The following is a 144,179-nucleotide window of genomic DNA, read 5'->3' as shown; positions in this document are numbered from 1 at the left end:
AATGAATTTCTTATTAATCCTGATTACCTACAAAAATTGCAGGTTCACAATAGAAGTTGAGGAGAAGTAGCATGAAACTGGAGAGTCTGTGATGCTTATGGGAAAAGTGTATATTGTGAAAGCTGAGAATCACACAGCAAAGCATTATCTTTCCAGAGTTTCCTTGGGTCCTGGGTATTTCCAGGGTCCCAAAAGGATGAACAGACATATACAGAACACCTAAGTTCCTGCTATAAAACAAGCCCTAAAATCACAGGTGTAATGGAAAACCAGAGTAAAGCAGAAGGGCATATCCCCCTTCTGATAAAGGGAGATCTTCATTGTGCAGAACACAACAAAGTGCTCTTTAATTAGAAACCAGCATTAGTGAGTGTAGAGGACAAGAGCTGCCTGGTGAAATAGCAGAGCTCTGAGAGGCAAGCAAGCTTCCTGACATGTGAGTGTTGAGCTCTGAGCATCTATGTACCCCAGCTCTGCAGCCTCCATCAAATGACCAGAAGTCTGTGTCTTCTTCTGAGCCCTGACCTGCACAGTTCCAGCAGCCTTAATAGGAGAACTTGAGCTGTCTGACCTGGTTTGCACACTGCAGATTTACTACCAAGCTTGTACTGACTTTAAGGAGCCCATAGAGAAGAAGTTTACCTTCAAATTTGGCAGCACAGAGAGGTACATAATATTTGAACGAAGTTGCCAAAATGCCCTCAGGGCCTTAGCAAATTGCAGCTTTTGAAGCACTAAGCTGCATTTTTTGCTTGTGATCTAATTTTAAGAATCCTTGTGGAAAAATCCCTTTGTAAGTGCCCTTGAAACCTTAGGTTGTTAATTCAGATCTGATCAGCGCAGTAAGGCAGACTCCCAAATTGTGGTTCATGAACAGCTGTCTGAAGAACGGGATAACAAACAGCCTCCAAAGCAGGCTCTTTATGTGGAAGGCTATTCCTAAACTTGGAGTATATTGTACTCTCAAAGTTTGCTTTCCTACTGCAGTAGTAGCAACCAGGTCTTTCACTCAGATAACCAACTCAAAGCAAGATGATGCAACTGTACTGCTGGTACCTGACCTAGTCTGCATAATTCCTGAGTGACAGACCTAACTCCTGAGTGACAAACCTAACTCCTGAGTGACAAGCCTAACTCCTGAGTGACAAGCCTAATTTCTGAGTGACAAGCCTTCTCACTCCACCAGCCTCTTGTGTGTAACTGCAGGGCTATGCAGGACTGCAGAGTCCCTTTCTCTCTTCCACCACCTTATGCAAGTGTCAGGGTCCTGTTCAGATATGAGCTGAGGATGTCTATGGTCAGTACAATTATTCTACTTTTAAGATAACAAAATGCTATGATTTAATACTTTTAAATTTTGAATACTTTTTCATTTATTCTATTAAAATGGGTCACAATATTGGCATTATGTCTAATGCTAGGTATGCTTAAAAGCATGTGGCTGCATTTAAACATTTCTACAGATGAAATGGAACTTCATTTTTTCAAATAGGGACGTATAAGGAATATAACAAACAATAACATCCCCTTGTAAGAATGGAGCTCTGTAGTATGTTTTTCAGCAGGCTGTGCTCACTGAGAACCAGGACAATTGCTGTTTATGCAGAAAGTTCATTCATGGAAACACACAATGAACAGCAAAGGAGAGGAATGGTGATAAACTCTCTGTGCCTCTTAGGTGCTGCTGAATGAGTTTTTGCATTCTCTGCTGATCTGAAAGCCTGGGATCTCTGGCACCTGCCATTTACAGCACCATCTCGTGTGGTGACCTGGTGACTCCATGCTGGAAAAGAGCACTCATAGGATTTTAAAGGTTTTTCTTGGCTTTCCCTGCCTTTCTTTGATAGCTTTGCCTAGAAAAATGTAGGTATACCTGAGAAGATTAACTACTATGTATCTGCGCATGTTAGTCTTCTTTCACTCTAAAGGGAGAATTGCATGCCAGCAGTTTACTGAATTCTTCTGTCGGGCAGTTGTGACAGTGTTGAAAGTAGGTCATTTGAACGCATTGCTTGATAACAGTAATGGATTCACACATCAGCTGCCTGCTCCATACACATGTAACCCCTGGCCAATGTCACCTCCACAGTGGTTCACTCCCAGGCACTGGAATGTGCCATTTTGCTAATGCACATATGCAGAGTTTGCATTTCAAACTAAGGAAAGCTGAGAGCTTAGAAAACGCCGACAATAACTATTGTCCAAAAGAAAAGTTCTCAGATCTGGGCTCTACATGGCTGGGTTATATGAAGTGGCAGCAGGATGAAAACTTGATTTAAATGTTACAAGTTGCTGGGAGGATGCTTTATTTAAACACAAACAAACAAACAAAAAGCCCCCCCCACAAACAAAATAACCCTCCAGCTCTTTCTGTAGCGCCCCAGAGGATGCACGCTCAGTAGCGTCTGTGGGCTGCCGTCTCTGCAGCACCCTCTGCAGCGCTCTTTCTGCTCCCCCGCTGCTGCAGCGTGCGCTGCTGAGCTGGGCTGCGCCGCTCACACAGACCCAGCCCCGCGCCGTGCCCGGCGGCTGCACGCTCTGGGATCAACAGCTCTGCATGGCTTTGCAAGAAAATTTGCTTCTTCCTACTTTCAGGATAGCTTGAAACTAATTTCTGAAGATTGAAATCTTAAGTACTATATGTACTTCATTCTGCTGTCCCCCAAACGGCTTAAAGCGATGGCAACAACCAAAAGCAGCCCGGAGCCGTGGGTTACATTGGCGTGTCTTGCTGTAGCTGTTGTTAAGCCCCTGGAAGCAGCAGTAAAGCCTCTGCTGTCCCCAGACCAGCTCCTCAACAAGCAGCACTGAGTTAGGGAGCAGCTGCAGTCAGGCTCGCAGATCAGAAAGGCAGTGGCAGAGTCTGGGCTAGAGAATAAGCATCACCGTTTGAACAGAACAAGAGCTGTGAGCAGAGAGGAACGGAGGCATTTCTAGGCACTGTAACCAGCCTCTGGTGAAGCAGTTTTAGTTCCCATGGAGAAGGTAGCTCGATAGTGAAACAAAATCCATAACCTCTACTTGATCTCACCTAAGACAGCCACAAGAATTTCGTACTTGCTATCCAAAATTATATTAACTATGGAGATATTGGGGAAATAGTTTGCTTTTAAACTACAAGATGCAAAACAAAGGAAAAGAAAGTCTAATCTCAGAACCCACTCGTTTCATGTAAAAGACCAGGCCTGGGGTATGTGTACTTTGAAGTGCAATTTAGGAAAATAAAAGAGATGAGCTAAAAACCTACTAAAATAAAATAGAAGCACAAAACACCGAGTTAACTCTTTGCTAACTGACTGTGCCAAGAAAGGAAAAGAGGATTACTCAGACTGTAGAGTATCTCTTTCCGTAGCAGTGCTGGACAGTACAAAATCTTACTTGATAGGTAAAAGCGGCTGGTTTAAGGTCACATACAGCTTTTGCCTTCTTCCCTAGATCTGCTGTGATCAAGAATCATATGTGTCTTTTTGCTACTTAAAAATACTGTATTGTTGGATTTGCTTTTCTTGTCTAAAGATTCAGGACTTGCTGATGAGACCAAAACCTGCAGCTTTAGAGAGAATGTATCTGAAGAGTCAGCAGCGATACACTACCGCAGGCTGTTTCTGTGCATGCCTGTGGTAGGAGGTTAGCTTTTCCAGCGCAGCATAATGCAGCAAGTTGATGGAAAGCTGAGTGTGATGCAGGCTTGGCTAATTGGAGCACTCCTGGGAGGATGTGAATTGCAGTTTCCATAATGAGTAGAGAGAAAAGATAGTTTACATCCCCTAATGTAACAGCATCAGGACAAGATTAATAGCAGAACCAGAGCAGCGGTGTCTATCAAACACTTCATTATTAAAGGAACTGGGTTTCACTAATGGTATTGTGCTGGTGATGGGTGCTGTGAGTCAGTGGGCAAAATCCCTTCCCTGTGTCTCCCCTAACTTTCTTATCACCAAAGCCTAAGATTATAATGGACACGGGAACACAGAGATTTTTCTGTTAGGCAATGCAATTAAATTGTGGTTCACCTTCCAAGCTGCACTGGAAATGGAGTCATCTGAATGCACAATTGTCCGTGGATCTTTTAATTCTGCTGCCGCTTTATAAAAGGTCATATCAGGAATGTTAATGAAGAGTCATTAATTTGAGGTTGAGGAGGTGGACTGGATTTATGTAAACATTCCATTTTTCTTTCATGTTTTGAGCACACTATACGCTGGCAAGGTTCTCAGTGATATTAAACTCTGCCTCAGCCTAGAAACTTGGGCAGCACAAATTTGGAAAACAGTCACCTTTGCTGGCAATTATTGACCTGGAATGGGATGGCAGGGAGTGTTACAAATCAGCATGTACACACCAGACTTGATTGGGAGAGGGAGGCTTTTGCTCTGAGAAGCACTGTAGGGTTAGAAACCAAAAGAGGTCACTTTGCTGTCATTTCAGATATTTATTAGAATACAAGCTATGGTGTTGTTTACAACCAGAGAGGGAAAAGACCTTTAAGTCCCCACTGCTCTAGGTGAAATATATGCCTTTTTGCTGCTGGTTTTGAGGAAAATCACAATCAGCAACTTTTTTATGATCTGTGCTGGCAAAAAGGCTGTGCATTTTTCAGATGCCCTGTTTGGGGGAGGTGCCTTTTTCAGGGAAATACTGTTTGGGCTAACACTAGATAAATGTCTGTAACCCCAGAGCATATTTGCCAAAACAAAACCTAATCCTAGACTGGTGAAGTGAAGGTTTTAGTACAACATCAGATCAGTTTTGTATGTTAATCAGAATGCCCTTCCCTTTAACATATGTTAATCCTTCCCCTGTGCTGGACAGATTTGTCTGTCTGTTGGCACAGGCCCCTCAACTCTCACAAGATATGTTGCTGACTGCCCAGACTCAAAACCTTCAGTGGTGCCAGAAAAAAATCTACCAATTCCAGTCTTTGGTATGGTGATACATCCGATAAACTTGGAGGCCCCAGTTTGCTCTGTCCTGTCCTGGTGTAGAGGCTTGGCATGCTCCAGCCTAGGCTTGGAATGATGCAGAAGGTGAATCTAAAGTGCAGTCATTATTTCTGAACAAATCCCTGTAGTCAATATCCTGTCTTTACCCAGAGAATGCAATGGCAGTTCAATGTTCTGTCTGGTAACTGAGAGCGGAAACTTTTAAAGTCAAAATTACAAAGCCTTGAGTCTGCCATAAACAAATATAATAAGTGCAGTCATCTGAAGAGCTTTCCTCTGCAGTTACCATGATTTCACGCCTGTGGAGCAAAGAAACTGAGAGTCTGGGGGTACTCTGTGCATGCAGACCTCCTTTCTTGTGGCACTGTATGTGTGCATCCAAAGATGGTCACTTAACCACCTGCTTGGCCTGCTCTTCTGAGCTCATTTGCTTCTTACTGTGATTGCCCAGGTCATCTTGAAGGGCTTGTAAACAGAGCATGTTTCCTTCTCTCTCTCTCTCTCTCTCTCTCTCTCTCTCGCTCTTTTTTTTTTTTTTTTTTTTTTTTTTTTAATGGAGTTAACCACAGCTCAATATTTGTATCATTCAAGCTCAATTAAAAGCACACACACAAAGTTCATGAATTGTCTGCTTCTAATGGAGAGGCATACTTTCATAACAGCCGCTTTTCAAAGATACTTTTAACAACGAGACAGAAGGATTTACGATGTAAGTGTTTTAGTCATTAGAAAATTGGAATTGTTTCTTTGGAGAAAACAAACAGGCTCTGGGCTCTTCCTAAGAGCAGTATGAACTCAGCGGCTGGCAGCAAGTTAGCCCCCCTGCAGTATGAATTAATGATAAAACTGCTTTCGTTCAGAAGGGAATTTTATTGGGCAGGATGCTGGGTACCAACACAATGAGGTCTCCAGGCACCCCTCCCTCTAGGGGTCTTCAATTACACTTCATAATGAGCAGTGTTTCATTAGTGAGGAAAGCAAAAGTCTGCACTAATTAAAATTAAATTAGGACACGCTCAAGTTGTGTCACACAGTGTGCTGAGATATTAATAAAAAGGAAGCTGCCTTGAACAAGCATGGACCAAAGGGTCAAGTGATAACAATTAAAATATTGGATATGATGTCAGTGCTGAATTTTAGCACTCTGGTTTTGGCTTTGTGCATGGAAAGATGATGTCTGGATTGGTTTCTGTAAGTTGGAAGAGGTATTGCATCTACATCTGCCAACATAATGGCTGACAGAACATTTTCCTAAAGGTTGCATGCTTGCCAGAGTATTTCACAAGAACACATGCGTGTGCACATGTGCCCGCAATCTGGTGTTCATGCATGCTGTTGAGCTGACGTGTGAAAAGATGTACATTCCACGTGAAAAGCCTGCATAGACTCCTGCTGACATGCAAAAGGTGTCTGCTTGAGCACTCGTGCAGCAAAGCAGAGCATCTGCACTGCTACATATGTATACCATGAGATAAGCATACATTTTCTATGTATCTATCTCACATGAAGGTGGTTTCTTCTAAGTGGAACAACTGAGCTCCAGTCCCAGTCCTTGGCTCCCTTCCTGGGAGCACTGATACTTCATTTACCTTAATGTGCGATGCTCTTGACAGGGATCCTCAGAGATTTGGTAAATGAGCTTCCCTTAGGTTTAGAGCATAGCTGAGCTTCCTTGCTTGTACACTTTTTAAATTCTGCAGGTTTGACTTCTTTTGCTGTGCTCTGCCTTGGTGCCTTGTGCTGCTGCTCCTCGTCCCCAGTTTGTGGTGTGCTGCCAGGAGTGCACAGGCACCCACACGGATCCTGCTCAGAGCCAGCGCAGCTCTGGCACAGCACAGCCACCCCAGCTCCAGCTCCCCAGCTGCATCTGTCTAAGCCTGCAGCTAATTGTTCAGACTAGTTGTTGTAAGCATTTTTGAGGAAAACTTACTGCCCAATTTAACTGTGTTTAATTAAGTTGGTTCCAAAGGCATTTGCCAAAATATTAAAATATATTTGACCTTCAAAATGGATTAAATAGGCATGATGTTCAGCAAGGCAAATTACAGTGAACATCTGTACATTTTGTTTAAATATACACACGTGGAGCTTGCTGAGCTGGTGAATGGATATGGAATATTCAGCACATACAGATTCTAATCTAGAAAAGGATTATTGTTCTTCTTAGTGAATATATTCTTGTACATGAGTAAAATTGCGGCCAAGGCACCTCACACAGTGTGAATCTGTTTGCCTTGTCATAATTATTGATGCTTACAATGCTACAGCAATAGATTGTGCATGAGACTTCTTGGGTGGAAAACTGAAGCAGAAACAGCATCCTGGTGTTACCTAAGGTAATAACTATCCTTGGAGATTCAGGCACCTGATCCCCAGCCCGCCCAAATGTCCACGTCTGCATAACTATATATCAGTGGAGTGGGCCTCATCACTGGCACATCCATCTTTCTGTGCTTTAAGTCTTCCTTCCTAAGTGTTAAGAGAGGTGGTTCCTTTAAACTTGCTGCTTGCTTAAATACTTGCTGTGTTTCCCATTGTGGCATCTACAAAGAAAGCTCTCCATCCTGTGAGACTGTCCCTGTGCATCCAAGGTAAAACTCGCAAACTATTCAAGGCCCAGCTCTGAAAGCTGACTACTTACCTTTCCTTAATACGAATTTACAGGAGAGATCATGAAGCCTGTAAATATGTGTTAGAATAAAAACATCCCTAATGTGTAACGGAATGCTCTGCCATAACCATTCCACGTGGGCTGTTAGTCCCTGTGAGGGCAGCAACCTGTGTTCTAATAATTTAATGTCTGCCTTAATAAGGGCCCTGCCTTCTCTAGGTCATTTATTTACAGTTCTATATATGCTCTACCTTTTTAGTACAGTCAAACCAAAGCACTGCTGTATGTTATTGGGGTTTTGCTTCTTTTCTTGTTGTATTTGATTATAATGACATACATTTATACTTCCTTTACCATCCAGGAGAAAGAGACACAGCTCAGATAAAAATGTATGTGACTTTACCACCAACACAGAAGTGGATCAGAGCATCTGATGAATACTGCACACGTAACATTTCAAAGAGTTTTAAGAGATATTTTAATCCCATGCCCTGCACAGAAAATCTGAGCTAACAATCGAGGGGTGTGGAAATTGAATGTTAAGTCCACTAAGCAGAGATCTGATCATCTAGGGAGAGATGCAAAGACAAAAAGTAATCAAATACCAAAAAGCATCCCTTAGCACTTCAGCTTTCCTAGATGCTTCCACCCTATGAGACATAATTCTGATTAGCTTTGAGTCATGACAGTCAGTGGCTAATGGATTTGCTCAGTGCTTCAAACTATTATATAGCTCTTTTTAAAACCTGTATATGCTCAGACTCAAATACCAGCCCCAGTGCTACCTCTGCTGAGTCCTGGGCTGCAGACAACATCCTGAGGGGGGAGTGCACTCTTCCGGAATACCTTTCCAGTCAGTGCCATTCCTTGTCCTTTCGGTCTGCACTCGGGAAAGGTACAAGCAGGCACGCTGGGGATGAGTGAGCAGGCAGTGCACCTACCTGCACACGCAGCACTGTTACACTGCCATGCTTTGTGCAGGCATTTTCTTGCTAGTTCCTCTTGCTTTTCACTTAACTTGCTGAAGACTGCAAAGGAACACGCTTCTGTGTTTGCTTATATTGAATCACTGGATGATATAGATCTCTGTTACCTAAGCCTGCCTGGTCCCATTCAGGAGCAGAGACGTTTCTTTTTGTTGTACAGAGGTACTTGCTTTTGCCTGCTGCAGCCCTTTCTTAATGGTGAATGGAGAGCGAGTGTGTGTGTGTGTGTGTGTGTGTGTGTGTGTGTGTGTGTGTGTGAGCAAGCTTTACAAATCCCCTCATAGACGCCCCCTTTGGCAACCTCTTTTATGAAATTTTTATTAGTATGTTCAGCAATGTGCATGTCCTCAGGAATAACAAACAGCACAGAGAGAATATATAGCCGCTCAGATGGTCCAGGGGCTTCAGAAGGGAGGTGAACAATGCTACTTTAAATATTGCAGGATGGTTTACAACCCTGAGGGAGGAGGTGTGGGGGAGGAGAGGGGAAGAGCAGATGGGCACAGTGTCCATTTAAGGTGGTCTGGCACAGTTGGTCAGCAACAATGTGATTTGTATTTGGAGGCTCCTTCCAGCTCCTGTTTTTGAGTTTGCATATGTGTCAGTCTCTGAAAACATTACCGTGGATTTCAGGGGGTTCAGTAGCTAAGCTGTGCCACTGTGGGTTTGTTTAAAAGATTGCCAGAGCACTTCAATGACCATTTTCTTCAGAGCAGATGGGTATCTGACATGGCTGATGTGCCCCGTGTTAGTGGGCTGACACGGCAGGTACTGCTGCCTGCCTCGGCTGCAGTAAGCCAGTCTCAAGTCACAAGAAGATGTCATGAGGATCTGCTGAGCTCAAAACCTCTGTCAGGACCTGAAAAACATTCAGAAACATTACTGGCCATTATCCCAGACACCAGACGGGCTCCAGGCTGTGCAACATGGGGAATGAAAAAACTCTGTTATTTTGGGCTTTTGGCTCCAGGAACTTTGAAACCGCACGAGATCCTTGAATGGACTGAAGGTCCTGGTATTAGAGTAATCCTTAACGTACCCATACTCATATGCCTCACACTGCAGGGCTCTTAGTATGTGCAGTTTTCCCTCTGGGCAGTGGGAGATGAGGGTGCTCTTTCATCAGGATTTGATCTGGGAAGGTTATGTGGACTCTGGCAGACCTGGCTATAAAAGAAATCACCAGACTGTGCTGCTTTCATATCCCCAAATAATATTTGTGTGTTTCATGCTCCTTTTAGAGTGCAGGAGCTCTGGGGCTTGTGAGCACTGAGCTGTTTCCTTGGGAGAAAAGGAACCTGGTGTCTAAAGCAGTGTAGATATCTCTCTACAATTGGGGCCTAGGTCATCTGTTAAATTTCTTTGAATAGGATTGTTTTTATGTTTGCCGATTCTCCTCCCCAAGTGACCCACTAAATCACGTTAATCCCTCCACTCCAGTCTGTTCTTCTACTAAGGTCCATGTCTTCCTGTAATTTGCTTCTCATAATCAGCCCATACACCTGCAAGGTGGAAAACATTTAGCCTGGTTGTCAGCAAATGGAGTTTATAGACTAGCAACAGGTAGGTGTTCATGCCTTCATTTTCACTCACTATGTGATCCCCTGAGAGATGTACAGCTTTTTGCCCCAGTTTCCCCATCTGAAAAATTGTTTACTGCATTGCAAGACTTAATGCAGTAAGGCCATCAAGACAGCTGATACAGAAAGGCTAAGGAAGGGCATTTATACTCACATGAACTTCGATAGTGCCAACAAAATTAGCCTCACTCCCTTGGTTTGCTACCAACAGTAGTATCAAACTCCATCATAAACTAAAACTGTCTGTGTAAGGGTTCTGGTTTATCTGTTTGCACTGGGATTATTCTGTTAATCATCGTGCCAGCATGGTGCAATATCATCTAAGAGCATTAGAGGTGGGCTGTTTTCTTCTCTTTGGGGTCTTCAGGCATGTGCTTTGTGTATGGAGAGACAGGCCATGATCTTTCAGTGGCATATGGAAGGAACGGGATTTGTATTTCCTTGAGGGAAAGATGATAATATATTATCGTGTATTCAGCTCATCGTGATGCCACAGGAACAATGTGAAAGAAACAGGGCATCATTCTGAACAAGGATTGAAGTCTTTGGGGCAGGAACTGTCACTCTTTAAATGTAAACATTGTCTCCAGCATGGTAAGTGATGTGTCCCTGAGATTATTAAGCATTCCATCAGGAAAATGTAATTAATTGTCACCAAGGCCTGTGTGATGAGATTTGCAAAGAAAAGTGTGAGGTTTTTTAGGGTTATACTTGCAAAATATTCAACAGTTGGCTGTCTGCTGCTTGGAAACCCATTTTGGTCTTTATGCATTGACTTGTTTCAGTTTTTTCAGGGTCCTGAGGCCCATGATAAGAAGGGCTTCATGAATACCTTACCCTTTTTTCTGATGTGTGGAGCACACAGACACAATTAATGCAATGGAGCTTAAGGATACAGCCAGGCATGTACAGTACCCACTCACTAGAGTAGTCAAAATGGGTGTGACCTAACAGGAGGCTGGAAAACCACCTGACACACTTGGCAAGTGATGTAATTCTCCATTCTCAGGAGGAAATTCTTTATTGAACCCCTCTAGCAATGAACTTTTGGCCTGAAGCTGGAGTTGGGATTGCACAAGCTGAATAAATGTGTAATTCTAAATACCAGAGACACATCAAGCCCCCCACCACCCCCCTACAAGTAGGACCTGTTTTTAGAAGTTGGGAAGGAGCAAGCATCCAGGCAGTAAACCCATTGCAGGAGCCAGCTGCTCTGACAGAGAGCAGCCTCTGCTTAGGGTGTGGGCCCTGCAGGAGATGGCTCCTGCCCAAGAAAGTGTCATCGGTCATCTTGGGCATTGTGGCAGCCAATCAAGCCAGCAAAGCCATCAAACATTCAGCCTCCTCCTCAGGTCTTGCTGCTTTGAATTGGCTGCTTGACAAGTGTGTGGTAATTCTGCATTTACCTGAAGTCATTGCCTAATTTAGAGTTTGTTTGCAGCTTTGCCATTTAGGAGCCAGAGATGGATGGGAAGCCCACGGCTATTGGGCTTCCTCTGATGTGGGAGATGGTATCATGCAGAGGGGGAGAATCTCAGCTTTCATAAAACTTCAGTCTCCCAATCATGTTGGTTTTTTTTTTTTTTCTTCCTCTCTTCTTAATTTAGAATGACTGCAATGTAATGCAGAGATAGAAGATCCACTTTGATGGTAGAAATCTACCTGCAGCAGCTTGAAGCTCAGCACTGGTAGATCCTACCCTGCTCCTCTCACTCCGAGGAAAGGATGCAGAGCTCACGGTCCAATGACACTGCCACCCCTGTAATGCAGTGCTTTGAGTGGCAGTGGAAAGCAATGGCAGGGTCACTCACAAGGTGATTTCAGGGTAAACTGTGCTTATGATATTCCAGGCTAAGTGTGTATGTGCCCGCCAGTTTCAGAGTGAACACCTCGATTCATTCAGATTTTAGTCTTATGACTCAAACCATTGGTGTTTCTCATACATCTGAGCTGAATGGGGTGAGGCTGGGATGGATGAGAATTGTTTACATCTTCATTTCAACTATGACAGTGTGGAGTGGTAGAGGAAGAGTCATTGCTCTTCTTGCAAAGTTGGAGTTGTTGGTTTTGTGAGGTTACCCCAAACCATGTTAACTGTAGCTCTGCCTGCATATAAGGCTTTTTGAAAACCTCTGCTGGTTTGCATGATGGCTTGCTAAGCCTTTTATGTATAGGGTGGATCCAGCACTGAAATAAGCAAATGAAAAAGCTGCTGAAGGAAGGGTTAGGAGTGGAACCTAGAGATGGCATATTCAGTTCTTTCTGAGGGCCAGAGAGACCTGTCCAGCCTGCTCACTGCAGTTACTGGATAACTAGGAGAACTCAGCACCATAAAAGTCTGACTTACATCTAACTCCAAATATTAGAATTGACTGTCTTTGAACAAAATCATGCAGGAGCAAAATATTGTTAATCTTAGACTGGAGAGTGGAAAAAACAATCCTTTTCCTAAAGCATTCAGAGTAGGTACCCCTAAGCTGTGATGTACTGTGCAGCAAGGTTGTATTTGGAAAGCATTATGATAAAAGTGTGAGGGGTGTATGAGTGTGTTTGTGCACACACATGTGGTTTAGGGTTAGCAAATGGAAATGTTTTCATTTCTATGTGAATACAAATTTGTCTTCCTGCTTTAACACGCCTACCACCCATTTAAGAACTACAGAACTCATGAGGGTTATGAAGCACTGCTAGCAATGCCTGTTAACCAGGGAACCTCAGTGATGGTCTAGGTGTGAACAGCTTTGTCATGGTTCTGTGAGTTTTCTCACCATTCCTTAAAGCTCCAAAGGGCATTAGAGGTTGTAGAATAGTCAGAATATTCCTCTGCAGGACACAGCAAATCATAGCATGGCTACAATAGTTTTTGCTCTTACAGCAGGGACAGCAGCGTGCTTCCCCCTAAGAGGTTTAACTAGTTAGAGTGTTCTTCAGGTGTACCTGCATTAAACAAGAGTGACCAAATACCTTGTCACTGTACATGTGCAGTTTGCTGAGTTTGCTAATCTTATACATGAAAGGCAATTCAAATATTCATGTGACCATTTCAACCACATTGTTTTATAACACTTCCAACTTCTTTTTTTCTTTTTCTTTTTCTTTTTCTTTTTCTTTTTCTTTTTCTTTTTCTTTTTCTTTTTCTTTTTCTTTTTCAAGACTGCTGGTTGTATAACCTACTGGTTCCTTTTGTTCTGCCTATGGATTGGTTTGGCACCTTTTGCAACTGTGAAGCCTGAAATTAGGCTAAGATTTTTTTTATGTGCTAAATTAGTTGCATTAGCTCAGCAAAATATTTGTTTTAGCTGTAATCATAGTACAGTATTATAAAGGTAGGTTATCATTTATGATGATGTATTATTGCAGTTAGTAAACAACACTGTCTGGTGTAATTACTATATCAATACAACCGTTTCAAGGATCTACCCATGTTTGTACTAGAAAACTAGATTTCAAGGGTTTATAATTCATCCATTATATATTTCCTGAAGGTGGAATATAGCACAGTATGTGCCAGTGTTGGGGAAACCCCGTTCCCTTTGTACTATCCAATGGATTGAGGCTTACCATGCTTGGAGTAAGATCTAACCTCCTAGAACTACAGCTGTGGAGGCTTATCTTTATGGGTAGGAATCCATGCCAATCCTCACAACTGAAGGTAGATATCTACTCTCTCCAGTTTCTAATGAATGTTTCTTCTTTTTCTTTCTTGATTCACTATTCAATTGACTCATTTTATACTTTCAGAGGGAGTGATGGAGAAAGCAAGCAAGAAGTGTTTAAGAGGGAAATTTGTTTCTTTTTCAGCAAAGTGATGAGAGAAAGAAATTCCTGGAGATGAAGTCTCGGTCCCAAGCTGCTAGCTGCTCCCTGACAGTCAGTGTTTATTTCCCACAGCTAGGGAGCTATGATGGACTAGAATTAGTCATACTTCCATTTCCCTAATCTATGGGGGTGTTCTGGGCAGCCTTCTCTTTCCATAACCCAAGGAATCCCAAGGAATGGGATGTCTGGAGAGGAATTTTGAGATTTCTTTACAAATGTTGTACCCTGGGATCTATGTGGGGGCTCTTTCTCTTCTCCTCTCCTGTTCTCATTTCAGTTAAGGATGACACATTCTCTATATCAACATCAGTCTTCACCTCTTCATAAGGGGCCCCAAACCTGCTGTTCTTTCCTTGATGCCTGTTGGCATGATGGTATCAGATACAGGTTTGGGTATTTGCTTATGGATGCAGACATAAATTTATTTATTCCTGATTAAATGCTTGCAAAGATGTGAATGAAAAGTGAGTCACAGAGGACAGGAGTGAGCAAAGAGGTGCAAGGTGCTGATGTTGGAGCTGTGGATGCCCCGGTCCAAAGGCAGAGAGCTGCCAAAGAAGCTCCTGCTGGAAGGTCCTCTTGGTTCAGGGAGGGGCTGTGGCCAAGGGGCTGCGAAAGGGAGCTACCATCCATTCGTGCAGAGGCACCAAAGCTGAGGGTTGAGATCCACTGGATCCGTGAGTTAACAGTGGTGTGTCCTGAAAACCTGCTAAGATAAGTTGTAGTAGTAATGATGATGATACCTGGCAGAGTTCAAAGTGGGAGAATTTCAGGGAGATGTGCTATGAATATCTTACTCTTGTTATATATTGTGTCTATATTGTGTTGACATGAAGGTGTGGGTAAGTCTAGAGTGCAAATCCAGGCACAAACAATAGATACTTTTTCCCCATTCCAAAGTGGAACATGACAAGGATGAGGTTTTAGAACGGAAGCAAAACGAAGGAGCTTTCTAGCCTGCAAGTGGACCTTGATTGACTTCAGCTCTTTGAGTGCAGCAGTAGTGACAGCCAGTATGAGCAGGGTGAGCTGAAACCAGCTCTTCCCAGATTAATTCACAGGAATCTTCTCAAGACTCTCCTTTGCCCCGTCCTCCCTTCCCGCAGGCTCCCTGTGCTTTGCTATCAGAACACGTCCAGTCAGTGGGAATTGGCAATCCCGGAAATGCTCTGCAATAAAGGGAACGGGTGGCAGGGGGCGCAGGAGAGCCGCTGGTAGCGCACCCATCCTCGGTCGGGAGGTGCTCTGCTGCCGTGCGAGGAACAGCCTTCATTCAATCCATAGAATGTACAACCAAATGCAGTTTAAACAGATATGAATGGGTTTTGAAGCTTCCCGGGTGACTGAGCGTATCTCCTAGAATTCCACCTAATGACTTGCACTTACCTTCAATTATTTGAGTCTACGTTCTTGTGTAGTGCTGCTCTCTGTGTAGGAAGCCACACAGTTTTACGGATTAACTCAGTTATTTACTCTCTAGACTAAATCAACTGCCTCGGGGATGAAATACAAAAGTTAGTTAACCAACAAGACTAGACAGCAGAGTTTGAGAGGGACACGAAGTGCTGAGATTTTATATCAGTTGTTCTATTGAAATCTGAAATAATTCTGTCAGCTGTCAATGGAATTGTTTAATTTATACCCATGTACATAATCTATCCTTTAAAATGTCTCTGGCAGAAACGACATCAAAATACTAGCAATAATTTGGCCAGAGAATGGAAACTAAGGCGATTTCTGCTGGGAATGCCGGTCACAGATGTATTTAAACCAGCTGCATACTGGTTTAAAGGCATCACATATCACATATACATCTCTGTGTTGCACTCACAGGAGAGAGGATAGTATGCTTGTAAGCTATGTCACTACACTGGAAAGCATTATGGAACACAAAACCAGACAGGACAAAGCCTTCCTATCTCATCCCAACATCATGTGAGACTGGCATGTACTCACCCAAGAGGCATTTGCCTTTGCTGGTCTGGCTGGTTTTACCACAAAAGGTTATGATACCAGCAATTTGATTATGGTGTAAGTGGGGGATTATTAAGGGTTTATGTTTCCTGTGGTAAAATTCTGTAATTCCAGTTGCAGAATTATTCTGCTATTAATAGAACCATCTACAGAAAATACATTGAAATATTAAAAAAAAAAAAAAATTGGCAACACTTATTTTTTCCTCTTCTGTAGGAGAAGTTCATCAATTTGTTGCCTAGGGGCTTGCTGAAGAGCAGTGCTCAGTGTCTCCATTTCTCTGGAAGTTCTTCATTCTGTCAAGTGCCTTTTCTCTTTCAAACAACAGTAACATCCACCTCATTCTTCTCTTGCCTTCAGTGTGCTAATATCTACCCCTTGCTTCAATAATTACTACCATGTTGATAGTACTTTGTAGATTTGTCTTCATGTGAATATTTATTCTGTTGCAAAGCACTCTGCATAGCAATAGAGGATTCATTGCTCTCATGAATCTGTAGGGTAGCGCTTCAGCAATGTGCTAAAAGGACAATGTTGATCTGAAAACAAAGCTGCCTCATTCAAACATTGAAGCTGTACAAATGCAGACCAATGTATGGCAAAAGCAAATGTAAAACCCATTAGATAAATCTGCCCTCAATAAAATTTTAGTCTGGTGAAGGCTGAGAGAAATTCTACAAATACACAGAACAGGAGAGAAAGGAGAGGTAAGTCCCAGGGAGGAGAACTACTGCTTAGACTAAAGGCAGTACTGGCACATGAACAGATGGACATCATCAAGCCAGAAGTAACTTTAGCTGGTAATTAGAAGGTTCCTAACTATCAGAAGGGGGAGAGTCTGGAACAGAATTTGGGGCTTTTTTCTCCTACCTGGGGCTTTTTTTCCCCCTACTTCTTGCTGTGAGGCAGAAGTCAGTAAGCTGGCATGAGGGGTTATATTATCTGATGTACTGGCTGTGTTTGCACATGTTCTTCCTCCTGTACCCTTACAGCTCTCTGAGCAGAAGGGGCAAGGGGGAGAACAGCCTGGAAATAAACATCAGTATCTGCATAGTGGGAACTCATCTGGAATGTTTTCATCCTTCCCATTCTTGGACTGTGGGAGAAGAAATAGCCAAGAGCTCTCTATTTTTGTCACTGTGACACAATCAGTCAGTCTCAGAACAGGGTTTCCCATTGTAAAGGCCTGAAAATCTAAGGCGGCAGGAAAACTCAACCTGGAGAATCTGTCCCTCTACAAAGGATCATGGAGAGGTATTCCCTCATGCTGGAGAAGATAGGCATGGGCCAGAATGTCAGATTGAAACAGCTCCAGGTCCTCTGAACCTAAGGTCTGTAGTATGAGCCTATCTCCAGTGACATCTCATTGAATCTGAATCATTTCTCCAGCTGCTAATGTACAACAGGCAGATGTGTATTCTCACACCCACTGCTCACCTGTGATTCTGTTTTTCTCTTTAGTAATTGTGCAAGTCACCTGATAATTCAGCTAAAAACCCTTACGAGACATTACATAATGTCCTCAGAGAAACACTGTCTGCTGTAACATTGGAGAGATTATTATGTAAAACTTTCTCTCTTTTTCTCAGTTGTTTGGTTTTGGGTGGGGAGTCAGGCTGGATTTCCATTTGGCTGAATCTAAAAGATTTCAGGTTTACACTGGGTTGCTCTTCTGTTTTATTAATCACTGGAGACTGCGCTGGAGTTGGCCTTAGCATCACAAGTGAAATGAGTTTGGCAGGGCTCTCTGGATCCAGGAAGCACACCTGGCTGTGATCTGAGGTTCGATTCAGCTCAAGTGGTAACACTTACTCAAGAAAGGCCCCAGCTCTAATGTGATGATTTAATTAGCATCACTGGACCAGATCCATTGGATAAAACCTTCCCCCAGTACTCCCTCTGGACTGCAGAGCTTTCTGTTTGCACCAGTGTTGCTGAATGGATCATGCATTGCTTGCAAATGTGGGCAGGAGAGCTGTGGGCAGGCCTCTGTTGAGGAGGATGAGTACAGAGAGTTAGATCCCAGCTCCCACTGAAATCTCTTCCCTGTGTGGCTGATGAAGGCTTAAGCAGGAGGACTGGCTCATTCACTCTCTCCTTTTTGCTGAAGCCCCTGTGACCCTGCCTGCTCTAATGAAAGGCCTGTGGGTGACATTGAGCTCCCACGAAGGTCTGAAGGAAGGTTAGAAGTCAACACCCAGAGCAGTGTGAGGCACCCAGACATCCCTCAGCACCCTGCTTCCGTCAGCATGTTGGAGAGTCTCCATCCCCAGCTGTAGGGTGGAGGGGAGCAAGCAGACCTCTGCTGACAGTTTTCCCCGGCTGAAGGATAATCAGCCATTCCCAGCACCACCTCACTGCGCCAGCGCTGCACGAGCTGATCTCCAGCCTCCCATCCTGTCTGTGTCCTGCCTGGCATCCAGCACAGCTCATCATCTGCCCAAGCACAGAGCCCAGGAGCTCCTCAGGGCTGTGGTTTAGGCAGCACTTTGTAAAAGGAGCGGGTGGCAGAGCAGGATGAGAACCCTGAGGTGATGTCACAGGCAGAGGACCTGTGCAGGGGCTCTGTTCCCTGAGCACCCCCTGCCCCAGCAGGGCCCCCACAGGGGAAGGGGAAACTGCACCAAAGCTCAGGTCAATTGATCTTATCGAGAGCTGTTTTCCTTCCTGTCCAGAAGTTCTGAATGGAAATACATTTTCTGAAATACTGCTTTTGGCTGCATATTTCAAAGCAGCATGAAAAAATTCTTTTCAGCTAAAAGTGTTTTCTTTGAATTGAGGTTTTGAGAGAATTTTTCTTCTTGAAAACTGAGATTAAAGAAATTCATCAACTGCAGAATTTCAGTTAGGAAATCTATCCAAAAGTGCAAAATATTAGTGGTTTGGGTTTTTTAACTGCCCTATTGAGGGAGAGAAAAAAACCAATGATTTGTAACAGCTATGTTTTTCAAAGGCAATTTTTTTCCGTTCAGAAAAATATCAAATAGCTCCATCAAAATTGTGTTTCCTTCTGTTTGTTCACATCTCCTTTTCTTTTTCCTTTTTTTAATTCTATTTTTTCCCCTTACTTGGGACACCAACAATGAGAATCCAGAAAGCCTTTTTTCCCCAAAGGTTTGCAAACCTTCTTGATGAATAAGCTCCAGGCTTGTGATGAAACCTGAATCCAAGGAAGGTTTCCAGGCTTCAGTCTGATGTTGCACATGGCTCTGGCTCAGAGGATCGCTTTAGTATTGCAGCAGGGATGGGAAATCCACTTGTGCAGAGGAAAAAAAGATGGAAAGTATGGGCTGCAATGTGGAAAATCCAGCTGCAGGGCAGCCTCTGTGTCCCTGCTGCTAAAGCCCGGGCTGGGGCTATGCTGCAGTTCTCACCAGCTTTGGCAGCTGAGCTGGATTGCTGTGGACCACCTTAAATGTTTTCTATGCCAGCTGAGCACAGAAAGCTGCTGAAATGGGTCTCTGCTGTGTAGTGAGCACTCTCTCTTAGCAATGCCCTCATGGTGACTCAGTCCCATTCCCCGCTTCTTTTAACCCACAGCAGGTCAAGAGTTTAACAAAGTGACTGGGGCTGGGAGCCAAGTCCCCAGAGTTGCAATCTGCAGCCAGCATGCCAGCATCTGGAAAGCGTTTGTGACCAATAAAAAATGAATGTGCAGACTCCGCCAAAGCAGCAATCATTTGGCATCTCAAGCCCAGATCTTTACAAGATGATTCTTCTGAGGCTTGGAAAGGCTTGCCTTAGTGTTTTCTAATAAAAACAGTTCTGGGCTGGGCCAAAAGTCGGGTGAATAGTGCTATGCGTCGCCACATGGGAGACAGCCAGCCGGGAATGGGAGGGCATTGCTGCAGTCGAACCTCTGAGGCTGGGGCTGGCTGCCTCATGGCGGTGGTGCTGGCACTCGGGCTGGGGCCAGGGCACTGCCAGTGCTCCAGCAGCTGCACTGAGAGCACGCCCTGACCTTGGGCTGTTTTATCTGCTGTGGGCACACGGAGGAGCGGCGGGTACAGAATACCCTACTGTTAGGGCACAAAGCTCTTGGTCAGTTTGACAAGTTTGCCTTAGACCAACCCCGTGGATAAAGCAGTTTCCAGTATTCAGCAGTCACTTTTCCAGCTGGTGTAGGTTAAACGTGCCAGGCTGTCTCTGCAGGGTACATTTGCCACATTTTTGTCAGTTCCTGACTGCAGAGATCAGCAGCTGTTGATCAGGAGCTGCTCCCAGACCTTCTTAAATATGAGTAACAGCACAGGTCCATGACCAACCATGAAGAGACTGAAGAGGTTTAGTGTATATATGGTGTTGGTACTTTGGAGTGGTACAAGCCTGATAGGGGGCATTCAAAATAGGAAAAAGCAGCATAATGTGAATGCTGCCATCGATAGCCCTTGCCAGCAGCCAGCTCATACTGCTGTTGTTGACTGCATCCAAGAGACCTTCTCAATGCTTCCAAGCTCTGTCCCTCAGGATGTGTTGAACTCCACACGCTGCTCCTCCTTGCAATCCTCAGTGGGATGGGTTTGTCCGTATGCACATTCCCTCAGCTGGATTCCTTCCTTTCTGTTGCCTTCTCCCTCCTCTCTGGAGTGACCGTGACTGGCAGTCCCTCCCATGCAAGCCTCTAGGGCTCTTTGGACTCCAACCACCACATACCCTGAATTCCACTATGAGGAAAAAACTGAAAATGAGTGGAAGTTTAGTAATTATCTTGCAAGTTGCCAGAATACTTTTGCTGGAGCTAGATGGATGTTGTTCCTATGGTGTCATCCTTTCTACCATAAAATGAGTACAGTGCTATGCCTAAAGCAGTGCAGCTGGCATGCAAGAAACCCCACACCTGATCCCCTCTCTTAATTCTGAAGGTAATGAAAACAAACACATTTAATTGTTCCCCTGATTCTGAGCATGATTTGCAGAGGCACTGCCACCACAGAAGAGGAAGCTGGCATCTGAGCTGCAGGATTCAAGCACAAATGCATTCCAGATGCCCCAGCATCTTGAATTTGATCTTGTCCTTGAGGGCACCAAATCTGATGATCCTGAGGTATCTAGGAGGATGAGGAATCCTGTAAGTGAAGGAATTTTCTTTTATTCATTTACAGTTCAAACTGCAGATATTTGAAGTGGGTCCTCTGGGACTACCAGGGCTGTGTATAATACTGCCATTTTTACAAAGTTTGGGGTTGACTCAGCACTGTCTGATCTCACCTCAGTCCTGTTTACAGTAGAAAAATGAGCCAGAGTTAGCCAGTGTCAGCTACTATATGTGCTTTTCCATATATTCACAAAGGACTGGTAAGGGTGGCTGACCCAGGGTAGGTAACAACAGAATAACCTGAAGAGATGTTACTGTTCTGGGTCAACCTGAAGTTTTGCTACAATCCCCCCTTGTTTTGCCAGTCTTGGCAGGATTAACAAAACAAAACCTACCCTCCCCCCACCTTTTGCTTTGAATTTGTGTCGCACATGCAAAATTCCTCCAAAGAATCTATTTTATTTCCCTTGGTTTAGAAACTTTAAATTGGTCAAAGTTGGCTTTAAAAGCTGACTGACTCTTGGCCAAAATCATCCTGATTCAAATTTCAGAACAAAGAGAAATCCAGAGACATATTTAGTTTTGCTTTGGGATATTTCTTGGAATCCTAAAGTTATTGTCACTTACTCCTATAGTCAGTTTAAAATTAGTACTTGTGAGATGGCTGATTCATATTAGTCATGTCCTTTAGAAGTGCCAGTTCTTTTTCCTTTTGTTACTTTTAATGATTTCTTGGGTTGTTGGTGGTTTTAGTTTGTGTGTTTGGGTTTGGTTTTTGTTTGTTTTTGGCTCTGTTTTTGTTTGGTTTTGTTTTTGTATTAGACCTAGTAAGAGATTAGTTAGAGCTTGCAAAATACTGTGTAGCACTTTCTGTGCCTCACTGAATGCTGCTCCTGTTTCCTCTAGATGGAGATGGCCTGGTCTCTTTGCTTCTGTCATCTATGCAGCAGTTTCTTCACAGGATTAAAAATGTTCCACTTCCTACAGATGCTTAGATATGCTGGACTGGGGTTGTGTTAACCCCAGCAGTGCTGCTACACCAATGGGGCCTGTTGAGCCACTCAGTGATAAAAAGCTGCTTTGTTACTGCCCTGGGCACCCCTGGGAGGTAGTGGGGTGCTAGGCAGGCAGATCCATAATAAGAGGGTAAGGAGTTATAGGGCTGTGGCATGCCCTGGGCACTTATTTGGATGTGGGATGGCAGCTGGAAGGCTGGAGCAGATGGCAGTCCAGGCAGCAGTGGGATGCAGGATAGCTGTATGGGAATGCAGAACATGCATCTCAGGAGGTGGGTTCTGGGCATGCTGGTGAGCAATGAGCAGGTTCTGTGTGCACTTCAGGTGAATGAGGTGGCTCTTCTTGTGATGGTCCTGGAGCTAGAAATATTTCACCATTTCGATTTCTGTTGGCTTATGATCATTAACCCTTTTGCACACAGCAGTCCAAGTGATCACAGAGTACTTCCTTAAACATGTTCCAATAAAGGCTGCTGCATTATATCTAAGCATTCTCCATGGTTGTTGCACTGTTTTCCTTTGTCCTGTCTCTCTGACAGTGAAGGGTTAAATCCCCCTTTTTTCCACGTGTCTGCTGATGAACTCTAAATATGCAGCTAGGACCTGTTTTCATGCATATGTCCCTTTCCATAATCCAATCTTCTCCACTGGAGGCTCTTCTGCAGGCAGGTCTGCTGCCATGGGATAAGAAGCAGTAGGTTGATTTACATAATCACATATGCAAATAAGCTAAATCATGGTCCTTTCATTCAACTTTGGTTTTAAGGGGACTCTTTCCATGGGTTGAGAGCAAAGAGGTTTGAAATAGTGGTTTTCTTCTCTGGAGCTCTTGTGAAACAGAGCACCCCCTCAGCCCTGTACAGCCCAATGGGTGTGAGTGATTAATTGTGCAAACCCACCTGATAGTCCATCCCATGCAAATGCACCCCTACCCTCCAGGCTACATCATCTGTTCCCTCTACTGGAAGTGTGGACTGCATCCTTATGCAGGAAATGAAAGAAACTCCATCTCCGAGGAACAAAGAGAATTCATCTTTTCATCTGGTGGAACACTTAAAAGATATTAAGAGCAGCAACAGCCTCACACCTGTGGCATACCAGATGAGACACGTGGGGAGGTCATTTTAATGTGTGCCCTTAGAAGGGCTACACAGAATAAATCAGAGCGCGGCACTGTCTGTCAGCACTTGGAGCGAGGACTCCAAACATTTGTGCTTCTACTTGGTTCAGTTTTCCTTAGTCCTGGCATGCTGGCCAGCCTGGTGTGGGCTTCTGGAAAGCTCCAGGAAAGCTCCAGGAAGTGGAGTGAGCCATCCTTGACAAACTCATTGATCAGTTCAGTGATCTTGTTTCCAGCAGTGTCCCTTGTAGGGGTCCAAAGAGAATGAGGCTAACGAGGTACTGGTAAGGCAGTACCTGTTCTGGACTTGTGAGGCTAGGACAGGTACCAGCAGCATTGAGAAGATTTGAGCCTGGCTGATGGTGTGCTCTAAAGATCTAACAGTTGAAAGATTAAATGTTTAATCAAATTTCTTTAATCCTTTAAAAAACACCTAAAATTAGTAAGCTATTCATCTCTCTTGCAACAGTGGGAGTAGGGGTAAATTGAACGTGTTAATTAAACATTGAATAAAAAATGATGACTTTTGTCAATTTTAAGTGTTTTGCCTTTGGAATTCCACTGACTTTAAAAGAATGTGTATATTGCTGTGCTGTTCTGCCTGAGTGATCAACTCCTACTTGAATATACATGCAACTTTCCAACTGTTATAAAGATTTAGATGAGAGAAAATATGGTCAAATATATGGGAAAGATCAAACCCAAGAGATACAGTAGCTGGGTGCTGTTGACTCTTTTGTAATAGTACAAATTCTGATGGCAGGAAGCTAAACAGTGGTCATTCAGAGGTAGGTAAAGTTGTGTCTTTAGCTTTAGGCAATCTCCTCAGTGAGGGAAAAATACTTTTGATCTAAGTCTGTGAAGCAGCTTCGTCATCCTGGAGTTCAGAGCTGCAGACTTCAGGCTGTTTACAGGTGCAGTGCAGTGAGCCGTGTCATACCCTGCTACTCAGAAGTTGGCAGAGCTCTGTAAATAGCTACTGGCACATCCACTATGCCAAGGGCAGGCAGAGGGAATGAAAAAATGCCAACTGGATTGCTTTGGTGGCATTAGGAGATTCCCTTTGACATCTAGTTTAGTTACCTCTGCAGTCTCTTTACCCCTGGAGCAACACAAAGTTGCCATTGATAGGATCAGTGTTGGCTCATTAGGGGTGTGTAAGCTGTCCCTGCCCAGCTCTGCCTGCCATGCACCCTCTGTTGCACCCAGCAGGTCTCTCAATTCTCCAAAACCAGTGTCTACTGCCAAGTACCAACAGCATCACCTACACTAGCAGGACATCTCAGAATAACAAAGATATTGTGGTTCTTCTAAGAATTAGTTAGCACTGAAGAGAAATACAGCTTCTCTGCATTCCTGAGAACCATTGACACATAGTGTCCATCTCTTGCAATTATAATGCTCATATAGAACAGTTGTGCAGAAGCTGAACACAGTGCTCCTGCTAGGAAACAGTGCTACTGTTAGAACCTGGTCTGAGTTCATGCTCTGATACCCAAGAGGCTGGTCCTTACTGCTGAGATGAGTTGAATTTGTAGAGCATTTTACAGCACCAGTGCACACTGGGTAGAGCTAATTAAGTCAGGCAGTGCTTTGCTTGGATTGGTGCATCACAGACAAGAAACTATTACAGTTTCTTCTTGACTCCGTGTGGATAAACTCAGGTGGTAGCTGGCACCTGAGGCAGGAAGAGTAGGGGATTAAGGGAGGACCCAGTGGCTCTTTTTCTTGAAAGGTGATCTTTTGAAAGTTAAGCTGTTTGCATATCAGACAGAAACTGGGTGTGTCTGATCTCATGGAGAATCCGGGTCTGGAAGGCAGGGACTGCAGCAGCTTTTGAAAGTGCTCATCCATGTAATTTGATCCTCTGTTTTGCTTCTACAGCCAGTAAGGATGTCTTTGCCATCTCTCGATCCTTACACCGACAGTAGGCCTGACCTGGACTGCAGGTGTTACCCAGCATCCAGTTTCTTAGTTCTGACCGAATCTCCATTGGGTGGATGGGAGGAACGCTGACCAGCTCTGCTTTTACATGCACAAGTATTTGCCATAGCAGAGAATCTTGCAAGTGTGTGTGTATTTATAGGGAGGCAGATGTAAACCACATTTGTCCCGTGTTTCTGGCAAAGAGAGAGCGTGAAATATTTGTGACCCGAGTCATTGGCTTTCCTGCCATTTGTATAAAAATTTCCAGATGTGATTGTTGATGCCTCACCTGGGACCAATTAAAGAAAGAAGGGATATCCAGAACCAACTGTGCTCATGTGGATTCTTGACTTGTTTGTGTGCGTGTGCACATCTCTGTTGCAATGTGTGCATTTTAAAGGAAAGCAGAATTTCAGTTCAAAGAACTTGTGTTCTCTCCTAGGACCTTCCTTTTGTCTGTTATCCTTTCCTCTTCACATGTTCCCTGTCCCTCAAACCAGCATCAGTCTGGATTTCTTAGATACTTTCTCTCCTCATCCTCACACCTTTTCTGTTCCACCTCCCACTAACTGCTTGTGGCTCACCTTGGTCACTGTGCTCTTCCATTCAGGCACAGCAAGTTCCCTGGAGGAGGTTCCTGAATACTGTAAACTTCCAGGAAGCCAATGTGAAATCTCCAATTACACAACTGCAACTAACCAAAACAGGGTCCAGAACAGCATTTGGACCACTCATCTCTAAGTGAGCTTTATTCTCTAGTCTGTCTCCTGCCCTCGCCTTTTTCACTTATTACTTCAGTCTGCCAGTCGCTGGGTCCATATTAATACACTATGCCTGGAGATTAAACTCCTGGCTCTCCTCCCTTCTCGGCTGTGTCCACAAAAACTGCCTCCTGATCACCTGTTTGGTCTCCATTTGCTTCACTCTGCTAATGACTGGAAACTTCTATCTCTCTTGTTTATTTTCTATTCAGTTTCTCCATATGTTTTTGTCCCAACTCAGAATCCTGAGTGAGTGTATTTACCAGGCTGCTTCCCTGCCTTAGTCATACTCTGCTGGAAAGCAAATCTGAAACCATCCAATGTTTTTTCCCTTCTTTTATTATTGTTTTTGCAGGGAGAGTTCAAACAAACAAATACACCCTACGTCCCCCCAACATCTGGTACCTTTCAGGAGCCTTAAACTCATGGCCTGAATGAGTATATGGAAAGAAAGGCAGGATGGTATTCCAGCTAACTTGCAAAAACTAGGCATGGACCCAAAGGAGCAGACTTCTTCTAATTTGAAGTGTCCAAGAACAAAGTTTGTACTTCTGTGCTTATCAGTAATCCCCTTTAGCCATGATCAAAAATCCATTTCTGTGCTTCCCTCCATAGCTGCTGGTGTCACCCACTTTGCTGTGTGGGCACAAGGCCTTCCCTCTGCAAGCATTTATTCTAAAAGGGAAAGAATGCAGGGTCCTGTCTGCAGCAGGATTCAATGAACAAAAGGTGTGGAACCAGTTCTGTGTAACTTCAAACACAGTGTGGCAAGTATCAGGTCCAAAGTGAACTTTCCTTTCTTCTGTCTCAATTTTTAGCACTGACCAAGTGGATTTGGATATGTTTATGTTTCTTTTCAACACCGAGGATAATTAAAATACAATTGTCAATGCTAGTGTATGTTTTACACTGTCATTTGTTCATTAACAAATGTTTCCTGGATAGTTGTGTTTCAGCTCTAGACTTTCAGCTAAGATTTTATTCTTCCAGCAACAGATTTTCATAGTTAGACTGAAATTGACAGTCTTAGTAGATGACATGTTAAAACAGGACTACAACTCAAGTGTAGATTTATGTTTTCTGTGTTTGTTGGGGTGAGAGATATGCACTTTCTAACCAGCTGATTATAGTCTTTCTAAAAGGGCTATTTTTGTTTCCATGGAATATAGGAAAGGGAAATTATTTGGTGTATGGCTGTGCCCTGAAAAAGTCTCTAGCAGTTAAAACTGTTCTGCTTCATTTTTAAAAAAATTAGAAAAGGGACAAGCACATTCAGAAAACAAGGACAGACATGACTATCACTTGCACAGTGAAGCTTTTAGATGTGTGTATGTATTTGAAGTGGCACTGTTCTGTTTTGAAGTTCTGGCTGGCATGGGTGTAAACCTCTCAGACTTTGCCCAACGGTGTACATTGGCACCACCAACCCTTGACCCAGACAACTTTCTGCACTGTGGGAAAGGTGCATTTTAATTCCATTGTGATACCGTGTCAGGTGCTGCAGCTGCCTAGTATTGAGCCTCTCACTCTCCTTTTGTGGTGCAAGCAAGTAAGAAAATAAATGCAGTCACAGAATATTCCCCTGACTGCTCTGTCCCCTTGCAGACATTCTGGCTAGCCAGGGCTTGATGCCACATTGCACCATGGACTGAGCTACTCGCAGCTAGTTCAGAGAGGAAGGGTAAAGATAGATTGAAGCAATGAGTTTAGCAAGGCATCGACCTGGTTATCTCAGCTTCCTGCAGGTGCCAAAATTTCCCTGAGTTGGCTCTTTGATACTTGGCCTCTTTGTCTTTAACCCTAGGAAGGCCAGAGTGGTGGTGTTCACCCTTCTATGTGCTAGGAGCCTCTCAAAGGAGAGGGTTGGACAACAGTGCCCAGAGGGCAAGTGTGGAAGGAACAAGGTTGAGTAGCTGAGAGCCAGGGGGGTGGGACACAGATGGCTCTGGGAGAACGCTGTGATGGCCCCAGGGCAGTGAAGGAAGACTGCGGCTAGAGAGAAGCTGTGTAAAACTGATCAAATGGAAGATAGAAGTGCATGAAGAAGATTCATGGCTATATTAGAGCAGGGGAGTGGAGTGCTAATATATTGGTGGCACAATCAGGTATCTGGCAGTGTTTCTTTGCAGTGAGGCCAAGCTGAATATTCTGCTGCATAAATGATTCCTCGCTTTGAAGGGGAATTTCTGCCAAGTCTCTTCCTCTTCTGGCTCCCAGGTCTGGGTGTCTTGCTCAAGTCATGGGGCTTCCAACCAGTTTCCTGGCCACTGCAGACTAAGGTGGTGCCAGTACTTCTAAAAACTGCCTGTGCTCTCTCCTCCTCCTCTTCACTTTGGTGAATTCCTGCCTCCTCCCTTTCAAGCAATGCTTATTCAGCTTTCCTTGCTAGACTCTCGGCCACTCTGGAGCATACTGAGTCCTGACCTGAGGAGAGGAATAGATAATGCAGGGGGACAATTTTAGGAAATATTCAGCCTTCCCTGCTATTATGAGACAGGTCTGGCTGCTTTGAGCTGCTTTCTACCTTCAGCAGTTGCTTGATTGTCCTAGCAATGCTTAGATGGACTATCATAAAGCTTTGTGGGTTTTTTCTCCTGTCCAAAGGAACCCTTGTATTGTTGAGGATCTGGCCCAGTTCCTGTGTACTTTAATCAACACTCATCTGTGCTTTAAACTGTAAGGGCTGTGGGGGGAAAAGCCTCCTCCAAGTACATGGGGGTGGGTATGGAGATTATTAGGGAAGAGGGAACCTCGGCTGTGGCTGCAAGCAAGGAGTGCTCGTGCCCCACTCCAGCAGGGTCGGGGGCTGCCTTTCCCCACTCGTGAGCAGAGCCGCTCCATCACAGCAGCGAAGGCGCAGGCCGGTGGTGCGAGGGCGCTCCCCCCACCCGCGGGGCTGTGGGGGGGTGCCCGGCCGGCCGGAGGGGGTGACGGCCGGCACGGTCAGGGATGGGGCCGTGGGCTGGCCTGACCCCTCCAAGCAAGGAAGCGCCCTGTGGGTCGGGGGAGATCTGTGCGTGAGGAGCAGAGGAGGGGGCTGCCTAAGGCAAGCGTCCGTCCGTGTTGTCCTGTGTGTCAGACTTGATTAGATTTGGCCGGCGCTGGGGCAAGGCCTCCACGCTGCGAGGGGTGGGGTCTGGCCGGAGGGGCAGAGCCAGACCCTCCTTTTATGTGCTGCTGAAAAGTGTCCTTTGTTGTGGGGTTGGGCGGCTTTGTCCCTTTCTGGAAGCAATGCCCCTTTCTCCGGGCTTCAACCCCGGAGAGAGGTGAGTAACCCAGTCTTTTTGTGTCAGATCTGAGCTCTGCCTTCTGCCAGTGCTTGGGTGTTGCACTGACCCCCCGGGGGTCGAGAGAAGCATTTTTCCCTGCTAGTTTGGAGTTGTTAATTTGAAACTGCATTTGGCAAGGATCCAGCAAGGTGTTAAGCTACTTTAAATCGGGACTTCCCCCCCAAGTTCCTCCCCTGTTTCTTCAACCCTTTGTGAAAGGTTTAGAACAACTGGAAACAGAAACTCAAATAAAATCTGCTCTTCCAGGCCTTTCTGCAGACATGTCCCCCATAGACTGGATGATCTGCATGCAGCAATTTCCCATAGGGAAATTAAGGCTTTGTTATTACAGTATTAATTTTGAGGAACATAACAGACTGAGAGTAAACAGCCCTTAGCTGACTTTACGAACCCCTGAGCTCAGGGACTGACAATTGTCCACCTCCCATAAACTGCATACTCAAATCTTTCTGTATTGGAGAGCTGCAAGATGTATACCCCACAAACCAGAGAGCTCAGTGGTGTGAAGGCAAAAGGTGGGTGTTCCAGAGAGTAGTTTTCAGACTGTGGATCCCAGGGGTCTTGTCTCTTTGCTATGTGATGGACCGGGACTGAAGGTGCAGCTGTGTCCAGGAACACTGCACTGGCACCGCTGCATCGCTTCCCCCCCTGAAAGCCTGGCCTGTCCCACAGTCTGTTTGCCACCTTCTTGCCCATTGCCATGCCCTTCAAAGGGTTGTCATGCATCATTTTAGTTCGTCTAAGGCCAGGTGACAGGACAATGAAACAATTTTCAGGTGACAGCTGGGTTTATGTTTACTGTGTGTATTTATTACTTTAAGAGTACAGTAGCTAGAGAGCTAGCTGTCTTTCTCTTAATATGACCCATCCCTCCTGTGTTGCCTTCGGCAATGTGAGAATGATGACCGATCTACAGATGCCTCCTCTGCAGACTAATTCTGTCATTGCCCTGGGCACGCATAAAGGTTCGGCACTGCAGGGGTTAAACAGCTGAAGAAGGGTGGAGGATTCTTCAGCCAAACCCAAACTGATTGCACCTGGTTTGCTCAACCTGTGTGTAAATGACACCGTGGTCTTCCCACCCCCACCCCAGTAAATGCCAGAGGGGCTGCCAAGGTCTACGTGCAGGTAGAGCTGTGCGAGCAGGTGTGGGGCCTGCAGCGCTGGGAGGCTCCTGGCCCTGCCGCGGGGCCGTGCCAGTCACACGCACACGGCAGCCTTGGAAACCGCTCTCACCCTCGGCCCTTAAAATCGGTAACCTCCTGTTAAACATGTCAGCTACTGATACAGGTACTTAGCAGGGTCTGACTTCTTGAACAGGAAAAATGCAGATTTTGGGAAGCGTGCGTTAGGCAGCCTGCTCAGCCCGTGGGTGCTGTGACTGCTCTGCCTTTGTGCAGTGATATGGCTCTGAGCTCCCAAGGCTGGGCAAGGCCCACTCCTGTCTTTGCTCAGCTGTGCCTCTGGGACAGTGCTGGCTGAGTGTACAGAAGAATTGAAAGCAAGGAGGTTGCTCACACAGATGAACATTGTTTTGCTGTCCTCAGGCAAGTTATGAAGTATTTAGGTCCATAGACTTGGGACTTGGAATTTAGTCTTTGGGAATTTAAAGGAATTTAGAGTCTTAGGGAATTGCTAAAGAGGCAATGAATTTCTTGCGGAAACTAGTCTGGAAGCGTGTTCAACAAAATTATGCTTCTTTAAGTGTGGGTGCCTTGTGCAGCAGTGAAAATTATCACTATCATGCAGTAGAGGGGCTGAAGTTATTAATGTTTATTCTCTCTTCCCTAACCCTGACTCCAGGTGGAGCCAGTCCTTCCTTTTCCAGTTCATGCTTACAAAGACAATTGTCATTGGGTCATCCTGCTCTGTAGAGCCCATGCTTTTTTACATGTCAAGATATCATTCATTTCTTGCTCAGTGTCCGCTATTTATACCAAGTGTATATCTGTGGGTGTAAACAAGCCTGTTCTTCTGAGTGTTAAGTTCTGCTCAGCTCTAGTGGAAGGAGTTTGGCCCAGAGTTCCCGGAGGCTGACCTGCATATGGGTTTTCTTTGGCATTGTATAAGGACTCTGAGGTGAGTGGTAAGGGTTGGGGAGATTCCATGTTGTGGCCCAGCTGGCGTGTGCAGCCACAAATAATAATTAATTGGCTCTTTAAGAAGTCTTGCAAACTCTTTTTTTGTCTGTCTGTCTTAAGCTCCTTTTAATTAACTTCAGTCATGTCCCAACACATCATCTTGGCTGAATCATAGACCTCACTGTGCCAGTTTTTTGCATTCCTGAAATACACAGGCCGCCAGTGTTGCAAATGCAGCTTGGAGGCAGCGGCTCAGAGGAAGTCAAGCAGCTCTCCTGGAACTCTCAAATTTTCAGGAACTGTTGTGACATCGAGAGGCAAAGCAGACCAGCCTCTGCTTCAATCCCCTATGCTGCCCAATTCCCAACAGTGTTGCTGGCTTGCACTTTACCCATTGACTCAAGGAGCAGGCACCTGTGTACAAGCAGCTTTGTTCCTTCAGAAAGCCCCTTATTCGGGTTACAGTGCTTGGGGCATACAGCCTTTTTTCCCCATTCAAGAGCTTGTTTCTTTGTCACACTTCTTATTGCAAAGGGTCAGCTTTCAAGATTGCAGGGCATGTTAACAAGATACTCAGGCATACTTAGTCACTAAACAGAGTCTGTGTGGCAGCAGGACAAACTTTTGTGTCTCTTCACTGGAAAGCTTCAGGTCTGGTCCAAGGACCATTTCCTTCTCTTGAGAAATTTGGGGTTCAGGAATGTCTGTGCTCTCACCAGTGCTGGTAGAAATAATTCCAATGTTTCCTGTGACTCAAAACTGTACCAATAGCTTTTGTCCCTTGATCTGTGTGTTTGAAGCTGGGGGCTTCTGCATTTGATAACTCAGACTCAATCCTAGCACTCCATTTAAGAATATGTTTAATTTACTGAAAATAAGGGAGGTCTTTTTGTGGTTTCTTGGTACGTGTTTAATGAGTGTAGTTTTGATCATGGAGTTGTCCAACTAGGGGGGAAAAAAAAAAGTGTTAACATTCAGTGGTTAACAGCAGCTTTTAAAGAAAGGGGGTGCAGCATTACAGTGGTGAGGATCTTTATCCATTTGAATAATGTATACTACTGTAATCTTCATTCCAAAGCATTTTTTGAACCAAGCAGTCTCCAAATAAAATTATCATATTAAAAAGAAAAGGGAATTTATTCAGGATACTTCTGTGATCTGTGCTGAGGAATAAAGAATTGCAATTTACCTTCTGCCCTAATGAGATAGGAGACAAGGCATTATGATAGCAGCTTCAGGTGGTGTGCCCCAGGCTGCAGGTGAGGAGCCATGAGCTGCCAGAAAAATCTTTTCCAGCAATTCCTGTGTTTCCATAGCAGCTCCAGGAATGACTGCTCAAAGATTCTTGCTGTGTTGCACGCTGGACTGTTTTGGTGGCAAATTTTGAAAAAGTGTGAGGAAAACACATATGATAGCTGAGAAAAAGCAAAGAGGAAAAAGTGCCTCAGTCTTTTGGGAAAAGCATAGGAAAACCAGAAAATATAATTTCCAGCAAGCATCAGGTTGGAACATGGGGGGAACATCTGGATTGCTGAGGGCTGTATAGAAGCACTAAAGACACAGTCACATTGCATTTAGATAAGAAGTAAGAGCAGCATTTAATAATGAGCAAGAAAGTAAAACAAAACTAAAAATGCCTCATCAGTCCTGTGGATCTCATGCTAATTCCCTCTGCATCCGGTGCATGATGTGTCACTGTGCGTACAGACTGACCCAGCTGCACCAGCTCTAAGGTGATGGAGGAGTTGCTTACGTTGAAAAGAAAACTTGTTAGAAGTCAAACAGCAAAATACAGACAGCAAAAAAAAGAGAGAGAGAGAACTTAATAAGCTGTTAGGGGGAACACTCAGCTTTGTTGCCTGTTCAGGAATTAAGAGTCTGCTGAGACACAAAGGATTTGGGTCTTTTCAGTTGCAGCCTTAAGGAAAGACCAGGTATGCTACAGTGGCTAAGTTCAGGAATATATTTCCTCTGACAGACTTTAGAACTAAAGACTTGTTTTTAAGGAGCATGTGAGTCACTGCTTCCCAGGGAGAGCATTGCCACGGATCTGGATGCTACCAGTCCTGAGGGAATGTTCACTCCAGGCACACAGAAGATTGCAACCCCTGAATGGGTTGGACCCCAAAGTGATGCATTTCAGAAGGCAGCCGTGTCAGAGTGCATGACTTCAACAAGAGAATTATGAGAAACTCCTGTCATGGATGTTACGATAGTATTTTTCCTGAAATTCTTCCTCTTGTGAATAGTAAACACTGGTTTCTAAAGCACTTACTGGGCACCTGTCCCACAAGAAATGCTGGAACAGCAAAACTGAAGTGTGCTGTCAGAGAGGGAGGGCTGGACTTGGCCTTGAGCCACTGACAGCCTGTTTAATTCACTCAGTGAGGTGCAGGACGAGAAAAGGAAAACTGAGTCACTGGTTGTTAGAAATGATGAAAACAACTACCAGGACCTGCTCAGAAAGATCCATTGGTAGGTAATGTGCCTTTTCTCTGTATAGGGGCAAAGCTACAGATCATCACCAAGTGTCTTTAAACAAATCATACAGTGATTTGTTTGGTTTTTTCGGTGTTGTTTTTTTCATATTTTCAGCTATGATTTTCTTTCAACAGACCACTTAAATCTAGGAAAACTATGAATCAAGTGTTGTTCATCCTGAGGACCTGGTGTCACACATGTTTATAAACCAAAAATATGTGCATTTTTGGAAGTGAAGGAGTTAAAATAGCTCTCTTTCATACTAGGTGAAGAAATGAAGAACCCATTAAAATTCATGGATCCAGGAAGAGAAAAAGATCTTTGTACAAAAGTTTGGGATTCCATAATGCAAAAAGTAACCCGTGGTAGGGAAAAAAGAAAGCAGACAGCTCTCAGAACAGCGTCTGCTGACCAGCCACCAGCTGCCTTCGGAAAGCTGACCGGGCAGCTCCAGGCTTGCCGACTCCTTCCAGCATGTCACTTCCATAAAGTAGTTACTGCCTCTGCTTCCCTGTGTTCCCTGTGGCCCCCACAGGGATCCCCTGGCACTGTGTGTACATGGTGTGACTCACAGTACAGAAGAGGCTGGGAAGCTCTGCTCCCCAATGTTTTTCTGTCTGCTTCCACCTCGGAAGGGTGGTTCTCAGATGTTCTGCATGGTTGTGTACCAGGCAGTTTCAGCCTATGTTTCCATTTCCAAGGGACTTCAAAAGAGGAAGATACTCCCTCTAATGTTTTGCATGATAACAAGTTAGGTGAGCATCACTTTTGGATGCAGTTGATGGAAGACTGGTTACTGCCACTGCCAAGTGGGCGTCTAAGTTGAGACTATCAAATGATGTCTGTTGTATTAAATGCTTTGTTATATTTCCGGCTTGGAAAATGATGCATGTGTCAGACAGAGCTTTCTGTTCTGGCATTAAAGCGATCTTGGCACCCGGTGGAAACTGTTTACTTTAAAAGCTTAATTTTAAATATAGTTTTGGAACACACTTGGAAATGTCTGCAAATCAACAGTACCAGACAGGAGACTAAAGCAGTGTTTCCTTAACTCCTGTGTCCTTTGAAATACCTTAATCTGCTTTGCTTTGTGTGAGCCGCTTCTGGTTTGCGCGTGATTTATTCTCACATTGTTTCTTCCTGAATTGGACAGTAGCTGAAAGACAGGTAGGAGCCGACAGCACAAAGAACGTAATGCACGGCACCATTTAAAGTCTTTTTAGTATTATTTAACCCTTTTTTCTGATGTACAACTGGTGCAAAGCGAACATGTTCCACCTTGCTGAGCAGTCAACAGAGACAGCCTGTGTTAGGATCTTGAAGGGCACTCTCCAGTCTGCTGCAAAGCCAGGGGACATGCCAACATGCAGTGCCATTAATTTCCAGCTAGCAGAAAGGTTCTTTAGAGTGCCAAGCATGACGCCAGAATACAAAACACTTCATTCATCAAAGCCATAAGTAAGAAATTCTGTGTTTTTGGTTTTAGAAGTAACTTTTGTACATTTATTACTTTTTCCACATTAAACATCATTTATGGTTTGGAAATTGTTCAGGCAAGAGGCATGTGGTTTCTGCTCCTGAATATCAGCAGCAGTTTTGCTAGGTTCAGTCTCTGTTTTTTGTTGACATTTTTTTGGCTTTGCGTTTATCTTTTGGGTGGACCTTTTTGGAGCAAACTGCCTCAAGGAGAACCCATAACCTTCTTTCTAAATGAAGACTAAGTGAAGTAAGGTGAAGAAGATTACTTTGGTATAGGGAATTCGGGTTCAGAGCCAGACTTTTGCAAAGTACCTGGTGAAGAGAAATACCTTTTCTGGGATGTTCCCTCATCAGAGCAATTGCTGGAACAAATTGAGAAGTAGGAATTTTACACCTGCACTTTGACACATAAGTTGATACGTTTTTCCATAGGCAATGTGAGAAGTTATGGAGTAGCTGTTGAATTTTCAGTTAATTCTATTTATGCTGAATGAATGGTGAAGGCTAATTCAAGACTTTTTTTGTGATCTAGGAAATTTATAAATTACAAATTATACAGAGATTTCAAGACCCTCCTTTTTCAGGCCTTTCTATGCATAATTGCCACATATCAAGGGAGAATGGATAAAATTACATATATATGTTCTCTGTGTGCATCAAACCAGAGGTGACTGCATGGATTGGATGTCCTTTTGTTCCTGCAGCAGTTTGGATTCTAGTGCTAATTCTTTCTTTAGCTGACCAGGAAGGACAGAATTTAGAAACAAATGCTGGTTTTTGCCTTTCTGTATTCAAAGCTCTGTCCAAAAGAACAATGTGTAAATGCCCTGTGGGGGTCCAGTTCTGCTCCTTGCTGAGTCCAGTTACTCCACTGAGTCGTGACAAACTAATCCTTGGGGTGTCTGGATGCAGTGACAGGTACTACAATGCACAAACTCCAAGAGCTGCTGCAAGTTCTAAATCAATGCCTTTGTGATTCTGGGGTTTATAAGAATCTAAAATTTGTCCTGCTGGGTCAGGACACTGGGCTGCTCCCATCCAGCCACAGGTTTGGTCTCTAGAAAGGGTAGCGGGAAATGCTATTTAGAGGCTGCTTTCAAACCTGGCCCATCTGGGCTATGCTCACACTTCTCAGCTGCTGACCCACTGTGTGCCCAGAGAAGGTCCTGTTGTCCTCTTCCCAGAATCTCTGCTCTGGAGCTTTGTGTTCCAATTGCCCCCGAGGATTAGAGACCCCTTTTCTGCCCTCACATGGGATAGCAGTCAGAGGGAGTCCTGCTGTCTTTCCTGAGGTGTACTACCAATAAAAGGGTCCCTGAACAGAGGTCTTATTTTATTTCCCTGCTCCTGCCTGAATGAGGAATGAATAGACATACCCTGTGATACATTAGGGGAGTTTTCTTCACTTTTTGGCCATTTGCATCATGGCCCACTGACTTCCAGTGCTGGGTGCCTCTGTCTCTGTGCTGGTGCAGAGATTTTTGACACTCAAGTTTGTAAAAGTTCCCTCCAGCAATAGCCCATGTAAAGCCCTGGAGCACACAGCAAATGATGCCTTGAACCTCTGGAATCTGGGATAGAAGCCTGCTTGGAGGGAAAGAATGTTGCAGCTCTATTTTTAAAATTGTTTCCTCCTTAGTGTTTGCCTGCATTCTTCCATTACCTGACCATGGGTATCCATCTGTCTGTTTTGGGCAAAGAGCAGGGCTAAATTTCAAGGAGAGAAAACAAATTTTTTAACACATTCTTTGGTTTGTTTTCCTCGCTTGCCTAAACTTTTTGCGTGTGCCTGCTCTGTATCCCGGCTGCTTCTGCAAGTCTAATATGCCTCTATTTCTAAACCTAGCTTCTCCTTCCTGGTGCCCTGGGCTAGGGGCTTGGAGCATTTCTCTCTGGCCTCCCACAGCAGAACAGCCTGTAACAGCGGGGTTTCATTCCCATCCTCCCAGGTCAGGACCACAAGCCTACGCATGGTGGTGCAAGCTCTCCTAGCTCAGTCTCCAGCTTGATTTGTGATGGTTTCCCAATAATGGGAAGAGATTATGAAATCAAAGAAAGGCACACAGATGGAGAAAGATATCTCAGGACTGCCAGGGCAGCTGTTTGAGATCTCTGAATCAGATGGAGACAGAACTCCACCACCCTCAGCTTCCCCACCCTCAACCAGGACATCTCCCATGTGCAAAGCAAAACCAGCCCCGCCCCAGTCGTGCCATTTTAGCTAATGGCCTACTTAATAAATGGCAAATTCCAAGGGTAATCCTGTCAAAGCCTTCTTGACATCCTCAATTGATAATATTAACCACAAAGTGCTCCCCTGCTCATCTGATTAATACTAGAAGAATTCTCCTTGATTAGATTATTACTGAGGGGAAATGTAGGAAAGATAAATATTCCAGGGAAAAATGAGGCTTTAGACAAGAGGGAAGTCCAGAGTGTCCATGGTTTGTAAAGCTTTTCACCTTGTGGGGAGGGTGAGGTTTGTGATTATCTTCTGCTCCCCAACAACCCTTGCCAGGGATGCATGTCCCAGCTCTGCTTTGCTCATTCATGTATTGTGTTGATGTGAGCCAGGCAAGTGCCTACATCTTTGAAAGGTTGCAGACTTTAAATGGAAAGGCATCATGGCAGAGACCCACGTGATTGTTCCCTGGAAAAGTCTGGCAAGGCCAAATCAGTGCAATTTTTGGGCTCTTGGCACAAAACTGAGAGGGGAGGGAAGAGCAGAGGGTTTTTTCCTATCTTATCCCTACCATACTCCTTCCCCAGAAAAGCTGGAATAGTAGTTTGGAGGCTGGGTAAGAAATACAGTGTTTTGTGAAAGATACTGGGCTGCTGCCCTCTTACCCCTTCCCACCCTTTCCAGAACCGTGGTTCTTAGTTATCTTCTGTTGGGATGACTTCTCAAACTGCCTGCAGATTCAGACAGGCAGCACAAGATTCCTTTCACATGGGCTTTAGGTATTTATCATTCTGCAGGCTTCTAGAACTGGTGGGGGAGGGGGTGTCTTTTTAAATGGATGTCAAGCTTGTGATACAGAAAATGAGTAGAGCGGTTCTACATTCCTCTTTTCTGATGCTGCCTTCGATAGCTCTGCTGCCTGCATCCTTGTTTCTTCCTTGCTGGGAAGTACAACAAGGTTTGGTCATGTAGATATGATCAGAACAGGAGCAGATACTTGGACACACCTGAGTGGTTGTTTGTTGTGTGTTTCCCTGGCAGCTCTCTAAAACTGGAATCTGCTTGGCTGACCAGAGCAGGGAAAAAGACATGGGGAGGAGATAAAAAACAAAAAGGTTTTTGGAGTTGGGTATGATTAGCTGATGTGTATAAATACTTGATGGGAGGAATAAAGAGGACAGAGATAGACTCATAGTGATTTCGACTATAAGGGTGTTTGAACATAGGAACTGGTTGCAGAGAGGCTTTGGAGTCTCCATCCTCAGAGATAATCCAAAATCCAACTGGACTGTTCTCAACATGCTGTAGTAGAGCCTGTCGTGAGCAAGAGGGGTGGACTAGATAATCTCCAGAGCCACCTCCAATCTCAGCAATTCTGTGATCCTGTAAGCACACTTGTAAAATACATGTTAGAAGGTAGTTGGGATAAGCTGACTTGGGAGGTGAAACTAGATTTGGAAGTTCTCACAGGTCCCTGGAAATACCATAGTTGAAAGCAGCTTTCCATATTTTGGGGGTTTTTCCCAGGCCATACACAGCCTGCAGACTAATTGTTAATCTCAACTGGCAAAAGGGGAGGACTGTAGTACTGCAGCAAAGTCTCCGGACAGAAGAAATTTTTAAGCTGCGTCAGTTATTTCAGACAATTTTGCATGTAGTTACACTTCAGCCCCTGCCCCAAAGTTTAGGGCTGTGCCATTCTCTCTCACACAGCAAGCTTGGCATTTGCCTGAAGGTGTGAGAAGAGCATCTGGGAGGCTTAGAAGGGGAGAACTGAGAGAGCCTGAGGCTCTTAAACAAGAAGAATGAAGGAGAAATGTGATAACATCATGGAGTAGTAAAGGGCTGGAGAGACAATACAGATAATACAAGGAGAATGGGTATCATTTGTTCTCCATGTCCAGGACATATAGGACAAAATTTTGAAGTTTTTATTTACAGAAGTGCTTTCAGAAAGAAAAAAACATTTATAGCAGTAAATCTAATGAAGCCCAGGAATAAAGTGCAAAGGTGGCTGTGGGGTCTGTGAAGGAAATATTTAAAACACAGTATAAAAAATTCAGTCAAGGATGGCAGACTGAGCTGACCTACCTTGGGGCAAGCAGATGGATGGACCAGAAAAAATCTTTTTCTGTCCTCAGCTTCTGTGACTCCCTAAACAGTGGGGGTTCATATGCAGCAGAGAGCTTGCCTGCAGGAAGAGGTTCCTCTTAATGCCTTCCATTCTAGTTTCTAACTCTAAAAAAAACCGGAGAAATTCATTTTATCTTGTGGTTTTTCTTACCCTTGGACTGTCTCAGAAGGTAAGATGCACCACCTTTTGCAGCTTTTCACATCTGATGATGTCACCAAGTTCAGAGTCCTACCCTTTGCAGGGAAGCTCAATACCAGAATTGGCCTTTTTGTTGTTATTCTGCTTGTGGTTGTTCTTCTCCCTTGTCAACAGCCTGTCTGGGAGACCAGTGCCCTGCAATCATATTACTTGCTGCCAACATCAACATGTGTAAAAATGTCATTGCACTCTCCAGTGGCTCCTAACATGGAGCAAATCCTTAGGAGAGGGGGTGTGGTGGAAAGGCAAGCAATCTCCCTGCAGTGTGAGACAACCACTAACCACTGCTTGCTAACTGATCTTGTGGAAGGAGGGGAAATAAGCTGATAGAAATAATAAAAGGTCATAATACAGAATAATTCGGGCATCAATTCCTGTACAAGAAGCCTTTGTAATCCAGAAAAAGACTTTAAATCCTGATCTGACACATCCATTGGGAGTTCCCCACCAAATATGTCTTATTCCCTTCCTACTTGCACCCTCCCACACACTGTCCCAGACCACAGATAACATTTTTAGGCATGCTCTGAGTAAGCAAGAGGGAATAGATCCCACTGGTAAAGCAGACAGTTGGGGAGATGAAGCTTCTTGCTTTAAAACATCTTCTCCAGAACCTTTCTGCCTTCAAAATCAGCTTTGGGAATTCACTAGCAGCTGAGCAGGGATTTTTAGGTTTTTGCTGAGTTCTAAGCTGTGAAACCAAAAATCCCTGAGGAAAAGAAATTTCCAAATCTCCTGCAGCCTCCGGTCATAGCACCTTTTCATTTGCTCCTTCAGAGGAAGGCACTGGCCTCAGCAGTCTCTTGTTTTCTGCAGCCTGTGCTTTAGAGGCGCCTTCTCAAGTGTGGGTGAGCCTCACACTGCCCTGGAGAGCCAAACCCTGTAACGTGCTGAGAGAGCAGACTCTCCACTCCTGGCATTTCTTTATATTCCAGCCCACAGCCATTCCCTTTCTGAGAAACCTAACCACTCCGTGTCCTTTGTTCCCTCCCCCTCAGCTCCCTGGACACATCTACTGCCATAAGATGTCTCAGCCAAGGATTTGGAGCCAAGATATGAAGGAAATGCTTTAACCAGATGTGTGCCCGTGCCTGTGACACTGAACTTTCAGATGCTGGTATTTAAAAAGATTGCCATCTCCCCTGCCTCCCAGCAGCAAGGTGAGTAATGGGTGGGACAGCAGCATATCCAGAAAAACACCTCTTTTTCAAATGGAAGCAGGGGAGGTTATAATTCGACTGCAAAAATTTGCTCCAGGCTGAAAACTTGGCAAACAAAAGCTTAGCTTAGGAGTGATTTAAAAGGAAACAACAAAAAAAGCGTAAAATAAATCAGGGCAGTCATTTTGGGTGGAGATGAGGGTCCAGAGCTTAAAGATCATTCTTTAGTGGGGGAGGAGAAGGAATAGCTCAAGACAGAGTTGCATTTGGCTCTCAGCCCTACTGTAACTAAGCCTTTCAAAGCCAGGAGAATAAACTTAAAACAAGTCCAGTCCCTAACCCTTTTGTCAGAGGAAAGCAAGGCCCCCTGTACTCTTTAAGGCAGAGTGGATGCAGATATGATGGCATTAGCTGAATTCTTCCTATTGCTGCTTTCTAAATATTGGATTTCCTTGTCCCTTAAATTGTAAAAGCACACAAAGTCATTAGGACTCAGTTTGCCCAAGAGGGGCAACTCTTGCTTTCAGCATTATGGCTCTCCTCAGGTCCTCTCTCACCCTGTACCATACCACGCCTGCTGCTCAGGATCTGTGCCCTGCTTTTGCCTTCAGCATTGCACAGAGCCACTCCATAACAAGCTGGAGACCTGAACAGGAGGATGGCTGCTCCTTGCAGCTCTTGCATGGGGCTTGTTTGCAGTCCCAGGCTGATGAAGCTGAGGAAGAGGTGGCTAACTGGATAGCAGCAGAGAGCAGGATACCTCTAGGGGGAAGGCTTTTTCAGACCATTGTCTAATGTGCAAGGCAAACATGGTTGGCAGCACACTGGGCACAGGCTGCTTTGAGAGACAAAGACAAGGCCCAGCCAGTTCCCCCTGCCTTTTGTCATCTCCAGCCCCTGGGCCCCTCCAGCCTGTATGCCCATGCATAATTGCATTGCAGACTCCCTTTGTAGTGCTGTGACTGGGAGATTTTCCTGATGGCCTGGAGCCTCCACACATCATATGAGGGAGAAAAATGTAATGGTGGCATTTGAGACAAACCCCTCAACCTACAGAAAAGGACTTCACAGTGGAGTGGGTTAAACACTGGAACAGGTAGGCCAGCAAGTGTAAGAAAGCGCCATCTTTGCAGATTTCCAGAACTCAATCAGATAAGGACCAGAGCTACCTGACAGCTTTGCTAACTCTCCTTATTGCTATGCACACTTCTAAAGCAGCCATCCCCTTGGCTGCTGCCTGATGGAGTGCTTTGGCTGTAGCAGGTACCAAAGAACAATAGGCTAAATGAATGATCAAAGGCTCCCTCCCACTGCATTTCATTCCCCTGTTCGATTCCATCAGTTTAAAGTGACACAGGCAGTCATGGTTTAGATGGGCTGCTACCTAATTTTGCTCAGAAAAGTCCTTCTTTGAAGGGGAGCACAACTTAAACGTCTCTGGTTTTTTTAACAGGCTTCATAGTTTGCTCACAGATATTTTTGTATGTGTTCACAGATCCTCCCTTCAAACACCTTAAGGCTGTCTGAAGAACTTAGTGCCCTCCAGCAGCTGACAGTGCCTTGCTTTGTTTCATATAAAACCAATGCACTTTAATTCTGTTCTTTCTCCAGGCTTAATGAGGCAGGGAGAACCAGCCACTACAGAAACTTATAGAAGCAGGTCTACAGATTGATCTTCTACAGCTGCTCTGGAGCACTGGAACTTCCAGTTGTATACGTTTTCAGGGCACAAGCCACCTCAGGAAAGCTGCTTTTCAAAAGGTATGTCATATCTTGTTTAGACTAAAAGAACTGAAAAGGAAAAAAAAAGAAAAACATTTAGCTTTGGCATCAAAACAAAGTAAGTTTTTCTTTTCCCTAAGTTTCTTTAATTGTGCTTCATGCAAAAGCAAATGACACTGTAAAAATGCATGGGGATGAAGGTAAAGACAAGGTACTGGTGTTGGAGATAAAGTTAAATCAGAGCCCAGCAGAAAGAATATGGCAGTGGAAGAAGTTTAACAAGTTCATTTTATGTGCCACTGTGTCATGCTTCCCTTTGTTGCTCAAGAATGTTGCTTCACTGGTTCCTAGGGGTGTGAAAGGGCCACGCTGCTGGCATGATGTGACCCACAGACTACATGGGCTACCTTTTTATCTGGAAATTGTTGTTTTACTTATATTGCTGTTTTGCTATGGACCAGGAACTGGTCTGGGCTTTGTAGTCAGAGGTCTTCTGTAGCATGCCAGCTTGTGGAACAGTTCTGTGCAGGGCAGCAGTGCAATGAGAGCAGGTGGGCACTGCAGCTGAGTCAAGGGAAGTCAGTTTGCCTCTGTAGAAAGCATTTACATTGGTCAGGAGGTTTGAAAGGTATCCATCTTTGTAAGGAGCTCAGAAGTGTAAGCTAAATGCTCTTCAAAATGATAGAGATCCCTCTGACCTTTGCTTTCAAAGGGAGGAGGCAGGTTAAGACGCTCACAGACTGTATTGTGTGCCCACATATACAGCAAAGGACAGGAGGAATCTCACACCCCATGTCAGCAGGGGTAGAGTGCGCTGGGAGTTTGTGACAAGCCCTGGCAGACACACACCTCCCCACTGTGAGCAGGGCCATGCAGCCAGGCTAGGGCAGAGCTTACACCAAGGACTGGCATCTCTCCCTCCTGCCAGCATTTGTACACATCCTAAACTGCTTCTGCATGGTCTGGTGTGAGTCCTGAGACTGGAAGAGCCAGCTGGTAGGTCTGCAATGCATTGCTAGAGATCTTTAAGCCTGCTTGATTTCCTTCCCCTCCTCCAGTTCCCACTGCACCCCAGTGCTGGGACAAAGACTCCCACTGAAAAGCAAAGAAGTAGCTATCGTGAAAGATTCCCGAGCTGCTGCCCATGTCAGCTGCTGCTGCTCCTGCAGGCTGTGGCTCGTGTGATGGCAGCAAGGATTCAATTCCGTGATTTTTGAATCCTTCCTCTTACGGCACTAAGACCTTTGTGTGGACACTCTTAAACCAGTTGGAGTGGCCAGGAACTGATCAATATAAATTTATAAAAGAAATGGAGGCGTAACTCTGCTTCCCTTCTCTTTTTCTGTGTTTCCCTCTACCTAGAGGCACAGACAGGCCGTTTGATGGCAGTACCCAGCTGGTTGTTAGCTCAACCCTACATGGAAAAAAACAAATTAAAAAAAGAAAAAGTGATCAGCTTCCTCTATCATTTGTTCTGCCCTTGGTGATCACAAAGCCTGTTCTGAAGCACCTCTGTGTGAGCTCCAAGTCCATTGTAACTTCCCCTTCTACCCCTTGCAGCATAAAAGACACTTTATAGGCCTTTGCTCTGCAGGACCACACTTCACATGTGAAGGACTCAGAAAAGGCAAGGTAGGACTCCTGTAACAGCTGTAACTCAGATGTGTCTGCACACATATTATTTTTAGTTAATATAGATGGTGTTAACATTAATGCCTTAACCCTTGAGGAAGCTAGCTAATTTCCAGGTCGATATGGCCAGGGAGCTGGCTGATTTCCAGTGTTTTGGGGAGAGAGCCAAGAGTGCAATGCCAGGGTGTTCCTAAGTGGACCACATCCGGGTCTGCACTTCATCCTGGGTTTCCAGCCACTGTCTGCCACCCCACCACTCTCTATGTGTGCCATGGGCTGAAGTGTCTTTAACAGCAGGGCTACCATTACCGAGCTGTAGCTGCATGTTGTGATAGTGTCACCCAAAATGCATAGAAGGGGACGAACTGGCAGCTTATTAACCAAGCTGTACAAGGCTGGCAGCTTATGAAGAACAGCCACCGTGGTCTAGGAGCTTAGTGTGAGATGTAGCAAAACAGTGACACCATCACCCAAACACCCGGTGTTGTTACTGAAATATGGGTCTAACCAGGAAAAGGCTGTGGCAAGCAGGCAGGAGAGGAAAAGGGAGGGGGGATTTCAAACACCCCACACAGCGCAGAGAAAGAAAACCTTGCGTTGGTGCTTACGTCAGTAGCCTGTCTGTGTGCTGACCCCAGGCTCACCTGAGCCTTGGCAAAGCTCCCCTTTGTTCTGTGTTGGCGTTCAGAATCCAGAGTTATCCTCCACTTCGTGACCCATTCCACCCAGACAGCCTGCCCATGATTGCTTCATAAAGCAAGACCAGGAATCAAAAACAGGGCATGTTTCCTGAGCAGAGATGGAAAACAGCTGTGCTGGAAAAAAGGAGGGGTTTTCTGGCTGAGCAGTGGAAAATACAGATCAAGGCCTGGTTGTGCAATCTTCTCTGGCTGGCCTTTGGCTGCTATTGTGGCAAGGGGACCAGCTGGACTTGGCAGGAGGCTGCTGCCCAGTGATGGGGGTAGCGAGAGCCTCTGGTGACAAGGCTAGAAACCCAGAGCTTAGTTCTGCACGTTTTACAGATGCTTGGGAGGCTGAGAACTGACATCTGGTGATGCTGCCCTTGCCACTGTCCTGCAGTCAGATCTGTCTGGCCAGTCCCAGATGGTGTTTGAATGGCCAGGCCTGTTACTGCAAAGGCACAGAGCTCTGTAGGGCTCTGTAGGGTTACAGAAAAGCAGCATCTACCCAGGTGTGAGGCTCAGTTCTGCCTTATGCTCATAAAGTGCTCCCTGTGCAGCCAGAGCCAGGGGATGTGGTTATGTTGTCTGGCCAGGTTCCTGTGCCTGAATCCCCTGTGCCTGACTGGGGACTGTGAAGGGAGACTGACCAAAAGATCTCAGAGCTAGAATCTGCTGTGCCACTGCTGTCCTCTGAAATCGAGGGAAATCTATGTCCTAAATTTTACTAGCCTAAAATGCTGCTTGCTTCAAGTGTGGCTTCTGGAAAAGTTCTTGATTTTTGCCAAATTCAAAATCTCTAATGAAAAGTAAAGGAACCAGCTGAGTCTGGATCCAGAGACAAGGGGTACAGGATTCTGTCTGTTTTTTTTTTTTAATCTAAGTATTATGTACAAGAAAGAGAGAATGGGCAAGAACAGAGAGGGAGAATTAGGCCTTTGCTTCAGAGCCAAATTATAAAAAATTACCCTCTTCTGCTGAGAGAGCCCATCTCCTCTCCTCTCTAAAAAGTAAGGGGCAAAATGGTAAAATGGCAGAAGCAAAGGAAGTAGGGAGGACCATGAATCACCTCCCAGGCTGATACATGCCAGCTACATTGGCCTCTCTTCTTAGCACCTGGAACAGCAGAAGGCAGTATGATGGATGTTCTTTACTCTGCAGTGTTGGAGCTGTGGATGTGCTGTAACTGCAGGGAGATTGTGCGTTCTTACAACTGAGCTGAAACATATGGATCCAAAGCTTGCTCTGCAGCAGCTTCCAACAGTGTTCATCACTAAGACAGCACAACTGCAGGGCCCAAAACTGATCACTGCTACACAGCCATGAAGGGAAGGAAGGAAGGAAGATGTGATATGGTAGGTGTGACCTGTAGCTGGGAGAAAACTGCAGAATTTAGGCAAGAGCAGTGCCCAGAGGAGATGCCGAGGGAAGCGATTTTGTCTAAATAGCAAACTTTGGAGTATTTCTGGTCCTGAGCTGGGAGCTGAACACGATAAACACGTCCCGTAGAAGGGGTGAGAGACTTCAGGCTCTGCTGAGAGCAGCCAGCCTCTCCTGTGGGAGATCCAGTTTGATTTTTGAGGTGCAGCTTACAGGGGGCTGCAGGAGCTGCTTCCCCCAGCACAAGAAAAGAACAAGACAAAGAACAATGTATTTTGCTATGGCAAGTGCACCTGCTTTAGCTATTACTGGTTTAAGCCAGGTCACACTAAACTTGGTACACGGCAGGCTTTGCTCAAGTGCACACAAAATCAGTTTGCTGAAACCTGGACAACTTTGTAAGACATCCAGACAAACAAAACTCAGATAAATACAAAATTAACTGCTTCAGCAGTCTTAGGCTGCTGAAAATGTAACATTACTTGCAGATGAAATCTCGAGTGCTTCAGTTTATCTTCAATACAAAACAGGATGAAGGCATATTTTAGAAATAATTTGCAAGGTGAGATGCTAGTCTTTCAGCCTTCACTGACCTGCACTTATTCTTTATTAAAAAATTGTCTTTCCTTTTTAACTTCTTAATGTGGTATCAGTCATGATGATTCTTATGAAACAAACAAACATTCTCCATCTGTATCTACTCAGCAGAGCCCAAATGGGACCTCAGCAGTGGCTGAAACAAAATTTCATTAAAAAAAAAAAAAAAAAAAAAAAAAGTTCCCATGGAAAAGTTCCAATTTTGATGAAATATTTCCTGCAAGAAAGCAAAAACCAAACCTATCATTCCAAGGTTTGACCCAACGTCTGCTCTTCAAGAGGAAGAAGGGTAGTGGAGAGGAAGCAAGCGAGTGTGGGTTTGGGAGAAAAGAAATCCTACCAATAAATGGGGATAATGAAAGCAGAGGGAAGAAAGTACAAATTCCCAGGCATTCCAGACATATCTGGTGTTCTTTACATCCTGCACTCTGCATTTCAGTTGTACATATTTCTGTGTTCCATTGCAGAGGCAGCTGTATTTCAGTTGGGAGTTACTGTATGAAGAGTTTTGTATAGTTGTTACAGGATCTTATGAGATGAAAAGGAGCTGACCATGGCAAAGAAAGTAAAATAGAAAATGCAATCTTTTAACTATGCTAGAAACCACTTATGCCACAGAGAAATGGGTGCCAGGAAGCAAAAACTTCCAGAAGAAATTAGAAATAAAAGGGAAAAACCAGGAAAAGTCACTGGTAGCTAGGAAAAGAGTGCAGGCTCATTACCACATCCGAGATGTTGAAAAACAGCCTCTGGTTTTCTGTAGCTCTTCATCTGTTTTTCTGTTCATTTTTGTCCTTCTCTTTAACCTTGCTGGGTAAAACACATCTCCAAGGACAAATAAAAATTATTTTCTTGCCAGTGCTGCTGACTTTGCAACCTGTCAGAAAACTGACTAAACTTGAAGCTCCTTCAGTCAGTCACTTTAAAATATAGTCAGCATTGTGTTTAAAGAAAAAAATGAACTACACAAATTCAACACCAGGGTTACTCTGCTACACATTACAGCATTCTGCCGGGCTCTGGGAGAAATGGCACAACTGAGGTGATGAGTAGTGTTACAAAGGAAGTGCTGCAAAATATTAGGCTTGGCTCTTGCAGTAGAGTGAAGATGCTTTATTTGTTTCAATTAAATGGGTATTTTATTAAAGAATTCTTAGATCCAAAAAACTGGCCTGGGGATCAGGAAAAAATACCATTTAGAACACAGGCTCAGGAAATGTGAATTAATTTTGTTAGGGTCACATTTAACCTGCCTAAGGAAAAAGGACTGAATTTTAACACTGGAGGGTTGTAATCTGCAGCGGGTGCTTTTGTCATCAATTACATTCATCTTCCCTGGAAGCATTTACCCCTCTTATCTGCACCATAGGTGGGTGGAGAACTAGAATTTCTTTTAGGAAACTTTTCTGCCTCAGCTTCCTCGCTGCTCCTCATAGTTACACTTAGAGCCCAAACAGTCTGGAGGGATTTATGCATTGGCAGGTCCACCTACCATCTACTGTCTCTGGCAAATGCTGCTTTCAGCCTGTGGTTACGACAAAACAGGGGCAACTTTTCAAAATCAGCCTCATCTTGCTCAGGGTCACAACAAAAACAGTGAAATTATGATTAGTCCATTATCCATTGTCTGCACAGTTTCTGTGTGCCTGCCTGGCCCACACCATTCATCCTTTCTTACAGTCTAACAAGTGTCAGAGTTTGGCTTAGGACCCAAGTGCAAAGGTGCATCAAATGCGAGGCTGCGTGCCTTTTTTAGGCTGTGTATATGGGGGGGTCTCTTTGGGAAGTTGCTGGTTCAGATCCCTGGGCAAGAATAAATGAAGAGAAAACATGGAGAGAGTCAGCTATAGGAACAAGGTGAACTCTAGAGCAAGAGATATAATTTTTCAATCAAGCTTTTAATGAAAAGATCATAAAATAACAGTTTCTCATCACTGTACATTAAGACTGCAAGTTTCTGAATGCTGAGATCATATTATAATTTCTGTATCTTTTTATATGACACTTGAGTTGAAGCCACAACTATTGTGGCTCTGACCTGAATTCAAGCTCTTGAAGGAAATGAACAGAACATTGCAGCAGGAATGTCGGCCTTTCCCTTGACCTCTCCTCCTTTTCCCCCTCCCCAGGAAACATCCAGGGCTTCCAGACTGACTGATAGTTAAGGCTTAAAATGAAAAAAAAAAAAAAAACCAAAAAAATCAAAAACCAAAAATCAAAAGGGGTGATGCAACATCCCTTTTTCGGTTGTATCTAAAATATTAAAATAAAATGGGGAAAAATATCCAGCCAGCCAGAACAAGAGCCTCTCCTCACAGAAAACTTATCCCCAGCCAGTCAAAAGTCCTATGGAAGGTCAGAGGAACAGCTGTGCTGGGAGTGCTTCGATTGTAACTTGTGACAGAGGAAGTCTAAACCAGTCCCACTCCTCAGGGAAAGCAGCACTGTGGGGTCCCTAACTGCCAGCAAATGCCACATCAAGGGTGGGTGCAGACCTGCCCACCACATGCCACAGGGGCTGCCCTCTCCCAAAACCACTGCTCCCTGTGTTCAACACTGGCCTTCAAAATGCTTAGGAAAGTTAGGGAGGGAAGGAAAGATGGTGGCAATAGGAGACAGTGGATCAAAAATGCATTTCTATCTCTAAACTTATGTTTCAGCATTTTTGAGTTGTTAACTAAAACAAGGAAAGCAGAATAAATGGCAGTTTTGATGTGGCAGAAAGATGAACCAGGGCTGAAACAAAGGAGTCTTCCTGACTTGGAGGACCAGCTAGGAACCTTACAGCAGAGCTGGAACTGCCTCACAAGGGTTGCCAAATCTTTTCCTTTTGCAAGGAAAGCAGCAAATTTAGTGAGTCTAACAGGAAATAATCAAAGGTGAAATTTCTTACCCTATTCTGAAAAAATGCAAAATACGAGGAGTGGAAAGGGACTGAGAAACAGCGTTTCCTTTTGCCTGCTTGTCTCCTGCACTAAAATCAGGACCATAAAGTACCATGGGACTTTAAACACTGCAAAACACTACTTTCAGCTATTGAAAGCAACCTCTAAATTTTCTTTTTCAAGAATATGGCCAGTTCTGGAGTGCAAGAATAAGCTTATAAAAAGAAAGGATTTTACAGCAAATGGAGAGACTTTACTGATGTTGAGCAAATAATTATTTAAACAAAAACTAAGAAAAATGCCAAAAGTCTCTTTAATTATTCTAGAATTACAGCTCTGGGTTAATTTAGATTTTAAATTCTTACTTAAACAAATGTTTATCCAAACGTGCCACCTCAATGATGAGCATTTCTGCTGTCTGGGGACAGCTCGATGTTTGCTACCTAGAGCCTCTTAAACCCACTTAAAACGTAGGGAGGTTTTGTCTCTTTGTTTTTTTATTTGCTTTTCCTTTAACTCCAGCACTGCTGATTGGAAAGGTTTCAGAATTTGGCAAATCTCCAGAAATCAGCAAACATCCTTTCTTGGTGCTAATTTATAAGACTCTAGTAGGTGCTGACTCCACCAATACTGGAACAAGAGGCTTTGTAAAGCTCAGCTTTTCCCGGGGGACTGGAGCTGTGCCGAACCTGATGCTTCAGTACCGTTTGCAAGGCCCAGCATGAGATGGCACAGAGGCTGTGGGGTTTGGCACGGAGCTTCCTCTGCCCATCCTAGGCCTCGACTCCCCACTTCTGAGATCCTTATTGCTATCACAGTAAACAGTAAGTGAGGGATGAGGGGGACTTTAAAAAGAAGCTACGTCCTGTCCTTCAGGCAGGACAACAGACTTGTCACAGTCACAAGCTGCAATCAGAAGCACACAGCTATTCCTCAAGTGACTTTTACCTTCTCTGGATTTTGCCAGCAGTCACTTCAGATTTAATTTTGTTTCGCTAAGTGCACTGGATGTTTCTCTGGTCAAGACCCATATTCCTGCTTTTCAGAACTGAAGCAACATGGTAAAATACTGCTAACCCAGACTTTGAACCTGCACTGCTTGAAAACAATGCTTTCCACACACAAGAGAGAGAGGAAAACAAAAACAAAAACCAAAACGGGAATCTTAAAAGAGCGACACTGTAAATTGAAACATTTAAATACAGCAAAACATAAATTCCTCTTCTATGCAAAGCTACAAAAGTCCAGTCTTTGTATTGTCTTCACAGGTTATGGTTTATGGCTATGCTGAGTCTCTGAGATTCCTTTTTTCTTTTTTTTTTTTTCTTTTTTTTTTAATATATTTTTTTTCATTTTTTTGAAATCCTGTAGAGAAGACCCTGCGGACACATCTTTGTGTTTGCAACTTTCTGAATTACATTGCAAAACTGTGCATACAGAATCTGAGAAATAAATACATTCATTACTGCACATACATATTGATACAAAAACAACACTGTCAAATAGTGTTTGCACCATCTTTGTTAGATATTAAGACCAGGCAAAATTAATATTTCATTTTCCATCAGCCCCCCCTCAAATGTTTGAGGCGGCTTTGGTGTAGAGAAGATAAAATCTACAAAGGGTCAAGACTAACGATGGGGAGCTTTCTTAAACTTTTTTATTTTTGGCTTCAGCGGTATTTTAGCAAACCATCTTGAAACTGTTCTACCACGCGGGCGGGTTTAGGTTTCCACCGAGGCAGGCTCAGGAGTTTTGCTTGGGCTCTTTGTGCAGGACTGTACGGTGTGGAGCGGATCAGTCCCACAGGGCGCTCAGAGGGAGCCCTGGGTGCCCCCGGGCAGGGCCGGCAGCGGGCTGCGCTGTGCCGCAAAGCCTCACAGAAGCTGCGTGTCAAGAGCTCTTTGGTGTCTTCTGTGATCTTTATGGCTCCTGCTAGCACCCCCAAATGCACGGAGATGGGCCTTTGGGTTTGTTTTTTTTTTTTTTTTTTTTGCCAGGAGTTTGTTTTTGGAAGTTTTGCAGTAAAGGACTGGAAAACAGCCCGGCTCCCCGTGGCTAAACTTAAGGAGAGGTGCTGGGTACAGCAGCTCCCAACATCTAACATCGTTTCTTATCTCTAGAGCTTCTTGCATCTCCCTCTGCCCTCTTGGTTCCCTCAGACTCCTCTGAGGAAGAGGTAGGCTAGAATGCCTCTACGATAGTGCCTGGGTCTCACTCCCAGCAACATCTCTCACGGATTAAAGAAAAAAATAAATTCTACATGCCATATTTCTAATTGCCCACCCTCTCCCCACCCTCCCCGAGCAGTGCTGGAATGCAGGCTGGGACACAGATCCCCCTCCCAAGCTGAGGAACACTGCACAGCCTTCAGAGACAAACCAATGGAAAAAGCAAAGATTAATTTTGACTGGCCCCTAGATCTGTTGAGGTCTGAAACTGTAAAAGTTTATGTAAACAATGAGATAAATATATTAGTACTTTTCTGAGCCAAGTGAGGTTCCATACTCATTCAAATGTGCTTTGGTTTAAAAAATAGTTTTGTGAATTTGGGTATGAGCTTCTTTATTCTTTTATACAACTTTTGCTATTTTATCTTTTTTTTTTTTTCCTGTTATTCCGAAAACATTCTGGAACTAAGTGACTAAAGCATATACTTAAGCTGCCTGGCCTCTTTTTTTTTTTTTTTTCCTTTTTTTTTTTGTTTTTTTGGTTTTCAATTTTTTTTTTTTTTTTTTTTTTTTTTCCTTTTAAATTGTTTTATTCCTCTTGAGGCTCTTTGTATCTTTAAAAAAAAAAATCAAAATAAAATTTAAAAAAAAATGCAACTCCCTCCCCCCCACCCTAAAACTCTTAAAATCTTAAATATGAAACTAGTGTTTTGCTTTCTCATTAAAATACAGAAAAATGTTGATACAATACTATGTCGTACAAATGCAGTTGAGTGTTTAGGCCCCAAACAGGCCTGAAACAGTCCCTGAAGTTTTGAGTATTATTAGTTATTCATTATTACTGTCACAATTTGGAAAATGTTGTTTATACTCAGTCTATGGAACACAACTTTACACAGCTATTTGAAAAAAAGAACATAATTTCCTTTTGTACAATACTCTTGCTGTACACAGACTTTATGTCGTACTGTTTAAGTGCTGGGGAAGGGACTAAAAAAAAAAAAAAAAAAAAAAAAAGCTCCAAAAAATAGTTTTAAAAAAATAGCATTGGGTCCTGAAAGTTCAACGTAATTCGCAAGGCTTAAGAAACAAATGAAGAGGGGGCCTGGGGCAGGGGGAGAAGCGACATCACCCGCACACACGTGAAAATGGAATTAAGAGAGGGGAGCAGCGCGCTGCCCGCACGGGAGCTCCGGGCCCGGCTGCCGCTGCCTCGGGCCGCTCCGGCCTCGGCTCCCTCCTGGCAGCTCCGGCTGCTGTCCCCAGCGCCACCAGGGCCCCAGGGGACGGGGCAGCACCCGCAGCACGGCCAGGGCCCTTCCCTCAGCATCCCGAAGCGAGCTAAACCCTGCCTGGGGAGTGGCTCCTCGGCCGGGCGGCTCCAAGGGCAGCCGCAGCGGGGTCAGCTCCGCCGTGGGTGGCTGGAGGGGAGGGAAAGGCGGGCTGAAAGTGCCGAGGAACTCCTCTTGCACAGCTGGCCCTGGGCTCAGATTCGCTCTGAGAACAAGGTAGATGGCACGGCCTTCCCTGTCCTCCCCGAAGACTATTCTGGGGACATTCTCAGGGGGAGAATCAAAGGAGAAAATAATTCAAAATATATTCAAAAATGTGGAAGTGCTAAAGACGCTAAACGGCCGCTTAACCCCCGAAAAGAAAACGGCGCGTCTCAGCACAATTAGACAAAAAGCAAAAGTCCGTGCACCCCTCCCGCGCTCCAGCGCTCGCAGGCGTCCGGGAGCAAGCGGACAATGGCACCGGGAGAAGCACACGGGAGCGGCCGGAGAGGGGCGAGTGTTCCCTGTAACGTGACACCAGGCTCAGCGCCTTGGGCTTGTCTAGTGCTTGGAGCCTGGATTCCAGTTTCCTCTGTTCATTCAATTGACCCAAAAACTTCTCATGGACTAGTCTACTTTAAAACAAAACAAAAAAACAACAACAGAAACAACAACAACAACAAAAAAAACCCCAATAGAAAATGAAGCTTATATTTCTTTGTTTTAGTCAAACAATACTCACTTTTTTTTTTTTCTTTTTTTGGTCAAAACTTTAAAAATTGTTTGTTTTGTTTTGTTTTTTTTTTAAAAAAAAGACAAAACGTGAGGTTTGGTAAAACTTACGCATAGAGACTATATTGGTTTGAGTGGAAAAAAAAAACCCAAAAAACAACACCAAAAATCAACAAATGAAAAACTGCAAGTGTAAACCTTAGTCATTTCAGAAGGGATGATTCTACTGGCTGTGAATTTTTACCACCACAGTCACGGGAGGCTTGAAATAAGCCATAGTTTTCCACAAGGTCACGCCAACAAAGTCAAGGGGGCCAAGAATCGGTGGGCAAAGTTCTCTGTCTTCTCTCCTAAACCAATAGCAGCTGTTGGCTGTGATGTCTTAGGCAGATGTTGCAAGAACATTTTGTTTCTTTTTCTTTTCATTTTTCTTCTTTTTTTTTTTTTTTTTTTTTTTTGTGTGCGTGTGTTAAATTGTCTAAAAGGGAGGATATGAAACACTTTGGTTTGCTTTCTCCTCCTCTCCCCCACCTTATTGCACTCTGGATTCTAGTAAATTATAGGCTGCTATGCCCTCACCCTCTGTCCTGCCAGGTGTTTACAGACTGACCCAGATGTGCTGGGGGAGTGGAAGATGAGGGGGACATTTTCCCCTCCCCATAGTATCCAGACTCAATAAACAAAGCTGGAAAGGGCCCAAAAAGCTCAGAGAAATTTTCTGCTTTTATCTAAAAGTGACTGCAGACAGCCAAGAGATGTGAATTGAGCCAGTCCGAGCAGCCAGCACAGCCTCTAGCTCAGTGTATTTTTTGCTTTGTCTTTGGCCAAGCTTTGCTTTAACATTTCTCTAGTTGACTTTTGATGGAAGGACAGGGTGGTAAAAATCCCTTAACTTTAATTTAGCTTCTACTTTTATACATTTAATTACTTACAATAAAAGAAAAAAAATGCCTAATCATTCACTAACCATCTTATTGTTCTCATGAATTCAAGAGGTAGCAAAGGTAACAAGTCTGTCCACACAGACTTGCTCTTTAGTGAGGGAGGAAAGCTAAAAACATACACACACACACAAAAATAAAATAAAAAAAAATAATAAAAAAGTACCTATGGAACTTGTAGCAAGTCCAGCCTACATCAAACCCCCTCCCCACCCACCCACCCTAGAATTAACCTCAGACCTTCCAGTTCAAACATTCACATAAACGTTACAATGGTTTTTTCCTTTAATAAAACAAGTACCTCTAAGCAAAGAATATTCATACGAAACTACTAGAAAAGTAAAGACGACCCCCTGCTCACTGAAAGAAATTCCCAGGGCATCCAGTCCCTGTTCAGTCATGGGTAAGGCAAAAGAGGTTTGCGCGTTTTATGGGAGAAGGTGGCACGTGGTTATGTGTGCCAAGGACAAAGATCAAAACGAAAATGGGGAGCGATGGTAAGGGAGGCTTCACCATTTCTTTAAGTGAAGTACTGGGGCTGGTGCAGCCTTGGGAGCTGCTCCCCCACCATCGCCAGCCCGGGGGGTGGGGTGGGCTCCACCACTGCTGTGGCTTTCCCCCAGTCTCTGGAGGGGCTGCCAACCCTGTGAGATGGTCCACAGACACAGCTTCTGCACTTTAGAATGCTGTTGTTTCACAGCTACTTAGGCCACTGAAAAGGTGTACTTCATTTTATTTTTGATGGCAAGAAATACCCCTAGTGAGTTTGGTTTTAAGAAAGGAGGTGAGTACAGTGACAGGAATGCAGAATGAGGCAGAGAGGGGGAGCCAGCAGAAGCTGAAAGTTCCCCAAGGTCCCCCTACCTGATTCAGATGAGCAATATGGCAATGAAGTCGATGTGTGCAAAAAGAAGACGCATTTCTTGCCAGGTCATCAGAATTTGAAGGGAGACTGGGACTAAATGCATCAGCTTGGCTGTGGACCTTTCTTTTTTTAAAAAAAGGAAAAAAAAGGAACTTTTTTTTTAAATGTTAAAGCTACATTTGTTTAGGCCTCTCATGACTGAACAGAGTATGGGGAGTTGCCCCCTTTTTTGTTGGTTTTTTTTTTCTTTTTCTTTTTTTTTAAAGCAGCAAGTCTACAGAAAGGTAAATCACTGCGGATGGGCTTGAAGCTCATTCTGGAGTCTTTGGCTTATGTGGGAGAGGTATGCATTCGCAGGTGGCTGATCAGATTGCGCTGCTGGGTGAATTTCCCACCACACAGTTGACATTCGTAAGGTTTTTCTCCTGAGTGGACACGCATATGCTCTGTTAGTCGGTACTGCCGGGTAAAGCGCATCCCACATTCCTCACAAGCAAAGGGCTTGAGCCCCAGGTGGCTGCGCATGTGCCGTGTCATGGTGCCCCGCTGCGTGAACATCTTGCCGCAGATGTTGCAAGGGAAGGGCCGCGTCAGCCAGTGAGTCTTCTCGTGCTGCCGCAGCGTGGCTGGATCCTTGTAGCTCTTCTCACACACCGAACACTTGAAGGGCCGGGACTCCGCAGCATAGGACTGGTTGGGGTTGGACAAATCCTCAGCTTCGTCCTTGCTGCCGTACGTGCCTTCCTCCTTGATGTAAAGGTCTTCCTCGGTGTGCGTTTCCACGTGGGCATTGAGCTGCTCAGAGCTCGGGAAGCCTTTGCCACAGGGGATACAGACATACAGGTTGTCACCGTAGGCCACTGGCTCAAACCCCTCCTGCCGGTAGACGTAGTTGGCACTGGTATGGCCGCCGCTCTCGCTCTCGCTCTGGCCGCTGTCGTCACTGTTCTCCTTACCGTTTTCTACCTCCTCCTTACACGGGTAGGGCAGGTCTGCCCCGTAGGCCCCGGCCAGACTCCTCTCCACAGACTTGGACAAGGGCCCCAGCAGGATACCGTTGGGCAGCCCTTCACCCTCGTCCCTGTCTTTGCCCCCTTCCTTTCGGTCAAAGGCGCTGTCCTTCTTGATCCACTCCTTCTTGCGGGCCGAGTGCCGGAGGCCCTTGCGCTGGCCGCTCTCCGTCAGTGAGTGGTGGCACTCCTCGCTCAGATCCATGTCCATGGGGTCGCTGCTGTCCGCCATGCTGTGGGGGGCTCCGACGCCAGGCTCGTCGAACGATGAGGCACTGTTGGCTGCAGGGGCTGAGGCAGATTGGGGAGAGCCGTGCTGGCTTTCGCTGTGCTGCGTGTCATCGTGGGAGGCCGCGACAGGGAGCGAGGGGCTTTTTTTGGACAGGTCGAGGCCTAGCTCCTGGTCACCGGTGCTCCCATTCGCACTGCTGCTCCCACCGCCGTTCTTGCTGGTTCCCCTGCTTAAGGAGTGACAGTTCTCTTGGTTGGAGCTGCTGATGAAGACCTCGTCATCAGAGAGCTTTCCCTTTGACAGCTCCTTTGAGTGCGAGCCCTTCAGCCCCTCATTTGACCCTGAATAGCGAGCTTGGATGACTGAAGCGGTGGAAAGTCTCTGACTCCTGGCAGATCTCCCAACACCAAGGCCACCGGCCTTGCCAGCAAAGGACTTGCCGTTCCGCTTCAGCTTCTTTCTGCAGAGAGCTGCCAGGTCGTGCAGTTGGAGGTAGCTTGCTGCGGTGAGGAGAGCATTAAAGTTCTGTTCACCAGGCTGGTCAGTCGTTAAGAGCTTACCAGTATAAATAAAGTCCAAGATCTGCCGGAACACGGTGGGGTTCACCATGTCGGTGTCTAAGTTTATCAGGTTGTCATGCAGGACAAGGGATTTGAAATACATGCTGCTGGCTGCCAGGATGTTCTTATGGGCACGAAACAGGGCATTTTCTACCACAATGATCACATCACAGAGGAAACCTTTGGCTCGTTGCTGGTTCAGCTGCAGTAGCAGTTGTTTGGCATGATTTGGCAGTTCCATCTCCACCTTCTCTTCCTCTCACCTTCACCTTACCACCTGCAAAACAGGAGAATGAGAGGTGTGAGTTTGCTGTTTGCACTAGAACAGGTTACGTTATTAATAGACTGGTTTAACATAGTGCAGTCTCTGTAGGGCTTGACACTGACTAGGGAGATCTGAGTGCATTGAGCCCTGGAAGCTGTGATCCTGCTGGAAATACAGAGAGAAATATTTCTCATGCTAAGACTTGAGTCTTTCAAAAATCAGATTTGTAATTATCTTTTTACAGAAGCAATCATCATTGGCTGGAATCACTATTCAAAAGATAACCAGCATGAAAACAATAGTTAGGTACAGGGGAAAGCTGTTCTCTCCTGACACAAGTTTGAAGGGATGATGAGAAGCGAGAAAAAGAGGAAGGAAAGAGAAGCATCTACTTCACTGTCGTTTGCATATCTGAGCATGAAAAATAATTAGCATAAGCTGCAGCTTCCCTGCTTTAACATGTAGTTTGTTTCTTGGCTGTTACATGTTGAAATCTTGTAACACCCAGCTGCTCTGGGTTGAGAAAATGACATGTAGCAACTAAATCCATTGAAGATGGAATTACCCACACTGAGGTGTGAATGGGAAGTCTCCTTAAGAGTATGAAAAGCTGCTTTAAAAACCACTCCCCTGACAATGTCTATATCCAAATCCATTGATATGTAGGGTTAGAATCAACCCGCAACTGGCTGAAATTCAGGATGCTGAGCAGGCTAAATGTCACCACATGTCTTCATAATTCTGAAACATTTTCCTCAAGGTAATTTTGTTCTGTCTTGAATTTTGAAAGAATTTTGCTTAAAATAATAGAGTCAAGTAACACATCTCAAGTCACAGTTTCTCGGTCCTGAAATACTGTAAAGAGAGGAAAACTGTGGTTACCTGCATATAGTTCATGCATTTCACAAACAGTAGTCATGATGTATTTTAGTTTAGATGTTTATATTTGCCTTCCCAGTAGTATGGACTGTGGGAAACACCCAGTTTGAGATATGTCAAAACTAACTGCAGTTGCACGTTTGGTAGATATTACCATCCATAAACCCCAGAATTGAATCTGGGGCTGCATTTGGGAATCCAAGATCAATTTTAATTTATTTTTCCTTGTTGGTTTTCTTTTTTGTGTGTTTGTTTGTTTCAAAGTTGATCTAAAATAGTTCATGAGGTTCAAAAGTAGGAATTAAATACCAAATTTACAACCACCATTTAGCCCTCTACTTCCTTTCTTCTTTTCCCAGTTCATCGTATTATTGAAACATTTCTCCTATTGAAGGAGAAGCAAGCCATAAATACAGAGAAATGAAGAGCTTAAATTTCTCTTAAAATCCTCATCAGTTAATTTTTTTATTTTTTGCGAGTCCCACTACCACACTCTGTCCCATCAGGGTTCAAATGATGAAGCATTAGAGTGCACTATACTCCCTCTGCACCAGATACAGGTACACAACGAAATGAAATAAGGAGTGATGCTGTTAGCATGAAAAATTGCTTCCCTCAAACCTGATTCTTACTGCCTGATGATAAATAGAAAGATTTCATTTGGCAGAAAGGTGGTAAATTTATATCATCCCTTTCTGCACAACAGAGAAGTTTTTGCTTTAAGAAAAAAGCTACCAAAAAGTAAACAAATGCAGTATTTCTTCCAGCGTTGTTGCTTGGCTACCCTGGTGCTTTTCCCAACAGATCTGCCAAGCAGGTGCCTCCCTCCTTCCACAGGACACAGCTCTTCACTTGTTTTGCTGGTCAGCCTGGTGCTCGCTTATGCTTTTGGTGGAAGGTTTTGGTGGCTCTTCAGCGCAGCAGCACCTAACTTAGCATCCACCCAGACCCCTGTGGCTCATCTCCCCTGACCCACAGCTAAAAAGGCTGCTCCGCTTTTCTGTTTGATTTTGTTTCAGCGATAGATGGCAACCTAAGAAGATGGTGGATTCACCGTGGTGTCTTTGTGCACATGGATGTTTTTTCCAGAGCTTTAGAAAGGGTGGCAGCCAAAAGGAGGAAGTACAGGCTTGCCATGGTGCTAGTTCCACCTGTAGTGTTTCTGTAATAGAAACTTACCCTGCAGAATCAGAAAAATGTGACAGGACAGGGGCCACCTCCACTGTTGAGCACCTTAAAACCAAGTTTTAATGTAATTAGTCACATCAGAGTTGCAGCACAGAGGCAGTGTGTCTGGTTCTAGTGGCTTGCTTCTAGAATTGCTGATTAAGGGGAAGAAGCAGCAGCACAGAGGCACAAAATACCCACTTTTATCTAGCCAGGCCAGTAAGAGCCCTTACTTCTGGGTCACTGAGATACATCGATAGGGGAGGACAAAACATGCTTGCAACTTAACAGCATCTCTCCATAGAAATGCATCCTGCTCAAGATAGCAAGGAACAGCCTAGTACTACAATTTCACTACAAACAATGATGCTCTTCCATGCATGTAACACACAAAATGCCTGGGTATGATTTTTAAGTGTTCCATAAAGGACAAATGTGGGAAAGGAAAGGAAACAGTTACAGCATATATTTTCTGCCTAAACAATGTAGTACTAGTAGTAGTAGTAATAATAAGGTATTACTGAAGTAAAAGTGGGCTTATTTCCCATTGGTGCGGCACTGAAAGCAGAGGACTAGAAATCACTGTATATGAGTTGTCGAAACCTTAAGGCTTGCAACAGAATGCAAATGCAGAATATTTTTAGTGTTTTACTTTTTTTTCTTTCTGCCTTAAATGATATTGAAACCAGGTAATGAGCCTGCAGAGAAAGCCCTGAAAACAGAGTTAGAATTCTACTTCTGCTACTGACCTTCATGAGAAAGATAATGTTATTATTAAACTTCAGGATGTTCTGCAGCATAAAAACTAGCATAGTACAAGTTGTTCAAATTACCTCTATTTATCTCGCATGTCAAATTTTACAGGATTTTTCACAAATTTTTCATGTTCAGTAGGACATATGTATAAGGTAGGCTATTACTTTCAGTAGATTTTAAAAGCAGTGGTCAGGTGCAGGCAGTATAACCCTGCCTATCAAATTTGAATTTGTTAGCTGAAATCTAATGGCGATTTAATAACCCCCCAAAATGAATGTAGTGAGTCAAGGCAGCAAAACCTTCAACCAAGCTTAGAGCTCTGTGTTTAAAATGCTGTCAGAATTGCCCACCAAGGGCTTTGACAGAGACAAGAGTATGGCTCAGAGAACACTCCTTTGGCTGACAAAAGCCTTATAGCAACCTGCCTTGTGTATCTTGTGCAGTCCTCAACAAAAATAAATCCAGTCCGGATATTCTCCAGAGGTGGCCAGTTACAAACCCTTCTTTGAAAATGATGCATTTCAGGGGTGAAGGAAGAAAGGTGCATTGGAAAAGTTGTTAGCAAAAGAGAAGGAGGCAGTATTCCTCAACTTATGGCATTCCCAGAATCTCATTTCTAGCTGACAGCATGGGACCAAGAACAACTGTGAGTTTAAATCCTGTCTAAAAGTTATCTGCCCTAACAAATGGTAGGTGCAGCCTTGCTGTCCATTAGTTTGCAGAGAGTATCTCTTAACAAACCGTAACATTTGAATAACATCACCACAACCCCCCAAAGCCCTAAAAATCATGGTAGGTTTATACTTCTTGTATTTCAGTATCATTTTTAATAAACTTTCCTTTTCTGTTTTCTGAAAAAAGGAAAAAAAAAACACCCCTGAAAAAAACACTCCCAAGTTCAGAGGAGCCCTGGTTCAGAAAAGGCTCAGATGCATTTCTAGTATAAAAAACCCAACCCCTAGACTTCAAGAATACACAGATGTCTCACATGGGCCACAGTCTTTAAACACTGAATGTGGTGTGCAAAATTTCACCCCTTTGCATTTAAAGAGGATTACAGAAGGCTCTGGACTAATAGCAGCGGTGATGGTCTTTTCCCAGATTCAGGCTGGTTACCTCACATTCAAGAGACTTTTTTCAGAGCCGTGAACCTGCCCAAATACTCCCACGCAAGGAGGGAATGAAACAAAACTCAGGCTCTCCACTGCCTCCACCATATCTATGACACTGACACACAGCACATGCAAAGACATGAGAAGTACAGGGCACAAATCACAGAATACAGTAATGCTGCAAGCAGATGCCACACATCAAACAAAGCTTTGCAAGCTAAGAGCCAACAGCATCTTAATAAGCAATATTGCCTCAGGAGCTGGATAACTGTGAGCTGCTGTGCCCAGCCTGGGGCACACTGTGACCCCGTGGGCAGCAAGGCTGTACACAACACACAGGCTGCTCCTGGAGCTGTGCTGCTCTCACTACACAGCAGGAAAAACTTCATTTGCTCTCAGTTTGCACAAAGACTCCAGACATTACAGAAAATGAATTTGCTAAGCAGAGGAGAAGAGAAATCCCTTCACCCCTTTCAACAGTATAAAATCTACATATTCATTACAGGTTTGATTCTCTTTAATATCACTAAATCTCTTCCTAAAAGTAATTACTGAATGAATGCTAAATGCGTTATCTTAGCAACCTCTGGCAGGAGATGCTATTTGATTTCATCTCTGAGTTATAGATTGCAGCACATGAATATTGTTTACCTTTTAAGAAGCAACACCAGTGAAGCAAAGAATCAATCAAAAACAGATCTAAGGAATCACTCATTTCACGTAGAGGATTTGTAGCTGGATGAGAAGGCTAGACACCGAGCACCTGAACAGTGAGCTAACAGTACTGCAGATAAAAACCAACAAACAGATTAGATGTGATGTATCAAATTAGATGCTGTTAAAACATCAGCCTATTGTGCATGCTATAATAGACCCAGGAAAAGACAGCGGTCTGCTTTCTTATTTCTCCACCTTCCCAAGCAGTTGAGCTGCACTGAGCAGACACTGCAGCAGTGAGCATGGAGAACAACAAGACAAAATGAAATCCACTCTTTCCTACATTGCTCTCTCCCACCAATTTGTGTCATTAAAAATGCTGTGTCCAGCTGCTACTGGAACTGAGTGAAACTGAAACAGATGACTTCTGCACCCTTAAGTTTCAGATGAACCAACTTTTTTTTGAGCACTTAACGACCCCACTGGGAAGAGAACTTTCCTGTTCCTCACTGGCTCGTCTAATCTTCCTTTCCCCACATCCCAACAGAATCAGGACCCTCAGAGGTGTCAGTGTAGTGGGTGGTTCAGGCCACTAACCTGCCCCCAGGAGTTGCACTTGGCAGGTGATTAGCCCATGACTTTTAAAGGTATTCACATTCTAGAACAGCAGAAGCATGGGGAGAAGTGCTGGAACTGTGTTAGTCCAAATGGTTTCCTGTCCCCAACCCCTGCGAGCAGTCAGACAGCAGAATTCAGAAGCTGAGGCACAAACATGCATTTTCATCACTGGCAGGGGAACAGCAAAAGCTCTGTGAAGAAGGCTCAAGCAGAAAACAGGATGCAGCACCCTTGTTTTTCTCACACAAATATTTAGCACTTTAAAATAGCCAAGACCAACATGTGCAGTTACTCGGGCAGAGGTCTGCAGAGCTGGGGGAGGGAGAGAAAACATGCAGGACAGAGCAGGATGTGCAGCTGATTTTGCAGGTGTGGGCATGGAAAAGAGAAGGAAAATGGAGGATGGAGGATCATTTTGCAGATACCATATCAGCAAACTGAAAGTGGCCCTTGTTTAGTTTGTTACATTCCAATTAGTGCCAGGCAGAACTGCCCTCCCGGCTCCCTGAGGCAGCTCTTGCAGGACTCCGCAGGAACGGCACAGTTTTGCTTAAGGGCATGAGCACCTGTCTGGTACCTCTGTGCGGCAACGTTTGGGCATTTGGGACGTGGGCAATACCTGCTCAACTGCTACCAGCTCCTGGCCCAAAGAGGAGAGAAAAGAAAGAGTGAGACGATTTCCCAGTCCCTTCTCTCATGTTCTAGAATAATGAGGAGAGCCTGACGTGGCTAGGCCCTTCTCTACTGCATGGCAAACTTCCCAGGGAAGGGGAATCTCCATGGGTGAAAAGGGTAGGGCCCTGTGTGCATGAAAGCACTAAAATCAAGAGAGCAAAGTGATTTCCAGTCAGTGCAAGGCTGCAGCAAAGCAGGAACACCTTGCAACACAAGCTGAAACTATGAGCAGTAGAATGCAGATTAACCACTTGGTTGCCGCTTACCATGCCAGGTACATTGGGCTAAAGGCACCTCCATCCAGTGCTGCCCGACGTGCCAGGTACATCCCATGATGTTCCATTGAAATCACAACAGGCCATCAATAGAACGTGGCTGCACGGATGCAGAATGGAGAACCAGCAGGGACGCTGTTAAATGCAATTAAAATACTGCAATCAAAATTGAAACGTACATTTTAAAACAGCCGCCTGCCTTAAATATGTAACTGCTAGAACAACCTCCCCTCCACCCATCTCCCCACAGCTGGTGAACTGTGACGGAAGCAGAACAGAAGGACTCTGCAGGTTTCTTACTGATGCTCCCTGGCGCTTACGGTCATGATTCTCAATAGCACTGAGCTTCAGGGGAACCAGTTCACACGTATCCAAAACCAGCAGATCCCAGGATGCCTGCACCAGCTTCCTTCTGCCCAGAAATGCAGGCAATGAAATATCATCACCATTTAGAAATGCCTCTATGACAAGAACAGCCTGGTGCCAGAGCTTCATGGTCTCGTTCCCAACACAGTACAGGCAGCAGAAGAAACTCTTCAAACCTGATCTGCTGTGTTGTCCCCATTTCCCTGTCCCATTTCCCAAGCCTTTGAAAATATCTTCTAGGGATGTTATGGCATTGGGCCAGGCTGGATACTTTGGTGCAAGGCAGGAGAAGGCACTGTATTCTGTCTCCGATTTATAATGATGCTTCACTGATATTTTAATCTCCATTCTTGAAGACTGAAGATCAAGTTTACTCATGGTGAACTGCAGCTTGTATGAGCGTCGCAAAACATAAGATCTATAATTCCAACCTCCCCTGCCCAAAGAAAAAAGCAACATCATCTTTTCCATGTCGGGCAAGGCATGTATCACAGCTACCCTAGGTCTGACTGGTTGTATCTTCTGCAGTGCATATCCTTCCCATGGAGTTCCTCTAATCAGCTCCAGCGGGATTATCATAGAGGAGTCTCAGGGTAGATGCTCAGCACAGGTTCCTTTCTACAAGTGGTGATGCTGCCCCACTGAAAACAAACAAGCAAGAAGCCCAAACCCACCAAAAACTAATACAGAAATAAGCCTGCAGCCTGGCAGGGATTTAACATAGGTTTTTAGACCCTCATGGTGAAGTGAAAACATGTGCATCGCTCTTATCACATTGATGGCTGCATGTCTCCAGCTGTGTTTCTGGAGATAGAAATCTTACATTTAAAAAGTGAGAATACTATTGATTGTCAACCTTAAAAGATAAAAGGCGAAATGAAAAATATCTATAATACTTAATGTTGAATGAGAGAGAGCATAAAGGAGAACACAAGCCTAAGAAATGGAACGGGTTGTCATGAAAAGGAGGGAGTATTGGGAGATAGTTCATTCTTCCTGAACATCTGCTGGGCTTAGGCCCAGGACAGTGTTCCTATCACTCCCACCTACATGCTTATCCCCACAACTCCGTAACCAAATCCCTTTCACACTGAACTAATAGGTCTTTTGTATTCAGATCACCCTGTTTTGACTGCTGTAGGCTGAAGATTTTAAAATCTTATCAATACAATGAAGAAGTGAAATGATAAGCAACTGTTTGCCTACTGACCTGAGCTGTGCTGAGCCAAGAGCATTTGCTGAACTAGTCTGAACAGACTTCTGCCAGCATGAACAGGCCAACCCAGTAACTACCACACTTGAAGCACAATGGGCCAGAGCCCCAGGAATCTGGAGCTCCCCCCTCCCCAGAAGATCACACTCTGCACAGCACTAGAGCAACCTGAACTCTGGCTGCATCTCCCAGCATCACAACTCTGCAAAACCCTCAGCAATACCAGCAATTCTCAGTTTAACATAGGCTGAATGCTGCATAAAGGTATTTCTTGAACAGCAGCTCAAACACGAGGTTTTCCCCACTCAGATTACATCAATTTGCTTCTTGCTACTGTGAAGCAAGAGCTCTTCTCCATAGTTGTATTTCCCCTCTAGGGCAGAGTTTTAGCAGAGAACTGCTTCAACCAAAGGTGTTTCCTACTATTAGAACATCTCACTGCAGTCAGAAATGAAGCTTCCTGCCAACTCCTAAACAGAGTGCTTCTATATTATACATTTATTGTCACGGCTGACACACAGGAGACTAGGACTACCCAAACCTCTACTGGGAGGAGAAGGGGAGAGGCATGGACATTGCAGATCTTGTCAGCCAGAGTCAGGCACTAAAAATTCCTGCATATCTTCAGAGCACAATTGATCTCAGGAACAGAGCAGTGGCACAAAACAAAGCTTCAGAAGCTCGTGACCACTTAGTGACCAGCAGTAGACTCTGGGCTCTTCTCTCCTTACAACAACTGAGCAAACTCAGTTTTACTTGTACCCTCATTGCAAGTAGTAAAGGCAGCTCCAATGACCAATGCTAATCTCATTAAATTCATTTATTTACTCCCTATGGCACAAAAAAACCCAAACCCCAAAACAACAACATATTGAATGAAGTAGCTCAAAGGCCCCTTTGGTATGCAAAATTTCTGTTTCCCGGACACTTCTGAGCCTGTACAGAATTCTTCCTTTACAATACAAGAATTTAGGACATGACTAAAGGACGGCTGCTTCCTCCCAGTTAATCCTAGAGCATGTCAGTCCTGGGCCCCGTCCTTCAGGCCACTTGGCATCGCTCTGGGGGCAGGAGCACCCCCAGTACTGTGGAAAAGGAGGAATGTCATGACCCTCTTCCACCCAAGACTGTCCTACAGGACGCTCCCAGCTGCCGCACTGCTCTGGGGCTCTGAATCACCGCAGGTACAAGCTGATAGCAGGCTGTGAAATGCAGGAATACTGGAGCAAATGCACGACCCTTTCAACTGTCCCAGCAGCTGGGGAGGGATCTTCAGGACAGAGATGAGGCAGGCAGCTGGAACTAGTGACTGTGACTCAGACTCCTTAGTTACACGGTTTGTTAGAGCAAACAAAGCCTCGGAGTATTAGGAAAAATGGGAGCAGGTTTGATAAAGATCCTCTCAATCGGCCTGTTTATTGTCATTTCTTGTGTGGACTCAGCAAACATTTCTGCAGAGAGAAGCAGTCTGCATGGGAGCATCTGCATACACAATACTGCTAATATCAATAGTTAACACCAAGTTTCCATGCTGAGGGGTGTAGTAAATATCTTGGACCAAAATGTCATCTCTCACACCACATGCCAGATACCAGTGAGCACAAAACAAGCATTGCTGTCTTGTTTTTTTCCAATAAGTAAAAACTCATTCCCTTTACCATATCTATAGATCCAGCAACAGTTCTTAATATAAATGATACCTAAAATACAGTACTTTTAGCATTTATCCACATTTTTTTCTTTGTTTTTCCCAAAAACCTGACCATATACTCAGCCCTGCAGCAAAGAAGTTTTTGGTTTTAAGTTTCACTTCGGTGAAGTCTTTCAAGCAAACCACTGTAAGAGTTGGTCCTGGCAGTATTAAGACTGTACTGCCTGCCAAACATCCCTCCAGGTCAGATGCTTAACCCATCACTCTGAACCCTTTGTGCTTGGTTCTTTGTAGCCACCAAGAAGTCTCAGCACATCTGAGCCTGGCAAATGAGAGAAGGCCGGAAAGCCACTATTGCTTGTGAAAGCAGAAGGCCTAACAGACTCAAAGTTCTGCAAACTGCCTCTATTGCATCCAAATCTCTCCAAGCTGAAGATGACCTAATGGGAAAGCAGAGTTTACTCACTTTCAGAATTCTTCATTTATTTGGCTGCTTTTCTGCAACCCCTACTTCTTATTGTATTCCTCTGTCTTCTTCACTTGAGACTTCAAGCATTATTTTTTAAACTCAGCTCACAGACTGCAGGAAGGTCACTCTATGTGTCCAAACTCCACCTCTTCCCAGCAAGGCTCCCATCCTGCTGGCTTTGTCCTGCAGCACAGCAGTGGTCCAGGGCTGCAGATACCTCGGGCACATTTGGCCAGCCCCTCCTGACAGACAGCTTCTCAGCCTGGGGGATTACAGCGCCAGGCATCTTATGAAAGGCAGCCCACCAAGGTCATGGGGTGTTGAAAACTTTGCTACAGTCCAAAGCACAGGATCTTCCTCCTTTCCTTCCCTACACACTATTCTTGTCAAGGTTGAGGATTTCCTGGCAGTGCTCAAAGTACACAAATTATAGGCTTTTGTCATGAATTAAGACTTAAAACTTCTCTTCATTTTAAAAAAGTGGAAGGGGTGGAGCAAGGCAGGGGGGAAGGAACTTTTGCCTAAGATTTGGTTTTCAAAAGGGGATTGACAGCCTATGTATGTGCTTTACTCTGTTATCTGAAAGATCTTCAGGACAGGACCCTTAAAAGTATTTTGTGCTGAACCATACACACATCCCAGAGCAAGAGAAGCGGCAGCTCCCTGCATCCGCTCCAGTCTGCTCAGCTTCTCCTAAATCAACACTGCCAGAAGGCAAGACAGCACTATAACAAATTAGCACCACTCACAATTTGTTGAAGTTGCTGTTGCATTGTTTGTTTATTTAAAACACGCGCAAGCAAACACACACACACAAACCTCCCGAGCCTGCTCTCTGCTGCCATCCCCCAAACTCCAGATCTGTAGTCTCAGAGAGGCGAGCAAAGGCTGTGGATTAAACCCATGCAGAGCAACAGCCACTGTGCTGGGACTCTGCTTGGGTTTTGCTCTTTCACTACAAGAAAAACCAAAAAATAACCCACATTATTCCAGCCTGGAACATCATGATGTAGAAATCCTTATTTTGGCACCTGACTAGGGAAGTGTTGTTAAGAAAAGAAAGAGCCACAGGCTCGAAAGGACCCAGCGCTAATAAAACTCTTAGTGCTAATGCTATTTATGAACATCCAAGGGATAATCTGCACCCCTTATCAGGCCACAAGATTAAAAGATCTTTAAAATAAGAAACATGTCTTACTTCATAAAGCACTGTATAAGTTTACAAAGCACACTATTACTGGTAATAAATAATTGTCAAAGTCGAGCACAGGTGGCTGTAAAACCTGAGGCACCATCACTGTTCCCATTTCCATCTGAGCTCTGGGTAGTAGCACTGTGCATTCACTGGTTGTGCTGACTTGGTCTCTCATGCACCAATCTGGTTTTATTTTAGGAGATCATTTGGGAAATGCACTATGCTTGTACTTACAATGGAGAAGGTAGTGTTTGGACACAAGGTGATCACGATGAGGATGATTTTAAAGAGCTGTAATAGATTCTTACCCTTCCACCAAACAGTTTCATTTGCCAGCCTGTGACAGTGTGCCAGCAATGATTCTCCTCCACAGCATTTCTATCTGTAGGCAGGTATCACACACAGAGTGCCCGACTCTCGGAGCAGCTGCTCACCTTTTCCAACATGTAACCTATAGACACAGCTCCCCTTTGATTTCTCTTGGTTTATATGACAGTAAGCTCTGGGCTCCTGCACATTGCATAGTAAAGTCAGCACCATCCACTCAAACCCTTACATGCTTTCATTCAATTTTTTTTCATTTTAGAGAAGTTTTTTTCTTCTTATGAATGCTCTCAATGTTTTAATTTCTGGCTGCTGGCAGATAACTGCATCATCCAAGGCAGCTCTGCTTGAGCATGGCTTTGGTTTCTGGACAGGTGAACACAGATACCACAGCTATCTCCACCAGTTTAACAACAATTAAGGAAATTAAGAGATTTTCTATTCAGATTGAGACCTTTGTACAGAATTCTGTTGGTGCCAAGACATTATAATTTTATTCTTCAGATAACCCATGATTTATCAAATGTTTAAACACTCAAGCTGAAGTATTTCAAAAGCTACTCACTTTACATTTGTCACCTAAAGAAATTACTAAGCAACTTGTGCATTTTTTCCCTGCCAGAAAAAAAAAAAAAATAGCCTCAAAGAGTAAAGCAGAATGCATCATCATCCTTCTTTCAGCATTATTAAAACCATCTCATTGGTAATTATTGTCCTCAAGGTGGGTGTGGGGGAGTGAAAATCTGTAACAGATTCTATTTTTAGAAGATAACCTTGGGAAAAACAGGAGGTACCAGAGAAACAGGCATGAGGAGTGAAGTTATGACAGTACTGAAACTAGCAGGAGACACAGGTGTACCAGGTGTCTGTGCCAGAGAGCTCTGAGAACACAAATGTGGCCACACCTCCTGCAAGATTTAGGCTTGGCTAGCAGGTTTCAGAGGCACTCAGAATTCACAGAGACAATTCACAGATTTAAAAGCTTGAGCAAGAGTTAAAAACAAAAAAAAACAAAATCAAACTTACACTAAAAGGTTCTTTTAAAAGTTTGCTGGATCACTTCCCATGGAGTTTTCCCCTCTCAGCAAGGAAAGCGGTTAAAGGAAGGAAGAAAACCAGCCAAAAAGCCTGAGCAGAACCAAAACCTAAAAACAGCCAGAGAGGCTGGAACTTCCCTAACACAGATGAAACAACACAGCAGTTTTATACCTAAATAAATAGGATCAGAATCTGGCCCAAAGAGTAATGCACGTACAAACTTCTGCTCACAGCCACAACAAACACTGATACCACACCTTGGAGTGGAAGGGAAAAGTAAAATTCTTCCATCCTTACCACTTCCAGCTGAACCTAGTGGTACAACAGCACCAAGAGACAGAGGATGCAGAAAGTACTCTTGGTGAGGATCCATTTGGACTAAAGCCTCTCTCGGCAACGTACATTCCCAAACACCTGTATCCAGGATCCAGCTGCTTTCAGCCCTTGGCTGAACATTATTCAGCCACATACAGTTCAGTCACAGAGGAGGGCTGAATAAATTGTGGCATTGTTCCACCACAGTGCAGGTGCTCAGAAACACACACGTCCTGAGGCTCGTGCCTCAGCAGCCATAGGATGTTCTGATGCCATCCAGCTTTCCCTGACCCACCAAGTCAGTCCACCTTGGGTTAATCTATTCTCTTCTCCAGGCATTTTTTTGGCAGGCACTTCACTCAAAGAATGTGTCTTAACAGCAGGAAAACCACCTCAAAATCCCAAACCAAACAAGGCAACGCCTCTGAAGAACCAGAATAAGTCACAAAGATGGCATCTTTCTTAGCACAAGGTATCCTCCATCACAGATGCTAACGTGGCTTTCACACACCTGCTCTCTCTGCAGCCTCATGGAAGAAGCCTGACTAATGCCAAATCCCCAGACCCTTCCAGGAGCAGTCACTGCACACCCAGACCCACTCCAGACAGTCTCATAACAGGGTATGTAATGTGAAAGCCTGTTTAATCTTGTGCAGGCAAGAAATAGCAGGGACTTGCCTGCTGAAAAATTAGGAGGTATATAGTAATTTATCAAATTGATTTAATAGAGCCAGCTGCATGTGTGAATGCTGGCCCTGGCAGAGACAGTCCCAACCCTATGCATTCGCTTACAAATAGGCAAGGTGCTTTGGCACAGCTTCTGAATCCTTTGAAAAAGTTGTTTTTGACATGTTGGAAAAAGGACTTGGATTTTTCAGCTGCTTTCTAAGCAGGAGGCAATTGAGAGAACAAACCCAAGAATGGCAGCAGACACCACTTTAAAATTTGTCTTCATTATGTTCTAATTTTTACACAATTTTCTAACATTAGCAATAGCCAGATGAAATTTTTCACGTTTCTAAAAACAGAGGAGAGGTCAGGAAAACACCATTACACATAATTTGTTCTTTCTCTAGTGATAGTCAGAGTCCAGAGTCCTGGCCCAGGGTTTCTACTTATATTTTTCCTATGGTTCTTAAGCCAACAAACCAAATAGAGTTCATTGTCAGGTTTAGTGGGTTTCAAAACAAAATGTGTATTAGAAGGGGGATTTTTTATTAACATATTATTTAAAAGATTTAGTGAAGAATCTAAAAATCTGTGGAAGGATTTATTGGAGAGGGATTACAAAGGGAAGAACCTTCTAAAAACAACCCCACACACTCCAATCACAGGGTTTGTTCCTCTTCTCCACATAAAATCATAGAATCCCTTAGGCTGGAGATGACACCTAAAATCACTGCCAAGTCCACCTCTAAACTGTGTCCCCAAGTGCCACATCTACACATCCTTTGGATAATCTCCAGGGATGGCAATTCCACCATTTCCTTGAGCAGGCTGTTCCAATGCTTGGTGACCCTTTCCTTGAAATTTTCCCTAATATTCAACCTAAATCTCCCCTGGTGCAGACTCCCTTGCCCAGATTTCTGATAAGGACACGCACATTAAAGCCTGCCTTCCATTAGGGAAACAAATCCAAAAGACCTGGAAAACGCTGCACCGAGACACATGGTGGGGAGGTTCTGGGAAGTAAAGCAGCAGCTGAAGTTATATGGAAATAACAACAACATTCACAGAAGCTCCCCTTGGATCCATGTCAGCGTGTGGGAATGAAGGATTAAGATTGAGTATTTGCATTTCCCAGTCAGATGCCAAGATAGCAGAGCTGGCAGGCTGAGGTGTTGTGGCGTTCCTTGAAGGGAGTCTCCAGCCATGCACGCTGTGTGTGCAGAGCTCTTCTGCCTGCAAGTCTCTCTCTCTCTAACAGTATTTTATTTGACTATTTTGAATTTTTTAAAATGTGCTCTAGGTTAGTGCTTATAAAAGTAAAGCATTAACAGCTCCAGCATAGCACAGGCAGCTGGGCAAGCTCTGCTGACAGATCCTTGCCAACAAAACCCCAAATTAATCCTGTGCTGTGCTCCCAACCCACACACAGCAAGCAGGTAGTGCCACGATGCCAACTGCTTCAGTCAGCACGTAAGAGCAAAGTGCCATGTTATTAACTCTTCTAAAGGCCACAGCAGAGCATTTTGATCCCTGCATATAACAGACACCTGAATAATTAGAATGCAGGGCTGAATCCCCTGGCAGATGTGGCTTTTAAAATAGGACATACCACTTCTGCATCATGGCCCTCTACAACAGATTTCAGAGCTTTTATGCTGCTGTTTTAAAGGCCAGCATTAACATTGCCAATGATATATTATTTACCAGGTGGAAAAAAAAATCCCAAACCAAACCACACAAAATTAGAGCCATCATTACAGAGGATGAGGCATCATGATCTGTTTTAGGGCATCCAAATCAGAGCCACCACCTAAAAAGTCAGGTCTTGCTCTGTTTGTGCATCAGCCCCAGTCTGGCTCAGCCTCACAGCCCCCATGGCCTTCAGGGCATCACAACAGAGCACAGCCAAGGATCAGGAACACTCTTGAACAAAGCTGGCTGTAAAGCCAAATCCTACGTGTCAGAGGTCACAGCAGTAACTGAGGATTGTCCTTCAACCCCCAAAACATCCTCTGGTATCCAGGAAGGCTGCTGGCAATAGGTGAAAGATGGTTGTGAGACAGAGGAACAATGAAGAAAAAGTTCTTGGAGTTGTTGACGCTGTGTGGTGCATGCACAGTGAGAAGGCAGAGCAGGGCAGCACTGGGACCAGGAAGAGCTTCAAGGGAATATTCCTGTGGGCCTTTGGGCCTGAAATTCTCCTCTCCAACACCCCAGTTTCCTTAGTCAGAAGTGAGATCAATGCCTAACTACACAAGATGCTTCCAACTCTGTAATGACCTTCATTTCTAGGTGATTAATTGTTGTTGACTTCCTCCCTTGGAACTTTGTAACAGCCCAGCAAGAATGAAAGACTGCAGATTCTCCCCAAGTCCCCCAAATGCATCAGAAACTGGAATCTGCTGCAGGGCTGCAGTACGTTGTCTCAGCAGATTCAGTGGGTAACAAGGTCTTCTGAAACAAAGTGTAATAAGTATTTCTGCCTGGACTTGCCAAAAGACCTTAATGCAAATAGAACTACAGGAAAATTAGGGTGGACTCTTGTGGCTGCCTCCCCCTCAGGGTTTTGGTTTTTCTGTTGTTTTTGGCCCTTTTTTTTTTTTTTTTTTTTTTTCCTTCAATCCTGATGTAATTCATTACAGTTGCATTTAAACTGAGGTTGTGATTTAAATTTTCCAAAGCAGGCAGGGCAGGTTTGAAAGCCTGATATATCAGAGTGTGTGTGCTTCCTGAGAAGCTGCAGAGCCTTCCCCAATGGGTGCCTGGCTGATCCCCTCACCCCCTGACATGTTTGCTGTCACACAGGCCAGTGGATTCCTGGCAAGTCGAGCAGGCTGGTTCCTTACAGCCAAGCAGCCCCACATTCAAACATGCCACTACGTTCCTTGAAGGTATTTACAGTTTACTTTTTAGTGCTACTTTAAGTTCAAAGGGGCTAGTAAAGCCCCATTAAGCCATTTACATCAAACTGGTTAGTTAATTATCCTGTTGCAGGCTTTAAATTAGCAATTTATAACCCCTTCCCTGGAGATGCCAGTATTTGGAAACAACTCAGCCAGGACGTTCTGCAGGGTGCAGTTAAGGAACATAAAACACCACTAAACCAAACCACCCCCACTCCCCCCCAAAAAAATCCCCAAACAACCAGAATAAATATTTTCAGCTTTTGATTGCACATCTATTAACTTTGGGAGAATCCAGTGGGAGCAGAAGTGAGGGAGAGCCCACTACCACCAGCTAGCAGCAGGGATAGTGAGGCTGTGTCTACCTTAGGCTATGCAGCAAAATGTGATTTGCAGAGGCCCAAAGCCAGCCTGGGAGGCATCACAGCTAGAGGGGGATGATTCTTTCCTTACAACAAGATATTCTGCTGCTCAGTGGCATAATCAAAGGAATTTTACATTCATATGTATAAAAATGTGTCTGCCCACAAGGAAGGAAAACTATTTGAGGGTTTGTATGCTGATGCTCAGTTTGACCAGATCCAGCTGCAGTCCTCTTTCAGATTAGGATTTAAAAGACATGTATTTATACCCCCTTGTCATAAGGGTCAACGACCCCATGGGCCAAGTGAGGCTGGAGCTGAGGGGTCTCCTTTTCCAGGATCTTTTGCCCTGCCAACAGCCTTTAACTTCTGAGGAGAGTCTCTTGTGCACACAGGGACTGGTTATTCCAGACCACCACACTCAGAGTGCAAAGCTCTTAGAGAAGAGAATTACCACCTTCGCCCCAAAATACCTGACTGCCCAAACTAACCAGGTCCTAGAGCACAACCCTCCTCCTTATTTCCACCAGCCATTACTTTAGTTCTGCAAACAGTTGACATACTGGATGTTTACCTGAAAATCTTATTTAAAATAAAGTTGGGAGGGAGAGACCGCCTAGTTGCTACTATTTCCACACAACAATCGATCAAATGTAGGAAAAGCCTTGGCCCCGATCCTGGAAGCTCTCCCAAACTAACAAGCACTTAACACCTTACCAAGAGCAGGAATTCATGGAAAGAAGGACCATGAGACTAAGGCAAACTAGGAGATTAACATCAAAAAAAGGCACATCAAATTTGAGAGAAAAATTCCATTCTACTTGAAAGACATGACAGACAGATGGAATCGAGTCATGTGACAGACTCTGCAATTTCTTTTTCCTTCATCTCAATACATCCCCTTTTCAACAGCAAAAAAAAAAAAAAAAATCTTCTGCCAAACAAGTGTCAGATAAACTTAAAAAAAGAGATAAAAATCTAAGCAATTTAATTCTTTATGCTATGCAACCATGAGATTTAGTTTGTATTTACTTGCTTCTTATGGAGAGTAACTGTTTCACAGTAATTTTTGGGATGGGTGCAGAATATTTTTGTTCAAAATTTATAAGATGGTATGACTTTTATGTGATTAACTGCTCTAAATTGCAAGACGGAGGCCCTATAATAAAAATACTGGTAAACACAACACAAAATCTGAATTATCTAAAGGACCGAAAAACCCAGCCCCACACATAGATGACATTCTCCGAATTCTCTGCCCTTTCTTAGGAGCAGTTACACCCAAACCATCACTCAGAGCAGAGGCTGTTCCCTCCTGCAAACACCAGCCTGACCTTTGAAACAGCCCGGCGCTAACAGGCTACAGGACTTCCGAAGAGTAGGGAATTATAAAATAATCCACAACCGGGGAGAAAGAAGGAAGCAAAGCCCTCCTGAGCATAAAATGAGAGTCTTTCCTGCTCCACCAAAACCTTCCATTTCCAAGGCATGCAATAGGCAGCCCGTGCCTAGAACAGGTGTGTCTCCTTAAATACCTCCCATGTCACACTTGTGTCTCATGGGTACGGTCCTGCGGGATTATATTAGTACCAGCGCATACCAGCTGCAGCTACCCCCGCCGGTGTCCTGTGACTCCTCGCACGGGGGGAGCCACACGGGGCAGGCACGGCCCCTTTGCCACATGATCCCGGAGACAGACAGACAGACAGCGACCCTGCCACCGCGCCTTCCGAGCGCTTGTGCTCCAGGGGCGACCCAGCGCAGGGACAAACGAGAGACCTCCGGAGCAGGAAGGGGACACCGCCGGGAGACTGAGCGCAGGAACCAAGTATCCTTTTCTTTCCCTCCTCTGTGCTTAGTACCAGCAAATTCTCAACCAATTTGTGCCAAATAAACACGCTGAAGACCTCCTTTAAATAATAAAAGATGCACGGCTAACAGAGCAAAGTCCACTCAGCCATTCCCAAGCAGAAAATGCTGACGGGGCACGATGCAGGTATGGCTAAAGCAGGATGAAGGAAGAACAAAGGAGAGCGAGCCTCATACATCTTCAAGTCAGTGCAGAAAGACACCCCTTGGCAATTTCAACCTAATTCATCACTAACCTTGGAGCATGCTAGCTGCTGGTCTGAGCAGCTGAAAGAGATAGTAAGAAATTTTTTATGGCAGCGAACACATTAGTGGCATTTTTTGTGTCGTGAGTGGCAGGGATGATACAAAGGGAAAGGCTACTTGGTTTTAGCTATAGCTCTGCATCACAATTCAAAGGAATTCTTCAGCATGAAGAACTGCCCTGATGCCACCCGTCGTGAAAGGGATCTTGTAGTACTGATCAGGGGGCCAGAGCACGGACAGATGTGAGTGAGAAGCTGCTGAGCAGCACACATGGGCTAAGAGGTGGAGCCCTGTAGGATCTCCTTCTCAGTCCTCCTCAGCAGCACAAGCGCCTTCGTTTTCCAGAGAGCAATTCTTGCAACAGCTTTTAGGAGAGAGATTACGTGAGTAAAAATTATTGGACAAATCTTGATGAAAAGCCTAATTTACAAGGAATCTACCACATGCATAAATTATTACACTGTTTAATTAATTCCAATTTCCAGATTTCAGTACGCATCAGGTTTATCTGCTCATCCCTACAGTAACTGGCTCCAGGCATCACAATCAGCTGTTGGGGATGAAGGCATTGCCAAAGCTAAATGTTCTTCTCAGGTTCTTTTTCAGTCCACCCCTGCTTTATAACCCCTCAAGGACTGGGTGAAACAGCAGGTTCAATCAACCCAGTTCATCAGTCCAGTGCAAATTGGAAGCAAAGGGAAATTCTCATGTACTTTATATCCCATTCATCTCTTATCTCACTGGCCATTTCAGTTCAAATAAATCTAGAATCAGGACATTGATACTTCATTCTCAAACACATGAGCAGGACCTCAAAGACCCCCAAATCCATCTACCCCTACAAATACCTTCTTACTACCAGCATTTTTCAGTTTCAAGAGGCCTCAAGTCCATAACAATAAAAATCAGCATTAACTGCCAGGTGAATTCTTACTACCTAGCCCAACTATTTATTATGGTGGGTCCTTCACTACCAGGCAAACATCAGTTGCAAATGCCACCCCATGTTCTCAGACACGAAGACTTCAAATGCTGAACAGCCTCCCATAACCAAAACCTAGCATCTTTATGTTTTCTTTATTCTTTGCTGGCCACAGTGTTAGGGACTTCCTGGCCAGACAGCAGCCAGCCTGGTAACAGCTCTGAACTCCACACATTTGTCAGGAAATCTTAGAATTTCTTAGACTTCTCAAGCAGCTTGAAACCAAGTTAACAGAGCAGGTCTGTGTCCCCAAACAGACAAACAGATCCTAGTTGTATTTCATAACTGTGCCACATAGAAAATGTGCACTTCCAGGAACCTTGAGACTTGGTGACACACCTAATGCAGAAACAATTATTTAAGAAGCCATTTTTTAAATCCCCACATTTAGTACAGGAGTGCAGTCATTCACTTCATTTTTCCACAAACAAAAAATTTTTTAGACTATGGGAAAACCTGGCCTTCTTATGAGGAACCCCTCTGCATACCCAGGGCTGTGTGTTCCCATAGGGAAATCTGAATTTCTAGGTAAGAGCAAAACAAAACAGCTCCTTAAAGTGGGAGTAGCTGAGAACAGAGCTGTCCACGCGCCTCTGTACAGGCCTCCATCCAAATGCTCAACTCCCACTCCTGTCAGTACTTGCAAGCCTTTAATCCAACTGAGGTTCTTCACCAACCTCCAGCTATTTCATGACGTGCCTGTCTTGGGGCATAAAATCCTAGAGAGTGTCCCCATAAATCAAGCATTTGTTATATAATTGTAAAGACTTTAAAGGGGAAAATGGAAAAAATCCTACTATCATTAAGAAGAAAATTAATGATCTAGCACACAGCAGTGATTAGCCAGATAGCAATTTTTTTTTTAATTGAGCAACCAGACTCGTAATTAAGGTGGTTCTTTAAAAAATAATATATAAATAAACTATTGGAAAGTTTTACACAACTTTAACCAGTGGAATTTCAGAGTTCAAATAAATTACAAGCTATTTCACTGTTGGGCTGTCTGTCTCCAAGGCCATAATTAATTTTCAAATTTGCAGTGCCAAACCCATGACCAGGAGTAAAATAGGAAAAACCTCTTTAGGGCTCTCTTGCAGTGTATCAAGAATACAGAATACAGGAAAATAGGAGGCCAGGTACACTTATCTTCAGCCTCACATACTTTGAGAAGTATTTAAAACACAAGAAACTCAAAATTCACTTTCCCCCATTTGTGGGGAGGGTAATGGAGATGAGAGAGAAGAAGGGGAGGAGAAAAAAAGATCAGCTGTTCCACTAGAGACTTCATATATGAACACACAGAGGGAGTTTCCTTTATCTGTGCATCAAACCATTGCAAAGACAGGAAAAGCCAGGGCAATGCCATGCCAGCAGCTAAATGTGCTTTCACTTAATTTCTTATTTATTCAGAGAGCGCTCAGTGGTAGAAGAGGCTGGATTTAAATAAAAGTAATTGAAAGCTACCAATTTTAATCTTGTTTTACATTTACACTCTAGGTCATGAAAGATGATCAGTGGCTGGTAACTACTAAGCCATATTGATTTGCAACCAAATATAATCTGCTCTCAATTTGATCTTAGTGCAGCTCTGGTTCGCAGAAAATATCTCCAGCTGAAACATTTATTCCATTTCACAGGTATTCATCCAGCTGACATTTTTCTTCTTTTTATAATTTTAATAAACAGCCAATGACTTTTATTAGACAATTTCTCATTTGAATCATAATGCCTGAAAATTCAAAAAGTCATGATCCATTTTTAACCTCATTTTTGTATCTACCATACTAAGCATTAAAGTCCAAATGTTTAACATTTACAACAAACTCTCTTATAGAGAAAAGTAAGCTGTAGCTGATGATTTAAAGCTGAATTCACATTGCCTTGCCCTTCAAAATCTAGAGCTACCAGATGCTGGCCTCCCACTGGATCTAGTTCCTGTTTATCAGCTTAGCAAAGGAGAATGAGCATCATGAATTTCTTAAGCTTTCTCTGTTTTTTCGACTGAAATATTTTACTGATTAAATAAATTTAAAAGAAAAAAAAAATCTGCAAAAATGGCCCGAAGGTCTCCTGGCAAAGGCAGCTTCATCAGTCAGAACAAACTCTTGCTCCTCATGTACAGGGACAGACTTTCTGCAATTGAGCATTCTGTCTTCCCTTAAACCTTTGGCAGAACACAAGCAGTGCCTAAATAAAAAGAGCTCTAAGCTCATTAAGATCTATGAAAATTGCTTAAGGCAGCTATTGTAATTTCAAGTTTCTCTTCCTTGTTATTAAAAAGATTGTTCAATTCAGTAGCTTTTCATTGTTACATCTACGGTGCATTTGACTTTTGACGGTGCAATATCCCACAAAATGCCATCAAAGACTAAAACCAACAAAAGCAAGAGGTGACGCATCCATTTCCTACCGTAACATTCTGCTTCAGTTTTCTTGGCATATGTACTGAGAGGCTGTGATTGCATCTGGCCACATTTTGCTTAGCAATTTATATTAGAGAAAAATCTTATTTTCGAGAAAAATTTAATACACATGCCAAAATAACAAGATAAAGCTTCATTTGCTATCAGGAAAATGGCAGAGAAACAGATCTTCACCTGATCAAACACAATGTTATGTGCAAAGTGCAGAAGAAACAGGAGCAGGAAGGTTTTCATGGAACTCTCCCATGCTGCTTTCAAATTCATGTTTGCCTTTGTAATCCATGATATTTCTCAAACCATTTCTGCGCTAAGTTCCTTATTTGTTTATTCCTTCCCAAGATAGCGCTTCCATTTTTAAAATCCAGACTTTAATTGCTTGCACAGACCCGTCAAGCTTAGGAAACCTGACATGAAGTCTTTCCTTTTGCTAGCTGTATGGTGGAGGATGCTGTTCAAGCTCACCCATGGCCCCATGTTAATCATCCTGAGGTGATAAAGCAGAAGTATTGCTGTGTTGGACATGGTGCCCTGGTCCTACATCACGCTGGACACCTGCCATCCATGCAGCTTGGATGCTGAGACAATCTCCCTGGATAATTCCCCACTATTGCTGGTTTCTAGTTGTGGCTAGATAGCAGATGCACAGAAAGTTCCATTCTTACAGATTTTTGACAAAAGAAAGCCTGGATGCGCTGAAGGAATAAATCCAATAAACCTTCTTTGCTCCTTGCTATAAACAGCAATTTTGCTGGTGTGGAAGGAGAAGCAACCAGGAGGAATAAAACTGCACGTTCCTTCTTTAAAGGAAAGATGACTCGTTACTTGGAAATACTCTAGTAAGAACACTATTTCCCTTCCCTAATGAAGTTCCGTGTCCAGTATTGAAGGAGAGTAATCTTTCAGTAGCATTTTAGCCACCTGAAAGGGCAACTTAAAAAATAACACAGGTTTGTGATGTTTAAACAAGCTTTTCCACCAATTACCTAATAGCATCCAGAGGCTTCAAGTAAGAAACAGGACCCTTTATAGCAAGCAATTTATAGTAGCAATACAGAGACTGAGGCAGAGGATTTGAAGGGAAGGAAAATGCTGGGGGCAAGGAGAGGGGGGAGGTAAAAACCACAAGTAAGATTACTAAGTATATCCAAAAATCTAAAAACTGCAATAAAAGCCAATGCCCTGCACCAAAGCCCTCTAGAAACATAAAAAGTCATTTCTTCCTTGATCACTGCATGAGATCAGAGCCAGAGATCCAGCAATCCTCTCTGGAGAGCTCCTGCCCTTCACCACCCCTCTGGCAGCCTTGTGCCCTGGAGCACTCCTGTGTGGCAGGTGATGACAGCGCACAGGTACAAACTCATCTGCCCGGCCCAGGACTGCCTGGCACGTGAACTCACAAGGACACCGTGAGCTGGAAGAGAAATCTCCCAAGAGAAGAAAGCAACTCCTATTTGCCTAGAAAAGCCTCCTCCGGAGAGCAGAGCCGTGCTGGAAGGCAGCGAGTGAGGCCTGGCTGCGGGCGCTGTCCTCCTCGGGGCAGGGCAATGCCACGCTGCACAGAGCTCGCTGCTCCCAGGTTCACGTGGAAGCATTCCAAGCTACTCAGCTTCTGACAGCTCTCCAACTGCTCTTCCACGCGGTATTGCTTTACATTACATTGCTTTCCCTGCCAGGAGGCACTGCTGTATTACAGTACAGTCGTCTGGCAAAACGTAAAACTGATTTTTCCACCTCCCAAATATCAACCGACTGTTGCTGCTGCAGTCACGGCTACACGCCCTCCTCTGTGTTACACTTTCCTGCTTTTGTGCATCTACAAGGGATTTCAGTATCTTCTCTTCAGCCTCCTCCCTCCCTGTCGTGCTCCCCAGTCCTTTCTGTGGAGGGCAGCCACCCTCAGCTTCCAACCCAAGGTGCCACTGCTACTCGAGTTAAAAATGTTAAAATCAAATCATTAGGTGAATGATCAGTGACTGTAGCACCGAGAGGAGAAAGTGCAAAAAGTAACTTGAAACACTGGAGTCACAATTCGTTAACAAGCTCAGCTTCCTGTTAACTCAGAATTTTAAAAAAGATGCCGGCTACAGAGGCATTTTATAACACATATATATTTTTAGGCATTTGACTCCTAACTCTCTTAATTTCAGTGTGCTTTACGTTACCTGTGGGCTGTAAGGCAAAACTAGTTCCCTGCACTGCAGGGTAGTTGGTTTCCTTTCTAGTTTTGAACTGTAAAAATAGCCATGTTTGAAGAGCAAAAGTATATCTTTCTCTTTTCTTCAGCAGTAGCCAGAATAGGGCCAAAAAAAAAAAAAAAAAAAGTGAGGGATTGCAGAGAGGGAAGAAAGCAATGACATAGAATACAGGCAGTCTTTTCCTTCTTACACCCTGTGCAATTGTTAAAGATCTCCTCATCCAGAGGTTGCATCCAGGCCATCACTTTTAATAAGAACTTATCTGTCCTTCATCGATTTTTCAATCTGTTTAGACTTCTGCTATCCATAACACCCTGTGGCAATGAGTTTCACGTGGTAACTGCTGCTTGACAGAGTGCCTCCTCTTCGCCTGCTTTGAATCAATTTAGCAAACACAGGAGCTGTGAAGGCTCACTCCCTACTCCCCTTCCCATTCATGACAATACAACACATCTGCAATTTCTGTAATAAGTCATCTCTTCTCTATGGCAAAGAGAAATCACAGGGAATGACTTTTCTCTGGACCTTCCCTGTGCGATTAGAACTGCACTGTGCCTAAAGACACCAGCACACCACAGATTTACCCAGCAGCACACTGAGGGTTTCTGGTTGGTTTACCAGCGTGGGTAAACATCCAGAGTTTGTTGTTTCTTCAGGGAGTACAGCATTTCCTCCCAGCTGCCCATTCGTCTTTCTGCAAGAACTTTCTGGGGACTCACTTCAGAGTACTCTTAAGTAGCCTGCTGAGGTAATAGGTGACATTTTTCTTCTCCCAACAACGGCTGCCTCAGTTCTCTCAATTTTTTTCCTCAATTCAAGTCAGTCAAAATCTCAGCTTTCAAATCTCTGCCATTTTTCAAAGTCTTCCCAAAAGCACAGCAGTTTGCAGTCACCCAAAGCTCATGGCTACTTTCTTTCACCTGTATATCCAGCAAGAAAGTCCACAAAGCAGAGAAGCAGAAAGGATGTGGTTCTCCCAGCAAGCACCTGGGAGGATCATTGCATTAAAATCTCTACTGACAACCAAGGAAGCTTTCTCAGTCTTGTCCCAGCCAATATCCCAGTCTTAAGAATTTCCCAGGAGGCCCCACATAACAGTGACTGTCCTGAAGGATCAGCCAGACTTGGCAGTGTGATGCACAAATCACTACCCTGCCTCATGAGCCCCTGCTAATCCCAAAAGATGTGCTTCACCAAACAGAACTGCTCCATATAATTGCTTGGCTTATCTCCCCTCTCTTTGCTGAGCTACCATGGTTCCTAAAGGCCTTAAAATTAATGACAGATATGCTTGCAGGTTAAAACCCCTCTACCTGTGCAGTGTTGTGTGCATCACTTGTTCACACAGCGCTGCCATTCACCATCCTCAGCTGTGGTTTCTCTGTGCTTCTTATAAGCAGCTCAAGTGCTGCTGAATTAGCAAACACTGGGAGGAAACATCAGAGCAGTTTGTTTGACCACAATTTCAGAATTTCTGGCAGGCAGTTGTAACATATCAGGAGAAAAATAACAAAACCCAAAGTTATAAACTGACATACTGAATCTCAGCATACATGACCAGAAAACCGAGCAAGTAATTTGAGCAAACACATACTCTTATGAACTCAGAGTTAACAAAAGTAGCTCAAGACAGATTAACAAAATAATAGCACAGACACATTTTATTTCCATAGTGACAAACCTCTGAATTTGAATGAGTTAACTACAGAAATAACAACCTTTGTACATTGACAAAAATCTACAACTACCCACGAGCATGAGACAGTGCAAAAAAGCTGGGGGAATAAAGTAATTCTGTTCAGCATATTGAAACATTCCTTTTGGATATCTCATTTACTGAATATTTTGCACACAGTGCCTGCAAAAATACACTGGGTGTGTTAAGATCTGTGAAGAAGAATCCCTTTCCTTCAGTTTCCTAAGGAAACTATCTGGAATAGAACATTCCTTTTACTCAATAGGATGAGAAACTGCACCAAATCCCTTGTTGGAGCTCTGACATAAAGGCAGTTGAGAAAGTCAGCCAGAGACCTGCCCACATCCATCACCATGACTTTCCAAGACTGGAATGAGAAAAAGTTGTGTTTAAATTTTGCACTCAGCTTCAAATATCAGTTACCTTTATTTTCTTTTTTGAAATATACAGACACACATTTATACACACATGTACAACTCCCTTCTGATATTTCTTCTGAAATCCCCACTCTGACACTTCTCAAGGTGCTGAATCTAATAGATAATTCCCCAGTTAATTTACCCCCTATATTATAAAATGCTGCCACCCCATGAGGGATCAGAACCAGCCAGGAGCTTGAACACAGAGAACACAACAGCCTCCTGACAATAAGCAGAAGAGCTGTCACTGTAAAGCAGTTTGCAAAGAGTGCCTTAGACACTACAAGAAAGTGGCATTCTGTTCAGAGCTACACCACGCAGGGAAAAAAGGTTTGAGGCACTTGAGTCACAGCGCTTTGCTGTTCTCCAGAAAGGAGTGCACAAACGGGTGAGGAAGCAGGTCCTATCTCCTGCCTTACACATGGACATCTGTCAAGACTTTGAGCTACAAAACATCAGCATGTGCTGGTTGTTCACCTCTCCTTTCTTTGGTAACCAACTGAGAAGCTGCATTCTTCTTAGCATGAAAATATCCAGCTCCAGTTGAACTTGTTTCAGAGAAGACCTGACTGAGAAGAACAAGGGAATGAGGATGCCCTTGAGATAAATGTTCATAACTCTCCCAGCAGGAATTGACAACTGATAATATTATCACAGAAAATGCATTTAAGCTCAGTTCTGTTAATAAGGTCCTCTCCTAGTTGAAACTAAAGGATCCCTGTTCACCTGGTATCTTCCACATTTATCCTGCCATTGCTCTAGAAGCAGAACTACTACTAGTGAGGAAAAGTCACCCATAGCAAGGGAATGGACTCTACTTCTAAGCCTCCGAAAAGGGACAATGGATGAATTGACTTTGCAATTTGAGAAGATACTTCTTATCATCTAGAATATTTGCATGAAACAGCTTCTGCAGCTCTTGGTTTAATGAATAAAGGAATCAAATCTTTCAATACATGTTGTAAATAACCACAAAGATTTGCCATCTGAAACAGGTATACATGGCTCTCTCTCCATATCCCCCATTTACAAATAAAGATTCCTCAAGTGATCAGCTGGGACAGCTGAAGTGAGCAGAGCTCAATATGTAGCCAAATTGAATCATCAAGGAAAAATTTGGACAACAAAACGTTCAAAGTCTTGGAGACAGTTTGCAGTGGCTTCACTATGTTCAGTTTTCCTTAAACAAATGTTTTTCTAGCAGGCTGGTAATTTTCCTATTGTATCAAATTCCTTGATACCTACTTGAGAGAAAAGTTAGTTGATCCATGAACATTTGCATGGCTTATTTAAATTGTGAAAAAAATTCAGTAGCAGAATCCTCACATCCATCCCTTGTCAGAGAGCCCAGAGCTGCCCAGCAAGCCCTGGGGAGAGCTGCAGCCCAGGATCTATCCAGGCTTAGGCAGAAAGTAGTATCCAAGGTACCTATCATGGTAACATCTAAATGCAAGTATCAGAGCACTTTACAGACAAAAAGGGCTTTCCCCCAGGCTGTTTAAAATTTGCATGTTCCTGTGTAGCACTGAAGATAGCAGCAATGGTGATTCATTAAGATAATTATTTAAGTAGGAGGCTTAAGAAAGTCGGGGTGGATTAACATCCAGAGGGCTGCAGTTGGAGCTTCTCCACTCCAGGCTACCACCTTCCCTTTTAAAGGAAGGGATAAATTCCAAAAGTCCAAAAGAGAACCACGAATTAACAGCAGCTACATCACAACTACAATGTGCCGAAGCACAAGAGCACTATCTCTGCTCCAGCCCATCCTCCTTGGCAAGGACAAGCACAAAATTTTATGCTGCAGGCAAGTTTTCATGGCATTTTAAATTATTGGCGATTATAAATTACTGGATTTCCCTTTCCTTGATTAGTTTGTTAGTGTAGTTTCTCCTCAAAAGAAAGGGATTGTGTGAATTTCTTTTAAACCAATTTTCTATCCACCTTAAGAACAATACAGATTTTCTTCCAACCAATTGTCTTTTCCCATTATTGAATAATCAGATGGGTTTGATAAATTGATTGCTCCCACATAATGATGTAAATATACACATTGGGAAAAAGCACTCAAGTCCTTTCCACACCCCAACTTTTAATCAAATTGTGATCAGTTACGGGTTGAGACACGCATTCTGTCCGTAACGCCAGGCTAATGCTCACACAGTAACAGCTCAGACTTCATCCCTGCTAAGACAGAGGCCTTTGTACCACGATTTTCATATTTACTTTCGGTTGCCTTTTAGAGAGATGTACAGGCAGCCGGTCTGGCTGTTCTGCTGCTCGCTGGGAATGGCTGCAGTGGGGCAGCCCGGGGTGCATTGCCCACTCACCGCTAGCTGTGCTTGCTCTGAACGTCTTCTAGGCACTCTATCCCATGCTGATTCAGAACAGAATAGCTTCCTGGAATGCAATTACAGAGACAGTGAGGGCTCATCTTTAAAAGGGTTTATTCCAGAACAGCTATTCCTTATTAACTACTCCAAACTGCCTCTTCATTAGGATGATGAAGTTAACTGAGAACAGCTCTTCCGTTCAATTTGTAGCTCACCTTGCTCTCAATCAATGGCCCTGTTTAGATGAGCCCTTGGTACAGCGTCACACCCCCATGACAGCGGCTTCACCAACAGAACCAGGCTGACAGTTACAATGAAAGCAGAGCGGCTGCTTGGGCACATCTCAGCTGAGTTTGAGGGCAGATAATAGGATATGGAAATATGTTAAAAAAATAGTTGTTTCAATCACAGATCTGATCAGTACTGCCTGTGACACTTTGTACTTCACAAGTCTTAGGATCTGCTTTGTTCAAGCTTGGTTTATTCTGTAGATACCTGGAGACCTTAAGAGCAGGGAAATTTTGAGTTCTGAAACTTCTTTGTTTATTAAGTTCTTAGCTTGCAAGATTTCTCATCCAAAAGGGCTGAGAAAGTACCTGGCACATCTTCGATGCTTATTGAATACATTAAATAAATCAAATGTTTTATGATAAAATTCCACTCCCCCACACCAAACAGATGTAAGTTCAAGTCAAGGAGGCTTGAAAAGTTGCACTAAAATTGATTTTGCTCCAGTTTTCCCCAAAGGAAAAAATTTGAGTGTGGGTTGAGACAAAAACATGGAAAATTTAAGCTATCATGAACAACTGAAAAGAGAAATGGAGAAAAAGACAGGCCAAAACTGAACTTCACATTCAGCATGCATAATTTATATTCTCTGCAGTCTTCTACACGAGAGGCATTCCTGGACTCACACGTAAAGTGGGAGTCTTTTTTCTTGGGCTCACCATACTTCTAGAGAAAAATGCAAGATACCTTAATGCTGGTGTCTCCTGCCTACTCAGGGGAAATCACAAACCACAGAGATCCTGAGAGGAGAAAAGAGATAATTGGACCAACACAGCTGAGGATGTCGGTACCAAAAGGATCCTGCGTCAAAAAACGGGTGATCCAGTCTGCCATAACTTGATCACAGTGCCAATCTTCCAGCCTCCTTTTGCATACAGGCAATTTTAGTACATCTATGTAATATCTCATAAGCAGCTTTTATGGGTTCTTTTCCCCATGGGAGAGAAAGTTAGAGAGAGATGATAGAAAGAGGTAAGGGCAAATACAAATATATGCAAATCAAACCGGGGGGGGGAAAAAAAAGGAAAAGAAACTGAAACCACTTCCAGTCTCTCCCTCCAATAAATTCCACACTCTCATAGTCTCTGGCACCACTTCATAGTAACCCCAAAAGATGTTCACCTGCTCCCACAGCACTGAGGAACAAACAGTGAAACATGAACAAAGAAGCTCCCACCTAGGATGACCAATGGAATCCCCTGGGAGCACATTGCGAAGGGAAAACCTTATCATGAGAGCAGAAGAAAAACAAACACACACATGCACACACACAGCTCCACTGCTGTGCACCGTTAGCATCCTCCCCACTTTCTGTACACAACCAGTATCAGGAGATTTCTATTCAGGCCAAAAGCTCATGCTGGCAGGAGAGGAAAGTACTTTGGAGAAGAGAGGGGAAGGGGAGAAAAAGCCTACAGTTTCTTGGCTTGTGATCAGCAGGCTGGATGCATTCTGTGGAACTAGGCCAAAGCATTGGTTATTATATTCAAGAGAACATCTGAATCCCAGCTCAAGGGAGCCGAGTTTGCGGCTCTCATTTATGCTGTATATCAATTGAATATCAAACCGCATTTTCCGCCTTCTGAATAATAAAGCTTAATAGTTTGAGACTCCCATATGGTCTATTGTTAAAATATTTCCAAACACTGGCTGCTGTTTTATTTCTGAAGGAAAGATTTCTCTTTCCTCTTCAAGCTTTTCTTGTTTAAAAGATGCTTGTAGCAAAAGCTAAATATATTAATCTTTTAAATATTTCCAGAGTTTGAACTAGGTCTAAAAAATGAGGGTATAAGGAAAAGAAAATACATTTTGAAACTAGCTTTTTTCTTTTTAATGCCACATGCAAATGTTTGTTCCAGGCAGAAGCAGCTGGTGCCACCAGGCTCTGCTGTTCAGAACAGGGGGTGCAGAAGCTTTCAGAAGCCATGAGTTGCTCTAACAAAGGAGGGACCACACAGACTCAAGCCATTCACAAAAGGACCCAGGCCGATTATTTGACTATTACTTACAAGGAAGCTCAGCCAGTAACGTGGGCAATAAATACTGGAGAAACCTGTTCTGTGCATAACCCAGGTTTGTCTTTTCACAAGTCCTGCTCTCTAATTAGCTTCTCATTCCTCGAGGGCACTGCTGATGGATGGAGTGTATCAATTCGGTATATTTATTTTTTAAAGTCAAGAAACCTGCTAAATAATAGAAACATCAGCATAATAAACACTCTGTAGTGTTAGGAACAGTAACTAGCACTCCTTCCCAGTCCCACCAGAGAAGAGTATTCCTGTGCTTTGTGTTTGGCAGAAAAGGACTCAGTGGCAGAGAGCGTAACTCACAGGGGCTGCAGTGCCCTGCTCAGAGCTGGGATAACTCAGAAGTGCTCAGCTTTTGACCCTGCACTCACCCCCTGTTCCATTTGCACAGAAGGAGCCAACTGCTCTGTGAGCAGAAGTGAAACCCTGCAGCACTGCCTGGTCCAGCTGCACTTGAGCCAGCTCCTGACCTGTTCAAGGAGCTCCTCCTGAGCTCTGGGACAGGAGTTCTCAGTGTGGCACCTTCCCACTCATCTGCTGGACTCTCAGCCAAGCACAGGGTGCTGAGCCAGGCACAGCCAGCAGTGTAAGAAATAGCACAAGAACAGAGCTGTTCTACAGCCCAGGGAGCCAAGCAGAAACTTCTGCTCTCTCCTCTTTATCTTTTGTTCTAGCCCGCATTGCTGTTTCTCATTCCTGTCTCCTGCTCCCCTCCATGGCCTGCTCTGCTCCAGTATACAGGGCTTCAGAGTCAGCTGTCCCAACCCTGAAACTGGTTGCTCTTACTCACCAGCTGCCTCCTCCCCAGAAAGGAAGAAATTCCAGTATTTCAACATTTGCTCTCATCCCAATTCGGGCAGAAAAACTGAAATTAGAGACTATGTAGAACGGAAGTTCACAAGTTTAAAAAAGAAAGAAACAAACAAAAAAAGGAAACCTGTTCATGAACACCAGTGCATTTTATGTAATTTGAAATGGAATATTTTACATTACTGAAACCAAGGTTAGCTCATTTTGGTTTGGTGACCTGACCTGAGAAATTCTGTTCTGAGTCAGTACAGTGTTGAGCTTCTTTTCTTCCCACAGTGTTGCACTGCCTCAGTCACTGCAGCTTGGCAGCCTGGTAAGCCTGGCCCCACTCCTGGGTGAGATTCTGTGCTGGAAGGCAGTTCCCAAAGCACACACTGAGGTCTCCTGTGGCACAGCACGGCCCCTGGGACACCTGTACTGCCATATGGGAAGGTCAGGGCTCCTGGAGTCCAGCAGAATAGGTACCTCAGTCAACAGCTCTCTGAGCAGTCAGGGATGACCTGGAATCCAATGCAATGCTTTGAACCAATCCCAAGTGAAGCCTTTTAGATCAGTTAAAGAAAAGCAAAGCAAAGAGGTATTCCCATTCAGGGAGCATAGACAGGTCAATGTAACATTTCTGGGAAAAGCTAGTTTATTAATCTTACAGGTGATCAGAAATCGAGCATTGGTCTTCTCTATGAGAAAAGCAATGTTTCCATTTTAAAGAAACTACACTGTTCCCTATAAAAGCCACTACAAAGAAAATTCAGATCAGTCTACTATTGACCACAGCAGCATTCTTACAAACTGGCTTAAAAATAATACCATGAACAAATCTCACTCCAGCAGAAATTTCCTCAGCAGAGAACTTAAATTACAGCAATATCAGCACCCTTCTGCCTCCTGCACAGCTCCTGGCATGACCTAAGGACTGCAGGATTTAGCTCATCAGCCGAGTTTAACAACTAGTTTAGAGTCTGACAAGTATTGAACCAGGGGGTTTGCAACAGATGTCTGAACTGTCGATACCTTGCTGCTTCAAACCAAGGCACAGGCACAGCTTTTATCAGAGTTGGGTAGAAACAACTGCTGGGGGAGCTGCTGAAGGCTCTGAGTCCTCCCCAACATTAGGGGTATCACCAACTCATGCTCAGCAACCAGTTCTTAAAACAAGTGGAGAGGACTCAGAGGGAAGATTAGTATGCACTCAGAGAAAGCTATTTTAGTAGTTTTCCTGTAGACTCTATAATGCAGCTGTTGCAGTGTGTGTTCTTCCCCCAGGTCTGTGTATCTGAGAGAAGGCAGTGTGTGTATGGATGGATTTGATTTACTCTTGAAAAAAAAAGGAAAAGGAGAGATACTTAGCCTGTAGTTTCAGTCTTGGAAACTGCAATAAACCTCTCTTTTTAAACCCCATAACCTTGTGACTGTTTTATAGTTATAAGGAATCATAACCAGAGAAAGATTTAGCCTAACAGTGATCTGCCCTCAAAGACATTAATCTGTCACATCTAATAGACGGGGAGTAAGGAGACAAACCTTTTCCTCTAACAAATTCAAACAGATGGTGTATGGCTTTGGTGGGAACTCACTGTAAGTTGCCCCTGTAACAAGGGTAAATTTGGCAATGCTGCACACCCAAAGATGCTATTTACGAGTCAGTGTGAGAAATAACTCTGCATGATTTCCTTGTGTTTTAAAACCTGAATTCTCTACGACCATATCTCACCGCTTTTGTGGTTGACACATTCAACCAGCTTTCCACCCACTTTTTCACCCCCTTTTTGCCAGCAAGATTGAGTCTCTCTTGTTTGCAATTTTTAACTCTTTTCAAAGTAATTTTTTACTTTTGCGAGATCAGCAGAAGATAATAAAGTGCATCATGCCAACATGTTACAGCACAGTCTTCTACCAGTATTTCAAATATAATTTTCTTTGTCTGGGCTTATAGTAGATTCTTTCTTACCCTACAAAGCACACCAAAGTCTTCAGTTTAGTTTCTCTTTCTTTCTTCTTCTTCATATCCTCTATAGAAAATAAAAGTATCATATTCTCTCCTTCTCTCTTTTCCCCCCAACCTCACCCTCCAATTTCCCTTTTCTAGTTTAATCATACAACTTCTGTTCCCTGCTTCTCCAGATTCACAGCAAGAAGCATTACTTGATCACCTTGCTCTGGGTTCCTGCCTCTCCTCCCGAGGAGCAACAATTTACTCCTGGGACACTTTGCTCTGTGTTTCCTCTCTTGGAGGAGAGCCAAGGCTTACTCAATTCCCTCTTCCTCAGGTCTGCCACTCAGCCCACTAACCCATCCCCATTTTCCACCCACACTGAACAAGACATAAGGTTTCCAAACTTGTCTGGAGAGCTTAGTCCCAAATTCAGCTCGCTGTCCTATAAGAGATCAGAGATGAAACCAATACCAATGCTTAAGAGTTCTCATGATATCTCAAAGCAGGTGATGACCATTATTGTCAGATTCCTAGCATGCAACAAGGCTGATAGGGAGCACTGAAAGATACAGGCTAGCAAGAGACCGAATTCACTTGCAGTGGCAGTCCAGGGGAGTATTCTGAATTCAAAGGAACAGTAAACTTAGACACTGGTTTTCCAGACTGGTCAGGGGAGGATTGGTATTAGAGGACCTGAGGGTAATCCCCAGATTACCCTTCCCCACACTCACAGGGAGCAAATGTCACTTTGCATAGTGAAGCATGCCAGCTCAGGAGCATGCTCTATGTTTCATGTTAATGAGTATTAGTGTGGAACCCAACTTCCTTCCCCTCCCTAATTTTTATATAATTAAGGATCAGAACAAGCATTTTGTTTCAGTCTACAGTAGTGACAGACAACAGCACTACAGAATAACAGCAAAGGCAGAAAATGAAGAAAAAAAAAAATGCAGGTGCTAGAAACTTACTGCTCTGGCCACTGCATGAAATGAAGGCTTGAGTGCACATTTTTGCCTGATTGCATAGCTGTCTCTGCTGCCCATCTAATCTGCTTAGAAAACTGGTTTTGAAGGATATGGTTCAGACATACCACTCACATGGGGAGGGGGGAATGATGAGGGGAGAAAAAAAAAAAAAGTGCTGCAGCTGCAAAAGATAAAATAGAGACAACTAATTTTCTCAGAGCTTGCAACACAACCTCTCCCCCTCCTCCACATGCAGTCACTGCACTGGCAGGATAAGCTGGAGATTCTCCAGCGTAAGCAAAGAAGGCACAATAAGGTGAGCGGGCCCTTCTCCACCCCGCTCCCCACAGGCCTTGGGGGTACCACAGAAAGCGGAGGCTGAGAGCCCCGCTCGCAGGGAGGGGGACATTCCTCTGCTCGCTCCCTTCCACTGCAGCCCCATTTCTCAGAGGGGACGTGAGAAACGCACAGTGCTGGATGTTATGCTGAGACAATAATGAGCGTAAGAGAGCTGCAGACTCCTGCTGTACCAATTGGTGGCTGGGCTCTGAACTCTCATTGTGTGATCCGATTTCTCCTGTCATTCAAGCCATTTTGCAAACTCCAAGCATACGTTCGTTTAAGCCATGTGTCCTGAAATCTAAACAGCTGAAGGGGACAGGGAGAGAGGGGTAGGCAGAGAGGAGAGCCACTGGATTTCTGGTGACAGTGTCTAAAATACACATTTGCACAAGGAAGTCTCGCTTTAGATCGTCACTTAGCAAAACAACTACAGCTGCTGACAGGCAAGAGGTACAGTTTCAAGTGACCATCAGACATAAAATAGGCCAAATAAATTACTGCAGTCTAAAGGGAGTGGGTGTGTGTGCTCTCACAAATGTAACAGAGATAACAAATGGATTACCACTGGGTGACCCAATGTCAAGATTAGCAGCCCCAGTTCTCATTTCAGTTACACCATAGCAATGACATTACCCAAGATCTAGCAGAAGCGAAACTGAAATCAGAGTCCAACTCAGGATGTCAGGCAGGCAGCTGCTTTAGTTTTTTAATGCCTAGAATTTCAACCCGGTTTGCTTTGTTTCAAGAGCCTAAACTGCCTCTGGCAGAAGGGGCAGCCTTTGCCAGCTGCCACGTGATCTGCAAGGACATTTTCTAAATGGATTTGATTTTTTTTTTTTTGAGGTGGGGTTGGGGGAAGAGAAGTAGGGGTTGTTAGTGATAGAGGTATACATCATGAGAAGTATTTTGGCATGTTTTTGTCGCTTTCCTCAAAGGTATTTTGTCCCTTATTTCCATCCTGTGCCCATACATACAGCTACCCTCTCTTCTGCACTCTCCTACGCATACACCCGTGTTTTCTTTGAAAGAATCAAGAAGGCTCGTTCTGTCCTTTGATGAGACTTTGTGTGAGTGGTTACTCCATCACTGAAGTAAAATGCAAGGAATTTTTACAGATATAAAAATAATTTTAAGCTTTCCAAATATTAATTGCTTATGGAAATTAAACATCTGCTAACAGTAAACTCCCTAAACAAATAAGAAGACAGTTTCAGTCTGGGCTGAAATGCTTTCCCTTGCTAATTGCTAATACCATTTTCTCACCTTTTACAATTTGATTAGTTCTCCAATTATCCCAATATTTCAGTCCTTTCTCTTTCACAACAGAATGAAAAAGGTCCAATTCCCATCTCCAACTCAACTTTCAGAGTCCTGCAAAACCAAGTGAGAAACTGGCAATTACTACAAGCCACAAAAAGCCCTCGGGGCAGAGACTGACTACGTGGGTTGCAGAGTCCACCTGCACACCTTTTCTTACCACATCACCCACAGTCCCCTCCGAGTCTGCCGAGTTTTCACAAGTATTGTACTACAGACTACACCCGAGTGTGGGTGCTGGAAGTGCAAAGAGGAGCTGAAATGCTGATAACCCCTCGAATGCTTAGAATAGCAGATGCCAGGGGGAGAGAAGGGGGCCACCAGCTGAATTTGCATCATACAAGGAAATAAGTCAGTTGGGCAAAAGCCCCATATGGCTGCTTGGGAATGCAGAGCTGAAAGGGCTTTCACTGCTTGGAGAACTGCAGATCTCCAGCTTCTCATCTCATTCTCTGCAACTTGGTGCAGAAGCACACGGAAAAGATTTCAAAACTTCACACAGTACTTCTTACTATACAAGAAAAGCAGCTAGTCCTTTGCATGAATATGTTTTCTGCATTTAAGAATCAAAAAGCACTTAGCTACAGTACTTGCCCTCTATCTGCTTAAGAGACGAAAGGCCCAGCCTAGTTTGCTCGAGGTCAAATAGCAAGTTCGGCAGCAAGAGATGACAAGGGCTCAGGTACATCCAAATCCCATTCAACTGTTGTACCCATTAGACTGAAGAGATGTTAAACACCCTCATGGCGTCAAGAATGACTAATGTCCTCCCAGGTCAGCTTGTGATAGAGAACTGGGAACTCACACATCTCCTTCCTCTTGCCTCCCACTCCAGCATTGTTGCAAAGCCCACGTGATGAGATTTTCCTAATCAGCAATTAAATGGTTAATGCTTCCATTACGGCAGATGGAACAGGAGTTGCTGCAGGGAAGGTATGCAGAGAGAAGGAGGAGAAAAGAGACAGCAAGGAGGAAAAAACAGAGAAACAGTCCTAAAGGAATAGCAGTTTTCCCACTAAAAGGAGTTATTAGTGAACTAGACAACATAACCCTTAAGACTTTGTCTAGACTAGGATAAAATGCTGTGTTATTGAAGGTGTTTGAGAGGCATAGTGTAGGTAAGGCTCGTGGCCTTTGAGGATGTGGTAGCCAAGGAAGAGACTAATTAGGACATGTTCACTAACGTGTCTTAATGTTCCGTGTTTAAATCCTTGCACAAGAACTCAAGGCTATGCAAAGCAAAGTTCTCTGATGCTGTTCTGATGACTGTAAAAGCAAAGCTATGACAGTGCAAAAAAAATCAGAATGGTGAGGAATTGCTGAAGTCTCACATCCCTCATTTTTCTTATGCTCATCAAATGCCTGGAACATCTGCATCTTAAAATATTCACCAGCATTTTACCAGACAACCTACTATGACATTTTTCCTCTAAAAATCTAATCAAAGGCCTAAATGCCAATAGTAAAAGAGACTGCAGGCTAACAACCTACACTCCAATGAAACTTATCCTTCTGCTCCAGTGTTTGCACAGGCAGATTTTGGAAGGAGGGCATGAGAGAAAAAGAAGACAGAATTATGAAGAGTGTGCCCAAGGCTTCAGCAAAACCATTATTTTGATAATCCATTACCAGAATTGTTAATTAAAATCAAATCCCACCTCACTAGGACAGCCAGATGTATCCACAGAGACCTTGTTCTGAGAGTTGTTACACTAAATACCAGGAGAATCACAAATGCTGTAGCTTCTTCTTAACCCTTCCAGCAGTATTTCAGGAACCACCTGTCAGGTTGAAAGACTGATCGTTTTTCTCCCAGCTTGTTGCAGGCTCTAGGTGTGCCCCTAACCAAATAGGCTTACCACTTAAAAGCTTAATTGCACCTGTGGCTTAAACCTTATCCCAGACAGCACTTGGGAGCATTTGGGTGTTTCAGGTGTGAGACTGGGGCCTGCATTCACAGACAAAGCTAGGCAAGTCAGAGTAGGAGCCCCTGGTAAAAGTAGGCAGTACACTGGGGAGCAGGGGATGAGGAATAAAAAAGTGCTTTTTCCATCTTGATCACATTTAACTGTATTTACATTTCCACAGTTGGGCTTGAGTAATGTCTACCTCCTTGTTTGTGACTGAGGGCAGGTTTCAGAGTCTCAGATTTCTTTTCCACAACAAAAAGATCAAAGTTTGAGCCACTTGTGCAACTTAGGTGTTTACAGTGAACTGGTCTAATCGCATGGCAAGCCCTCCCTCCCGTTATCAGTCCCACGCTGAGCCAAGCTCCTTCATTCCATAAGCACCAGGGAGGACTGAGAGGAGAGGGCCCATGTCTGGTGTGGAATATAACCCACCATCCCTTCTATCTACTCTAACATGGGAACTAAAATACAGTGTGCAAGGGAAGGGTTTAACATGTCCAAGTAAATATTCGCTCGGGATGTGGTCTGCAGGGCTGACAAAGCATTTCCAGGTTGTGTTTTTTAAAGAAGCTTTCTAAAACACAAGCAAGCGCTGTGTGAAGAACTGGAACAAAAGAGAAGACTCCCTTCACTAACGTTCTCAGTATTGCCTGGGTAGTACAAGCTCATGGTGCATCTTACTGTCAAAGGAAACCTGTGCTGCCTTGTCCAGAGTTACTGGCAAAAGAAAGATAAAGAAACACAGTACATATAGAAGTCCGTGCAGACAAGCTTCCCCATTCCTAATCTCACTTTGTCTCATGCAAAGGACACACAAACTTTCTGGGTCTTCATTTTGTAAGCTATAAAATGGAGCTAAATTTTAGGGGTTTGTGAAATGGTCTTTAATTAATAATTGCAAAGCACACATCTTCAGAAGAAAGGTATCATGTAAATATTAATGAGCTCAGACTACTGGCAGTATGCGTGTCTCCTAGGAATCGTAAGCACCGTGGATGGATCAAAGAGGACGTGTAGCTCTAAGAGACAGAGTGGTGGGAGTAGTCTCTGTCTTTAACTGTATTTTAAAGTAGATCCTCAAGACTGTTGTGGATATGCCCTATCAAGTTACAGCACCTTTCAATTAAAATGACATTTTATCCTTAGGCAAAATTCCACCGCGTACCTTTTAATATTAGCAGGGCACATTTTCACTCATGTAGATATATCTTCTACATACATGCACTACTAGATCTTTGTAAATAGGGGTCAAAGCCACTGGGAAATAGGGATTTTACCTTCATTTTCATCAAAGTAAATACCCCTTACCTAGTTACATTGCTGAAAAACTTCCAGCTCCGCTGCAGTGCCGCGACAAGAAGCAGGATGGGGATGTGGCAGCTGTCTGCTTCGCGGCGCTCGTAGCTCGGTCTGGCAGCGCTTCAGACATGGAGCTGTCTTTGAATGAACGCGGCAGAAAACGCCGCATGCTGAAGGCGCTGCGCCTGTTCCCCTGAGCAGGGGCGGCACAAAACGCGGCTACGGCCACGGCGGGGAGAGGTGCGAGCCCCTCCGGGGGCCGTGTGCGGGCATGTCGGTGCAGCGAGGGCGCAGCGGCTGCGCGGCCTCCGGAGCCGCTGCCCTGCTGGGCAGGCACGCTGGGGAGGAGGCTCGCGGCCTCCTCAGGAATGCGGGATGGCCGCAGGCCTCAGCAGTGTTTTCCAAAGAGGTGCTCGCGTTTGTTTCTCTTAGGGTCCGGCAAGCCTGTGCTTTTTTGTTGTTGGGGGCGGTGGTGGGGAATGAGGGAGAGTTGCCTTGTTGGGGTTTTTAAAAATACATTAGAAGACAACAGGGAGCAGGGAGCGAAGATTTTTCCTTGCCTGAGGAAAATTCAGTTTTATCAGCTGCCTTCCTACCTTTTTCTGGCTGTAAGACACCATGGACAGCTTTCTGCCTACTTCTTTGCAGCCAGGCATCCTAAATGCTTTGTGAGCCTGACACGTGGCCAGCCAGGGGTTCCACAGCAACTTGCCTCCAGTCTGGGGCTGCATTTCATTTCCTCAGCGCAGTCAGACCAATGGCCCTCTGTCCTGCTCACCTCGGGCACGTTTCCATGAGCTCTGCTCTCTGCAGTTGCTGTTACGGCAGCGCTGTAGCTGTCTCTGGTTTTGTCTACACTGGAGCAACTGGGACTGATTGCTTAGTGCTGGTAGCAAGAACAAAAATCGGATGGTGTAGGCACGCTCGGTGCTTGTAGCTGTGTCCCTGAGCTGCTCAGAGGGAGCACGGCAAAGAGATGGCGTTAAGAGGCCTTACTGCTTCTTTGGCAAAAGAGGCTGAAATTTGGAAGATGCTCAGAATAAATAACACCTCTTGATAGCTCAGAAAAAAATTCTCCAGAAGGGAATTTCTGCCTGCATTGCCAATAAAAAATGGGGCGTTCACAATCCAGTGAGTGGTGTCCAAAACAATGGTCTAATAATAACTTGGATCTACTTGCTGTGCTCAGTGCTAAAAGATATGATAGGAAACGTAACTGTGTTTTGATATCAAATAACATAAATCTGGACACCATGCCAACAATTTTTAGACAAGGAACCATAACCCTAACCAGAGACACTGGGAGGTTAATTTCTTCCCCAGCCAAACCAGGGAATTTTACACCTCTGTATGGATAATGTTTTCATAGCAAACCCAGACATCAGTCCTAGCAAATGCCTCTCTGTAAACTCTAGCCCAAAAGAATCACTTTGGAAAAGGTCATATCATGCTCCTGTTCCCAGAATTAAGTTAATTACCACTTGTCCCTCTCGGTTTAAGGTATGGGATCCTCCCACAAAGAAGGTACACAACCAGATTGTTAAAAGATGTACATACGCCCTCCTAAGCAAACAGGCTTCTTTGTAGTATCACTAAGATTCCCTCTGGTCATCCCTGTAGAATTCCCAATGGGAAGGGAAGCAGGGAGATCAGTGTAACCAGGGCTTTGCCAGGGGCACAGTGCATGCCAACAGGAGTGCTGATATTTTAGTGTTAGGTAGTGATCCCTCTCCATCTGGATGATTTTTATTTAGGTTCAGCATCAGCCTTCATGTAGAATGAAATATCTGAACTATGGGAATGTTTTATCACTGAAGTTGAAAGATTTGCAATGCATTTTCCCCTCTGACACACTTTATTCTTATTTCTTCTTATTCCATCCAGGTATTTGCGATCTATATATTATGGAAGTATTTCACTTCTCCTCCATGTGACCACCTACATGCATTGACAGAAAGCAAATCCAGGTAAGTCCTGCTATCAGTTATACTGGTTGCAACTGAAGTTTGATCAGCAATGAAGGTCAACACACTGTTCTGAATTTTCTGTCCACAAAAATGTTACACAGTGCACCTACTGAAAGATGTTTAAAAATAGCCTAGCCCACATGGTTCTTGGGCACAGAAATATTGTCAAAGGTTGCCTGCCACAGAACTCAATTGCTGATTTACAGCAGTAGTTTAGGAACAGAAACCCAGACCCAAGTGTTTAATTACCAACATGCCCATTCTGATCTAACACAGCACAAACTGTGTAGGATGCTAAACCCCCCTTTCTGTCAGCCCTGAGCACAGAACCAGAGCACAGAGCACAGAGCTCTGAGCTCTGAACCTGCTAAGCAAGAAAGGATTACACCAAGGACAACAGGCTCCAGTTCCCTGGCGAGAGCGCTCCTTTGCAGGCCCGTAAAAAAAGGGTTCAGAGACTATTTGTGTCAACTCCCTAAACCACAGACCACAACTAGCCCTCCCTCTGAAGCACTTGCATGCTGCTCCTTGCAAAGCTGGAGCAAGATACGTTGGCATCCAGATCACCGCCTTTGGGGGCCCACCCATGCCTCTTGGTCTCCTTCCATCCCTTATCGCAGCCTCGCAGACCCTCTCCCTGGGCAGCAGCAGAAACTGGGGTGTATTTGCCTCCAAGTTTGGCACTCTTCTGTTTCACCCTCTCCCTGTTCTTCTGACCCAGGGTGCAGCCTGCCCGCCCCACTGGGTCCTCTGATACCAAGAGGGACATGAGAGCCAAAAATGTGAAGCTGGCAACTCTAGCCCTTGAAACAAAAGGGGATTTAGGATGTACTTGGCATTTCAGCTTTAAAGTTTAAAATAAACGAGGCAAAACTGAACTGTAGAAAAGGAATGGCTTATGGGCAGCTCAGACTTGCCCTAGACTTTCAGGCCAGTCATTTCCCATAAATACTCATAATTTCAAACATAAGAAAGGGGGAGAGGAGACAAAACAAACTGAGTCAACTGTTTACTGCCTTTCTGATTCAGACTCCTTAGCAGATGGAGGACAGAAATTATTCTAGGAAAAAGTTCCTTTTTATGTATCTGGGACAGCCCCCAAAATTTTTACCACAGGGGAAGAAGAGGACAAGAACTAAACTGCAAACTTGTCCGCACCCTAGCAGGAATTCACCCATTTTTCAGCTCCCACAGGTATCATTAGCATGCTACTGAGAGCAGAAAAAAAGTTGCTAAGATCAAACACAAGCTAGTAACAAAGCTCTTCCTCTTGTCATCCTTCGATGGGCCAGAATTTCTGGCTGCAGCTTGTCTTTCGCTGAAAGGCTGGGCTAGTTCAGAGTCCCTTTTCAAAGTGCCACACTCTGAACGGGCTGCAGCTGCGACACAGAAAGTGCAGAAGGCAGGAAGTCTGACGTTCACACCAACCTCAGCCCCTTCACTCACACCTCTTTTCAAATAGCTTTAGCACATGGAGCCCACATTTTCACGTTCTCAGAACTAGCTTTATCTATCACGCTGCAAGTTTAAGAGAAATTTTTGAAATAAGTCTCTTTTTTCACATTAAAAATGCACTCAACTGGGAGCAACTTTTAAATTGTTCCTGTAAATTGTTCTCTTCTCTGATTTTTGCAATTAGTTGCCATACTCCCCTTTAAAATAGTATATATAATTTTTAAAAAATAAAATACCGATTGAAACAGCATACCAACTGTTGTCACAGTCCAAAAATGTCTGGATTTTCAAACTTAAGTCCACCACTGTGTAAAAAGGCCACACACATGTAAGTGTCAATCAGGCTCAGTGGCAAAACAAGAGGCTGAGCCTGCAGAATGGCACAAATTTTCCTGGACAGAAAAAGAGTGCCAGTTCTCACCCATCTGGAATAACTTCTGCATTTTTCAATGCAGACTTTTGGAATTTGACCTCAAGAAGCCAGGTGCTTGATTTCTGCATCTCCTGTTTTGCCATGTTTCACAACAGGAGGAGAGAGAAATAAGTGTATTACTTACAAAGCTACACCTTAATTAACACCTAATATTACCATAGTGACTGATTTTGCAGGCAACTCAAGTGGTCTGTTCTGTGCCCAAAACTTCTGTAGCTGATTCTGTGCATTTTTAACAGAAACACTATCTCCATTACCCTCCTCTCAGCACCTCAGGATTAAAATAATGTAACATTCGAAGTATTTGTGGGAAATGGCAAACAAATGGGTAGTAAAGCCTGGAGGTTGCTTGGCAGCAGAAATTAGCTATGGCAAGTAACTCAATGAGGGCAACAAAACCCAGCATTGTCCAACAAAAGGCTGATGGGTGAGGGGAAAAGGCCAACCCCACAGGATACTGGCAGGTCTCAAGTACTATTTTGAATCAGGTAAACTAATATCTCCTGTACCTGTTCCAAAGCACAGAGTAATACATGGTGTCTGTCTGCAAAGTCTGCTGGCTGCCTCCTCTGGAAGTAGCATCTATCGTGGTGAAGATCTTGTATTTTCTCTTGGTCTCTGGAAAAGGATCCCAAACAAGTGGCAGGGACACAGGGGTTTGGAAGCCTTTGCAAGTTTATCTTTACTGATAAGGCTGCAATCCTTGCTGCAAGCACATCAGCCTGTGTCTGCAGCAAAACCTTATTCCAGTGGATGCCTGCCTTGAAACAGGGGCTGGGCAATGCCTTTAACCCCTTAGTGCCCCAGCTAAAGAGTTTAGATTTCTTTTTCTTGCTTGAAGATGCATCGTGTTTTCATACAACCTAAAAAACAAGCAGGTAAGTCAGACCTGCTTTGAGACAGCAGCAATGCAGATCATATAGATTATATACCTCCACAGATACTATCAGAGCAATTCACCCTCAGAGAGTTTCATCTCCCCAAACCTCCTCTAGTTCTGTGCAGATCAAAAGAGTTGTCCATTTAAAATAAAGGGTTGCAGCTATCCAAACTGTGGGTGGAACACATAAAAATTCATTAAGAGGACTTCTTGAAATTATTTTGTCTAATTGATTGGCCAGAGTTATTTGGATTCTTAGAACTGGAGAATCAACTATGATTCCCAGCTATCTGATCTTTTTCTAACAGGTTAACTAACTTTGTTAATGAAATCTCAGATCACTCACAAACACGCATGCCAAGGGCAAATATCCAGAAAGTCACTAGGGATCTCCCAAAGCTCACATGCCAAGAGCTTGGGCAGCCTGAAAATGAAAAACAAGAGGCTTTTCTCTTACAGCAGGTTTCATTTATTTGCTCCCACTTGCTCTTTCCCCATCTTCTTCCTACACCACTGAGTCAACCTTGACCAAACAAGTTTCAGTTAAGCATGTGCTTTGCCAGAGGTGTTTTTAAATTATGTTTTTAAAAGTTTATTTATAGTACGCACGCACAGTGCATGATGCTTTCAGGGCTTCTGGAGACTTCAGCATGTCAGGCAGAACTTCACCAGGTGGAAGGAACATGAATTCATCAGCTGGCCCATGGAAAACCACCTTCTCCTCACTGCGTCTATCTATGTACCCCAGCTCAAAGATGGAGTGCAAAGAAATAATTTCTACTCCATTATCTTCTACCCACTATTCGTAACATCTATGATCAACATACTGGAAATTCCAATTGAAAAAATACAGAGAAATCCAAGTGATCCCCCTCCAGCTGATCTCTGACCCCAGCAGCCCGTGAGACAATGCAACTGTTCTATGAACAATTTCTCATTAGGGCAAGGGTTGGAAAACAGTGCCCTGACAGAAAACTATGAAGTGAACTGGGTGAAACTTGCAGTGAGAGTTACATGGTCCAGCACTCCTTGCATGTGGCAAACAGTAAGTTTCATTTAGGGGTTTGTCCTAAATGGTTGGATTTGACCCATGTGACCAGTTTCTCTTTTCATAAGAAAACTGTAACATGACCACAAGATCATTTTCAAGCAGAAAAGTAAATATTTTCAGGAGCAAGCCTCTCAGCTAAGTTCTGACCCTAAAAGACAGTTGTTCTCGTGGTTTGGCTTCCGAGTTATACGCAGCACGAGTCTGGATTTACTGCACAAATCTCTGCCATGCACAAGAGATCCCCAATCCTGCTCCCTGCCCCTGTACCTGGCCTGGACAGGGAACATCCACTGGACAGGCCCTTCAGACCAAAGGGTGTGTTCATGACTGCTTTCGGGACAAGCTGAACTGTCCCTGCTCCAAAATGGTTCAAGTTGCTGAAATATTGTTTCCTCAGCTGCCCAGCAAAATACAACCAGAGCAAGTTACTCAGAGGAATGGCTCAGAAACCACAATTTTAGGAGGTGGCACAGAGGGCGTTCTGAGAGGAGAAGAAAAGGATGTGGTAGACAATTTGCTAATGCCCAGAAACTCTCTGTCTCGGAACAAGCAAGCTGCACGCCAGAATGCCTCGGGACAGGGCTGAGTCCATTGCTCTTTCCACAACAGCAACTTTTTCTAAATAAAGATGTCTTTACACGCAGGACTTGGGAAACTTAATTCAGATTAACTAAAGCTGTGAATTTAAAGTGAATTAGCTAAACCACATTGTATCTCTGTATAGTATTCAGTATTAAAAGGAACTTTAATATAATTTATCTCATTCTATTAAATTAAGAGCATTTTAATTCTGAGAATGCCCATGCAGGGATTAGTGGCTTGCACAAATGATGAAGTTACATGCTATGCTGGAGCTGAATGTGGCATAAGGAAGTCTCCCCACTTCCACGCTAGAAAATGCTCATTTCCCACCCACTTAAAAATAAGCTAACTAAAATTATACTTTTTATTATTCTCATTACCCATGCCTACAAATCTAAAGCTGCATTTAGAGAAACTTGCCTCTGGCTCTGCATCTGTCTTTTGTTTCAATCTATCAGACCATGTGCATTGTTTAAAAATTAAACTATCAGAAGAAAAAAGAATATTGATAAAAAAACAGGAAAAGAAAACAGCAGATAAGAAATATTCACGGCATTACTTTAAAAAAAGCCAGACACCAGACCCAAGCCACATCAGCTGCAGTCTGCCAATGGACCTGGATCTAGACCATTCCATGAGCTACTGATTTGACTGCCTTACAAAGAGGGTAATTCTCAAGTTTTAGACTTGAGATTGTCATGTTGTTTGTTAGCAACAAGGTATGTTCCCAGCTTACTAAGTAGTATGGGCCTCTTACAGCTTCATCATGGGTCTTACAACACCACAGCCTAGATAATGGCTTGGACAGAGTATTTCTTCATCAAAAGGCTCAGCAAAAATCACTTCACAGAGGAGAAATGACAGGTAATGGTCAATCCCTAGCTGCCACTTGGGAAGAGACTGAACCTCTCTGCTTCAGTTTACCTGGGATCGCTGGGAGAGCTTGCAACACATCAGAACCATAGACTTCAGAAGTCCAGGTAGCACAAGGGACACTGCCCAACTGCTTGAAGTGAGAGCAGTCTGGTAACTGTGGTTACTAAATAGGCTGAACCCAAAAGATCTTCCCTATGGAGTACGTGCTACTTTCCATGCCACCCCTTTTTGAGCTGGAGAGGAAGGAAAATAAGGATAAAGAATTTTTATTATAGATCTTAGGCAAACAACACTTTGGCTCCAATGCAGTCTTCCACAAGTAAGAAAAACAACTTCTCAAGCAAGTTCAGATTGTTAAACAGGAGACAGATGAAAGAATGCCTCAGAATGCAAGGAAATCCCAGGGTGGGAAAGAATTAGCAATATATAATTAAAAAGAGCACTCTCCCCTTCCTCATCCCTGAGGTGAACACAGGTCTGCATATTACTGACTTCTACATCAGCACCAGACAATGAAGCTATCACTTGAGGTCATTCTCCTTTCTCCCCAGGCCTCTCTCCCTCATGTTTTCAGTTGCTGGAGGCTGTTTCACACCAGTTCCTGCAAAGGTCCCTGTGTAGCAGGACACGGTTTGCATGTGCAGCTTGTGATGAAAGATTTGGCCACTGGAGAACACCAGGAGGGAGGAAACCAGATAGCAGCGCTTATCAGGACTCCTGATAGAGGCTCCGTGGTCCCCTGCTGGTGGCCTTGATTGAGCACCAATGGAGCCAAGCCTGCTGCTCTCGTGTTCGAAGACAGGAGCAGGGCAGAGCTCAGGTCACACTTGACTGAACAGAGTAAATCCTGTCAGTTGGTAACACGGCCTGGAACACGGACTCTTGGCATTCTCTGCAGACAATGGTATCAGCAACACACGGTGGAGCTCAGACCCCTTGCTACAAAAGGTGGGGACTGAGGACCACGCCAGCACAGTGCAGTGCAGTGCAATGCAGAGTGCAGTGGTGCAGCTGAGCTGTCCCGTGGCACCCAACTCCAGAGACAGGGAGTCTGAGAGAATGGCTTGAGTGCAAGTCTGTCGTATATGAAGAGAATACCCAGCTACACACTCATGTGAAGGCTAGAAACTCCCTCACCTCAGGGCGTAAGCCAACCACCAACTTCCTCTACGCACAAGTTATACCATATTTGTTTGTTTTAGGAGTCCTTGTACCTTTCCCTCAAGCATCTGGTGTTTGCCTGTCTTGGAGAAAGGATGCCAGGCTAGACAGACAGATCATGGCTTCCTTCTGGTATGGCAATTACTGCATTCCAGCCTGGAAGGGGGAGAACACACTGGGGAAAGCGAGGAATGTTAGATGGCAAGTTCCAGTAACACATGGCCCCATTAAATAGCCTTTCCTCCCTGCCTGGCCCTGCACAGTCATACCAGCAGCACACCAGGAGCACACAGCAGCACTACTTGGCCCTTTGCGCTCTCAAAGAGTCCTGTGTTCCACCACAGAATCTGGGAACAAAGCTGAGCAGGGCTCAGCCCTCGTCCTGGAAATCCTCACATGTGCAAGAAGCAGGATGTTCCCATGCAAATAAGGGTGTTAGAGAACAAGGGGACAGAGGACAATTGTGGTCTGCAGCACAAGTTAATGTACAATATTTAGAAACAACAGATCTGACTAGACACCATGATCCCTTAACATCAGGTTGGATCTATCATTGTCCAATAGCGTCTGTGCCTCTATAGCCAAAAAACCCCAAACAACCAGAAAACAAAACTCATCGAAGGTTACCTACAAAACCAATTTGTACAAACTTTGAGAAAGTCAACCCACTTCCAGCAGAATATTAAATAGCTGTATCAGTCTATGAACTAGGGGCTTGGGAGAGCATTTATACATTAAATAGGCATTTGGCAAAGCCCCTTTCTTCCTGCTCTGGAGCCAGAAGGCTCCCAAGCTCCCCAAGACAACTGTAATTTGGGAAACTCAGACCTGCCTTTCTGCCTAAAAATTCTTTTCTCTGTTGACTTTGGCTCTGTGCCAGTTTAGCCATCAATTCCAGGCCTCCTGATCTGTGTGTCAGCAGAAATTGCCAGTAGGTATCTGTCCAGATTAGTGCCCGGACACCATCTCACTTGTGGCCTGCTCATGGATACCCTTCTTGAAAGCAGCTGCTGCTGCTGCATTTATCCACTGGAGCCCTCATTTCCTCACTGCCCATCTGCTGCAGGGGAGGCAGAGCCACACAGACAGGACACAAATAACTGACAGGGAAGACCTTGCCACAGCACACAATAAAGACCAGGAAATCCAAAGCCTGCACCTACCTCATGAATTTGTGCTGGTTTTTAAAAGCAGAAGAAGAATGTGGATAAGCAAACAGAGATACGGTTGAACGACTTATCTAAGTTTAGACAAGCGGTATCTAAATAATGCTATTTTATCTTATTACTGTAACAAATACGAGAATTGATTTAATAACCTAATGTTGGTTTTGGACAGTAGAGGTCTGCATCAATGGACCAAGACACTAATTATATTATCTTATCAAATCAGTGTGTAATAATAGAACTTCTCTATGCATTGATGGAGCTGGGCTTAGCTCTGCATGAGAAAATAATCCCTGAAAGGCAGGGAACGAGACAGTATTTAGCAGAAACTCCTTGTGCATAGCTGTTATTTTCTTTCCCTTTCAAAATATTATTATCTTTAAGGTATCGCATGACGAGAAATTTCCTCGATAATCTTTATTGCTTGTTATTTAACCTCCCTCTATCTTTCTGAGAGGTAGTCAATATAATTTTCCAAAAGACTTAAGTAAAAAGGGAAAGAACTACTGGTGCATATGCAGATCAATTCATTGTAGGCTGACAATAAAGCTTTTTTCATCAAGGTACAAGCAAAATGACTTGCTGACATTAACTGGCAAGTACTTTGCATTCATATGGTATCTTTCATCTACAGACTTCAAAGCATCTGACAGGAGGCAGGCAGGCCTTGTTTCGTCATCCATCCAAGGAAGAAGCTGCAGCACAGTGGCAAGGCTTCCCCAGAAGGTAAAACCATTAGCAGAAATCTAAATGAAGTGATTCCCTGTCCTTAAAAATGAACTACTCTGCCCCAGTACAAATGACACGTGCCCCAGAGAGCAGAGCCACCGCTGACCCACACCCCTCTGAGAACTGCTCAGGATTCTTTAAGAATGTAAATTTAATTCATGAGAAACTAAACAAACACAGAACACAAGAATACTCTTCTGCACACAGGGAAATGATGGGGATCTGAAACCAATCCAGATCTGAAGTTCTGCAGTGCTCCAAGGAGGAGCACTCCTTGAGTGAACCTGCAGAAGCACAGGTTTTCATTCATGAGGAGAGGAAGGGAAATCCTGATACATAATCTAGCAAGTGTTTAAATAAACCTGTTCAGATGAAGATCTCTCCACAGAAAAACTAGGACTGTAAGAAAGGTTATGGAAGGAATTTTTAAAATGCCGTCTTATAAAGAGTAAACCTTCTTTCAGCTCTTCACCTTTTTCATACAGCTGAAGAATGGCTGACTGCCTACGGCACTCAAATGGCCAGCAGAAACACTTTTTAACATAAATAGGGAAGAAAAATCCCTGCACAGTGCTATTTTAAAAGAAGCATATGGATTCCTCTAAGTTTGAAAATAGCAAACAAAAATTATGCCAAGGCAATCTCTGGAGCAAGCAGTCTTTCAGCATTGGTGAAAGAAACTGCAATAGAAATATTTTAAGACCTACTCTCTAGTTATGAGAGCTCTCATGGCCTGCGGAGCCGGACAGTATTAGAGGCCACTAAATCCTGAAGTTTATTTTTCTAAAAGTTTTCACTTCAAATAAAGCTTTGTTTTAATATGTATGGGGCCAACTGTTAGAGCATTGAGGTCCTGGTTATTAGCCAGCTAGAGCTCATGAATTATGTTTAGTGAGAAGTTTATTGGCTCAGTAAACACCATTCCAGTTCCCCTCACTCCTGAATCGTGGAAGCCAAACCAAGAGATATTCAATGCCATATTAGCACTAGCACCAGAGCAACCATTATCTGATTACAGACATTTTATTTTTTTGTAAGGAATTTGCTATTGCATCATTTAATACACGGAAGTCTTTAAATTTACCAAGGCAACACACAAAGAGTAAGTAACTGTTTGGTCCTGTTTATCATCTTCTAGAGAATACTCGTTTCCATCCCATAGCTTTCCAAATCCAGGCATTACAGAAATGCAGTCCCTCAAACACTTTGTAAGGTAGGAGTTTGGTAAGGAATTTTTAACACTAGCAAGGTGCTCCTGAAGATCTGAAGTGGAGCCAGAGCAGCCTGAGGTGGTGTTGGCGCTGCCTGGCCTCACCCCATGTGGGCAGGCAGCAGGAACCTGCAGACCAAAATGCAAGGTAGGCATCTCTAGAACAAGCAGGACTGATGAGTGGCTGTGCAAATCCAGAAGCAACTGCTACTTGTGTGGCTGGCTTTGTCCTAGGCTGTGACTGGTTACCTCTCACTGCCATGAGCTAAAGCCCCAAGTACAGAGAGTAAGCAATGATCAGTCAATGTGCAATGGCTTGTTTGTGTGCTTGTTGTTCCAGTTCTCTGGAATAGCTAAGATAGCCAGAAGACTGTACAGGGACTGTGTCAGTCCTTGAGGCAAGGAAAGTTAATTTAGTTGGAAGAGTAAGGATGAAAAAAAGAGTGCTATAATAACAGTTGTCTATTCTGGTAGCAAAGTAAACTGTAACTGAAGGAGTTTAGGTTCTCCTAGTTCTCTGCATCTGTCACACCGCTTTGGTTAAATAATGCATCTGTTTGTGTCTCTGCTTCCTCTCTTCCCTTCTGCTTTACTATCTACTATCTGCTATTATCTAGTATTACTATTACTATCTACTATTATCTGCTATCTACTGCCATCTACTATTTAGACTGGAACATTCTTCAGGGAAGAGATTGTGCTGGTACAGCCCAATGACAGCCTTAGGGTTCTGCAGTCCCTAAGCCAAACATAGCCCAATTTACATAACACCAACTATGAAATCATGTATTCTCATGTAAATGCATCTTCTGATGTCCTGAATCTGTCCATATGACAATGAAGAAACTTGGCAGTACAGATCCTTAATGTCCAACCTATCCCACAAGGACATATTATCACACAAAGCACCTCTGGGGAACAGGCAGAGTTAAAATCTTTCCACCACAGTAGTGGTGAAAGACAAGATACCCTTCTCTTTAAATTTAACCCTCTCCCTTCCAAAGAATGCCTGGAATTTGTACTATTTCCCAGCAGAGGGTGGAAGGCAAAGACTTGGCATGGGGCAAGACAGATAAGAGCAGTTGCCTTCTCTAGGTTTTGTTAACTCTGTGTAATTGCTTAGGGCATGTGATGGTTAGAGAGAGAGACACATCTGCCAGACACAGACTAGAAATCACTAGGATAATTCCAAGCAAACAAAATCTAGTTTACAATGCAGTTGTGGTATATAAAACACCTCTGTAAAACTACGCTATAATTCAGCTGTTGCAGTTTCATTAACAAAGCAAGGATACAGTTTTCCCTCTCAAAGACTGCCATTTAGGATCACTATGACATTGAATAAAGTCTCGAGTTCTCTGGGGCACAGGGTGAAGGTTGATTGTCAGCGGAAGTTTCTCTAAGCGAGGCACATTTAAATACCATGTTTTGCAAAAGGGCCCATATTGCCTTGCCTGCGAATTCAGGTTCCTTTACCAGTTGAAAATCTGGGTCAAAGCAATTTGCTTACATTTGGAGTCCTTTTCCAAAATTAATGGTGCGTGGTATTTGGAGTTGCAGATACAGGACAACTGGATACTCTGCTATTATCTGTTCTGCATCATGCATCCACCATCTACAGTTTTCCTGCTAAGCTTTGTTCACATGGACAGCCCACTCCTGCAGCAGTTGCACACTCAGCATCCTAATGATATTATTCTTGGCCATCCTGTTAAACTCACAGCCTAAGGTAGATGCACAGGAGTGAGCCCTGCTGGATTCTCAGCAGTTTTTAGATGACTCCAGATTACAGCTGGCCATGGGTGGAAGTTTTCATAAGCAGTGATGAAGTTCAGAGCTTTTCTATTCAAATAGGATGTTGACTACTGCTGTCTCCATCTCTTTCACTTCTGTGGTGATAATTAGATTACCCAAATGGACTGGGCTCACAGCTACATCAGACCAATTGGAAGATCCAGTTAGTGCTACATGCAGCTGCCAAATTGCTTGGCTAAATTTCACACAGGGATCACACACAACTGTGACAGTTGATGTTTGTTTCACTTTGCCATTCAAGGAGGTACTTTCAGATTACTAATTTCTTGTATGCCTTGGGTGCTGGCTAGTTCAGAGATTATTTTGTTGTATCCTGACAGGCAGTTGTTAGCTGGACCCTAAGCCCTCAGCACACACATTTAAATCTCTCTGATCTGGAAATCTGGGTGGCATATCTGCTCAGGAGTCACACCCAGAGTAAGGATCCTGCCCATGTTTATTTCAGTGCTTCTTGAAAGAGGAAAGACAGAAAGGAAGGGAATAAGAAAGAAGCCCAAAACCACAACACAAATTTGTTACTTTGTTACTTGAACTTACTGACAGAACTGACCTACAAAGTACAAACAGTAACAGAGAATTATGATATTTGCACTTTCTCATAGTACTCCTCCAGGTATAATATATAATGTTTCCTTAATACAAACCACTTTGGAGTAACTATCAATGAAATACATTAAAATACAATAAAAATTCTGGGTTTAGGATAAAAATGTGGTTCCAACCTATAGGCTTGTGAAGGAAAAGTCAGCAGAGCCTTACTCCTCTTGTAAGTAAATTCTGAAGTTTCATCCCCTTGTTCACAAGCCAGGCAGAATAAAAATATCCACCTACACTAAACCGAAGGGAGCCACTCGTAACCCAGACACAACCACAACAGACATTCTCGACAGTCCTTGGCTTAATAGAACACTGCTTTGTGGTTATACCCACCACTAGGATTTCATCTCGCAAGTTCTAGCACGTTTAATTTATTCCAGGTCATACATCAAACATAATATTAAGATTTAAGATGGCATTTGAGATTGAGACTTTCTTTTGCAGTTCAAGTAGAGAGAACACAGTTGGGACTGTGGGTGCACGAGCATATTAATATATAAACACAAACCTGCGGCCATCACTCAAGAAAAACAATTGGTCTTTAAGAGGGGGGAAAAGTTGTAAAAAGAATCAATTCCATTAAATAGCTCTATAAATCAATTCCACCAAAAATCAATGGGAAGCTACATCCACCATGTGCCAAGTAACTCCCACACGTCAGGTGCAACTGTCCGTGACAGCGGCCACGCAGCAGCTCTGCCTGCCGGGAATTCAGGCAGCCAGGGGCTGAAGCAAGAACCCCAGCAGTGCCCATGCTGCCCTCCTGAGAGCCCTGGCACTGCCCACACTGCTGGCAGTGCCCACACTCCCCTGCTGAGAGCCCTGGCACTGCCCACGCTGCCCTCCTGCTCCTGCCGTGGTGCCTTAGCCCTGCTCGTCCTGGAGAGCTGCAGCCCGGGTCTCTGGGAGAGCCACTGCTCCCTGCACGCCTGTTCATGCATGGAACCATGCTGGGACCAGCCCTGTGCTCACAGGAGCTGTGTAACCCCCACCTCCAGACACCGTGGTGGCAGTCCCACCTAGAAATCAGTGGAGGAAAGCGCACGTTTCTTGTTCGAGCCAGGCATCTTTCATGGCCAGGTCTGAAATGAAGCATGACCAGGATTTCCAGCAGGTTTTGTGCCACATCAGGCGTCCCCAAAGGGGAGCTGACTTAGGCACAGACAGGGGGAAGGTGGAAGGGGAGCATTAAGGATGTGGGGCCCACGAGCCAGCAGCATGCAGTAGGTCACATACTGCTCAAACAAATCACTTGTTTAAGCACAAGTTCAGGACTTCCACACTGTGTCAGTGTTGCTAATTCAATGACTCCCCCAGTGACTGTGCCAGGCCACTGCCCTCTCACTTTCAAAGTGCAGCTCAGTTGCATTTCCACATTTATAGGTGGTGGGTGCCCCTTCAGTGACTGGAGAAACCCTTGGGGCTTTCATTTTGTGCTGGCAGCTCTCAAATGACTTTAGAAACAAAACCCCTGGGGCTTTTGTTCTGTGTGGCAGAGCAGAGAGGGCACGGAAGATTCTGGCTTTGTTAAAACCTGTAGAAAAATTCATGTCCTGTGTCTTCCCCTTTATGTGCTTCACATGTGCTGTCATGTCTCTGGGCCATTAGAGACACAGTGTTTAAGAAATTCGGATCTAGCATTTTTGCAATAGAAAAACTTGATGAATTGGCCTCTGCTATTCAGCACTAAGTACCAAAACCCATTTTTTTCCTGTTGCAACTGAATGTCAAGTGTAACTCGACAGCTACTGCACACAGAAACACTCATGTCTGGTATTATACATGTATATTTTAAACAGAGAGATGTGTATAACATTTATATGTGTATAACAAATAATGAACAATTTAATGAGTGGGCTCAGGACTGTCCCTGGCAGGGAAAAAAAACTATCTACTGCATCTCCCCAAGGCTCTGTGACCCAGCTCCAGGAGGGATGTGATCTCCAAATTGCATTTTTGATCTTGGGTCTGATCTTAGCAATCAGCAGCCTCAGCTTACTGATTTCAGTGGGATTTGAGAGCATTTGATATCAAACCTTCCATCAGTCACAAGTTTCCCCTAGATGTAAGGACATGCAATTCTGGAAAGCAAGACTTTGACATAGGCTGGAGGTTTGATGTTAAGAGTAAGTGGGAATTGTACAATCAGGGGCTTCAATCTAACCACTGGTATTTGGCAAGACAAAGCAGCAATACATTGAAGTCTGTCTCTTTTGAATTATTCCTTAAAACTCTGTCATATGACTCTTCTGCTGCAGAAGAATTAATCAAATATTAAAAAGTATACCAAGGGAAGCTGAAGGCCACTGTCAATAGAACAGCCAGATTTTCCTGCAATTAACAGTGAAAGTTCCTCATTTTCCCTGTTCCTAAACGCATCTGCAGTGATGCTTCATTTACTGGGATTTCAGTTTCATCCAAGTCAGGAAAAAAAAAAAATTGTGGCAATTGGCCTTGAAGTATTATAATAAGGAAGGGCGTTTGCAGAGAGTTTTGAAACGCAGATCCTGTTCTAAAGAGTCTGTGCACAAACAGATGCCACACCAACACTTGCGTGGATGTAACTTGCAACTACTTGGTGGCTCTCTGAAGTTCTGCAGTAGCTCGGAGTGAAGAAATTACTGCTGTGTTTATGAAGGACAACCCAAAGCATGGTGTAAAGTTTGTGTGGAAAGAGACAGAGAAAACAGATAGGAATAAACACAGCCCAGGGAACAAGGAGATTACAGTGATACAGCAAGTATGCAGGAATGGTTGGGAAAAGCAAGTATGTGCACAACTGGGGAAGAATAAAAGAATCCCACAGGTTAGATAACCAAAGCATAAATTGCAATAAGCAGACACTATGGACTAGGAGCTGAAGCCAGATTAGGGATCTGAAGTGTCAACTTGCATTTAAAGACTATCATAGTTAAAATCATAAGCCAAGTTGCATAATAGGCAAATTAGATGAATTGAAAGATTAAGCTATGAAAATTGACTCAGAGAGAGGATTGTAAGGATCTTTTATTTTTAAATCCTGCTCCTGAACTCTTTTATACTCAAGGAAAAAAAAAAATCTTAAATCCTATTTCCTGCCAGCATAGGGCTAAAATGTTAACACCATATTTCATAACAGTTAACGTGAAATGGGATTACTGTGCTGACTTGTTCTTGAAGAGCAAGTACACTAAAAACTAGACTGAGAAGGAGGTAGATTTCTTTCTGACAAATCCGCTGACAAGAAGCAGGATGGAGAAAACATATTTTTCTCTATAACTTCTGGGGATGAACAGAATTTAAGTCTGTTGTCTCAGTAGCATTGGTGTACTCTTCCAGTTGGACTTTGTTTGTCCAGTTATTCATTGTAAACACTGACTTACTGTGAATAATCGTGCTTTTATTTCCTACTCAGAGGAAGTGCTTACACTCTTTTCAATGAAAGCAAAAGAATGCCTTGTTAACCTTAAGCTTAAAATAAGCCAGAAAGATTTTATGAAGAAGATCCAATGACCTATTAGGAGGAATGACTTCTTAATACCAGCCAGGGAACTGCCTCCTAAGAAAAATAAAGATTCAGACCCCTACTCAAGCAGACTTGCCAGCCAGAGCCTTCCCTGACACCGCAGTCTGTCTGGGACTTCCCTGTGTCAAAGCCTTTTGCACGGAGAGCACTTAGGCAGCGAGTGTGTGACACATCCAGCGAGACTCGTAATGTCTTGCCTGTTTTCTCTTGAGCCTCTGAACTGTGACCTCAAAGCAAATGAATCTGAGAAGAAAATACATTAATCAGGCATTCACTCAGCCGGGCTCTGGGTTTTTAAAGCAGGGATCTGAATCAGCTATATCGCCTCCCACTTCTTTCCTGATACAATTAGTCAGCATCTGCCCCGGCAGCCAAGCCGCTGCCTCTCAGAGGGGGGGACCAGCAGCTGCAGCTCCCTTGCCCACTGCTGCTTCCTAGCAGGCTGCAGAGCCACGGAGAACAGCTCCTGAATTCCGTCTGGTGAAGGTTAGCATCCCTTCCCTGCGCTCAGGGGAATGAGAGGAGCTGAGAGCAGCTACCACTTACAGCCTCTTTGATTCCCTGCTCCAGCCCAAGTGCGGGTTCAGACGTGTCCCAGCCACACCTCTCAAACCTTGGGCCAAAGCCATGCCAGCTCCACACACCTGTTGGAGGCTTCCCCACATTTTAAGGGAATCCCCAGAAGGGGATTTGCAGGTGCTCCACTCCCTTCAAAGAGCGCAGGCAACAAATCAACCTGGGAAATTGGACCCATAGCATTCAATGTGGCCCTCTGACCTTTTTCAAAATGTTCTCAGCCCACCAGGTTGGCAGGACTGAACTTTATAGCTGAGTATTTTGAAAGAAGCGCGTGCTTTTAAAATCCGGTTGAATTTTTGCTAGGGGAACTTTACAAAGACATCATTAGTGTATCCACAGGAGTTTTGCAATTTTAGGTTACAGGTGATTACAGCAAATAAACAGGCATGCAAGTCAGGGTCGGAAGGAGACTTCTACTTAGAGCCTCTCTCACCAGGCACTTGGAAAATAAATAAACCCCCCAAGCAGTTCTGTTTTACCCAACAGCTTTAAGGCTCCAGCCCCACTCCTAGGGCTGGATTGTGCAAGTTCTTACTCCAGCAGTCACACCGAGTTCAAGCAAAGTGCCTGAGTAAGCATTTGCAGAATCTGACCCCCCCAGCCAGTTATCTATACAGCACCTATTTGGGCCTTGCATTGCAAGCTCTTTAGCTGGGGACATGGTCAGGAAGTATACTGTCAGCTGCAATGGGCTTTATCTCCATTCATAGCATTAAATCTAATTTTTGGTGCCAAGTGCAGCGTTGGCCTTACAATGACATCTATTAAAGACATTTTCCCACGAAGACTGTGATCTGACCAACAACCAGTTTGCACTGTTCATATTTCTATTTTATTACAAAACCACCATGTTCATATGACCTTTCCACTTCTCTAATTTCAAGCATTTTCTTAAAATACAGTACGACAGGAATCCCCCACCCTGGCATTACACTGCCTTCACCTGAGATCCTGCTGTCCTTCCTTCCCTGAAGATTTACAAAGCAGGGAACTTAAAATTAAAGCAACAAATTTGACTGGTTAGTCTCCAGTAACGTGTAAGTTTAGCAGAGGCAGACTTGTTTTCTGTGTGCCATCAGAAGCGCTCCTGATGGGCACCCAGCCCCTTCCCCCTGCCAAGGCACGAAGGGGGCAGGGGACAGCAGCCTGGCACAGCAAGGAGCACTTCTTATAGGAAAAAAAACCTGCAAGATCCCCTGAAATGCTGCATTCTGCGTGCCTCAAAGGACAGCTGCTACCTTCTCACTTGCAAAAATGTGACCCCAGCCAGTCAATCCACAGCACTGATGCTGTCAGATACCCTCCCACTCACCACTTTTGATGGTCAAAGCCATTGAAATGCAGCGGCTTCCCCTCCGCCTCAAAAGGGAATGTGCTTTGCTTTTGCTCCAGGAAGTTTTAGGGAGGGTGCTTTGGGTTTTTCAGTTTTTGGTAAGGGTACAACCCAAGCTGTTTTAGATAAACACAGAGGTAGCAGGAGTCCAAGTGTAACCACAGAGGAAGTGAGCACAAATAGGCAAATGTTCTGAATAATGGCACTGTAGATGCACATGGAAACTTGCTTGAACTCACCTGGACTCCTTTCCCCCTTTCTTGTCCAACCAGTTAAAGGATAGGGAACATCCCAGGCCTCTGGCATATGGTATTAGATGCTCAGGGCATTAGGTAGAAAACTGATAAGTCTTTTGAAATGGAACAGTTGGTGTCATGTAGCCCAGATCCCACTTCATATGAACTCTCAAAATTTGGGAAGGAGAGGGAGGTTTCACTTCTTATGAGTGAAACGGGGAAACTGGAAACTGAAGTGCTTAATCGGTTGTTCACATCTAATGGGAGTTGGAGCTGGTTTGTTGGGCTATGGCCGTGGCTTCTGTTCCGTTAAGGAAGAAACCTTCTGCAGCTTTCAGAAAGCCATTTAAACATCACAGAAAAGGTTACATGAATATGTCAGAGTCACAGCTATAACTCACAGGCTGCTAATTGTGAAAGCATTTTGAGATCTTTGAGTTGAAAGGATGTCTTTTCGGGATAGGCAGGTATTTTAATTCCATACTCCAATGATCAGCATTTCAGCAGGACCCTTAAAATATATTTTCCTTCCATGACTGTCCTCTATGGTTAGTTACACCTCCATGCATGGTTTCAAGTACTACAGCTCTATCAAAAGTACTCATTTTCTCTGCATTTGGTTCCACTTACAAGACTCTGAATTATTAGTACGGCATTCAGCCTGAAATCCTCTTTCACAATTAACAGGGTGAAATATTAGACAATAGCAGCTACTATTGTTATTTTCTGTTCATTAAATGCTAATGGAAATTCAGCCCATCTTCCAAATACCGTGGCCTTACACACGCAGAGGTGAAGAGGTACAGACACATGAAATTATTTTTCCGGATTCAGGCAACGTATCAGTGGCGAACAAATTCTCATAGCAAACTCTGTTCTAGCCACCAAAACAGAGGTTGTCAGAATGAAGCTGATGGTCTCCTCTCCACGCTCAGGTCACTTTTTCCCTCACTCAGGAGCTGAAGAGTATCAATACAACAATTAAACCCATCACCTTACAAGCAGCAACCAGAAACTGGGAGACCCAGCCTGACTGGAATAAACCAGCTGACTACAGCTGCTAAAAAGAGGTCCACACTTGGGCAAATACTCAAGACATTCCTTCTCCAAGGCACCACCCATAATAACAGGCCAACAGTCTCAAACACCTCTGCATTTGGATGGATACGCAGAACCGCATACATTAAACTGCTTTTCTTGGAGTTCATTTAAGAATGCTGCCAGCTTGTAAACAGCAGAGTCGGTTTTGCTGCCAACACAATTTCTACCTAGAGCAAACGGAAGTGCTTTTCCAAGAATTTCCAAGACTGTTGCGTCACGCCGTGCACTGGCATTGCACCACGCAACCCGGGGAGGGAAGACACGAAAATACAAGCTGCTGCTTGGTGCATCCTGGAGGGGATTATTTAGAGACATTTACTTATTTTCAGGGAGAGACAGACAGTGCAGAACCAACCTTCTGAAAACTCCCAGTGCTCACTGCAGGGGAATATTGTCTCATTAATACTTCCAGTGCTGTAGCAAAAAGAGAGTATTTTTTACAGCTGGCATGTTTCAATTTTCATTACAACTTTGAAGGCCTTGTTTGATAAGGTACAGTGGAGACTAAGAAATGTAGCATTTCTGAAGGACTAGAGAGACTTCTTCTCTAGCCTCCTTCCCCTGTTGTGGGTTTTGCATAATCCTAAAGCCTTAGTCCTTTGGCAACTTGACCATTTTGGAGCTTTATTAGAATTATGTGTATGATGACAGCATTTACAGGCTGTTGCTAAGGTCAGGGTCCCATTATGCAAACTTTTAAATATGATGAGCATTTATAAAATAAATACACAAAAAACCCCAAGGACATTGTATTCTTCATACTTTAAAGATGAAGAGAACTGAAGTTGCTTAACTTCCTTCATGACCATAGCATGGAAAGTTTAAATCAGGGATGGAAGCAGAGTTCCTTGGACTACGAGCTCACCCAGAAGAATTAAATGTGGGAAAATACTCAACCACTGCATTGATTCATAAAAGCAAGTGTTTATAACCAAGTTTTCTATATAAAACTTTTCAAGTCGTAATTTACATTTCTTTTAAAAAACAGCCAAACATCACTCTGCTGACATCTGAAGAATTTCAAGACAACTCTTGTTCTCATGCCAAAACTCCCATTATTGAGCATTCTGGTACTATGGTTCTGGCTTTGTACACTTCATAGCTGTGCACACAAATCTATAATTTTTAGTGGAATCCTTGTCATCTACAATTTTGGTAGATATTTTCCCTGCGTAGAAGGACATCTGTGTTTTTTCTTTGAAGACTGGGCATAATCATGTCACTAATATCACATTATCAAAGAACATTTGAGCTGCCTAGAAAAGAACAAAGAGCTTTTTTCAAGGACTTGAGGAGTTTGATGCAAAAAAGTTCCACATGAGGACTGTTCTGGATACTTTAAAAGGGTAAACAGAAACTGGGAATAACAAAGCACCTCACCTTTCCAGGAGTAGGGGAAACAACATCAAATAAAAACAGCACAAGTCTCACTATACACTGTCATCATTTCAAACTTCTTTTCAACAGGTCTTGTTTTAAAAAAGCATTCTTCAATTGTATGTCTTTCCTAGTGAACTTTTGAGGAGAATTTGTCCCTCCACAGAGAAAGCTGCTGCTTTACTGCTGCATCCATGGGCAGTTTACTGACCCTTCACACCAGGAGCCTCTTGCAAAGGGACAGAGAGGCTGTTCTTTCAGTTTAGTTCAAGAACTGCTTCTTTCAGACTGCAGAATGCAACTGAGATTTGAGGAGGGGCAGAAGGGCAGGAAAGCTGACTTCCCTCCAAATGAAAACTAGGTGTCAGAAACTAGTATCTGCTAGTTCCAAACTCATAAAAGAGCAACAAAACGAGAAAATAATCAGTTCACTTTTGCTCAAAGAACACTTCCTTTACTTCGCGTTTAAACTGGAGCTGAATAAAAATCACAGAATAAGTCACACAGGAAGGGGCCTCAGGAGGTCATCAGAAAGTATTTTGATAAGAGGTTATTTTACAAATATTTTTATTTAACACTTCAAAATCTTCAGGTTTAACATCTCGTTGAATTTAATGCTATGTAAGAAATTTCTTGAGTCACTTCTCAGAAACAATAACATAGTAAATTAATTTTGTTTCTGATTTACATGTTGAATCATAGCCTGAATGTGTTAACCCTGTCCTTCTGCTTAACATGAAATGTAAAGCTGTTTTAGTTGCACATCAACATGTTTTAATAGGTACAGACCAGCGAGATCCAGTCTTTCTGCTGGAGAGTAACTACCACATAGACAAACAAGCAAGCTTTAAAATAATGTTTCCTGTTGGCTGATTTCAATTCTCAGTTAAAACTGGCAATGCAAATTACTCTATTCTGTTCTTTTTTCAAACAAGAGAAAAGATTTTTAAACTGTCAAACTGGCTGGTGGCATCTTGACAGCAGAAGTAAATGCAGCAAGCGCAGTCCTACATGGCAGTGTCTTTATGTGACTCCCAGAAAACGGAATCGCCTCGCTGAATGGCTCTTTATACAACGGGAAATGAGCACACATCTAGGGGAAGGAATCTGCTGTCCACCCATGTCATCACAAACGGCTCCAGGGGTGACTGGGACCAGCCCAGCATGAGGAGCAGGCAGGTTGTTTACCAGGAGGCCTCTCCCCAGTCACTCCATCGTGTATCTCTTTTTACACTCGTGGCAAAGGACTGATGTGAAGACAATTTTATCTTGCACAGTGTTTGGTTCAGCGGGGGAAGGGAGTGGATAGGGCAAACTGATATATTATGGAAAGCCATCCCCTCTTCCTTCGCCCAGGGGACTGAAGGACAGCAAATGCCTCGGGCCAGCGTACAGACATGAAATGTTTCCTGCCTCCCATCCAGAACCTGGGCAAGGACAATATTGACACATTTTTCCATCCAGTATCTAAAGCTGGAAGAACAAGAGGAGGCTGTTCCTAGCTCCTGCACAGATCTCTCAGAACCCCTAGCAACAGAAGCAAGAAGTTCCCCGTTTTCAGGGACACTTTCATTGGGAGGTTTCCCTGATGACTGTTTTGAGCAGGAAACCAATCCCTGCACTTCTTTGAACTCTTCTTACTGCCAGCTGAAGACTCAGAGCCTTCTACTCCCAGTTTAGCTGCCAGTGTGTGTCCTCTGACACTTTGTGCAGGATGGCTCAGTTTGGCTTTTCTCCATTAGAGAGAGAAAGTGAAGGAAGCTTCCTACAATAGGTCCATTTCCAAACGCCTGCTTGAGGTTTTCAGTTTAAAAGATCACTCTTTAGCCCCTTCAAATCCGCAGGGTGCACATCTGAAAATGTGATATAATACATATGTAATCCTGGATAAACTGCATTCCCCACCCCTTTCCATTAAGTAAAATCAGTAACTAGAATCCCTGTTTAGGATTTGTGATTACAAGGATCACTCTCCGCCCTGCCCTGGTCAAACAATACGAGCTCTAGGAAAGCATGAGAGCCGTCATTTCAATAACGCAAAACCCTGTTGCTTCCACTCCAGAACAGCTGACTTGAAGTGCATGCTAGGCTGTGCTTATTAACAAAATGAGAAATCTGATACATAGAAAGAAAACACTATGTGAGGATTAATCCTGGATTGCAGTTTGAGGCCAGCACTGGGCCATCATCCAAACACAGATGAAAAAGAACAGAATTTCTCCCACCTGTCACTTACAGCAGGTACAGCTATTGCTGTCTTGTAGCCTCCTCCTTTACAGCTATTGTAACAACTCCTTTTGTGTCAGCTTAAAATTCAGGATTGACCTCACTGCTTCATTTCTTCCTTGTTTTGTGGGAGTCAGCACTGGAGGGTGAATTTTCTTTCCAGGAATTACAAACAAGCGTGAGTAACTTACAAGTTTGGACAGCTAGCACAATACACGTACGCTTCAAGGAAAGAAACCCGGCTTAAAATCGACATCCTATTGGAACCTGGGGATGCTAACTGAACAAGAAAATTTAACTCCCAGGAACATCTTTATAACATTGCCCTGCTGCTTTTGGGAGAAGTAAGCACACTGTCACTGCTGATTGTGAGAGACCTGAACAAACCAATGTGGTTTCTTTGCCAATGAGCTACTGCACAGCAGAACGAAATCCCTATTGCGATGCATTGTCCTTGCTCCCGATAGTACAGCAAGACAAAAACCAATATAACAAGGCCTAATGGCTCAGTCACTGGTGTTCAATCCACATCAAACCAAAGAAGTCATCTTTTCTCTTTTTTTTTTTTTAATATTTAACATTTTTTAACATTTTAAAACATATTTAAAATTCTCCTGCTTACGGTTGGGTCGACGCTCTGTTGTTGCAATGCCACAGCTGAGCCCTGTTAATTTTTCTCCAAGCCCAGCAGGGAAGGCATGTCTGCTGATGCTGAAATGGTCCCTTCCCATTGAGCTTCGCCTGTCACAATACAGCCAATATAATGGCTATGTCACAAATGTGATTCTGCTTTCTTCCACTCCAACACCACATTTGCTGCAGCACTGAAATGCCGTTTTGTGGCAGCATTCTTCCCTGGCTCTTGGCAGAAGGTGCAGTGTTGTTCATACACTTTATCAGCCAGATTTGGTTAGGGTATGGGAAACTTGGTTTTCTGGAGAGAAAACATGGCAACGTCTTCCTACCAATAGCTCTGGCTGTCAAGCTGCGATATGTTCATCAGACTGGATGACGGGGTTAAATGCTGCAGTCAGTGCACCTCCGTTTTCAAACATCATCCCATTTCCCTACATCTATCATCAAAGAAGGCAGCACGAGCTCAAAGAATAGCCACATACTATTTTCTGCAAGGTCAAAGGAATGCACAACATACAGTTTATGTTTCGCAGCTCTTAATTACTACGGGCTGTAAAGATGCTAGAAAACGACAACTCTCGTTGCAAGATCTGCTGTTCACAACTTCAAATCTCATGCTGTGACCGCCAATTTTGGGCCGTGGTGGCTGTTTTAGAGACTTTAAATCCATTCACAGCCAAACTGCTTAGCATTAGGTTGTTTTCTAGCTATTTTAAACAACAAATCAAAATAAATTGAACACGTACCCTTCTGGAACAAGGCCTCTCACCTTCTCTTTCTCTCCTCTCTCCCCCCACCCCTTGTCACACATCGGCTTCTGCCAAACAATTCAGCACTGACACTACAGCGCATCACGTGATACCAAGTGCTTCAAGCATCTTGCAATACTTATTACTATCTACACATCCATAAGTCATTCCACCCAGAAACGTATGTGAATACTAACGGGAGCTATTTCCTTATGCATTAAAGATTTAGAGCTCTCCTAGATCTTTGGAAGAAGCTTTTCCCCCCAAATACTGAAAAATCATCCCTTTTATGTGTGGGAGTCTCATCTGCATTTCACGTAGATGAGGAACCATGACATAAGGAAAACCTGCCATATCCTCACACTCTCCCATTCCTCCTGCTTGCGCTCCTGCGGCCACGCAAGTCTGCCGTGATTTTGTGATTAAGCAGTGGATTTTAGATGTCAAAGAACAAGGCACTTACACGGGGTGTCCTTACCCATGTTAGAATGGAAACTAACAAATGGAAGAGGGCGTTTATTCTTAATGCTGGTCACCTCCAGAGCTAAAATGATATGTCAGTAGCAGGTGGCAAGTTTGAAGACACCCCCCCCTCTTTTTTTTTTTTTTTTTTTTTTTTAATACATATAACAAAGGGCACACAGATTTGACCTAATGGGTCAACCATCAAAAGTTAAACTGATTTAAATAATTAGACCTAGAATGTCAGGCACCACTGCAAATAATTGCTCCTAATGCTTTTAGGATTAGATTGCTAATGAAAAGGCGCAAAAAGGAGGCCATTTGCAGTTGTGGAAATAAGTCAATTTTCTTTCCATGTGTCATTTTCCCTATGTAGATTTGCTGTGAAATCCAAAGGAGTCATTTACAGCTTTCTCTCCAGAGCTGCTGTAGTATATACAATAGTTCTGAGTAATAAAAAATAGCAGTAGGTCATCTTGAAATACTAGTTGTTTAGACACTGTGTGTATCAAGCATAGCTAACATCTGCTCATAATTCTGACATTTTCCAATGAAAGTGACTATTGCATATTGTTTTCCCCTTAATTTCTGGAAAAACATGGGAGCTATTCAAATATAAACAGCATTCCGCAACAAATTTAAACCAGTTTTGGTCAAAGGACGGTTCATTAGCAGAATGTAATTCTGATGCTCTTAACTGTTTCTGGCTGCTCTCTGAGATTTATTCTAACAGCTAAGTAATACCCCGAGTGATTTCGGTAACCGTCTGCTAAAACGCCGCGTTCCACATACAATTCATCAATTCTGTGTAAAGGTGCGTATACCCCCGCCCTACTCCCACATCCTAACGCCAAGTTACCCGTCTCTGGAAGCGCCCAGGCCACCCGAGTTCTCAAAGGTTGCGGATTTCGCAGCAGAAAGATTCGAGTGCCCGGGCCCCGTGTGTCCATACGCGTTCCCGGGCGGCGGCGGGGCCGGGCGCGGTGTCCGGCGGCCGCGGAGCCCCCGGGAGGAGCGCGGCTGGCGGCCCCGATAACGGGGGGCGCGCCGAGAGCCGCCCGCCGCCGCCGTGCCCACTTCCACCTGGGACCCGGCCAAGCAGAAGTCAATTATTGACTTCCCCGCCGGCTCTCGCCCCGTACCAAAGGGGCCGGGGGCGGGCTGGGCGCTGCGGTCACCGCGGGGCTCCCCGGGCCGCGCACCGCGCAGGGGGCCGGCACGCAGCCTCCCCCGCCCCCACTCCCCCCGCCGGCTTTGCTTCGCTTTTAAATGCAACCAGAAAAACACAAAAAGCCCGGCTCCCCCCGCCGCCGAGCTGGCACCGGCACCGGCGCGCCGGGAGATGCAGAGCCCGGTAGGGCTTCGCGGCGCCGTGCCCCCGGGACCGAGCAGAGACCAGCCCTCCCGTTCCCTCAATTGCCGTGTCGAGCGCCTCGGCAACAATATTGCCAGCTTGGACGTACCCTTTTTTTTTTTTTTTTTTTTTTTTTTTTTTTTTTTTTTTTTTTTTTTTTTAGCCGGGTGGACAGCTCTAGGCCGGCTAGCGCGGCCGGGGAACGTGCATTTCCTGCGGGGCACAAAGCCGGCGGGCAGGGTCCGGGGAGCCCCTGGCCGCGGGAGGGTGCGCGATCCTGCTCCGTCCATTGCGTCCGAGATGGGGCCGTAACAAAAGCCAGAGACCCGCAGCGACGGGCAGAGCGAGCGGAGCCGGCGGGTCCGTCCCTCCGCCATCCCGAGCGGCCGAGGGGGGCGGCGGGGAAGGGGGGAGCCGGGGCAAAAGTTCACCGCGGTCCCGGTAGGGCAGGGGGGTGCTCGGTGGGGCTGGGGCCGGAGCTGGGGTTGGGGGATGCCGGCCTGGCTCGAAGCCTCGCAGGCCGGCGGATGGACCGCGGGGGGCGGGAAGGAGGCGATGCGAGTCCCGGGAGCCCCTTTCCTGCCCTCTCCACAATGCGGCCAGATCCCCGGCACAAACACGCCCCCCGGCACCCCGGGGCTCCGCTCCCTCCTTTCGGGGAAAAAAAATAAAATCAAATAAAATACAATACGGCTCACTTGAAGGGACGGGTAGGAATGGGAAGCAGGCGGCTGCTGCCTGCTCGCCCCGCCGGTCAGCCCCACGCCGGCCGGCCCCGGCGGCAGCAGCTGCGGCCCCCGCCCCGACCCCAGCGCCGCCGGGGAAGGGGCAGCGCACACCCGTGCGCGCACACACAAATGGCACGGGAGAAGGGGAAACTTTCCAGCCGCTTCAACCAAATAACCAACCTTTGCGAGCTCCAGACGGGCACGGTGGCCGGCACACCGATGCACGCCCCGGCCCCCAAAGCAACGGGGCAGCGCGCCCGGAGAGCGAGGGGAGGGGGCCCGGGGCACGGAGAGAGGGGGGCAAGAGCAGAAAAACCATCTCGGGGTTTTTTTCAATGGAAATACCGCCGGTGCCGGGCACGGCTGATGCAGGGCAGGGAACGAGGGAACACCCCCGCCACCCCGGCGAGTCTCCCGAGCGGACCCGTGCAGATGGGCAAATCACCGGGGCTGCAAATAAAGAGCGGGGGAGCGGGGCTGGGCTGCACCGCGGAGCCCGGCAGCGCCCGGCCGCCCCGCGGGACCCGCGCCCCCGCCCGCGCCCCGCGCCGCGTTACCTTCTTATTGCATCTGGAGCAGCAGCTTTTCTTCCCTTTCCCCTCTCCTCCTCTCCCTCTCCTGTCCTCTCGGTTTATACCAGCCTGTTCCTCATCTCACAGCCTTCCTCCCAGCGCCATCTTGCAAGCTTGTGACGTTGGGAGCCGCTCACCCCTGACCCACATTTGAATAGAAGCCAAAATGAAAAAAAGAAGAGGAGAGAGCGAGGGAGAGAGGAGAGAAAGAGGGGAAAGAAGAAGAAGAAAGAGAGGAACAAGGAGAGGCAGGGAAAGCAGCAGCTAGGCGAGTGCTGTGCCAGTGTGGAACAGCATCGGCTCCGCTCCCTTGCCAGCTAGTTTAGTAATAAGCAATTTCCTGCTTTTGCAATAAATGTTACCGCGGCGGGGCTGGGAAAGGGACGAGGATCTGAGTAATTCCCACCGAGGGACCAGGGCTTCTCCCACCCCGAGCCGCCCCCCCTTCCCTGCCACCCACACCCCGAAACCCAGCCCGGAGCCTGACCACTGCCTCCCGGCAACCCAAATACTGCTGCTCCCTCCCAGGTTTTGAGCAATGAAAAAGGCATTTATTCAGATTATTTCTCCCATCACTGATGAGCTCTCAAGTGTGTGTTAAGAGAAATTATATAGCTTATAGCTTGCACATATATTGGAATCTGAAATGAGTTTTATGCACAAATTTAAGAAACGGCACGTATAGCACTATTTGCATATTAGCTTTTTGTCACTCATATCTATGTGTTAAGGACTGTCACTGCATTTTGCATCATTCGGGTCACAGATACAGACACGGCCTTTGCACCCACTGAATCTGAAGTTTTTTGTTGTGAATTTCTTTTTTAATTATTTACCTATCAGAAGCATATTGGAGGGAAAAGTTGTTTGTGTTATATGTCCCTGGTCCTACAAGATTTCCATGCATGCTTAATTTAAAGCACATCAGTAAGCACACTGAGTAAGAAGGGCTACTCAGATGCTTACACCAAGAGTGTGCCCAGCCTGTAAACTCAACCTACTGCTTTGTAAAATGTTAAATTCACTTAACATTTTACATCTTAATCTTACTGGCCATTGCCACAAAATACAACTGTGCAGAAACCTGAATTACCCCTTTGTAGCACTCTCTCCCTTCCATAGCTCATTAATCTCTAATAACAGGAGAAATGCACATAAACATTTGTATTGTAATCATGTACAGGAGTACTTCCACTATCCCATGCAGGAATCACTGTATTAGCTCCAAGTATGAGATGATATTTCCTTTCCTTCTGTGCCCTCACAGCCACCCATAACCAAAACTCTCTGTAGCCTCAGCAAGGCGATTCATTAGTGAAGCTAAGCCTACGTTTAACACATGTCTAATAATTCCCTAATAGCCACAATGCCAGTGACTCTCTCAGCCACTTCCTGTGCAGATCCCTGCAGTCTGCATGCCCTTCAGCTGGATCCCAGCTGCAGCCTAAGCTCTCCATCCCTGATAATAAAGATATTTTCTAGTTGCTCATCCAGAGTTCAAAGTTTTTGCAGGACATGGTTTCTTCAGCTTTACCAAAGTGGCTTGAGGAGCAAATAAAGATAAGGCAAATCACAACAGCCATATCAGAAGGGTCTGGACTGGTGGTTTGTTCACAGTACACCCAATAAAGAGCAGAACACTAACGGTGGTGAGAACAGCTAACCTGACTGTCAGCACAAGACCCAGTGAAGTAGATAAGGATCAATTCAAGACTCTTCCCCCACCAGGAAAGTTAATTTAAGATCGGTGGTGCTGCTCTGAGCTGTATTTTAAAGCTAAGTGGCCTTGCAAATAGCCAGGGAAGTGTTCCACGTCATTTGCTTCACGCTGTGCCCGAGGAATTGGTAAGCAAATACACAGACGTCCCTGCACTATCTAAACAGGGGCTAAATGCATCATAGATGTTTTTTCAGGTAAGTTTAGACATTTGGGTTTAGAAAGACCGACTTTTGTGAATCATTGTGTGGCATTTCAAGACCTCACCAATGCCACCATCTGCCCTCATCTTCCTTCCTTCTGCTGAAGTTTTCCACCCCAGCACAATCTGTGTGCCCCGGCCAGTTCACAAACCAACATCTTTGTTCAAACCCGCTTTCATCAGACATTTGAACAAAGGTGCCAGGTTTTTCTCAGGAATGGCTTGAGGCACTAGCATTTCAGCCTCTCTGCCAACTTTGCTAGGCAGGTGTTAACTTTTGAGAGTAAAGGGGAGAAAGAAGGTTGGGAAGATGGACAGGAACATCCTAAAATGTGACCACAAGGTTTAGTCTAAAACGCTTTACTTGCATTTGAATCTTCGCTAGTTTTGGGAACAATCAGTTTGTAGCATCCCTCTGGAAATGGAGTGAGATGGGCACATTTGCAGTAGAGAGGAGACAAAAAAAAAATATAGAAATTAGGTGTCTGGCACCTGGAAATGATATGGTATGGTACAGCACTGCATTCAGCTTCATATATAGGTGATAATTATAAGGTTGGAAAACAACTAATGAGAAAGTTAGACCTGGCACTGTCGCTAGAACCAGGGACATCTGTGGAGAATCTGATGAGCCAAGTTGAAGTATGGCCACACCTACCTGGAAAACATCTACAGGCATGCAAAGCAGATACCATGATACCTGTAATGTCTCCAAGCAACCACAGTCAGGGAATTTGCCATCCAAACAGCCGGGTACACCCTCAAGTTCTGAGAAATCACACCCACTGTGGGCACATCTGGCACCGGTAAAACGTGCCCCTGTGTGTGAAAAGCAAACGGGTTGCTCCGGTGCAGAGAGCAGCGTGCTCACATGAAGGGCTGCATTAGAAGGGTGATGGTGGCACTGCTTGCAGGTAGTGTGGCACCATGGGCTTGTTCTGGAGGATGGTTTGGGCTTGTGAATTCTTTGAAGAAAGAGGCTCTTCTGTTTCCAGCTGGACACTTGTCATTAACTTCATTTTCTGGTTTTGTTTGACTGTGAGTATTTTAGCACTTATACTGGGAGAGGATGGTAGCAGTGAATTTTGCTGGGTTCTCTGCAGACACAGTTAAAAGTTTCAACTTCCTCCTTGGTGTGTCGATGAGTACCTTGAATGCAACACATCCAAGGTAGCTATGACAAACAGATTTTTTTTTTTCTCTAACAATATACTATGAATTTAGAACAGAATCCAAAGAACAAGCAGATTTCACACCATTCTTGCATCTTAGTCCTTAGTATCTATTCACAATAGCTCTGTAATACTGTTTTCAAGCAGACAAGTTTAATTAATTGTTTTTAAAAGAAAAATACTTAGACTTAAGTCAGTGACTGAAACCCAGATGAATTTCAGGGCTTTGGTTTCATTTCAGTTTTCAACAAACTGCTGGGTTCAGAAGCAGCTCCAGCCCTTTGTAGCAGTGCTAACAGCAAGTTTATACTCATCCTAGAACAGGAAGAGGACACGGGTAGAATTATTGTAGCGGCAAGCTAGTGCCGTGGGTGAGGAGTGAAGTAATCTGAGCAAAGAAAATGCCATTGCAGAAAGTAAACAGAATAACGACCAAAGGGTGGCCGTGTGCCCTTACGGCTCTTCAGTGCCACCTGCCTTCGGTCCCAGCGCCGGTGGATGGCCAGTGCCATCTAGCAGGCAAACAGTTGTTTACAGTAGCGAACCGACGGGAAAGCTGGGCACAAAAGCTCCCAGGAAAAGCCAACATCTGCAATTCGATGAACTAAGCAAAATATGCAGGGCAGAGAATGCCAGTTTGGGGCTTATGTCTGAAAGCAAGGTTAAAGCAAAGGGTAACCAGCCTGCTCCTCAAGAATAGATGATGATTTGCCTCTAAAAATAAATTGAAATGAAGTTTTTTAGCAGAGATTTGCACTCCTTGTCTCTGCAGTGGGGTAGTCCTGACAGCTCCATGAAAATGCTGAGGGCCAGAATGTCGATCTGGAACTGAAAGAGGCATCGTGTGAGCCTCTTGCAACAACCCAGGAAACTGTATAATATCAGAGCAGCTGGGGATAGCTCATGAAATGAAAAAGTTGTTTCACTGTCCCCTCCAAGGCAATATTCCTCTACAGTCAGACACATGTGCCTGGAAGGTCTTGTCTGACAGACTCAGAAGTGCCCATGGAGGAGATTCCAATTTTATGCTAAGGTGGGTTTGGAAAATCTTTTCTCTCTTAGCTGCAAGTGTGCTGTGCTTGAGTGTACATCCTCGGTAAAGCTCCTCCATCACTCACCGGATTATTTGGTTTCCCCACTCTGCTATTTCTGATCTTCTGACCGCAGTCAGTGGATGATGCACAGAGCATTACATTTTGACCTTTGTGTAATGTTATCTTAATTTCTCATTTCTGTTCCTGGTTTTACTAATTCAGAACTTGATAGGACACAAACTTGAGAAGTATTTTTTCCACATCTAAAAAGGGAAAGAAAATATTTTCGGAAATAGATTTGTAATGAAGGAAAATCAGAAACAGTAAATGTAACCTGAATCCTTAGTATCAAAAATTGCCACGAAGGTCCCCACTTCAGAGCTAGTTTTATGCTGTGCCTGGTCACAGGTTCCCTCAGCTCTGCACTGTTTTGCCTTGTGAGGGTTCTGCTCAAAATCATGAGTTTAGAACCCAATAACAAATAAAATAATAATTAAAAAAAAACAAAACCAAATACAACAGGGGGCAGCAGGTTGAAAAATCAGGTTAGTGGTTTAGTGCTTGTGGAAAGTACTGTTTTGTCCACTTCTGCCTCTGTTGGTTCTGATAAAAGTTTTCATTTCCTTGGAAGAGAAGAAACTTGCACTGTTTTTGTTGCTAGAAGCTGAAGCGTTTTGTGAGACGTTCTGGCATCGGCAGGGCTGAGGCAAGGGGTTTTGCAACTCTAATCAGATAAAAACACTGCTTCCATTATAAGAACATCTTTGATTTCTGTTGGCCTGTGAATTTCATTGCAAATCTGTTCACTCTGTACCTATCTCCAAAACATCTGCATTAAACCATGTCTACCCTGCTAGTTAATATAGTCTGAGCAACAGCATCACTGCACTGGGCTGTGGGAGAGTAATGAGAGGAAGGGAAACAAGTGATGAACAAACCCACCGCCTGTGAGTGCTCAGAGAAAAGAGATTTGCTGAGAATAAGTCTCAAATAGATGTCAAAAGAGATTAAAACAAAAATGAAACATTTCCTCAGCAGCATATAAACAGGGAACAGGAAAAGAACTGGTGCTACTTTGAAGAGTGGAGAAGGAAAATGTTAAAAATGCTTTTGTACCCAAGATGTAAATGAAGTTTTACCATAGCTTTTAAAGAGGAGCAGTGGAGTTGAAGAAGGGAGCAAAACCAACATGATTAGTTGGAATGAGGGGAAGAAAATGCAAGTTATCACAGCAAAGGTGAAAGCAAATCTGAAATATCTTAACATTATGAAGTGAGGGAGATCAATAATTTTCATCCCAGAACTCCAAAGGAACTAGTACCAGATTGATAGCAACCATTCGAAATAATTTTTTGAGTTCAAAGTTTTCTTGCGTGATTCAAAAATAGTAGATATAATATTTTATTTTGAAAATTATTAGAAAGTGTCAAAGAAGGCACTGAGTTCATTGGCTTTGAGACCACCTCAGACTTTCAGGAGAGCTTTGAAGAAAAATATATTTAACTTTTTTTTTTTTTTTTTTTTTTTTTTTTTTTTTTTTTAAGACAGCAGGAGAAGATAAAATAACAGGATAAAATGCAACCACAGTGCTGATTTTGCCAAGTGTCCTGGACACTTTCTCTTTGCAGAGATAACTGATTGTCTAAGCAAGGGGAAATGTAGTAGATCTAATCTATATGGATTTTAGTCAAGCATTTGATATGATGCCACATGGGAAGTTATTCATTAAGATGGAGAAGACGGGGATTAGTACAAGAGCAGTAAAATGTGTAAGAAGTTGTCTTAAGGAGAGATGTCAATAGATTGCTATTGGGATAGAGATTTCTAGTAATTCAAGATTGAGCTTGTTTAATATTCACTCTAGTGATCTATTGTCATTTAAGATGGAGAATGGCAAAGAAATGTTCTGATGAAAGAGTCCAGAGGCACAGGCATGAACAGCATCAGGGTATCGTGGCTGGTGAGCTGGAAGATGGTGAAAGTGGTGGAAATGGGATGCAGTTCCATCCAGAAACAAACATACTTTTGGGATGCACTTCACCATTAACAATTGAAAATTAAGCATCTTCTTCAAGATAATCTAATCCAGGGCTTCTTCTGCAGGCACTGAAAAGAGGAAGATTCCCTGAGAATGGAGGTTTATCCTGCCTCTTTTGGGTTCTTGACCTAGGATAAGAGGAACTGTTGTGTGGATACATCAGACTCTCTATTATCTGTACAGAACTCTGCAGAAGATCTCTGGATTAGTTTGTCAGTGGGTGTTTGTGACCCATCAGTGCATGAGGCAGTGAGAGAAGTGGCAAACGTGATCCTGGACAGAATTCCTCCAGCAGCAATGGGCAGGCACTGCTGACATTGCACTGCTGGACCATCCTGTCTGTTGCAGGATCTTGTCACAGCTGCTAGGACAAGTATCAGTCTGTCAGGATGCTCCATTAGAGATTTGAGCTTGCTAACAAGAGGAGAGAGCTGAAAACTGTGCTCTACAGATACTGACCCTGCTGTGAGGGATGTACAATACCCTGCTGGGAATTTCTGAGGTGCCAGGATGTCCTCCAGTCTTCTCTTTCTAATGTTACAGATAGGAAAGTGTTAACCATCAAGAACACGTGTATGTTTTTGACCAGCTTTTTCTTGGTCATGTTTTGGGGGTTTTTTTGTTTGCTTGTTTGTTTTTGCTTTTGTTTTGGGGTGGGTTTTTTGTTTACATATAAGTACATATATGTGTGTGTACATCCATCCATCCATAAATATATATTTAAGTGAAATCTTCCTTCTGTTGTTTATTGGGCAGCATAGTAACACAGAGGTATATTTTGTGTTTTCTGTAATGACCCACAGAGCTAGCCAGTATTTGTTGATATGCTGCATTCCTGAGTATTTCTGGTGATGACTTTCAAGCCATAAAAATCTTTTCTTGTCCTCACATCAGGTAAAAATAATAGGAAAACCACCACCAAATTCAGCTGTACATAAAATCTTTTTGCTTCCTTCATGTGTATGTACTTAGAGAGGCAGTGTGTATAGTATGCATAAGTAATTAATGTTGCAAGCTGGAAGAATGAATTATTGTCAGATGGAGGTAAAGCATGCAATATGGTCAAGTAAGCAGTTCCAATTATAGCTGTGCTTATAGAAGCAAAATGTAATAGAGGGCAAACTCTACAGGTTGCCAGATCGGTGTCAATGTGGAGCTTTGTTGCCAGTTGGTGACCAGGGGACAGCAGAAGGATTGGTTTTAGCTGAATGCTTTTAAGCTTACGTGTTACCACACGTAATGAGATTGCTTCTCAAGCAGTGGCACTTAAGCAAAGGGCAGGCATAATTTTAGCTTGATTTAGTTGGTGGAAGTGTAACTAAAAAGCACCTTTTCCTCTCTCCCTAGCTTGGCATTTTCTCAGGGAGTGAGAACGTGTTCTAGGTGAACGTGAGCCACGTCCCGTTGTTGCTGGGACAGCTGGATCGGGGTGACACGTGCCTCTCCAGCTGGGAATTTAACTGAAAAAAATGGAACTGTAGTAGAGCAAACTGTAGGCTGTGCAAACTCCCCAAAGGCTGGCACTGCCCTGGGTAAAGTACAAACCCAGGGAGTACTCTGGTTTTGGACAGGTCACCGCGGTGTTTTTAATTAATGTGGTAGAGAAAACAATCACAAGAATTACTAAAAGGCTCTTTTCCATCCAAAGTGGACACCAGAATATTGGGTATGTTGTAGCCCAGCTGAAGGCTGTTCTTTGAAGCCAACAGCCATGCAAATACCACTCTCCATATTGTGTAAGAGAAAGAAACTGCAGGGCCCTTGAATTTATGCACACAGGCATTGGTGTGAATTAGCTGAGTATCAGGGGCCTCAGAATCAGTGTCACACACTCAGACACACGCAGAACATCCAGGCACACACTGACAGGACAGAGTCCCCAGAGGGTTTGCTCTCTCCCTGCCCACTTCTTCACAAACAGGCAGAGTTCAATTCCAGACTGCCCAGTGTACAAAGCAGATAAAGACTGGCATGGAAGAGCCCATGGGCAGCTTGGCAGCCTCAGCAGTTACTGGTATCAAAGGTCACCGAATGCTAAAAAATAAATATGTTACAGTGCCAGCAGGGCACTGGTTACCCAAGATAAAAGTTTGTCTACTGCCAGAGATATATTTTCATGTTTGGTACCTATATGACCCGTATTTACTGTGATTTTTGCAAGTGTTCATGAAAATATATAGGGGTGAAACATGTTTTGCTTAATGCTGGCAAGGGGATCTGCTTCAGAGGCCAGACCCTCTCTCTCTAGTATGCACTGTGCTGTTTACATGGGTACACCTTAGCTGCAAAGCAAAGAAATTCACTGCTTCTGATACTCTTGACTCAGGGTTTTGATACTTCTCATTCTTTTTACTCTTCAAAAATGTGGCTGGATTTTTCTGTCCTAAAAGCACCTTTCCGTTCGAGTCTGACTTCACTGGTGCTGGGGTAAGTCTGAAATTACTGCACTGGAGCCACTGCAATGATATGGGTGAAAGGAAGAGAGGCTCCAGCCCGCTGCCTGACATTGTTAACCAAGGTTATAAACACCATTGGTCAGTTCATGTTCATCTTCTGTGATTAGTGCCAGCGGCAATGGAAAGCCTGGCCAGTCATTTCCTACCGTGTAATGCAAGGTGACGATAGTTCAGGGGACAAAGAACACGAGATTGGGGTTTTTCAGGGGCACACAGAGGGCTGGTTATGAATGTTTGGGGAGCTTTAGTTTCATTGTTGTCTGTATCAGCACCGAGGGCTGTGGTGCTTTCTCACAGATCTCCAGTACCAGTTCAGAGGTTGTGCATGGGAATGGGGACTCTCTGCTGCTCCCTCTTTTTTGTGTTTGCACTGGGTTTTTTCCTCTCTGTTTCTCTTAGAGGCAAATCTCCAGCAGTATTTTTGTTTTAGCTTAAGGACAATGAAAGTAAAAAACCAATATACTAGAAACTTTAACTTTGAGATAAAGGTGGAATTCCTGGTGCTCTTCTGGAGCAGAAATGTCAGGATGTCCTGTCCCTTGGGCCAGGACATCATTTACAGCAGCTTTTAGCCTTCTCTAGCCAATGATGGGTGACAGGATGGTGCAGGGACAGGCCGCTGCAGGTATCATTGACTGGGAACCAGACAATGGGAACCAAAAGACACCACAGTGGCCACCTAGTACCACCCACATGGTGTTCACAGGCTAAGAGCATCCCTAGCAGGACTCTGGGCTGAATCAAAGGAAAATCTTTTCAACTTTTGCTTAAATTCTGGTGACAAAATCAACATTCTAAACCACAGTGCTGACCCCACTCCTTGGTATAAGGTTTGCCAAAATGTGCACTGAACATCAACCTTGACATAGAGAGTAAAACAATAGACATCATCAACACCATTTGCTGAAAAATATCTTCAGCTTGCCAATAAAAATGTAGCAGTTTTCAGTGGCTTTACAAACACTGGAAAAGGATGCAGAGCAAGAACGTTGCACTCATAATTGTACAAATAAAGAAACAAAATAAAGTGCTCAGAGAAGCAAGGGCCGATGGAAGATTCTGGAGTGATGAAGGACCAGAATTGTGTGGTTGTGAAACCAGTGAACAACAACAACACTGCCCTTTGCATCCTGCACAGCAGATACGCTGCACTGGCTCTCCCAGAGGCTCCTGAGAGAAATCACTGCACCTTTGTGCATACCAAATACTCGCTCACTCGCTGAGTTAGGGGGAGCTGGACACACAGGAGGAAAGGGACTGCAGCAGCTGGGCCCTTCTGCAAGCTCTTTCCATTCTGCTGGACCTTTAACAGCACATCTAAAAAGGTTTGGGCTTTACTCTGAGATTTGGGAACTTGCACAGAGGCTGAGAAACAACCTGACGTGCCTCGGGCCGCAGGATTCCACATCGGAAACTGGTTAGAGCACAAGCATTTCTGCATCCCACTCCTCTGCTTAGATGAGCAACCCACGCCTCTATAAATCACCCAGGAGGCACTCAAGTTCCTCAGCTTTGTGTGCGTGCAGTAAATCACAGAGCTGTGCTGGGACCCATCTGCCTGCTGGCTGCCAGGGCACCGAGCAGGGCTGGTGCTGCTGGTGCTGACCGAGCTGTCACCGTGCCCTCGCTTGCTGGTTTTGAACGGGGCTTGAGCCTTCTGGTACAAAACAGAGTTGTTTTTTCCTTGTCTATTCTTAAACATGCGTTCCAGCTATCTTTCCATCTGTTATGAAACACTCAGGATAAGATCACTGAGGAACCTGTGGCAAGACGACTCTGACAATTTCTGGATGCTGCAGATCTTTTGGCACTTATCTCTTCAATTACTGTCTTGAATATGCAATAGAAACTACATTTTTCCCACTCTTCTATAGTTGCTACACTTTCCTTGGTGGGTGTTCCCAGCCCCTGAAACTCCTGTCTCCTTCATTATCACACATTCTGATGTGCTGCTGACTGCTCTGTTCTTTATCTTCTCAGTCCTTTTTGACCCCCTTGCTTCTCTATGGGGCAGCCGAGGTGGTGGCTTCAGTAAGGAGTAAGCCCCCGTTTCTGACAGTTTGCTGCTTGAGCAAATCAGGTGAAACATCTCACAAGAAATTGATCTCACTAAGTGTCTCCCACTTGCATCGAGCTGAGAATATTGTTTTATTCTCTGTAACCACAAATGCTTTGAGGCTTGCCTAATTGAGATGCTATAGCTCCTCTTCTGCAGGGATTTCAGCAATGGAAATCACCAGAGGCAATCTGGAGTTAAGGCAGCAGTGTTTTCTCTCTTCTTCGGAAATTACTTTGTCCAGAAGGGCCCAGATTTTTTTGGTTTTCAGGAGGTGAAAGCATGAGCAGCGAGAGAGTGACAGAGTGAGGGATTTGCTTGTTTTGTTCCTGTGATTGCGTGGCTGGATTTTTATTAGTTGCACTGTCTTGCCTGGCTCTGCATAGAGCGAAGTATGAGTAGGATGGGACAAAAATGCTTCCAGGGGCACTGCAGAGTCATTTTTATGGTCATCTTATAATTATAATAAACATAGTTCATCTCTTACTTTTATTTTTCTGCTAAAAAAGCATGAAAGAAATAAAATATTAGAAAATGTACTTTTTAAAGACTAGCTGATAAACTGTTAAAAATGTGTGTACATATGTTGATGTTGCTGCTCTTCCTGCTTTAAACAACCAGCTACATTTTGTTCTTAATGATGAATTAAAGGGTTTGTATGCATGTGTCTACATTGGAGATTCTGAGATGAGGGTGAACTGGGGTTTTTTCAGCCAGTTGGATTGAAATTACTTACCACTTGAACAGCATCTGCAACAGCGGAAGGCACGGAAGCAATTTTTCTTTTGTAAGAAGATGAAAAAGAAATAAAAAAAAGGAGTCAAAGAGTAAGCGGGCTGAATGGGCCATTAGCACCAAACTCTAAAGATGTAGAAGTCAAATAGGATAGAAAAGCCCCATAAATTTTTACAACTCCTCAGAGAAAAACACTGTGATTATTAAAACATGAAACCTTGCTTTCCTAAAATGCTTAAAAGATTAATATAGAAATGTCATACTGTGGCTGCTGGAGGGATTATCCTTAATGGGAATGTTAGAAGTTATTTTAATGTAAAGCAAACATAGCCACCAAAGAAAGATCAAAAGTGGACCAAATTCAAGGCTCTTAGTTTCAGGAAAATGAAGTTTGTAAAGAAACTATTTCTACTCTGTTAATTAGAATGAGTAAATTCTCCATAAATACTGCATATATATGACATAGAAAGTGATGACCTCATCTAATTAGTCATTACCTAATCCAATCACTAGCACAAGAGCAGGACTTAGGGCTCTTTTATGAAAAATGTTGTTCCCTTTTCAGCTTGGGAAGAAGTATATTTTTGCTAGTGCACATTTTTGTGAGGTCACATGCATATGCCCAAGTAGCTTTGATGGTAATCCAGCATCCACGGGCAGGGGAAGCTCGGTCACACGGCACAGTGGCAAATGCTCCCAGACTTTGTGGTCTTTTCCATGCAAGAGCAAATTCAGTGACTTCTTGTTTTCTTTTCAATCTAGCATTGTTACTTTTTTTTTTTTTTCCCTTATGTAAACTGACCACAGAGCAACACACTGCTTTGCTCTCTATGTAAGCCTTTGAAGTCCAAATAAAAACTACAGTGTTGCTAATTTAGAGAAAGAAAAAAGAAAAAAAAAAGGAAAAAAAAGAAAAAAAAAAAGTCATCTTTTCTTTGCTGTTCAGGACAGCACTTAATTTGCTGTCTGTCCTAGTTTGGGCAGTGCTGCCATCAAACACCTGATTCCGTTAGACCCCAGTTAGCAGCTCCAGACTATCAATTCCAGGAGCAGTAATTGCTTTACAAATTGTGCCACCATCGACTTGTTTTTTCCGCCGACCTGAGGCACAAAACCACACTGCAGCACGCAGCAGTGCTCACACATTGCTGTCCTTGTTCCCCTGTAAAAGGGTTGGACTTGCAGAACACAGTTTCTTTTAACAGTTATTTCTAAAAAGATCCATCATGCCAGTACTCAGCCCCAGCCCGCTGGCTTTGCTAAAAAACTCTCCCAGAAAGTAAGAAAGTGCTAAATCCTTCTGTGCAGTGTGAAAAATCACTTGTTCAACCGTTTAGTGTCATATATGACCGCAAGGGTTTACTGGGTAATAAGAATTTATTTTATTTTAAATAATTGCCAATATTTATAGGGAAGATTTTTTTCAAACCTGCTGTCTCTTTCCCTTGTCTTATCCTGGACAAAGAAATAAATATCACAGAAATCAATGTTATTTTTTACTTGCTTGTGGCCCTGCAAGCTGCCAGCCCTCAGTTTGCTGTTCAGGTGAGGTACCACCACCATGTGCTGGTGACAAGTTGCCAGTCAACAGAAATTTTGCTTCAAGCTGGAATCCATTTTTTAAGAGCTCTGCAAGCGCCAGAGAGCCCTGACAAAAAGGTACTGCAGTGCCTGGGGTGTGCCCAGGACTCGGTGCATGGGAGGAAGGTCTTAGCTGAAATACAAGAATTTATTTAATTGTCAGGATTTACCAAATTCCGAGCAGGTTTTGTGGGACCATTCAAAAATATGTCCCAGAATATCAATTGTAGACCTGTTGAAACACAGGTCAGAATCTACAGAACCAAATATTTCATTTATAACAGAAGACAAATTTACATTAGCTATGCACCAGAATTGTACCTAGCAACTCATCTTAAAATTATTTTTACTTTCTTGCAATTCTTTTTAAAATATGGGATTGTAGTTGGTATCCAGCAGCTTTTCCATAGGTAGTCTCAGGAAATGTGCTGCTAAGATAAAATGAAAACGCCATAACTTCCTGATGTATACTCACTTTAAGCTACCAAATCCATCAGTATTTTCCTCACCAGTCTGGTACACAATGACAAAAGCAATCCACCTATTTTTTGTTACGAGCCACGGGCTATGAAGCACATCGTACAAATAAAGCGGCTGTGACAAAACACTCGCGCTGTATCGAGCAAGTGTGCACCCTCCTAAAACACAGGGCTGTGATTCTCGCTCCCCTGGTGTCCCTTTAATTTGCAGCCATGTAGGATCGCAGAAGAAAAACAATTAGCGTGTTCTACCCCCTCATTAAAATCTGAATACTCGATGATGATATCAAATGCAGGGTAAGAGCCATTGCACAGCAGCTGCGGATTTGCAGCCTTGCCCTGCAGAGCTGCTGCTCGCTGTTCCACGTCAGTGCTCAGCGCCAAATGCACAGTTACAGCAGCAGGTCGGACAGAGAACTTGATTTACAGGGTTGTGGCATCCTACCTGTGAACATCTTCCTTCCTCAATTGCGTCCACTGCTCATTAACTTCCTGCCTGCTCTCATCCCCACACCGTGGTTCCAAAAGAGCTCGTTTTCATGGCTGCCCTGCTGGTTGGGCGCTGGGCTGCCAGAGCTCAGTGAAGGAATTTTCTAGTTACAAGGTGCCGAATGCGGAGTGATGCTGCAGGGTTCCTGTGCTCCCCCCTAATGAGCTGCAGGCCTGATGGAGAGGGTGGGCACGGAGGGGACAGGACAGGGCTGTGGTTTGTTCAGAAAGAATCAGAATTCTGTCCAAGTCAGTTCTGGCAGGGGAGCTCTACGAGTGGCAGCCACGGAGCCTGTGCTGCACACATCTTACCTGCTTAATCCCTGCCCAACCTGCTGCTGCTGCCAGAAAGACAAGGTGCCATCTGCCCATGGTATGGGGTTTGGGGTTTTTAATGTGAACATAAACTTGGTGGGTTTCATTTCATTTCATGCAGCAACACCAAATCTGTGGAAAGAAATCTTCCAATCACTTCCAAAGTGAACATTTCAATGTTTAATGTGTCCAAACACCCTGTCTGATGGTACCTGTGTTTTGTATCGGACACCCACTTCTGTGTTTCGCCTCAACACCCTTGGCAATGAATCTTCTTGAAACCGGAGCATGACACACTGAAGGGTGTGTTGTATTTCTTGATGTCACTCTGGCAAATGAGCCATCACCCTAACAATGTTGGATTTTTTTCTTTCTTTCTTTCTTTTTTTTTTTTCCAGTGTCTTCTGATTTTCTTCGCTCTTAGTATGACACCCAAGACGTGGGTGTGCAGATGCCACCTAATATCAAATGAGGCTACACTGTGTCCATTTAGTATCCATAAACTCAGGAACGTGGATACTGAAGCAAAGTAAGGTGCTGAACAGGATGGGATTACAGCTAGACCAGAGCTGAGTTCAGCAGCAAGGAGACTCAGAAAGCTATTTTTCATGTATTAACAGCAGTACAGGACAGTGGCAGAGTTTTTTAAACATGCTTTTCACAACTCCTTGAAAATGTAACGCAAGGAGAAGTGGTGGGATGGCACAGGTGATGATGCAGTGCTGAACAAACAGTGAATCCCTTGCTGCCCAGACTCCTGAGCAGAACACCAGGTTTTGTAAGGATGGCCAGACACAGCACATTCAGCTTCACCTCAGTTTCCAGACTCTCAGTGGCCCTGCTTCATCCTCTCCTGGCGCCACTGGTGCTGGCGTGCAGCATAGGTTAGCAGTCTCACCAGAGTCAGTGGAGGGAGGCTGGTGGGGAGTGGTGCAACCGTTTGGGAAATCAGGCATAACCCATACTAGGAAGTGTCTGAAGCTTGGAGTTGTCGAAAGCCATTGAACTTTTGCAGTACTTTCTGTGTACGGCACAACAGTTTCTAGTGTGGAAAAATAAGGGACTGACTCTTCCCCGCATGTAAGTGGCTTGTGTTTCTGTTTACACCTTCACACAGAGTGTGATCAGAGTTACCAGTTCAGCTGGCTGATCCCTTGCAGCCAAAGCAAGGATATGAAGAGAATAATAAAGAACTGGGCCCTGAAATTTTCAGTTTAGTTTGTGAATTGTGCAGATCTTGGCCACACGTATCCTCTGTGTATGGCAGCTTTGCACTTGGAAAAATGACTTGCCCATAAAGAGTTTCACTCTGCAAGTATAGGCAAGTAAGTGGCAGTGTGTTGGTGTGAGAGGGAGAGGGATGCAGCAGGACACCATTTGGGGATTGATCTGACAGAGGCAACAAAATGGGAGTCACTTGGACAGTGCTCTACCAATCTGTGAGATAGATATTCACTAGGAACCAGACTGGGCCTGAAGGAATATTTTAAAGAAATTAAATTAGATGAAAGTTCCCAGCAATTGTGTACACCCTAAATACCACCTGCTGGAACTGGACCTCATGGATTTGCTGCTTTGGAAACACACATGGCTGTGCTCCGGCTGCTTGACATGCAAACACTGGCACAGACAGGGGTGTACTGTAATTGTGGGAAGAGGATTTATTCCACCAGCAGGTTCCTGCAGGATTTGTGCACAACACACAGTTAGTGTCTGGTGATCAGAGTATTCACTAGCAGAGTGCATGCAGCGAGAATGAAATGCATCTTACAGCCATCCCTTTCTATTAAAGCTGTAACACACTGTGTTTGGATGCAAGCCCAGGCACGGGTCTGTGTAGGATCTTGTTTACCCTTTCATCAAGAGCGTTCCTGCAAACTGCTGCTTTCTCACTTTCTACTCATTTTCAGTTTTACATGGGGATGGTGAGGCAGGTTTCTGAAAACACAGTGGCAAATCAGCGACCTCACAGTGTGCTGTAAATGCCAGGAACCCTGTGGAGAATACAAACACAATTAACCATGTAAAGTGAGATATAAGAGGGGAACCTGCATGTAAATATACAGCAAGGGAGTTGGCAAGCTGTAAAATAGGGACTTGGGGAAAGTAATGAAAAAGGAGGAATTCCTCATTTTCTTGCTCACATCTTTTCATCGACAAGCAGAGTGGCATGGTGAGGATGCAGAATAGCATGGAGGGCTGAACACTGATGGCAAGAACTTCCAGGCTGCTCCCAGGCCCCAGTGCAGAATGCCTTAGCAGGGCAGTAGTGCAGCAGTGCAACAGGGCAGCTCAGCACAGCAAAGCACAGCTCAATGTTAGCCCAGCACAGCTCAACTCAGTGCAGCAAAGCAGAGCTCAGTATATAGTATATAGTATATGGTATATAGTATATAGTATATATACTATATGGTATATAGTATATATAGTATAGAGTATAGCGTATAGAGTATAGAGTATAGAGTATAGAGTATAGAGTATAGAGTATAGAGTATAGAGTACAGTATAGCTCAGCTCAGCCAAAGCACGGCACAGCTCAGTGTTAGCCCAGCACAGCACGGCACAGCCCAGCACAGCACAGCACGGGCACAGCACAGCACAGCACGGGCACAGCCCAGCACAGCTGTAGCACAGCACGGTACAGCTGAGCACAGCATGGCACAGCTCAGCACAGCACGGGCACAGCCCAGCACAGCACAGCTCAGCTCAGCACAGCACAGCACAGCACAGCACAGCACAGCACAGCACGGGCACAGCCCAGCCCAGCCCAGCACAGCACAGCCGTAGCACAGCAGGGTACAGCTCAGCACAGCATGGCACAGCTCAGCACAGCACGGGCACAGCCCAGCACAGCCCAGCACAGCACAGCACAGCACAGCACAGCACGGTACAGCTCAGCACAGCATGGCACAGCTCAGCACAGCACGGGCACAGCCCAGCACAGCACAGCACAGCTCAGCTCAGCACATCACGGGCACAGCCCAGCACAGCACAGCACAGCCGTAGCACAGCACGGTACAGCTCAGCACAGCATGGCACAGCGCAGCACAGCACGGTACAGCTCAGCACAGCCCAGCACAGCCCAGCACAGCCCAGCCCAGCACAGCACAGCACGGTACAGCTCAGCACAGCACGGGCACAGCCCAGCACAGCCCAGCCCAGCACAGCACGGTACAGCTCAGCACAGCACGGGCACAGCCCAGCACAGCCCAGCCCAGCACAGCACGGTACAGCTCAGCTCAGCACAGCTCAGCTCAGCTCAGCACAGCTCAGCTCAGCACAGCAGTCTCCTGACATCTTGTGGCTTGGGCGCAGAGCACAGCCATCCCTTCCCCCACATCCCCAGGCACGGGTGTCTGCTGGGGCTGACCTTGGCATTAAATGCAGCCGCTGGAGATCTTCATATATCCCTGTGTTCCTCTCACAAATACCGGCCACTGTTTTTCCCTCCTGGGCAAGAATGAAGGGGTTTGGGTGAGCCTGTTTTCCACAGCACTTGTGCATGAGATTTACTCAGATTTACACCAAAGAGGCACCTAAATTGGCACTGAACACAGATTAAGTCTACCTAAACTGGATCCCAGATTCTGCATCTGTGATTAACTGGTGGAACAAAACCCATATCCAAACATCCCAATTTTGATATAATCTCTCCAGCCCCACCAGCTCACTGGTGCAATCATGGTCTGCTGATCAGAATTGCTCTTT

General features: G+C 44.3%; 1 protein-coding gene across 8 annotated transcripts; it reads right to left on the bottom strand.

Annotated features, from left to right (window-relative positions):
• Nucleotides 1-55,918: 55,918 nt before the first annotated feature.
• HIC2 (HIC ZBTB transcriptional repressor 2) lies at nucleotides 55,919-126,267 on the bottom strand. Of its 8 annotated transcripts, none has more exons than XM_058422872.1 (4): nucleotides 126,183-126,267; nucleotides 63,853-63,996; nucleotides 62,288-62,420; nucleotides 55,919-57,734 (listed from the first exon to the last, which is right to left on the bottom strand). In XM_058422872.1, the coding sequence occupies exon 4, from the start codon at nucleotides 57,696-57,698 to the stop codon at nucleotides 55,986-55,988; it is 1,713 nt and encodes a 570-aa protein (XP_058278855.1). In that variant the 5' UTR covers nucleotides 57,699-57,734; nucleotides 62,288-62,420; nucleotides 63,853-63,996; nucleotides 126,183-126,267; the 3' UTR covers nucleotides 55,919-55,985. The 8 variants fall into 8 exon arrangements, with proteins under 8 accessions (XP_058278855.1, XP_039937186.1, XP_039937184.1 ...); XM_040081252.1 differs by lacking the exon at nucleotides 126,183-126,267 and adding an exon at nucleotides 95,867-96,050; XM_040081250.2 differs by lacking the exons at nucleotides 62,288-62,420; nucleotides 126,183-126,267 and adding exons at nucleotides 86,524-86,593; nucleotides 95,867-96,044.
• Nucleotides 126,268-144,179: the final 17,912 nt, after the last annotated feature.

The sequence above is a fragment of the Hirundo rustica genome, chromosome 17, assembly GCF_015227805.2.
Source record: "Hirundo rustica isolate bHirRus1 chromosome 17, bHirRus1.pri.v3, whole genome shotgun sequence".
NCBI lineage: Eukaryota > Metazoa > Chordata > Aves > Passeriformes > Hirundinidae > Hirundo > Hirundo rustica.
This window is presented reverse-complemented; position numbering and strand designations above follow the sequence as displayed.

Excerpts from the sequence above, each read along its gene's own strand:
- HIC2 (XM_058422872.1), bottom strand. The coding sequence starts at position 57,698 with ATGGAACTGCCAAATCATGCCAAACAACTGCTACTGCAGCTGAACCAG.